The sequence below is a fragment of the Labrus mixtus genome, chromosome 4, assembly GCF_963584025.1.
Source record: "Labrus mixtus chromosome 4, fLabMix1.1, whole genome shotgun sequence".
Lineage (NCBI taxonomy): Eukaryota > Metazoa > Chordata > Actinopteri > Labriformes > Labridae > Labrus > Labrus mixtus.
The window spans coordinates 24682707-24826885 of NC_083615.1; the positions used below are offsets into that span (position 1 = coordinate 24682707).

Genomic DNA, 144179 nt, shown 5'->3' on the forward strand with positions numbered 1-144179 from the left:
AATCTGTTACTTCACAACTTATCCTGATCTGGCCAATAGGAGACATTATTTTTTATATTGAATTTAAAAAGTTTAAGTACTACTTGAAGGCGTCAGAAATACACTTCTACATTTTTCATTACCAGAGGTGCAAGGAAGTTGTATTACGTGGTCTTCAGTTGATTGTTATTTATTTACTCATTAGTTTTATTTTCTTAAATTCCTTTCTTCAATACCCTGTAACATTTTCTGATATCTGTAATTAAGGAGGGTTTTTTTCTACTTTTTCCCTCATGCACAAAGACTGACTTATATTAATCAAACACATCCACACTCAATAATATAAGTTCACATTTGGAATGCAAAACTGCTGTAGTGCCTTCACTGAACTCCTGCAGGAATCTCTATCAAAGACTTTCTGTCTTTCCTTCACCCATTTACTGAAGTTGAACGGCTTATTAGAGGCTTATGTTTCCCAGAGGAAAGCCCTGTCCACTCAGGCTGGGAGACAATTTGTTCACAGGCCCCGGTTTGCTCACAGGGCATCATCCATAGAAACACAGACGACACTTAACGGAGCACTGACTGTCCTGGGAACAGAGATGTAACCCTGAGTAAAGTACCTGGACAAAGATGAGAAAATGTGACCATGAGAACTCTAGAGCTAATGCTGGAGAGGCGGAGGGTCAAAGTACTTAACACCAGTCTTAAACAAAATGTTTAGCTTTCAGTAAAGTTTCTCAGTTAAGCTGAGGGGTTCTCTGTGCTTTGTACTCACTGTGAGTGCAACCCTTTGAACTAAAACATTTTCTCAATGAAGATTCACACACAGCTTTGTTGTTAGTATTCTGGCCTGGCCATCACAACATGTGGCCTCTGAGATGATGTAGAACATATAGTTATACTATTACATTTAAAGAACGTGTCTGTTGGTATTCTGTCTATTACAATAACAATAAAATAGTTGATGGGTTAGTCACTAATGGTTAAAGCAAAGTTTTAAGCAAAAGTTGCTAAATGGGAGTAAATGGACCAGCATGATGTGCAGTCATTGACTAGAGAGCTATTAGCAATTATATCTGTTATTGATTTAAAATAAACTACAGAGTCCATATTTCTTAAACTAACTATCTCTTTCCCATTAACAGTGAATCATTAAGGTGCTTATATTGAAAGTCTATGGCATGGAGAACCAAAGCGTTAGGTATCTGCATAATACTGATTTGTAGGCTCATTTCATTGTTGGTTTTGGTCTTTTTGTACTGTAGGTCTGTTGACCATAAATAACCTACATAAAAGTCCAAATCTCATTTCTTATTAGTAATGTGTTTACTACCCTTTGATGTTATCCTTGTTCCCCTTTTCTACCCATCATGCCCTCAGCAACTCATCATACTACACCAGTGACAACCAGTGGGGGTCCCAGCCCATTCAGCCCTCTAATACATACAGTATGAACCACAGCACAGTATTATTCAGTCATTACCCCCAGCATATAGCTGAATAAAATGGAAGATAGCCATTTATACACTTCCACACAGCCCTGAATAAAATATACAACACACTCGTGTTTCAACACACAAAGCAATTTTTGCGTTATTGATGCAAAGCCCCGGCTGTGTTTTCATCCATATGCAGGCCTGAGACTGAATTGCAGAGCGAGAAGTGGCAATATGATTTATGATAGCTGTGATGGTTTGACTCCTACAGCAGCTGCACAGAGCCTGTGTGATTTCTGGCTGCTACTACTGAGCTGAGTAAATAGGGAAGCAGAGAACGTGAATACAGAGACAACAGGAAAACCAGGAATAAAAGATTGCAGGAAATGTGCAGTTTTTCTTCGAGCTGGCATGTATGGCTCTTTTGTTTTCAGGCCAATAACATTCTCTGTTCTTGCAGATATCTGTACCGTCTACCAGCCAGTGAGTTAGCCAATCTTTCAAACATATAAAGCTTAGCACATGGGTCAATACTTGCATTAACATCCTCCCCCTAGGTAACCTCCCCATCTCCCTTGGGTATTTCTGAAGACTGGTCAGCTTTATTGCCCTCGAACATCCTCGTAACACTTTTGCAGGTTTTCTGATTGCTCCTGTGAGGCCATTAGCACTGGCCCATGCCCTTCAGGGTTAATGTACCCTTAATACTGCAGCAGGTGCAAATAGTATATATTTTTTTCCCTGTGAAGCTTATTAATAACCATTACTTTAAAAGGAACATGCACCACCTCTTTTAAAAGTAAAGTAGATGTTAAAAAAGTAAAATATTTACCATGGGGTAATATACTCTGGTTTTAAGGAGATGGAAGAAGAAAAAAGAATAATAAACTATAGTCTTACTGAAAATAAATCTTCATGACTTTAAAGTTACCAAATTTAAAAAAAGGAACACATTTTTCTGTTCAGGTCATTTCTTCAGACTGTGCAGGGTTGGGTTATCACATTTTGAGGACATCTCTGCTAGCTTGCAGACAACAGCCACATATGTGACTCAAACAAAAATTGTAAGTCATTAGAGACAATTTGAGATGAGTTAGAAGAAGCCCTGCTACCTGAAACTTATTTATTGGTCACTTAATGGTAACTAACAAAACTATTTATTCAACCACATCAACAGTTAGCATACGGATGCAACAAAAGCTAGGATTTGTTTCAAAGCTACTGTATATCTGAAATGCCAACTGATTGCTGAGTAGCATTAACAAGTGTCATGCTAACTGAACTCCATCTAGCAACGCTTCACACTATACTGCTGAAAATAGATCATCAGCCCACAATAAACTCTGACTGCCAAGAGAAGATCTGTGACTTGTCAATTAACAACTCAAGCTGTAAAACACACTTGTAATCTATGCTAATGCTGGTTGCCAAACACCAAACAAATAGCTGCCTTGTGATAATTGTGATGATTGGTTGAATGTCTTGTTACAGATATTCAGAAATCACCACACCCACTTCAAACCCAATAACAGAAAAGTATTCAGAATAAAAATAAATAAATAAAAAACAATATTTGGAATTTGGATTTAAACTTTTCTATTACAGTTTTAGATGCTCTCCTTTATATATACAATCTCCTAAAATAAATATGATTGTTCTAGATTGGGGTCTTCAAGACTTTAAGCCTTCAATTGTCTTTCAGTACTTCTTTAGTTATGCTACTCATCACTTTGCCTCTCATATCATCAGTGCCACTTTTTTTTCCAGATAAGAATAGATTGAAGTCTGTGTATAGGCCTGATTTGTATCAATTCTAAAATCCAATGACTGGCTCTCAACACATATATTGTAGATCAACTGGCTGGGCAATTTTATAGTCACGTGTTAATCTATAGATTTGCGTATATTTGGGCAAGCACAGTGATTGAAAGGACAAGATTTAATATTTGGAATCTACATAGTCAAAGAAGAAAGGAGTAAGGTTAATTGACTAGCCATGCCATTAAAAAAGGAACAGTGACTATCTGCTACCTTAGGATGACCATACATCCCAATTTAATTAGTAACATCAGTTTTCAAACGCCATTTCCCGTGTACCCATTCTATAAAACACTAATATGTCCTGCATTCCAAAAAACTGTAGTTCTTCGAGTGTCCGCTTGAGGCTGGCTCCAAAAGCCCTGGAAGTCACATACACACTCCATTCAAAAATGGCGGCAGAAATGAACTTTTACAGCATGATACAAAAAGCGATATTGGTGTGATTAGTTATTGCCCTCATGGGCACACACTGCACGGGGAGATTAATCTTTTTAAATAACCCATCAGTTTTGATTTCATGATCGATACAAGTTATGCATGGTTAGGTGCGAGGCTGACCTGATTTAAAGGGGGGCACCATGTAACGGTTTGTCAGAAGACTTAACATCAGCCTCATCTCCAGCTCTTAAACTGTTTAAGACTGTTAGGTTGAATGACAGTTTGGGCAAGACAGGAGCCAGTTTTGTGGCGACTGCCGATGAGCCGCCGGAGACTACTAACAGGTGGTTGACGTCACTCAGGCTTCCTCCATTAATATTTACTGTCTATGGTCTGTAATCAGTTGAAATAGTTTAGAAAGTGACACATGGGTGATGATTAAATATTGCTTTGCATTCATAAGAGTATTCTTGTGTCATGACCCGGCTCAGGAAGTTACAACAAAAATGGGAGGCAACAACAAGTTAAAGTTTAAATAATTCTTTATTCAATCCAATTACACCAAATTAAATATTTACAATATGAGGTGTGGCAGTCAGTGAAGTCAGTAGTGTGTGATGTGCATGAGTGAGAATAAGTGTATTTGTAGTTAATTAACCAAATTAGACCAAATTAGTTAAACTCTTTATTAACTCCAATTAGTCTAAATCAAATCTTCATCATCATCAACCTTTATTTAAGTTCTCGGAGAGATCATTGAGGGTGACCCTCATTTACAATGATGCCGAGAAAACATACATAAATGATAAACAACGAGAAATTAGATAAAGCTACTACAGAAAATAAAATCAATAAAAGAGCAATAAGAGCAATAAAACACTAATACAATTTAAAAGCTTGAAATGACTACAGTGATAAGTCAGTAATTAAAATCAAATAAAACAGTTACAGTCAGGTATTGGGCGGTTAAAAATAAGGGGTCCTGTTGTAAAATATTCCAGGTGTTTGCAGCACTAACACTAAAAGCAGTTTCCCCCAGGTCAGTCCTGGCATGAGGAACCTGGAAAACCAGCCTCTCTCTCTCGAGCGGGTTAAAAATGGACCGGGGTTCAGATGTAACAATGAAGTGATATATGATGGAAGCTTTCCAGTAAGGGCTTTATAGATAAAAAGATGCCAGTGGTTATTGCGTCTCTCAGTGAGGGAGGGCCAACCAACTTTATTATGAAGAATGCAATGGTGAGTCATGTAGCTATCACCGGTAATGAATCTAAGCGCAGAATGGTAAACAGCATCTAAGGGCTTTAGCGTAGTGGAAGAGGCATGCCTATAGACCACATCACCATAATCCAAAACTGAGAGAAAAACTGCTTCAATTATGCTTTTCCGGCAGAAAATAGTGAAATTTGATTTATTTCTATATAGGTAACCAACCTTTTGTCGTAGTTTGACAGTAAGATTATCAATGTGAAGTTTGAATATTAGTCTGTCATCTATCCATATACCGAGAGATTTAGTCTTTAACTCTCTCGATAATGGATCCTAGCATGGTGGTAATGTGAAGGTTATTATCAGTTTCATATTTAGCCCTAGAAAACAACATACATTTAGTTTTCTGCACATTTAAAACCAATTTAATATCGTTAAGTGCAACTTGGAGAACATTAAAGGAATGTTGCAGGTTCTCCATGGCAAGCTGAGCAGAATTAGCAATAAAACGTGAAAAAGGTAGAGATGGTAAAGGTGAAACCACTCTCTATTTACAGTCTACCAAAAAAGTTTATTTGGAAACTACAGCTAATTCAGAACTCCTTTGCAAGTCTATCAACAAAAACAAGAGAGACAGAGATCATATTAGTCCCGTTATATTTAGATAAGATAAACCTTCATTTATGCCACTACGAATACATTTATATATAGGCCTATATTGAGTAGAACTTTTTATAAGCGCCATGGCTGTGAGTGAGTAAAGTAAAAAATGTAAAATAAGCCTTTGCTACATGAAATCATGTAGTCATGGTTACGGAGACGTTGCAAAGTGCTGTCCCATTTGTACTTAACCATTGGAGCCCTCACAGCCTCATGCACTCAATCACTTTCCAGGTGACGTCAATTAAGTCAGTAAGGGATCAGGGTTTAGGGAGGACATCGAGATTCAGCCAGTATGTGAGACTGCAGGAGCTTAAGTAACTTCAGTACACTGGGCCCAGGTGTGATGAGTTACTCGAATTAGTGAGCTGCAATGAGTTCACAGGTTAGACACACCCCCAAGACAATCACAATGCAATGAAAATGTTGCCTGATGACCCTATTGGGGCATCACATTTGGCATATCCCCATTGACTTTCTGTCACATTCAAGTCTGATCCATCCAAATGTGTGAGGCCCACATGATTGGCTCTGTCTCATGGGCAAATCCTCTATGGAATTTCTGGGCAAATCCAACCATACCCTGATGGTTGGATTTGCCCAGAAATTCCATAGAGGATTTTATTACTGTAACATAAAACCTACACCCACAGGCAAGAAAGCAAGCCATGGTTGTATTTAACCAAAAAAAAAAATCGTTTATTGTTTGGAAGGTTTGGTCATAACTTGTCCAGGCTCCTTAAAAGGAAAAAAATACAATCTCCTGTTTGTTGTAGTCAGAATCATTAAGGGATATGCTGACAAAAGCTGGCCCAAGTGCCAAGTGGAGGTAATGATCATTTAAAATCAGAACAACTGCACAGTAGGTTGCCCAGGCCAGACAATGAGACAATGAGGCAGGCATTTCAGGCTGGTCCTGGCTCACTTTCTCCTTCAGAGCTTTAATACAGCAAAGGGCACCGACTCAAAGCTACCTGAAATGGGTTGGTAAAAAAGGGCAACAGCCACATTTGGTTGACAATATTATTTTCTTTCTTAACATTTTAACATGTTTAGTGTCATATGAGTAGTATGGTGAAACTTGCTGTACAAAGCAATGCCAACTTTGTGAATGCATGGCAGAGTCCTACATATAGTTATGACCTTACTAAACCATGTTATATATGGGCTAAGAGAAAAAGAGACTGTCTTACAGTGAACTCACTTTTAAGCTATGGCTTAACAGGGCTATTTAAGTACACCAAACCAGCAAACATCAACTAAGTTTAAAGTTTAAATAAAAATTTCAGGACCAACATAGAGGATTTATTACAAAAGAGAGGTTGTAATTGGCAATTTGGTCACTATCTACCACACACACACACACACACACACACACACACACACGCACACACCCATGTGATTGGCAAAAACACATTAACTATTGGCTGAATTAAATATGTACATACAATCCTATCTATAATCCAAGCACAATTTTGACCTAGTCCAATGATCTTCAATTTGGTACTCAAACATACTGTCACTGTACAATAAGTGCCAGTATCGCCTATAAGGTCAGGAATACAATGTATGATTGTAAAAATGTTGTGGTGAAATGTCAACTCACACTGTACGGGTAAATCATTTGAGAAGCGCAAGCAAAGCTCATGAATTATGTGCTCCCCTGTATGGTCCTAATGTCAAGCAAGACCTCAGTGTTCACACTGAATGTGTTAAATGAGGACAGAGCATTGACAATTGTCAATAAAGTTTCCTCTGACGGTAGTTAAAGTCCGATCTGTGTGTGTTTCATTTGTCTCATATGCACAGCTCTAACAGAATCATCAAAAACATCCTTTTTTCTTTCACAAGAACACACACTCATCAACATACACAAGCTAGCTTGCTAGCAAGCAAAATCATAACAAATATATCCTGGCAGCTGGAGGCCTGCAGCCATCTCCATGCCAATAATTCTCTTGTTCATAACTTTCATGACAGGAGTAGAGGGAGGAGACACAAAAAACACACATGCCTGCTGCTGCAATAGTGCTTTGCCAGTTTGTGCAGGTGTAATCATGAAAAAAAGCGCTGAAGTTGGGGAATCAGCTCTTGGCTCTGATCTCACTGTGCGAGAATGTGCAGTCGTACGTCCAATATTTTGAACATGCCAGAAATTAATCTGACTTGGCTGGGAGTAGTGGATCAGGCCGTGATCGTCTAAGTACCCCCTTGTACACCACACAACGTGCAATGGGGCTGAAATTCAGCGTGACTTCAAAATCAGTCATGTAACTAAAAGGTCAGGAAAGAGTCTACCTGAAATCACAGTGTCTCCCATGCTTAACACCAACAAACTGGGGGTGAATCCATTGGCAATTTTATTTGATATTAGAAAATAAATCATTAGGGTTCAAGTTACTAATGAGACTACAGTTAAACACACCACAACAAAACTAAGTTCACTTTGGCCTTTTTAACCCAACTTGTGTTTTATAGATTAATACAGCAGTACTTTGCCACTTAAGCTAGCTTGTTGTAGCAGAATGGGCGACCAAATGCTGGTGCACTGTAAGTGTTAAAGGCTGTGCCACCTCTTTTAGAACTGGCAGGCTTCAGATGACTGATTATGCACACACGAGGTCCCTATCAGGCCTGAGCCATTCGATTTTGGATCAGTCTTTTATTCTTGTTCACCTAATGCTTTTTAATGTATTCACCCTTTTTTAAATTATGTGATATGATATATGGACATTTTTTGGAAGCAAAGATGGACATTGAACTTCAGATACAATAAACAGAATCAGCCACCTGCTGTTGATTAAAAATCTAGTGCTACTTCTCTCTATCCCCCATCAGTCTTCACCTGAGATTGTTTGCCATTTTGAAAAACTGCTGAGCACCTTCTGTTCTCCTATGTGTATTTACTCATGGTGGGGTTTTAATTACTTTGACCTTTTCTTTAGAACTTGTGTGTTAAAACGTATCTGATGATGGACAGCTGTTTACTGAAAAGAAACCACACACTACTTCAAACATTCCCAGTTTAACCAGTGCTCTACATGAATAGTGCATCATTTGGAATAAAAGTTTTTTTTGTTTCTTCATAGGAGTAAAATGAGACATATTTTTCAACCACAAAATACAGAAACCAACTATAACAACAACAAAACTGACATTATATCACAAAGCTTTAATAATGGCTCAGATAAAAAAAAAGTGTGTGTAACAAAGAAACACGTAAGTATGAACCATAATAAGCAAATGAAGCATGATGTACATGAAGCATGTGACGTAAATGCCAATGCCATGTCCCACAGAGCACTAACCCAACCTTGTGAAAAGAATAACTAGAGATTAATAATAATTAGAGAAAGTTCTAGTTCTGGCTTTGTTGTAGTTACCTATGACCGGCATGAAGTGGTTGTTATTCTAAGATATTATTAAACAGTTAGCACCCCTGCCAGTTAATTCAAGGGATAGGTATGAATGTCAGGCAGGAGTTTCAGAAACTGTTAAACGCTTAGTCACTTTTCAAGGAAGGAATATCACCTGTCTCAAACAGGTCGTATCAACAAGCATCTTCAAAATATGACCCTGTCTCCAATCCTGCCATGCACCCTTTTCTTCTTTTCTGGTTTACAAAAGTCATTGTGATGGTATCCAAAAACATCTGCATAAATCTACAAGTCATAGAATTATATCAGTCCCCTTTACTTGTAGGGTCTTCGTTTTTTAGTCACACCCAGGGTCTGCTGGACAATTAGACATTTTCAACCATTCTAATGTAGCTACGACCCCAAAAAAATCCTACTAATCATAGTGTGTTAATAAGGTACACAAATATTAAAATAATGTTAGTGGGAAACGAAAGGGTAACTAACCACTAGGTAACCACTAAGAAACCACAAAGAAACCACAAAGTAACCACTAAGTAACCAGTATGTAAGCATTAAGTAACCATTAAGTAACCACTAAACACTGAGTAACCACTAAGTAACCACTAGATAATGGATGTAACGATTCACTCAACTCACAATAAGATTCACGATACTGGGTTCCTGATACGATTCTCACATCATTTATATTTTACAAAATGAGACCGAAGTATGAGATGACTGAAAAAGATTATTTTAATTTTCTTCATGAAAACACCATGCATTTGCACAAAATGCTTCCACACCTCTGATTTACAAGACGGTGGTGCGTCCTCAATTTCAAAATCTTGCTCTGCAGCTGCCAACCACCTCTGCTCTACAGCTGCTGATGCTCATGTAATTATTGTGATTATTTTTTCCGATGTGATCCTTGACTCCTTTGAATCGATTTTAACTCCTTTGAATCGATTTTTAACTGACTCACGATTAATCTTTACATCCCTAGTTTTGTGGCTACCACCCTTATACCATTAATAAAGAGCTACTTTATTTATTTATGTATCCATTTAAGAAAACATACATATTCCAACTACTTCTTCTGAACATAGGAAAGAACTTCAGGGTTAAAAAAACCAAACAAATAAAATGTATAATTTTCATCTCACATGTTTAGTACAGTAAATAAGCCACGCAGAAGAAGTTTCATAGAGAAAAAATAATTTTAACATACTTTTCCTTGATGTTGAAATTTTAAAATGGGTCAATTTGACCCGAGGACCCTACGATGGTTAAATAAAGGTCAACATAAATGTCACGAATGTCAGTCATCAGAATATTAATCTGCCACTTTTTTGATGATAATCTTTTTTCCTTTTGGCTGAAATAATTATCATCAGGTTGCATCTTTGCTGCACTGAGAATTTACTGATCTCCATGTTTTAGTTTACTTTCATATAAATTGGGTTCTGAAAATTGAATTTCAGTGTCTTTTCACATGTTGTAAAGAAAGTGTTTATTGAGGATTAGACGAAAGTAATCAGCATTATTTGAAGCAATAGTTTATGACACAATTGTTAAATGAAGCCTTGACTTGATGATTTTTGTTCGAACTCTTCTCTGATCATTCCCACAATCTGTTTTTTTTCAACTTCTATTTCTTTGATTGCTACTTGTCATCTTCTTTATTTGCATTTATTTGCAACCTTGACTTCTTGCAAGCTGGTAGCAAAAGACACAAATACAACATTTTGTCACTCTTTGTCATTTAATGTGGCAAAAAAAAATATTGTGAATATACTTTCCTGATATGGGATAAAAATCTTACCCAGCCCTTTGCCCCGTTTCTGCTTGGTTTTGACTCACATTGACCATCTTTTTTCAGCTTTTTCAACTGAAGCGATTCTGTTAAATTGCTGTCTTATTCTGTAAGTAGATCTGCAGTACATAATATTGGCATCCAAAGATTAAAGAAACACTTAGGTTTGCTATTTCTAGCCTTGGAAATAAAGCTTTAATGAGTCTCTAGTTAGTGCTTCAAAATAAAGGTCATAAAAAACATCAAAGACTGGCCAATAAGGCCAGAGAGGCTCCTGAGAACCTACAGGACGCCCTCTGCATGTTAATGTTCGATTTAATTAGAATACGTTCTATGGCTAGAATGGGATTTTCATATAGGAAGTGCAGTTCTGCTTACTAGGAAAAGGTTTTGCATCAACTTCGATTGTGTTTTCCAAATCAGAGTGACAATGAGTGGGTGAGAGAGAGAATGAGAGAGATGGGAACGGTATAGGCTGCATCCTCAACCAACGGGAACTGGCATTCCCATGCAGCAGAGACAAAGAGGGGGGAAACGGGCGGAGGCGGGTGGGGGAGTAAAGCGCTGAGGAGTGAGGTGAGGCAGAGCTCATTCAGTGGTATCGTTGAGCTGCGGAGCTCCTCGGATTTAACTGACAGAAAATCCCTCCGTGTGGTCTGTGATCGCCCCTGTGTCCTGGACCCGCCGTGCGCCCTGCAGCTCGCCCTGGCTGACCACATCTGAAGCGGATGCGACAAGACCCTGCAAGGGGACAAGACCAAAAACTTTTCTCATCGGGGTTTTCTGCAAAGGTAAGCTGCTCTCTTGTATTTCTTTACGCTTACATGTAGGATCAATGGATCAATGGGGAAGTTGGTGAGGGTATTAATGGATTTTGTAGATCGAGACTTGTAGCTTAATTGGTTGTATTATCTAAGGTGAATGGGAATAATTGCTTTCAACGAGAAACGACAGCAGGATGTAATGGGTTCGCGTGATTGCGGGTAAATCATTCAAAAACACAAATTAACAGATCTTTTGAGTGTTGCCATTGAGTCTAGATTTGTTCTTTCTATTACGTTTATATTCCACAAACAATTATAGATTAGGACACTGAAGTGACATGGTGCAGTGGAAAAACTCTGGGAGCGCACATCGCCAACGATGAGCTCGCGCTGCTCATTACGCGTGAACAAAAGAGCCGCTTTTACGCACATCTTTATTCCCGTTTGACAGATAACCGCCTGTAAACGCGCATGCTTACAATGATAGTCGAATCTTAGATTTTAAGCAGACAAATAAATAGATAGCACCCCATGCCCAGTCCAACATTTCAGGAAACAAAACGCGACGTCTCTTCACGTTTGGTTAGAAAGCAGCCACAGGCAACACTTTGTTAGCGGAGCTCTAGTTTAAACCACCCGGGACAAAGCTTTTACATAAATCTTATGATGTTGGGGGTTTAACACTGCCTATTTAAAGCTTTCTCCTGTCTAAACCAAAAGGCTTCCCTTGCCCCCTTCAGCTAAACGCGCATTTTGTGTTTGATGATTGAAGGACTAGAAAGTGCAATAAATTGAACTTTTTTGGGGGAAATTGTCGGTGGTGTTACTTCCTGCATTCTTTCAGGTGAGTAACCAGGTTCGACTGCACTTTTTACTGAATTCTGCAGAGGCCTCTCGTGACTTTGACAAGAAACTAGTCAACAAGTTGTAGCTTGAGTAGGCTACTATATAAATGTGTTCAGGCTTGCTCAAAACGATGTGTGCAATGTCCCCACGTGTGAGGAAGAACCATTAGTTTGCAGTGTGATCTAGCCTGAATGTTATTTTTCCCCCTAAAAAAAGTTGTACTGATTTTCACAACGACCATTTAGCTGTGTGGTTCCATAAGCGTGCCTTATTCTTCTTTCACAATTAATGCATCCCTATAGCCGGAAACAATTTATTTTGAATGCACAGAAAACACCTGCAAGGGACCAACTGATTCCCTCTGATCTTCCCATCGCCACCCACCTCTTGAGCCAATCATTGCAGCGCTTTCCCTCTTTCATATTAAAGCTATACTCTAGCTTGTGCACACACACAAGGAAAGACGCACGCGCGCGCACACACACGCACACGCACACACACATAGGAACAAACACAGTTTTCCAATTGCACCATCAGTGTCACCATGGAAACCAACTCTTCTGGAGCCTTCAGTTGATCACCTTCAGCATTACTCTTGTCTTGTCATTTAGCCTACAGGGTGTTTCTGGGTGTTTCTGTTAACGCCTTTTTGATTTATGCCATCCTTGGGAGCAGGTGGTGCTTCTTAAGTCTCTTACCGCCCATACCGGTTTTTGGATTTTTTCTAATGGTGGTGTAATCTTGAACTGTTGATGCTGAGAGGAGCCGGACATACAGTGTGCTTAAGGATCTAACGAGGCCCTGCTTTCAGTGTAATTGCTGAGAGAATCCGTAAAGCGAAAGTGTCCATGCATCTAATACGTTTTGTCCTTTTCCCAGAGGCGGCTCTCTATACTACTGCACTGTGGCATTCGCTTCTTTACATGAATGAATACGTCAGACCAGGCAGGAACACACATGCTAAAGGCAGGATGAGTCATTTATGACATGAGAGTATGTCCTTTAGCTTTGGGGTGGTGGGGGTTGTTTTATTTTCAATTAATAAACATGTGTATATTTTATCATGAGAGGGTTTCATGCTGCGAATGCAACCGTAACTACCAATTCTCACAAACAATCCACATCCACCTCAATGAGCGTCTGTTTTGGCAAATTATACACATTAGCATTTGTGTACAGAGGATAACATCATTAGTGTAAAGGAATTTATGCAGCAAGTTAGCTGGGAGAATTCTACGAAACCTTTTTAACTTGCACAAAAATAATAGAAAAACTCAATTTCCTGTGTGTTTTATTTTTCCGTATGCTATTTGAGGAATCATCTTTGGAAAAATAATAATAATTTAATGTGTTTGTTAGCTTATAAGCATTTTCAGTTTCCCATAACTGAATAGCATTAAATGCTAAAATGATCTAGACAATTACATTTTTTTTAATTAGTTTTTTATAAACATCTTAATCTCCCATTATCAACATATCTTCATTATGACCACTGGCATAAACAACTCAAATCATCATTAATTCTGAGACATCATTAATCAGCTTTGTTTGGGGAAACATTGGAAACAATCTACGTCGATGAAAAGCTCTTTTATTTGGGATTTGACTGTAAACCTAATCAAACAATCTTTAAGTCCAACACTGAATCATGACATTATCAGCCCCCTCCTGAGCACAACCATGAACACATACACACACAGACAACATAAAGAGGCACCCACACGCCCAGACAAACCCTGCAGCGTTGCCGATCGCCCACTGGAAGTGAAACGAGTCCAAATCATCTCTCTCTGAATCTCTTCTGCTAACCATCTGTGAGGACGTTACTTTAATTAGATTAGACATCGCTTGGGGTACTCGGGGCACAGAAGATGTTTACATGAACATGTGTGTTTGTGAGTGTGGCTTGGAGTTTAGTATTGGTTGTTCTACACACAGATACACAAACACACACACTAACTGTGGTAACTGTGGAGATATGCAAGCCAGGGTAAATAATACAGAAAAGGAAAAGGAAGTGGTCAAAAAAATCAATATGCTGACTGATAGCCTCTTCATTGGCTGTGCTTTGATTAAACTTTAGAAGTTCAATCAACAGTTTTAATGGATTTATTAATAGTCAGCTGTGCTTGAGATATATAAATGAGGAATCTACAGGATGGATTTGATGAGAAAACTCATAAAAGATAGCCATGTGGACCAGATGGCAAATGAACCATCAAGCAGGCATGAACTGATTCAACAAAAATTGCATTGAGAGTGAGCTGTAAGATTAATATCTATAAGATGTTTTTCATTGTAAGGCATGAAATCCTAAAAAAACATGCATGCAGCAGACAGTGCCTGCCTATTTTCCTTGCTTCTTTTATATTTTGTACACTGCTCCATAATGCACGTTTAGCGCTTGCGAAAAACAATAAAACCCAAGAACAATGTGTAGACACTCAAAGCTCTGCCAGACAAACTGCGATTTTACACTGCCAGAAGTGTGTGAGAGAAAGAGCGAGAGAGCAGTGGGAGTGACTGAAAGAGAGAGAAAGATGGGGAGGACAAACAATAAAACATGGACTCCTTCTTTGCTTGAAGACAGATAAATGTTCCAAAGATGGAGTGAAGAAGGTGGGGTTGTTTTGTTCTCCTTGAGGGTTGCACAAGCCTCCTGAAGTCGAAGCATATGTTACCTGTCTGTGGCGGGCCAAGTCAAACCTCAACTCTCTGCTTCTTGGAGAGGCTGCAGGGAAAAGTGAGAGAGGAGGAGTGATAAAAATAACGAGTGAGAAAACAAAGATGAGGATAAAGGCGGGTGAAGTGTAAAAAAACAAAACAAAGTGATAAAGACAACAGAGGTGGACAAACGCTAGAAAAGGGTAAATGAGTAAGATAGGCACCAGGATATAGCAGAGAGTCGTCCTTATATTTATTGATGTGTGTTTTTATGCACTTGTGTGTCTCCATTCATGGGTCTTCTCTGTGGTCTTGCTGGCAATCTGTAGCTTCTAGTGCTTGAGTAATCCTCCTGGGAACATGCTGAAGCTGCCAAAGTACCATCCAGCTCCTCTTTTCACTCTTTACCACCCTCATGCTCGCCTATCTCTGTCTCTCTTAAACTCACTCTCTCAATACTCCTCTTTCTCTGCCATTAGCTCTTCCTTTCTTTCAGTCCATCCCAATTAACTTAATAATTTCATTTGATGTCTGCACTTGATTTCTTTGCCTGCTTCTCATCGCTGTGTTCCTGGTGTGAATCTTCCTGAAATGTGGGATTCATGCTCTTTTCCTCTCTTTTTATCCGCTCTTGTAGTGGAGCCCTATAGAATCAGTGTTTCGGTTCTCAGAGAGCAGAACAGAGTGAGGCCTTTCCCATGGGTTGACCAAACAAAGAGCCAAGCTCCCTTCACTTCTGTATGACTGAACAGGAACAGAAACACAGGCATTCACTAGCCAGTCTGCTGCTGGGCGGCAAAACGATAGATCTCCGCTGGCCCTGGTCAAAGCATTTCTTCAGTCTCGCTATGAGACAGGCGCGATCATTAAACAGCCCATAAACTCAGTGATGATGGGTAAGGGACGGAACATATACTCCTAATGTTACACCGTGTGTGTTTGTCATTAAATCAAACAGACTATGTAGACCTTCAATGTAAAAACAATTAATTTCATTTAAATACAGTTGGTGAGTATGCTGTCAGAGAATTTAATTATGTGTACAGTATGCTCTGGAAAATTTAATTACCCCTTAACTACCTCCAATATACAGTAGGAAAGACACTTGACGGCTGTCATGTGGCAAAACACAGCTCTGAATTCCGGATAAACACTATATCTACATCACGACATACAAATAAAAACTCAAACTTAAAATGAACATAGAAATGACAAATTACATACATATATATAAAAATGAATTGCACTTTAAAGTGCCAAAATACACCAAAAAGTCAAATGTTAAAGATTTAAATTACATATACAGTAGGCCTCTTTCTATGAAATTGTTCAAAATATATAAAGTTTTTCAAAAAGAATTACATTTTGAGTTCTAACATCCTGTTCTACTAGTTTTTGTGTATCAAGTATAAGAGAGACAATCATTATGAATGAAATTGGCTCTTAACAATAACAAGGCCATGCAGCATTAATAGCCCACCAAGTCTGCAGGTTATATTTCTTGCAAAGCTACAAGATAAGATAAGATAAGATCTATACACACAGAAAGCTTATTCTCAAAAAGGTCTAAACTGAGGTTGTTGCTGGATCTGTTCAAGTTTAAGTGATTCAATCTGGAGCTTTTTTTTCTCAAAATAATACAGGATACAGATTTTACACATTATTATCAGACCTTAACATTTACACACTGGGTCGAGGGGCCCTAGAGGAGAGTCAATCAGTGTTCACTGTGGTACAGTTCAAGCCTCAACCCACCTAACCCACCACAGTGCCACTGCCCTCCACCCCAAAAAACCCCTAAACCGCCCACATCCCATTGGCACCTGCTGCATCGGAATTCAGGTCAGCAGGGGGAGTCACGGAATTGCTCTGAGTGATTGGTGAAGGGAAGAAGGGGTGCACAGCGAGAGGGGAGGGGCTTCTCGTTTTGTTTTCTTCTCTTGGCACCAAAGGCCATGCCACGGAGAACAGTCATCCCATTGTGCTGTCACAAAAGGATCATAATTAAAGCACATTAAGTGACTCGTTCAAAAACAAATGGCAGACTGCATCGCAACAGTTGTCACAAGATGCAGGCTGACAGATTCACATTGCTTTTCACATGGAGCCATCTTTTCCAAAGCTGTCGCTCTTTGAAACCTTGTTTCAGATAATATCTCAATTTACATAAAAAAAAGTCAAAGATAGTTTATTTTCACTTGGATCTAAGACAATCAATGTGTGTTATATAAGTACATTACACCAAATTTTTGTGCAACTTGTGAACTTGAAAGAAAATTTCCCATATTGCTCGAGCAGCTTTTCTCCTCATATACTTCTGTCCAAGAGAAAGCTTTCATGACAGTTTCATAATGAGGATAATGGGAGGATCAGTGGATGGGGACTAAAGAGGAAGAGGATGAATAGGTAGGAACAAAGGATTTGATGTGTCCTAGACATTCCATATGGAGACAAAGATGAGGCTTGATATCACTTTCATTTTTGATCCTCCTGCCAACAGTTGAGGTCTGACGTGACACAGAAAAAAGAAACATTTTAAGTGCAGTTCACCCACTTCCCCTCCAACCTCCTATTCCTTTGCTCCCTTTTTACTATTCCACAAATCCTCAATTAAGTGCGTAATGGGCCTCTGAGGCAGGTTTGTGTGCCTCATTGTTCAGCTCAGGGGGATCGGCCGGCATTAATGTTCCTCTTGAGTGTGTAAATAGCCCAAGCTGTGGGAGAGCAGAGCAGAGCTGCCACTTGTCCGCTTAATCGCAGAGAGCTCCATCACTTTCGGACATTTTGGGGAGCCAAAAACGGGACATGCATGAGAACTTCAGCACCAAACACAATGCCCCCACACTCGGAGGAGTAACCTCAGCACCCATGTCCACCTCCCACCTCTTCCGGAATAAACCCTGTTTGCTCTCTCACCCCCTGGGGGCCTCACCCCTCCTACTCCACAGATCCCTGGACCAATCCTCCTTCTGCATGGGTGCTGCTCCCCCACTGCTCAGCCTATCCCATCTCTAGACCCTACAGTCTGTTTTGTTTACCTCACCCACTCGTTCAGCGGAACACACAACAATCCCCTTCATTGCATGTTTGTCAGCCCCCTTTTCAGGCCTAAAAGAGGAGAGAGAGAGAGAGAGAGGAGGGGGGGTGTTACAAAAACAAAACCAAAAAAAAAAACGTAGGAAACAATTAAATGTCCCCTCCTCCCCATGAACCCCGAGCTAGCGGTTTCCCAGCTCGAGATTCTGTGAACTAACTTGGAGGCCTGTAAAGTGGTCCATTATTCTAGTAGGGGTGGCGTGTTCCAAGAGCGACCAGCCTCAATGGCTGATGAACACAGAGAAGGTTTTGTTAGAGGGTTTTGGCTCACTACATTATGCACTGGTCAATTAGGAGCTACATCTATCTATCTATCTACCTACCTACCTACCTATCTACGCTATATAAATCTAATTTATTATTATTATTATTATTATTATCAAGCTATCTATCCATCCATCCATCCATCCATCCATCCATGAATTAACTGGTTGATGACATAATATTTGATCTCTAATGGTTTCTTTGCCTGATGTAATATAACATAAATACATGACCCTGTAGCAGAGTAAAACAAAAGATCACATTTGTCCAAATGTATTTTCTATTTAAATTGATTTAGTCTTTATCCACTACAAAAATAGAAATCCAACATTGAATTTTATCCGGATTCTGACATGACTGGGAATCCTCGTTCCTCTTATTGTATGAGGATTACGGAGACCCCGGATTTCGTGGAATTTATGTCGTATGCCTCATATCTGGGCTGAAGGGCGGGGGGGGGGCTTTACCACCCTCTGTGCAGGCTAAGATGAGCGTGCTCAGGGGATTTAACTCTTACTGGAATCAGACAGAAGAGATGTGTGGAGAATGGTTTTGCCCAGAGGTTTTGATAATGATTGACTGTGACTACATGCAGGCTGTCATAATTAGGCGGAAGAAGCCGTAGCGAGTGCTTTCACTCTCAATGGCATTCCAGTGCTGCATGTGACTGAAGAAATATTTACATAGTTTGACAAAGTATGCGGTGAGGAATGACGTGGAAAGAAAAACAATGAAGTGCAGAGCAGAGGGGTCCCTCTGGGGCTTTTCATGTGTAACAGCTGTCAATAATAAGCAATGGTTGTTTCACAGTGTTATGCTCCTGGTTCATGTGTGCAGATGTGGTTCTGAAAGAACAGAGTCAGTGAGGTGGTCCTGAAAGGAAAGCAGGCTTACAGCTTACAACTTTTTGTTTCACTTTTCTGAAAGGGTAAAGGAGTAAAAATCAGAAGGCATAAGTAGCATATTTATTTGACTTACTAAAGGCTTTATCCTAACCGATTATTTTTTTTTAAATATTTTCATTTAAAGCATCATATAATTTGTTGTTCCAAATACTGCTTGCCAGAAATAACGTTTTTTTCATTCTCAGGTTTCCTACCAGGTTTTCATACTTTGTAGGTTTTGTCAGTTTCCTAAGAGGAAAGTACAGTTCCATAAAATTCTCTAAATCTGACATGCATAGCAGAGAGACGAAACACTCTTAAAGGTGATGCAGTGTATTGTTGTTACTACAAGATCTTGTATTTGTGAAAAGCTGGGGGGGAGAGGGAGTAAAAGATTGACTGTATTGAGGAAGAGATGCACGCTGTAGATAACACATACACAATGTGACAGCGAGAGTAAAAATGACTGATAGCTCTGTCACACTCCCGTGCTCTCCTGAAACGCTTTCCTATTGTATTCTGGTCGGCGTTGATAGGAAGCAGTTTGGTCATTGCAGAGACACTGACAGAGAATGTTGCAATTAGTGAGAAACACAATGCATACAGGAGGCATTTGCATCAAAACTAGGTAATGCATCGAATCTTATAGAAATGTGAGGGTGATTATATTACTGTGGGCCATGTCTAATATGTTTCAGTTTTTGTTTACAGTAATAAGCACAGCGTGCATGCAGCCAGTATACACCATCTGGCACATGCCCCATTTGGGAAGTGCCCTGAGATAACTTCTATTATGGTTTTGTGTATATAAATAGAATTGGCATGACTTGAATCTGAAATCTTAACTAATAATTAATAGTTATTTAATAGTGTTGAAATTGAATGTCAAGAAATGTTTGTATGTTCGCTATAGGTTGTATAGAGAACAGCCAGATCTGCAGGAACTATAGATCAAAATGAATATGTTTTTAGAACTTTGATCTCTACTTTAAATACAACACCAGCATGTAGTACATGAACAATTACCTGCAAATACCAACCTCAAAACTCTTAAAAGCATTTTTCCTGTTTAGAAAATGTGGGTAGCATGAGAAGGAATAATACAGCTTAGCACTACAAATGTATGCTAGTTTTATGGCTAAAAGAATTGAAACGTGAGCTTTCACTTGTCATGTTTTAGACATGTCCCAACATGCCCCATAGTCACTGAGAAATGTATGTTGACTGACAGCCTTATAGGATTTGTCGAGTCATGAGCTGGATATGCTCATGCATGTGTGTGTGTGTGTGTGTGTGTGTGTGTGTGTGTGTGTGTGTGTGTGTGTGTGTGTGTGTGTGTGTGTGTGTGTGTGTGTGTGTGTCTGGTCGTCCATCCTCGATGGCTGATGTAATGAGCTGTATGCATGTGCATGTGTGTGTGCAGGAATGCCCTTCCTGTCAACACTGCGGGGTAGTGTGAGGAGATCGGGGCAGGCCAGTTGCTGCAGGCTGTGCTTGGTCCCTGCAGACTCCAGTGTTTAATTAGTGAGAGAACATCCATCCTCCTTAGTCCTCTTATTGGCAAATCCTGAGTGAGACTGTAAACCCCTCACCCCGCCTCCAATATCATGGGACTGGACCGACTGAGATTTATTACTGCAGACCAGAGCGCAATATTTTCTGTGCGTGTGTTTATATGCTTGCATTATACTCACAGAAGTGTGTGGAAATGGTGAGGCCAGACAGCGAGTGCATTTATTGTCTACGTATATTTACATTTTTCGAGTGTAGCAGGTGAGTCTACTGATGTATGAAACATAATTTGTGCAGTAATCCCATTTTGTGGGGCCAGCTGCCCCACACAGATGTCAGCGCTTCATGTATCCACACATAACCTGATAACACAGAAGCCCCTTGTATTCCGTATGCATAGGACATGCTCAATCTCATTCTCCACTTCAATTGATTGCTTTAATCTGACCGTTGACCCACCCTCTCTCTCCACTTTCACTTATTTTCTCATCTGTTTCCATATTCCATTCCTTTGTCTCCATCCCTACCTACATCTGCCACACCTTCCCTTTTTCCCCCTCCCCCCTTTTTTCCCTCCACCCTTCCCCCATACATTGTTACACATCTATCTTTATATGGTGTTTTCCTCAGTCTGCTACACATCTCCCTCTCTCTCCTACTCTGTCATCCCCCTCTCGACAATGTAGCGGGTATACCGTAGTGGTGGTTGTAGTAGGGGGGGTAGGGTGGTCCTGCCTTACTGGCAGATTTAATGAGCTCCTGTGGGGATCGGACCGAAGCCATCAAGAGCAGCATTCAGCTATATAGCAAGATCTGTTAAACAGATGCGACTTTGCTAATGATAGCAGCATTGCTTCATATGCATCCGACCTGAACGAAGGTGGAGTTATAGTCGGAAAAGATGTGGGATGACTGTGTCTGCGATAGGTGTGTGACCCCCCCCCTTTAATAGAGAAGGATGTGGGAAGGAAAATCTCACATGACTATAGATGATCTTCTTTCTCTGTTGACCTTTCATCTGTTCAGCTTTTGACGGACGATGGGGGTTGGGGATAGGAGATAAGAGGAGGAACAAAATCCTTTTTTGGTTGCAGCTTTGAAAGACATCCCAGATAACACAGCGACACAGTAAAGACTCTTAGGACAGGATTGATGAAAGTGAGTTAAAAAAGATGAGACATTTCATAATGTGAGTGGCTAATTTAAAATAAAGTTAAAAAAAAAAAAAGTGGAGACCTACATTTGAAAAGGGAAATGTATGTTGCAGGCGAGAATTTGATATCATTTTAGTACTTTGCCTTTGTAGAGAGCTGTGGTTGGAGAAAAAAATGCCATCAAACTAAATCTCTCCGCAGATATTTACCAAATGAATGGGAATCACCCAATTCAGCCCGGCAACAGCCTCTCTCCAGCATAATAGGCCGTTAGCACATAATTACAGTGGGACTGGTCACATCTGAGAGACCTATGCAGACTACAACACTGGCCTCAGGATTCCCAGAGGCTCTCTCTAATGACTGCCTCATTACGGACACAAAGAGTTGTGTCAAACAAAGGGAAACCTTAGAGGAAGCAGAGGGACAGGCACGTACAGTGTGGGGCAGTCATGCGTTACCAGGATGCTGATGCACCCTGATTGTAAAACAGAAAAGTAAAAATGGAAAATGTGATGAGAGAATAATAAACAGGGTTACTGCTGTTACATAATGTACAAAGCAATTAGCATATTGCCACACATGATGGACAGTTACCAAAAAGAAGATGTATTTTCTTCGGTAGAGTTGCTCTAAAAACGGAAATCTAAAGGAACATTTGCTTTAAGTTGCCAAGGTATGCTAACCGTTTTCCCACGCTTGGTTTGCATGACTTGTGGAGGCTCATGGGTTTTAGTGCTGGATGGACCCAAGAATCCCTTATCTGCTGTGGTAAAAGCCACCACTACTTGAGGTCACAGGAGCTGGGGAGTGAGGCTTTGTGACCATCGAACTGATTGCTTATCCTGAAAATCAATTTCTGTTTGGAAGGGATAACTTTTCAAGACCATACTGGCAAAACACAGTAAGCCGTTAACAATCACCCAAAGAATAAAGTGTAAACCAGATATAGACAAAACTTGGAATTTCTACAGCAACTTTATTGAGCGGTTTGTATCAATTTAGAAAAACACAACGTAGTACTATAGCATCCTTACCCATATTATATATTTTACTGGAATTGATGATGGCTGTTGGTGACTTTAGATCCTCTTTCCCATTGGATAACTCAAACAATGTATCACTTGAGACATGATTTCATGACTCTTTATTCTGAAACAAGTAAAACATAACAAACCAAATTAAAAAATTAATGGGCACCTTGTTGGGCATTACAGATATGTGTTTTTTCGAATGCCTGTAAAAGTTGATATCTTCATGAAATGTCTATACTTGTGTGATACAAAGGTTGGATTTTTCCATTTTAAAACATAGGCCACATAGAGATGATCACGCTGGGAAGAAGTTGCATGTTGGCAACAACAGGCGATCCCATTGTTGATTGTGGGTTGGTATTTGTGGTGAATCTGTGTAACATTTTGAGGCAGCATGGGGCAAACCCACCTATGGGAATGTTTTTTGTTGCCCCCTGCTCATAGTTTACGCTGGGGGCTTTTTTAGCAGGAAGAGCCCTAAGAGGTTCTTATGTGTTCTGTGTCACAGGATGAACATTAGAATACACTGCGGATGGACTAATCCAATTTGAATGACAGTCCACACATCTCTGGATCACTAGCTATCAGGGAATGCATTCATCCCGACAAGCATCTAGGGATTCATCACTGAGAGGCGTGGAGTGACAAAGCTTCTCTTTCTTCCAATGCTGGAATGTATCTCCCACTTCCTATGCACAGCACAACCTGAAGTGTTTGCTGAGAGCTTCATTTAGGTGATGGTGGTGGTGGTGGTGGGGGGGGGCTTTTTAAAAGCTCCCATGCACCCAGTATGTGTGAGCCTGTTTCTTCCCACTGCATGGCAAGTGGCTGCGAGGCCCAGAGGGGGCCAGATATATCCGGAGCCTGGCCATGATCCAGTTGTCTTTACCTCACAGTATATTGTGACGCTCCAGTCATGAGAACGGGCATCGGGCCCCTTCAGGGACCAGTGGGAAACTAGTATTCTCATTAACATCTCCCTCTTCTTCTATATCACACATCCAAATAATCTATATCTGAGCTGTTAAAAATGCAAACATTTTTATTAGTTAAGCATATGTTGTGCACTGTCAAGCAGCATTGTGAGTCAAAGCATGTGACAGTAGCTCGTTAATTAAGTACCAGAAACCCCAAAAGCTTGTTAAAAATTGTCCTGGGAAGTCTATATATATATTTTTTTTTTTTTTTTTTGGGGGGGGGGGGGGGGAATGGGTTGTGAATTTGATGTATCTTTTTGTTTGCCAGTTTTTCAAGAAGTTTTTTTTATGGTACGTGCGCAGTCTGTGTGTTTGTTTGCTGGGTGGTGCATGTGTGTGTCTTCAAGCTTCCTCTTCCCCTTCATCCCCTTTTCTCTAAGCCGCAGTTAGTTGCTAGGACAACCCCTCGTGGTCCTTGCTGCATCGCAGCGGCCCTCAATGCCAGCACTCAGGGAACCTCCTCGCACTGGGAAGGCAGCATAAAATCGGGATAATCGCTGTCGATTATGGGACACAATGGGCTGCCGCTTGTGAAAGATGCATTCATCCTGGAAAAAGAGACTGTGGAGGGGGAAACAGAAAGGGGCGCCTTGGTCCCTCCGCTGCTCTCCCACGGTGGGCACAGGCATGACATCAGTGGCCTGAAAGAACTGGCATACTGGACATGCCCACTGCCCTCCCTTCCTCACACTACCCTCAAACCCCCTCCCTTCTTTTCTCACCCCTGCCAGTTTGGATGCGGTGCTTGGCCGGGCGAGTTGGGGCCACTGCCACTGTTTGCGTGTGAAACAAAGCCCCTCAGAAGGAAGAGAGAGGAAGCAGAGAGCTTCACATGGTACCAGCCAAGAGCAGGGATGGCCTTCCCCTTGCAGGCCCCTCTTTTGGCTGAGAGGTGCTGCTGTGACCCCAGTACCCCCTTCTCCCCTAGTGTCCCTCTTCCTCCCCCTCTGTAACCCCTTCTTCTCTGTCGGACTCTCTTGCTCCCATCACTAAAAAACTTTCCTCTCTTCCCTGCGAGGGCCCTTTTGAATGAGTATGACATGTCAAGGGATTTAGGATGAGTGATTTCTCATGACACAACCTTTGCCGATAGAGCTGGGATTCCTCTGGCTTTTGTTGTGCGGTTGGTCGTTTGTTTGAAGAGGAAATAGCTTTCCAACACATTTCCCTAATTAGAATAATGTGATACTGCTCAATGCGATGTGAAATCCCATGCTGCTGGGAGACTAGAGGGAAACCAGCATGACACCGTCCTTACATGAATCACGTTGGTCATTTGTAGAGGCCAGTGCTTTGGATTTTCATTGAATGGTGGCTGACTCTATATGTTAGAACGTGTGTGGGACTTGAATGTGTTCATCTTATTTTCAAAGCATCTTAAAAGACAGCTATATTGAACTGTTTTCTCCTTTCATAATTTGCATTTGCCTCATTGAGGGCTTTATTTGTATTAATCTTTGAATCTACTGATTTTGGAGATGTGTGTGACATCACCATTTACAGAGATTTAAGTACGTCTCATAATATTTGCTTGAGAGTGACATATGTTGTATCCTAAAGAGCAATAAACATTAACCTCTCATCGGCTGTCGATCAGGAGGACCTTAAAGCCTGCAGCATTATGGACATTAAATCTTCTTGTTCATCATTATTTTATCCCCCTCTCAGAGTGCACTACAGTCCGAATTGTGCCATTAGCAGGCATCATCGTGCTCATCTCTATCAGGTGGCCTTTCCCTCGCTCTCCAGTGTAGCCTGGTGACACTGGGAGTATGCCCTTTACAGTGTCCAGAGAATGGAGGCTCCCTGAGGGATTTGACTCTTAAGCTCAAATACTGACTCCTCCTTCCACTTCTTGGTTTTATTCATTTCTAGGTTATTATGACGTGTATGTGTGTGGGATCTATGATCCATGCATTGGGGTGTAGCTGGTTGTGGGTGGTGGTGATGGTGGAGTCAGAGGGTGGGGGCTGAAGGGGGTTTGCAGACTTTAGGATGGGGCATTTCAGGTTGCTGTGGCTATGACAGGGTCTGTGGTCTGGTTTGCATTGACTCGCTCCTCTCTGGATCTCTGGATGCTGCGAGGCTGGAGGATAGCTGAGAGCTGCTAGCTGTCAGCAGAGCTGCCTTTTTTTCTCTCTTTTCAACCTGGGACCTTATCAGGATACTTCTGGAAATATTTTTTGATGGAGCAATTGTGATCTTAAAACCATTTTTTTGTGCTGACCACTCTAAATACCAAAGGCTGGAGATCTGATTCTGTTAATGTATATTGCACTTACCTCAACTCCAGCAGAAATGAAGTAAGTACATGTAGCACATTGACAGTTCTGGGGATGATTAATTGAACTGCCATTACTTTGCATGATTTTCTTATTTTTTTTTTTTTTTTTTACCAAAACAGTTGATCCAATTTTAAAATTGAACATCCTAGAGTGCAGTTGTTAGAAAAAATATCTAACTTTTCTAGTGCTTGAGTAAATTTGGAATTATAATTTGGCAGAATTGGAATATCTTTCATTTCAGATTGTCTGTAATCTAGTTTGACACCAGGTGTTGTTTTATTAAGACCTTCATTAAATCTTCATGGTTTATGCTGTAATGCAATTAATCTGAGTCAGCCCTGGGCCAAGATTAACCGCTTCATGAGATGATCCCATTAGAGACTGCAGTGAAGAAACTATGTGTGTGTGTGTGTGTGTGTGTGTGTGTGTGTGTGTCTGCTCACAGTGTGTCTGCTCACAGTGTGTCTGGGTTTGAATGTTTTGACTTTTGAATTATGAGGTTTTGTCAGTCTTTTAAGTCATTTAAACTTTATGAGTAGCTCTGAGTGACATTTTTTTTTTGCTTTCACAGTTTCTTTAAGGAGCAGCTCACATCCTTTTATTCTTTGGATGCTGAAGCTTAATATTTCAGAGTTTTACTGAGTGGCGAAAAATAATAATTCTAACTTTATGTCATGTTAATGGAAGCTTAAATTATGTACAGAAAAAAAAAAATTTCACCCAGTAAATTTGTTCTGTAACATCAAAATCACTTTATTTGCTGCTGCTGTGCAGTGATAGCTCTTTGAAGTAATTTATCCTCTTTACTATAATTTTTCAATTTCATCTTTTATGGGGTTACACAAGCCCCACACTCTCATCTGTCTCTGACTTGGTGAGAGAAATGCTAATGAGAAGATCATGGCAGAGTAATATCCGACCTGAGTGATGTCTACTTCCTCTCTCGTTCTTTCGTTCTCTCGTTCGCTCTCTCTCTCTCTGAGCTAAAAATAATGAAAGGAAGAGAAAAGGGTGAAAATTTAATTAACAGGATTCATCACTCTTATGGAATGGGATTACATGGTAATGGTAATTCTTTTGCCCTTTTATTTGGTGGGTTTTACTAAATCATTCAGCTCTTATCTTTGGGATGAAACAAAGCAGAGGTAGAGTGAAATGAGGGCTACTGTTCGCCTGCTGTTTGTGGTTATTTCCTTCTGTATTTCACACCTCACTTTGAATTTAATAAGAGGAGATAGGAACAGTCCATCTGTGTGCCTGGAAGCTGACCATTTGGTCTTCTTATAGCCGAGCGCAGCAATACACAAAGCTGGGGGAGGTGTGAGTGTGTGTGTGTGTGTCTTTGTAGAATTATTAGCGACTACTTACAAAACAACAATAGCACCATAGAGTCTTTAGATATGAGGAAGTTTTCCAAATGGGGCCCCCGATTGGTTTCAGTTCCCTTTCTTGCCTTTGATCCAGTTTGGGCTTTTGAAGGGAAAAAAAAAGACGTGACAGCCAACATGATTAATATCTATGAAGTGTTATGACTTCATCGTGGACTAAAGGGGGGAGGGTATGAGGACAAAAAAAATAACATCACCATTGAGGCTTCCGTTTGTGAGTTTCAGGCCATGAACTGCGGGGGTGGGATCAAAGGTCAGACTCACATTTTCTCTTCTTTGCTTCTCTTTGTAATACATCACAGCAGACATTTGTATGGGCTTATTGGTGATGAATAGCATCATAAAGAACTTCCATTTCCTCATAGACAAAAAAATATGTTAAACCTAGGATGATAATTTGATCGATTATTCTTGCCTCTTGTTTAAGAAACTCTGCATATAAAGCTTCTTTCTCTTCCCCCCCATCCACTCTTTCTGATGGAGTTATTGAACACCTGCCTAACAGGCATGTGACAAACACAGCTGGCTCTCTTCTCACTGACAAACTCATTCATACCTCGACTGGATGGCAGGAAACAGCTCTCTGGTGCCTGTAATGGGAAATCATTTTCATTCAATTAATTAAGCTGTGTGACTGAGCCCTCTCTTGACACCATTGTATATGAGGTGTTATGTGATTCTAAATTTATACACAATCATAACTGAGAAAGCGAATGTAGAGTAGGGTGTGTGGGCGTTGACAGGATATATTCTCGCTCCTCCCCTTTTTAATTCTTTAACTTTTGCACTGACAAGTTGGCTTCCATTGTCTTTTTTTTTTGTTGTTTTTGTCTTAAATGGATATCTGAAGAAAGGGTGATTTTGTCCAAGGTCATCTACAAAGCACATCACTTAGATATAAAATAATCAATTGAAAACACATGCCATTATACATCCTCTTGAATTGTAACTTTTCCATGATTAAAAAACATTTCAATTCTTGGACTGTGTTGGTAGATTAAGCATAACAGTACTTTTTTTGGATTATTAAAGTTAATGCTTTATTCATGGTGCATGATAGGTAACTTTTTTTTAATGAGAAACAGACAATTTTCTTTACAAAAACTGTATAAAAATAAAGGAAAAAAGAAATGGACACCAACTCTAACTTTTTAATTAACTGATCGCCCCCAAGGTTTTCTCTATGCGTCAAGCAGCAGCATGCAGTCAGCTTCCATCTGTTTGATGCCATAGTAACCATGAAGAGTGTTGAGGAGTGACAGCTTGCCAACACACTTCACATTTTGCATTTACAGTTACATCATGGTTTTTAGGATACATTATTCCCACTGATACCCTCAGATTTGTCAATCTTTAAAGCTTTTGTTTTATGATAGATCCAAAACAAGGGGCCTTAAAAATGACCAAATGCTGTGTATTTCATTTTGCGTTTGATGAATTAATGTCTAATGAGCTCTTTCTCTCTGTTACAGTGCCAACAGTATGCCTAAACAAGTGGAGGTCAGGATGCACGAGAGTCACCTGGAGCCCATTGAGGCCAGGCCTCAGTCCAAATGTGCCAAAATCTGCTCGAAGCTTTCCAAGAACCTTCTGCTCACACTCACTGTCCTCGGTAAGTCACCTCGTTGCCCATTTCTTTTTGCATCTTTCTTTCTTCCCTTAGGGCATAATGAAGGTGCTAAAGATAAACTCCCACCACCACTGAGCCCGTCAGCATTCTGTTCAGTCTGAGCTTGATTATGTAGCCTGCTCTTTATATGAGGAGAAGATGCCATCTGTGCTCGCTCAGTGTAGCAGACAGTTAGATGACTGGGTGTCCTGACCTTCCCCAGCTCTGGGCCACCTGTTGCTATCGAAAGCTTTCTGCGGGAATGGACAACCAAACAGCCTCTGCTGGTGCCTGAAGTATATTGTGATTATTACGCTGGCTATCTGCACCCTAGGGGGGATTTAATGAAAAGAAGAAAAGGCAAGAAAGGAGTGATGCAATTTGGGCATATAGGTCCTAAATCAGCTGTTTACACACATGTACCATTCATAATTTCATTGGGTCTGCCCGCTATTTGATCTTTTCCACACTTACTATTACATAATCATAGGCTGTGAACCTGCTAAAACTGTATACATGCATATATATATACAGTATGTTTACTTTATTTAGTCATGTATGACTATCTGTATCACTCCTGCATGGATGGGTGTCTCTGTGAGAATGTGTAAAGTGTACATCTCACCCCACTTGGCAGGACTTTAGCAAAGCAAGATAGCCAGCATGATCATTGATCATCTGTCACTTGGCAGATAAGAGCCTGAATGGGAACTTGCAAATGGGCCAAAGACAAGGCACACAGGAAATCAAGTGGCATCCAAAACCATTGGGTGTGCAGAAGCCGCAGGATGCTGCAAGACTAGAGGATGGATTGAAGCACAGAGGACAGCTTATAATTCAAAAAAGAAGAAGAAAAAAAAGGCTGGAGGGAGTTTTGATTACAGTGTGTTATTAAACAACATCTCGGCTGTCTTTGGCAGCAGTTTCGGTAGCAGAGGAAGTGCAGCCTCAGGGGGGGAATGATGGAGTTTTGTCTGGTGTGAGATGGACAGACACATAGGCCAACTCTCGGGCTTGGTGGGCCAGGCTGCGAGAGAGGTTAGAGCACACAGAGGTCATCGTTGATTTTGGTGCAGAGACACTGTGTGGCATGAAAATAAAGATGAGGCATATGTTGAGAGTCAACAGGGCCTTTGTTAGGGAGGGTCTGATCTTTTAAATGTCTCTGTTTTCAGACTTCTAGGGAGTAAATTAAGGTACAAACATAGGTGAATTTGCAAAGGACCCAATCTTATGAAAGTAGTATCTCAGTTGTCACAAGACAAACCTGAGATTAAGGTCAACTAACTCGATTCCCCTCTTACTGAATCCTAGTTATAGTCTCTTTTACGTGCCCTGAAATGTAAAAATCCTCAAAAACATTTGAGGTTTCCAGAGATTATTGATTTTCCAACACGGACTCTGACATGCTGCCTTCCTCCCTGCTGCTTCAAAGAGATCTGATCTTAATCCTCCACAAACTTTACTTTCACTAAGCAGGTTTCTGTTTTATCTTCTTGACCCAGTCCTCTTTAAGGATGTAACAGAAAGCCTGTTATACAGCTCAAAACAGCTTCAGGAGGCCAGTTATTGAAATGTCTACTTGAAGAAAATGTTTTTATTTCAAAGATTGTATCTATTAGTTCAGAATACATCTATGAAAAATGTCTTTCATCCTAAAGAAATTTATCAAATCTGATTTTCTTTTCCTTACTTGTCTATAACTGACTGCATTCTCGATTGTCTTTTATTTGTGGATTGCTCACTCAGTTTCACACGCTCACACTCCTGTTTTCTCCTCACAGGTGTGATCTTGGGAGCTGTATCAGGGATGTTGCTCCGCGTTGCTTCCCCTATCCACCCAGACATCGTCATGGTGATTTCTTTTCCTGGAGACATCCTTATGAGGATGCTGAAGATGTTGATCCTGCCCCTCATCATCTCCAGTTTAATCACAGGTGCAGTGAGACTGAATCTAAACAGATTTTAATATAATAATAGAACATATTTAGACATACATAACACCTATAATTGCTGTGATACTGGTAAAAAAAACACAAAAGCTACAACTAAAAGCCATTCTATTATCATGCTAAAGTATTCATTAACAATATCTCAAGTAGTAAAGATTAAGCATGGAAATTTGACTCTCTAATAATCTTTCCACAGAGCAGTAATGCTTCATGGTATTATGTCAATATTTCAATTCAATGAGTCAAAGTTATAACCAGGTTTTGGCTGCAGGTCTTTCCGGTTTGGATGCCAAATCCTCTGGTCGCCTGGGAACCAGAGCCATGGTCTACTACATGTCCACCACTATTATTGCTGCTGTCCTGGGAGTCATCCTGGTACTAGTCATCCACCCTGGCAACCCCAAATTGAAGGAAAATCTGGGCGAGGGCGAGAAAAATGACGAGGTGTCCAGCTTGGATGCCTTCTTCGATCTGATCAGGAACCTGTTCCCGGAGAACCTGGTGCAGGCCTGTTTCGAACAGGTAATGGAGGACAAGATGGTACTCCCAGCTTAATGCTAGTCTGATAGTCAGGGTATAGGTGCTAAATGTTCAGAGCATCTTTCTCTGATATCTGAAAGTCATTGTTAGTCTTGGATGACAGTCAAAAGCTTATGTATGAAATTAGCAAGAGGTTTAGCAGAAAGACAATCCTTGTGTTGTTATTTTAGTTCCTGGGTTTAGTTTTTATTTTTAACGATATAATCCACATTCTCAGATTGTATTGAAACAGAAAGAATTATACAGAAGTTATTGTAGTGTTGAAACATTTTCTCGTGTAACTCAGGTCCAGACAGTCACAAAGAAGGTTGAGGTGATTATCGAGGAAGACATCAATGCCACCACTGTGGAGGGCCTGGTGGCTAACATCACCAAGGAGCCTCAGTTTTTGGTCAAGAAGTCCCTGCAGTTCAAAAGTGGCATGAATGTCCTGGGTATGTAACCAACGATGAACAGTTAGCGTCTCCAGAAATGTAGCTATGTAGACACATGCTAATAGCAGCATGCTTACTTACCTATTTACCATGAAAATGCTAAAATGCTAATGTTTATTGGGTATAGTCTTTAGTAAATTCCCCTTCTTAAACTAGCATAAGCATGCGTACATTTCATAATCAGCACAATATAAAGGGTGCAAACATTCCCATAGTGGTAATGCTGATGTTTAACTGCTATGGTTTTTATCATGTTCACCATCTTAGTATAACACTTAATCATGCTTACATCAAAAAACATGTTGAAAGCAGCATGCCAACGTGCTAACAATGACAATGCTAACATGCTGATGTTAAGGAACAGTTTTAGCATGCTTACCATCTTTGTTGACATTTTAACATGCTAACAGTTGCTATTGAGCAAAACATATTAAGTACAGCAAATGGTAATGAAAATATCATTAGCTTTATGCATTTGGCTATAATGAAACATATAGCCTTCAACAAAAATCTGTTTCAATTGCCTGCCATGGTAATGCAGTTGAACAGTTGATATATTTCATTCAAACACATACATGTTTAGGCCAACCTTGATTTGGATCCCACAGGCAAAGTTATGGACTTGTGGGAGTCAGGTGTATTGTCCAGAACCAATACATGTCAATCCATATAACTCAGTTTTTCAGTAAAAATATAGTATTAACCTGCTGCTGTTGTTACTGGAATCGGGGATCAGCTAAAATATCATATATTAACATTTAGCTGATCCCTGATTCCTCTAACAAAACTATGTAAAACTACATTTTTACTGAAAACTGTGCCATATGGGTTGACATTTTGTAGGTCCTGGACAATATAACTGACTCTAAGGAGTCTGTGACTCTGCCTGTATTACCAGAGATGGATTAATTCTCTGAGCATCATGAAATTATCCATCAAATTTCATGGCAATACATCTCATAGTTGTTGAGATATTACAGTCTGGACCAAGTAAATGACCAACCAATGGACATTGCCATTTCCAGCACAATGCTGCTAAAATGGCTTAAGATAAACTAAGAATTTACATTCTTATTGAATATCGCTATTGCAAATGTGTACAAAACAAGATTTGCTGTTAACGTAAAGCTTCTAGGCTCCTCATAAGACTAATTCCCCCAAGTGGCAGTCGTCTCACCTGTCCACACTGGTATTCAAAGTTTGATACATTTATGATTTTCTGTCACAGGTCTGATTGGTTTCTTTATTGCATTTGGCATCTGCATGGGCAAGATGGGAGAGAAGGCCAGACTCATGATTGAATTCTTCAACATCCTCAATGAGATTGTGATGAAAATTGTCATCATGATCATGTGGTTAGTATCACCTAAGAATCTCATTGATCCATTTTGAAACTCAGTCATTATTTCCTGAGTTGGAAATAACTCCAAATGCCAAGTTATTTCTCCTGTCATTACATTTTAAAAGAGAACAGCTACATTAAGTAGAATTAGTCCTGATATGTTCTTTGTATTTTAGGCTTCAGTGAAGGCATACTAAAGCTTTCTCATCTCATCAGGTACTCTCCCTTCGGTATCGCCTGTCTCATCTGTGGTAAGATCATCTCCATCAAAGATTTGGAGGTGGTGGCTAGGCAGTTGGGCATGTATATGATCACTGTGATTGTCGGCCTCATCATCCATGGAGCAATCTTCCTGCCCAGCATCTACTTTGTTATCGTCAGGAAAAATCCCTTCACCTTCTTCCTTGGCATCTTCCAGGCCTGGATCACTGCTCTGGGGACAGCCTCCAGGTCAATATCAAAACGTGCATAGTTGATTCTTGATATTCAGTTTAAATTGAACAATTATAAACTGCTTGCTTCTGCTCCTTCCCCAGTGCTGGTACACTGCCTGTCACCTTCCGTTGTCTGGAGGAGAACCTGGGTATTGACAAAAGAGTCACTCGTTTTGTGCTCCCAGTTGGTGCCACCATCAACATGGACGGTACAGCCCTGTATGAGGCTGTTGCTGCCATCTTTATTGCCCAGATGAACGGCATCTACCTGGACCCTGGTCAGATTGTCACTGTCAGGTCAGGGGTCACAATAATCAATCAATGAAACAATAAATGTTTATATATGCAGCGTCAAATCTCAACAAAAGTTTTCTTGTGTCACTTTACAAAAAGAGCAGATGAAGGCACCCCATGTTATGTTATTTAATAGAATTAGGAATATTTTAAACATAATGAATATTTGTACTTGCAACATATTAGAAGTTGTTTTCATACAATTGATGAAAATTGCACTTCTAAAAGCCTGTTAACAGTTTGATCTGATAGAATTCAAGAGAAATTCTTGATTTTGGTGCAGAGACACTGTGTGGCATGAAAATAAAGATGAGGCATATGTTGAGAGTCAACAGGGCCTTTGTTAGGGAGGGTCTGATCTTTTAAATGTCTCCAATAAATGCAAAAATGTATTTTTGTCTCTGGACTAGAGTTGTACTGACACTGATACAACTACCAGTAATACTAATACCAGTATTGATAACTGTACCAGTAGAGGTATTTGCCATTATATAGCCTACAATCTGGTATTGAGTATTGGCAAGTAGACCAATCAATGTACTGTACAACTCTGATACAATAGTTATTAGCCACTCTGGTTTCAGGTAAATTATCATTTGACAATAACTGTTGAAAACCAGTGTGATTTAAGTCAGAACTAGCATAAACCCAGCGATCACTGTTTTTCACCCAACAAGGGGCATGTGGTGTGTTGACAATACCGAAGTCTAGGTATTGAAATCAGTATTTGTAAGAAAAATATTGAAGCGCTACTCTGGAAAGATTACAAGCCCTGGCTGCAACTATTTTGTATGATGAGCTCCCGTGTCAACAGATGGCCCTTTTTGCGCTGGCAGCGCCCATAGCCTCAATTTCCGAGCTCTTCTCACTAGCACTCATTGTTGCTATGTTACGAAAGTTAACTTCTACTTCCCTTGGTATAGACTGTTAGGTGTGTTTTAAATAGCTCCGTATGCCTCATATATTTGTTTAAATTCATGAATATATTACCCAGAAAACATGACAATGATGTTAATAAAAGGCATCAGCAGCTCTAGCCTTGGAAATTGTAGCCTCGTAAAGACGAGTCTGACTAGCGTCTCCTCCGCCACTGTTGTTGACAAAGCTTACATCTGATGTGCCGCCTACTCTTGATTTTGATTGGTTGGTGAGGGAAAAGTGAAATTGACAAGTGCTGGGCTGTTCCAAAATAAAAATGGGCTCTGCCTGTTGACACAGCCCCTAAAAGTGTTATGAAATGATAAAACCCTTCATAGTATTTCAGCAATCCCTCTCTAATAGTCGGCATCTTAAATTGACTTAGATAATTCAAACTAGGGAGAAAAGCTTAGTCTTAGTCATAGGAATTGTAATTCTCACCATTTAAAGTGGGTTTAAATGGTACCTAAGGTTCAGCAAGCACAGTCTCCTGAAGACAAACACAGCACCAGTGAAAAGACATTTATCAGTGAACCGGAAAGCCTCTTTGGCATCAGCTCCAAAGTAGAAATTTACAGTTTAGCTAGTAAACCACAAGGAGGAAGCAACAACATGTGCCAGCACTGTTTTTCAGGAAGACAAACACCAACCAAGTATCTAGAACTGTCCTTTCCAAAACACTCTTCTCTTAATGGAGTAAGTCATGGATGAGCGCCCTTTGGCCTGACATTTATATGGCATATCAATCCAGGAACCCTTAAATTAAACATTCCGTCTCTTACATTTACATCTCTCTTCATGTGCAGTGGAGGCGCCACTTTGGTGCTCTTTATACAAGTACCATAGAGATTGAATGTCTGCATCTGTAGCTTCAGCTGGTGTCAGAGAGGGTTGTGGATGAGTGACTGAGGGCTGCTTTGCTGTGTTTCTTCTAGTCTGACTGCCACTCTGGCCAGTGTTGGAGCTGCCAGTATTCCCAGTGCCGGCCTGGTGACTATGCTCTTGATCCTGACTGCTGTAGGCCTGCCAACCCAGGACATCAGTCTGCTGGTTGCTGTTGACTGGCTGCTGTGAGTTTGACAAGACAGCAACACACATTGAATATTCCCTTATCTTCTTCAGTCTCCAGAACGCACGTGTGTAAGACCATCTTTTTATCCTCTTTTTTTTCTCTCCCTTAGGGATCGATTCAGGACCTCAGTGAACGTGGTGGGTGACTCCTACGGTGCAGGCATCGTGTACCACATGTCCAAGGCGGAGCTGGAGGAGCTGGACGCACACGCCAAATCAGACGACATTGAAATGATGACGAAGACCCAGTCTTATTACGACGACATGAAGAACCATCATGAAAACAATTCCAACCAGTGCGTCTTAACCGATACCGCTACTACAACCGCTTCCGCCACTGCTAACAATTCTGTCGTAGTAGATGATTGCAAGGTACAATTAATGCTTCCGGACATAGAGACTTGTATTTAACCCCTCTCTAGTGTGGCATGCTCACCCTGCACCTTTGCTTGATTCTGTTTTATTCATCATATCTTTGTACATAATCATGTAAATACACACACAGTTATTTTATTACAGACGTGAAGCGAGAGAACAACAGATGCATGTGCACGTATGTATTTTTGTTCTTCTGGAATGGCAGCTTTTGTGTTGAAGACATGTTAAAAAATGAAAGCGCTCTTGCCAAAAAAAGACCAAAAATATATTTATAGATCATCTTTGTAGTGCATGCAAATGAGAGATCCGCTCACAGCTTTAGGAATTCAGTTAGCCCAATCTAATCACTGTAACGTGTTGGGGATTGGCTCTCACTCAAAAGGAAGAGCCAGATAATCCTCATTATGACCCTAAGGAATTATTTAGCAGCCCTCCCATCTATCACAAGTTCACATCCTCGATCCAAGAAGAAGAAAAAAAACTCCCAATAGAGTATTTTTCCCTGTTGTTTCTGAAAACATTTTAAATGTTTAGCATGTTTATTTCCCAGTGCCAGCCTTTTCCCTATAGGTTTGAAAGGGCTGTAAGGGAAGGCTAATTAGCACTTCATACATACAATTAGTATTTCATACATACACACATCTACCACACCGTCTGTGAGTCATTCACAGTCAGGTTTTTTTTTTTGTGTGTGCGTGTGTGATTTGACAACCAGCTATTTCTGCCCTCTGTGAAAACTGTGCTGTGAAATCCTAAAGCTGTGAAGTATAGCTCCCATAATGTTAAACATAATGCTCTTTGAATCCAATCTCTGAATGTAAAACCAGGCTTTTAGAATAATATATGGAAGTTCAGAGCGCTTGTTCCCTGAAACAAACACATACACTGGCACACACACACACTCACACACACACACACACACACCCAGGCGGAAAAGGTCTAATGATGAGCCTTTTCATTTATTAAAGAATGAAAGGTGTTGCCTAGCAACGCTGGCAACCTTTCACACAAGTAATCAGTCGGTAGTAAAAAGTTACATCCTCCTTTTTTAGCGACCATTTATTGTGACATTTACATATAAATGTAACACAAAAGCTGCTGTTTCCAGTATCAGCCATGACTAATGTCTTTCTGTTTGGTTGTATCTTTTTCTTGTAAATAGTCCCACTCACATCTCTACCCCCCCTTTTCAAAGATCAACCCATTATAGACTGCTAATAAATAGCTTTAATGTAACTCTGCATTCATTCTTTAGTGTTGTACCTTGTTTTCCTTGCACTTTGTCTATTTATTAATCATTTAATCCATGTTTTCTTTTTTTTTAACTGCTATTTGAGTCTGTGTTCATCTTAAACCTGTGTGGTCTGTTCCCAGGTCAGTATAAAGGGACTCCACTCTTCCATATGCATGATCATCTGTGGTCATACAGGACTTACAGTTTTCCTTTGTAGTTTTATTTGCATGTTGCACAATTGCTTAAAGGCTGTGTTTTAATTGCCAAAGAATCTATAGCTAAAGCATCCAGAATTACAGTATAGAATGCCATTAATGGTATCATGGATTTGCAGTTAAAAAAATGTTTGCAGATGTGTGTTAACAATCAGGAAATAGCACAGTTTATTTGTGAATGCTTTAAGAAAATGTTGTTTGACTGTGCCTTGGATCAGCTGTTTAGATCTCCCTGCTAACGTCTTACAGGTAACCTCAGCCACAAACGGCTCTGCTGCGGAGTGCACGCTTGTTGAGGAGGAACCATGGAAACATGAATAATGGCAGCACAGAGATCCCCCCTGCTCCAGGGCTCCACAAGCTTTCCTACCTGATGATTAAAAAAACAAGTGAATGGAAAAAAAAAAACAAGTCACATGAACAGAACTACTAATTGTTTTTTTTTATGTAGTTTAGTTTTCTTTCTTTTTTTAAATTAGTCCCTTTAAAACGATTTTTGTAACTGTCTATCTGACTGATATGTAACACTAATTCACTTAACCGTGAAGTGATAAAAGAGGTTGACCTGTTAGAGCACAATTATGTCCTATATTATAGCAGATACTTGCACAACATACTTCAAGGCTTGGGGAGGGAAGGAAGAGAAAAACAAGTTAGATAAGCTGTTTCTAGCAATACATGTTGGTTATAAGACGGGAAAAGAAGTGGCTGTGTAACACGGGATGCACTTAGATCCTCTTCCTATATTTCACACAGGTGATTCATTATTATAATGGCAGAAGAAGAGTGGGAGTTAGAGCATTACTTACGTCACCAGACATACTGAACTTCCTGCTTCACATCCCTGTTAGTAACATCGCAATGTGTCGAAAAGCTGCTTATTTTCCTACTCAGCTCGGTGTCTCATCCAATAATATCTCTTTTGCTTCTTATACTATCAAAGCCTTTATCTGGCTGCTTTTTCACAATATTACCCACTTCCCCGAGGTCCAGTAAACTGATGAAAGCACAGTCACGGCTGAATTAAAAAGCACAAATCAAACCATGGAGCTCATTTTTATCCCCCCTTTTTTTTGGTTTTCTTTTGTCTGTGTTCTGGAAAGAAAAGGGACTTTTATTTTTCTTTGTGTCACCTGTTTGTGTGACAATGTTGTTGAGAGAGAGATAGTATGTGTGTGTGTGTGTGTGTGTGTGTGTGTGTGTGTGTGTGTGTGTGTGTGTGTGTGTGTGTGTGTGTGTGTGTGTGTGTGTGTGTGTGTGTGTGAGAGAGCTGGGGTTAAGAACATGACCAAGTCAATGATAGGGACCAAACAGGCAGAAAATCAATCAACTCGCAGAGTCCTTTGAACTGCCTCTGCGATGTCACTCGCAACACATTTTTCAGTTCAGTTCAATTTTTCCGCTGGAGCCAAAACTTAAAGCAAAGAGAGTCACTGCCCTAAATGTGAAACTTTATACAGTTCTTCTCCTTTGCTCCCCCCCCCCAAAAAAACTTTGTGATGCCAATGAAATTAAAATCAAATTAGCCCCCCCAAAAAAGAACAATTAATAATTGACATATCTGAATAAATTGAAGCACAAAAAGAGATTATATAGAGCACACACAGAATAGAGCACAAATAAAGCCACTGAGGGAGTTTTTTTTCAGTCAATGGCATCATCAAAACCATGCATTATTGCTCATATTGATCTTATTCCAAATGGATTTTTAAAACACATTATTTGTAAGAAAAAGATACTCAGGCTTGTATGTTTACACTTTACAGAGATATAAAACAAAGTTATCATCTTAATATGTTTACTCGTTCACCAGAGCTTTGAGAAAATTCCCCCACCCCCCAAAAGCACAATGCGGAAAAGCATTGACTTTAAAATTGTTCACTGCAAAAGTCTTTGTTAAAATATTGCGATTTTATAATACATTAACATGCAGGGATGGAACGTTTCCTTGCACATACATAAAGCACACACAGGCATATTTAAGGCAACATTCCAGTCGTGATGTACTACAATCTTAAAGCACAGACACAGTGATGTCTAACAAAGAAAATGTGAAAAAGGGAAACTGAGATACAAGAAGATGCAGTGCAGTTATGGATGGAGACAGATCATTGATATAACACTCTACAGGGAGGCCTGCCAGCTTCTTGTTTAGCCAGACCTTAAATAAAAGTTAACAATATATATTTTAGCCACCAGAGCTCAAGACTGTTTCTACAAACCCTAGATGCTGCAGCTGCGTGTCCATACAGAACTATGGACACTTCACATGCCAGAATGTTCCCAACTATCAGGTAAACATATAAACAGTATTTTTCCTCTCATAGGACCAAATGGCTTAAAAAGATCTGCAGACACACAGACAAAAGCCAGACTACTGGCTGTTAACCTTTTGAAGCCTGTGTGAGTGAAAGGGATGTGGGTGCTGATTTGATTGGTCAGTAATGTAACCTTCTCTTCTGTCTTGCTTCTTTTCATTTGTGCTAAATGTGTTCTCAACCTTGCCTTGGAGATGTTCGCTAAAACAAAAAACAAATGCCAACTGAAGTAACACTTAGGAATCTAAAGAAAACCTTTAGTGCAGCACTCCAGTCCTACTAGTTCCTGAAAAACACACTCTTTCACTTTCACTGATTTAAGCAGAGGTTGCGCTCTGATACAACCTAGAGCATGCATGCTGTTCTGCTGCACACACTGATTCACACAAAAACAAGCATGCACACACACACACACACACACACACACACACACTCACATGTTTAATTTTCAAATGCACACACATTTAATATAAAAACACACATGCAAACATCCTTGAACCTTGAAGGTCTCTACGTGTCTACTCTGCAACCTGCAGAGCACTGACACCCAAACAGGCCCCACTCGTCTGACCTTTTGACCTTCAGGACCATACAGTGTCATCAATGGGGATTGAGTGTTGGACCAGTATTATGTTGAAACTCACGGTTTTAGAGGCATGAATAAAAAATAAAAGTACAATTATTTTTTTGCACCACTATCTTAAAAGCATGATATTTTGAAGTGCCTACTTGCACTTTGTGTATATATTGTAGGTAACAGATGTTTTTTTTGTTTGTTTGTTCCATTTTCTTTTTCCTTTGGGGGCTTGAAATGCTATGTAGGATTATAGGTTCATTGCTGTGACATTTTTAATGTAATCCTCTAGAAGAAAAATATCATCTATGTCCTGAATAAGATTAGAGTAGACAAAAATATATAGAGAGGAAATTGTGTATTAAAAATTGCTTGTTTTTTTATTCTCTCCTAGCTGTTAACTAGTTGTTATACTTACCTGTCACACACCAATATATAAATATCTTCTTTTTTTTTTTTTTAAATCTAATGTAAGCATTCTGAATGTTTGTTCCATGGAAATATAAGCAGTGTGCATTCATTTTAATTGTACATAAATAAATATATAAATGTTCTGTTCAGTGGCGGTGCAGAAATTTTCTGGAAAAATGACAGTGTTCCTGAAGCAGACGCTGTTGATGCATGAGGAAGAGAATGACAGAGAGCGAGAAAGAAAGCAAGAGAACAAAGGGAAGTTAATGGTTTGATAGAGGGGGCCAACATTACAAGTTATTTTGGCAGGAATAACAGCGATGACGGTTGATGAAAAGAGAGACAAATAAAGGAAAAAAGGTGATAAATGCCCTGTATGTAGGATAGAGTGAGAAATCAAAACACAGCCTATTCTTTGAGAGAAAGAACACACATCAGATGTGATTCAAATGCCTGTGACGGTATAGAGAAGTATTCCTCAGGTTGACTCATCAGAACCATTTTGTCTTTTCAAAGGAGAAAACTTTGGCTTTAGTCTAAGGCATCTTTATTCACCTGGTGCACGTGCATTTAAAGCTGCAACACCTGGATATCTGGATCATTTAGATTCTGCATCTTCACACACCTGTCATCCATATCATGGAGTATTTTTTAATAATCCCACTCAGTAAACTGCCTTTTACTCTACTTGCCTTTTTTTGATTTTTACACTGAAAAATGTATGCACAAAACTAGCCAAGCTAAATGGTCCCGATTGAACGGAAAATGTTCGACACAGTATTACAACAAAGAGCCAGTGTATCTTTGAGCTTGTCCTTTTCTACTGAAATGTGTCTTCTTTTTTTGTTGTTGTTGAAGAAACTTCCTAAACAGAGCTGGTAACCTGTCTCACTCCTGCCTACGACGTGCTTTCCTGATCTTACTTTTCTAGGCCTTCCCTCTTTGTAAAGCTGTTGTAATTTTGATGTAAAGGCAGAGCGTATGTGTGCGGGAGATACACTATCGAGAAAAAAAAAGACAAAAAAATATATGAATACTTTCCTCGGTCTATGGTATACATAAAAATAAATCTGTTTCTACATATCAATAAGTGTTGTACCTTTGGTGTACATATACAAATATAACTAATAAATGTTGATTCATAACTAAACATTGCTGCTTTTCTTGAGTTTTTTGTATTCAACTTGATGATTAGTTTTCACATAACACACAGAAACATAACTTTATGTCTGTTACTGATTTGTTATTCCAATAAAAACATTCTCAGATTATGTTTATTACAACAGAAGTTAATGCTCTTTACAAAATCTGTGATGAGTACGTTAGCGGTTCTTATTAAGTTGAAACAGACAACCAGCTGTAATAAGTTATTTGTTGGGCTTTTTTTTGCCTTTATTTGATAGGACAGCTGAAGAAGGATGTGGAGTGTTGGGAGGAGGGAGAGGGGGATGACAGGCAGCAGAGGGCTGAGGTTGGATTTGAAGCCCCAGCCTGATTTGTCAATGAAAAGGAGGCAATGAGTGATCATTAACCATTTCACATGGGGAAGCATGCTAAGGAAAAATACAAACTTGCCAAATCAAGGCTTGTAAATTGATCTATATAGTTTTGAGTACAAATAGAAAGAGACACCTGAATCACTGTCTAAACTCCACACAAACGTAATTATGCAACACCAGCCGGGTGATGTTACAAAAACCCAATTAATTTTGAATAAGCATGAAAATAGAATTGTGCATATGGAAGTGGTGGTGGTCCAGGTGGTCGTAAGTAATTGGAGAAGAATGACATTGTTCCCGTACAGGGATGACAAAAAGACCAATTAGATTCAAAATAGACTTTAAAAAAAAACAACAGCAGGTAAAATAATTTAAATGATTTATTTTTTTTGGATCATTGGCCAGGGGGCGATGATGGCCTAGTGGTTGGGTCAGCCGCACATACAGAGGTTATTGTCCTCTAAGCAGGTGGCCAAGGTTCAAGTCCGACCTCTGGGTCCTTTCCAGCATGTCATTCCCAACGCTCTCTCCCTGATTTCCTACTCTATCCACTGTACCCTCCCTCATCTAATACAAGAAACAAAAACAACCACAAGCATTAAAGAAAAAAGATGGCATCCTTGATCAACTACCTTTTTTCTTTGCTTATTAATTCACACAAGTCGCCACTGTTTCATTTTGAGAAACTCTACTACTCTTACAAAACAATAACAGTGGGAAAAGAATGCATCGTCTTCTTCGATCAGAATACTTCATTGAACATAACGAATGTTCTCCGGCAGCGTAACATCTGAGCAGCTTCAGAACAGTGTTTAATGACTGAGTGTGCTGCAGACTAGATGAATAATAATGAAGCAGTTATTGTTCCCTTGTCAGTGTGTGTCAGAAAAAAAAAACGGTTTGACAACACAACCCGAGCAGTTTATTGGAAGATGCCATCTCTGTCTTTCAAAATGGCAGCCGTTTTCTCAGTCTTCATTTCTTGCGTTAACATGTTCTACTATAACGACTCCACTGCCATGGAAACCACACTTCCAACTATGTGTAGGGCAAAGTACGTCACCACTGCTATTCCCCGTCTCTGCCATTCACATGCTCTCTTTTGTCAACACACACCACACACACACACACACACACACACACACACACACACACACACACACACACACACACACACACGCATGCACACCCACCCACACACACACACACACACACACACACACACACACACAAACACACACACACACACACGCATGCACACACACACACACACACACACACACACACACACACACACACACACACACACACGCATGCACACACGCACAGTAATCAGTGAATGAACACCACATTCCTGCACAGCTCCTTCTATACACATTTATTTTGTCATGAATTTACAAATCCATTCAGCAACATCTTTTGTTAATTTGTCATAGAAACTTTTCTACACTAATACATGTGCTACATGTCTTCCAAATGGATCATTTAAGAGCAAAAGAGGGAAAGTCAGAAACAAACAAAAAAGGCGCCGATTGTAATCCAGCACGAGCCCTCATGTACATCAAAAACCAAGAAAAAGTAGCAGATATAGATGTAATAACATTAATATGACACTGTATGATATATTTCACCAATGAGGAGGTGGGTAGAAAAGCTGCAGCATTGTTTCCGTGTGTGAAGATACAGAGTGACTGACACTTTGGGGCCTGTAGGCACGCAGGATTCATTCAGAGAGAAACCCCTCCCCCACGTCGTCACGGCCTCTTTCATGCGAAGAAAAGCTTTAACACGGCTGTGTGTTTACAGCACATGGGCCCCACATTATCATATGTGCACATCAGTATCTAAGGCTGTCACTTACTTTTCTTCAATTGAGCTTAAGGTTTGGAATCGAACAATGGTTAATCTGGTGTATCCAATTTTTTTTTGTCTTTGATCAATGTACACACTGTGTATATATAATTAATACATCTTCTCTGTCATTCCACTTACCCTCAGGATAGCATCAGACTCTTCATATTATCATTTTACCAACTTAATATAAATATATATAAGCTGACTTCAATGGTGCATTGATTGCCCAGATTGTGGAAGCTTTACATTGACTTGATTAATACAATCTCAACCTCTCTTTGACTATTGCAAAATTCATTCACAATTGTTCCCCACAGAGGTACTTCTTCTGATTAAATAACTCTCAAAAATGACACATTCCTTTATTTTTTTTTTTTTCAAAAAAGGATACAAAGTCCCGTTTTTCTACCAAACAACAAAATGCACTGGCAGCTACTGCTAAGGCGTTTCCAAATAACATCAACTTTATATACAGAGAAAGGGAAAGGAAAAAGGGATCAAAGCTGCATAAATTAAGGTAGTAACATCCCCAGTTTCCTTGAAAATGAAAAAAAATAAAAATAAAAAAAAACCCTTCAGTCCACAGGCAATGTCTGAAATGTACACACAGCTACAACAAAACATATAGATGCAACATAGGGGACATGTCGAGGGTTATTTAGCCTGTTTTGCTGGAAAGATCTCTGAAGAAGTAACCTAGTCTTCCTCATTTTGATTTCATTAAGGCTGAATTAGTGCAATTTAAAATTAACCAATTCTATTTAAATCGTTGAATTTATGATATCAGTATGTCCTTGCACAATGGGCTTTGATCCAGTCCTGTCAGACACAAAGCAGCTCTCAAACACCGAAAACTGAAACACATCCGATTCACACGCCCTGCATGATGCCCCGCCATGCATGACACTCTTTGACGGCCTTTCAGACCGAACCAACCTGACACGAAAAAATGCACATGTCGGTTTGACAGACCCGATCTCAACAGCTTCAGACCCAGTACAACACTTTGTACCTCTGTTAGACAAAAAAACACAGAAACATCTTAACTCAGTGTAAGCAGGCTTTTAGCCGCAGAGTTTGGACCTAACAAACCCCCCCCCCCCCCCACCCAAAACAATCTCCCCAACATCTCTCCTCTGTTCTACATCCCTCCTTTTCCTCTTTTCTTCTTCTACACTCCTCTCTCACGCCAGCTGCTCTTTATCCGGCGACTCCTCTAGTGTGATGACGGTGAACTCCTCTGTGTTGCCGTTCTCCTGGATCTTCTCCTTGTTCATGAGGGTCACCATTTCCTGGTCCCTCTCCTGGGCGTGGGAGCTGGATGCTGACGCCGCTGCCCCGTTCCCCTCGCCGCCGTCTTTGGGTGTGATCATCAGGGTCTGCTGTCTGCCGCACCAGCTGGAAAGTCACATTCAGACACGTTCATTTATCATTGATTCTTTTGCCAGCCCTGAGTCTGCAGCAAATTATGTGAAAATTGGAACTGTGACTATTGACCACTGTGCTCAGTAACACTGAACAACAGGATGACAGCTCTTTTAGTGAAGGTGGAAGAAAAACAAATAGACATCAAAGTCATACCTGTTTCTTTTAGCAACAGCTGCACACACGAGAAGAATAGCAGCAACTGCAACAATCACTCCGATGATAACCACCCAGTCTGGAGGGACAAATAACAAGATATGAGACAGAAGGAGCAAGAAATCGCTGTAAATAAAGACCACATCACAAGGAACAAACGTTTCCAAACATAGTCATATGTGACTCACTTGATGAATCGCTGCGGCCATGTTCATCATGCTCAGACTCAGCATGACCAAGGACCCGTCCTTTGTCTTTAGGTTGCACTGGATGAGGGGCTGAAATACCAAGAAAACACAAAGTGAACTTTTAAATCAACTCAGACACAGGATCATTCACTGAAACGAATAACTCAGAAGAACGCCCTCATACAAAGTGAAGTATCTCTGAAACATAAATTGAATTATTAGACCCTAATTGTGATTGTATCATATAATATACTGTAAATATTTGATGTTTGCCTCACTGCAAATACTACATATTGTTTACAACACTAATGGAGGCTGCAGGCTTTTTGGGACCACTTACTGCAAGCTAAACACTTTTTAAGTGTGCATAAGCGGTATAACACTATTATTTCCTCTATGTTTATGTGTCATGCTGATTTGATGTGTGGATTTAACTCCAATATCTATTGCTAAATTTGACTCAAAACTGAACTGCATACATATAGTTAATGCACTTTCATTAGTTAAAAAATAATAGGCAAATAAGCCTGCCTGTAATTGCTCTTGAAAAAAAAATCACTAAGGCCTGCTGTGTAACAAATTCAGTCCACAGCTAAACCAAACACAAGGGGGCATCATGTGTTCTTCAAAAGTTTCTTCAGTCCTCCCACAACCTGTTGCACATGATTTCAGGATGTGTTAACATGCAAGAATCTTTTCCTTTTATAATGTAACTTAAATATCACGCTTAGCTTTATCACATGTTCATATAGACAGTGTGTACACCAGATGGCAGAGACCTTGTGATATATGACAATACTGAAAGTACTGTACATGCAAATCTGCACTTATTTTCACACACTGACTCCTACTATAAGAAACATCTTATTAGCACCACAAAGGTGTTTTTGATGCTCTTTTACCGGTGTTTTCAGTGCACCAAATAGTATAGTTCTGTGTCGAACTTTGCTTCGATGTGTGATTTTCTTACCCTCTGTTCCAGCACCTTCTCCCTCCATGGTCTCATTCTGTCCCTCACTCTCAGTGGTAGTGTGCTTTTCCTCTGGTTCTCCAACAGAGGCCGTAGGAGAGGTCCCCTCCGGCATCATCCCAGACCCGGCAGGGTGATCGAGCTCTCCAGGAGTGAAAGTGGGCCCCACGCTGGTGTTCTCCTCAACTGCAGGATCCCCCGTAGCGGGCTCTGACTCCACTTGACTCACTTCTGTGTTAAAAGTAGTGGCCGACGGGGTGATTCCGAGCCCATCCCCAAGGGCCTCATCAACGGGTGCTGCTGTGGTATCATCACCCTCACTGCCTGGAGGGGTGCTCTCTTCATGGTCTTCTGTTGTTGTGGGCTCGGTCGAGGGGTCAGCTGATTAAAAAAAAGATCATCTTTAATTTTTCTTAGTAGTTGTTTTTTTTGTATCTTTGTGATAAATAGCTAAAATCATTTGAAAAGCATGCTGCTGGCGCTGACTCATATCCTGCTTGTTATTACACTTTGTTAGGTAAATATTTGATATGATATGGATATTTTATGCTTCTTAAAATGTTAAAAATGTAAAATAATAAGATACATTTTTGTAGTTAACATGTTGTAACTATAATTGTTATAGAAATCCATCAGAATACGTTTCATATTAGAGCTATTTCTATCCCGTGTTTCCATATCAGAATGTGATTTGTGAATGTGTAGTAAAAATAGCTGCAAATCCAGACTTTATCTGCAGGATAATACAGCTTAGAAACCTGCAGTGAGGTCATGGAAGGTGTCCTCACTACTAAGGTCTGCTCTTAGACAGTGCAGTTTTTCAGAAAAGAGAAAAGGTAACATTGTGTTAGGCAGCCGAATCCTCTGTAATATGTAACTTTATACAGCTTTAAATTCGTTCAGTTCGACGGTTAGGGTTTATTTGCATGTCCCACCTCTGCCAACACAGACAGAAGCTTCATGGTGTTGGGTGTGACTATAATTTTGTTCAGTTTCTTTTGTTATTCATGCCAATGAATTTAACTTCTAAAGAAAAAAAAACTTGTTGTAAGTTATGACAGCAAGTCTAAACTAGTACATTTATTAAAGTGACTTAATGGAATAGTGTGCTAGCGTCCCTGATCTCCTCCAGCATATTCCATAACTATGGGGCCTCGAACAGAAAAGGCTTGGTCACCTTTTGTGAGGGCACTGACTTTTTCAACTCAGTGAGATTGGTGAGAGAATCAACTCACTGCAGTCAGGTGTGTGTGACTGATTGGCTTTGATTGAGCCCAGGTGTGGGGAGCTTATATATACTGTGGGTCTCCAGTTGTCTGTGCTGACTCATTATCTCACCTTGAGAGGTAGAGCGAGGTTCTCCCTGTGTCTTCTCTAGTTGTCTTTGTGTGTGAAAGTCTGTATAACCACAAAGAAAGAACTTTCTGTGTATTTGCTCTCCATTTCCAGTCTCTCAGAGTATAACTTGGGGTACTGGGTAGTTTTTTTTCTACTCTAGCCTTTTGTGTAAAGTGTCAAGGGCCTCGCTGGCAGCCTTTGCTTTTAGTGAAGTGTTTTCTGAGTCTCCTGGACAATGTAGTTTTAAGTCAGCTGCTTGGGAGCAGAAGTTTAGTTCCTTGTTTTCTTTTGCATTATACTGGTGTTTGTTTAGGTCGTGTTGTGTTGTATATACTGTGTTATATATTGTACCAACCTGGTTCATCTGAGAGTATGTGTCCATTTGCTGTCATCTTACTACAGTTCTTATCCGGCCCAACTGGAGGGAGAGAAAGGGGAAGTCATCAAACGTAAATAAAATGAATGAAAAAAAAACAACAACCCACTGATTCAATGCAGATAATACAACATTTAAAGAACTGAAGAGTGTATCTAGTTTGAGTACATCTGTTTCATTATGATCACCTTGCTCGTCATAGCAGTAGGCATCAAAGAGTTGGTCAGTATTTACATTCGGATTAGGGATGAACCCGGTCATGTTCTTGGCACAGTTTTCATGCTGACTGTGTCTGAGGATGACGACGCTTGCATTGCTGGTCCAGCCGTTCCTGAATGGACAGAACAAAAGAATTGTAAGGAGACACATTATGAATGAAAAAAAAAAAAAACTTGACACATTTGCTGAAACACAACTTTTTCTCCAAGAGGCAGGGGTCTAAACACAGAAAAATAGAAAAGAGAAGTAGAGATGCAGTCTGGGAACAGTTGCTGGTTTCCTTCATGGGCAATGTACACTGTTCATATACAGCATGACAAATAAAGTCAAACTATACAATATATTTTCTTACTTCTGGTTTAAATTCTCCAGAGATAATGGGATTCTCACTAGGAGTAAAATATTTTTCTGTGACCTTTAAAAAACAAATCATGTGAAAAGATGCGAGAGGACCCAACTTCTTGCTAAATCAAGAGAAATTGGGGTTAGGGTTCAGCTAATAATGATGTAATTTATTATATTTACAATGATGAATATGAGCCCTTTATTTACAACAATTTAATAAATGTATTATCAAACAAAAGGCTTCACCTGCATGTCTGCATGTCTTTATAATAGGCCTCCAGGACTTGTTCGTGACTGGCCAAGGTGCTCTGCAGCTGCTCACACACCTTTCCAGCCATGTCAAAGTTCAGAGAGTGGCGGGACTCTCCCTGGACCAGAGACACACCAGCATAGCTGCAGCTGATATATTTCACTGTAAGAAAAGAGAAGATTCTGAGTCAGTGTTTTACAGGATGTATCGCCACAGAGTCAATGCTTTGTCTAAGTGAACAGTTATTCTACTATTCTACTGTTAAAATGATTTTCCACAAGACACCTCGATGGTTATCACATGAATGCTTTCACCACCATAACATTTATAAGTAAGATCCTAATTTATACCCATAATGCAGAATGTTTTATGTCAGTATTCCAATTTGAGTCATGAGTGAAATCAGATGACTTCTCTGGAAGAAACAGGCAGTGTAATCTCCAGTTCAGCCCCCCCCCCCCCCCCCCCAAGGCCTCATGACAGAGCCGTTTTGTTCTGCACATCCCTTACATATAAGTGTGTATGTATACATGTACACAAAAGTATGCAATCACACACATATGCAGTACACCATGATGTATGCTTTAGTTTCCAGGAAAATAAATGTTCAATTTTGAAAATTAAATAACAAGGACAAAGTTTTACAACACTTTCAAAGAGCCCCAAACAAATCCCCCCGACCTTATGAGGAAAAGTTTCACTTCTTACAGTACAGATAACTTTACTGGGGTGTGATATTTTTGTTGTATTATTGTTTATAGATCATTTTAAACAGGCAACAGTTCAGTAATAAGCCAATATTCCCATTTGGGTTGCCAGTTTGGAAAAGTCATATTATACAGTACAGTATACTCTCCTCCATCTTGTCGTAGTCTTACTCTGTTTAACTGAATTTTTACTGAGTGTTCAGGAGAAGGTTGCTTCCAAATATGCGCTTTATTCATCTTCAAAGCATGTAATAGTCAAAACGAACTCAAGACTACAAGAGGCTCCTGGGAATGTATTAGCTTGAGGTGGGAATCCTCAAAATCTGATGCTTGTGCAAAAATCAAATGAGATCTGGTGCACAGTGGGATGTTTGTGATGCTCAGCTTATTTACTTAAGTATGTTTGACCAAATGATAGACACAACAGGGAAACAACTCTCCTGCCTCTGACATGAAAACAAAAATGTAAAACTGGCCTAGAAAACGAGCAGATGAACGTGCAGGATGTGTGCACGGGTAGACCACTCCAAATTTAAATAGGCACATGTGTACTCCAAAAAAACAAGCATTGCCTGACACTGTTCAGGAAAATATTTTGGGGAGAGGGGTTCCATTTCTGAGCAGGAGAACAGACTGGGAAGAGTCTTTCAATTTAACCAAGGGACACACAGCTCACAGTGTAACACTTTACTGTGAAGTGTGCGCCCTCCAACCTAAAAAATGGCTGAGAACATTCGAGTTTCTGTGGAATTTTATGACACAGTTTTATTCACAGGGGTTCCTACCTAATGTTGTTTAAAATGTAAAATAACTTGTAAAACTGAAAGTAAAATATTTGATTTCAACATATATACTCAAATCCTTACTGTGAATGTAGAAGAAGACCTGATCTGTGTAGTGTGTGTTTTAATGCGTTACCATGGTGACAGATTCACAGGTTGGGAAAGATGTGTGATGCTGAATCACTCAGGAGCAACAGCACGTACAGGAAAACATTACCCAAGAACACACGCTTACATCATTTTTGAAGGCTCGAGCTTCATGTTGTGAAGCCTGCCAAATTGGTTAACAAAAACCTAACCGGCAGATAAAGCTCATCAACAGTCTAACACTGATTTCAGGAACAAATTCCACTAACTGGAATACTGTACCAGAGGATTATTTTTACAAAGCAGCAGCTGCAGTGTTTACAGTTGAGAAGAAATGTTCTAGACTTGTTTTCTCACTTGCTGTTGCTCACAGTGACAGGGGAAGTACAGCATGCTGTATTCCTCACTGAAGTTAGAAGTACAGCATGAACCAAACATAATTCACAGTACTTGTTTTCCCCCATTCAAGCTGTAGTAAAGCACATAAGAGTTGTAAAAAATTACAAAAAAAACTCAAAGTATTACACTGAATGAACCCAGCCTGTAACAGTAAAATGTCATCTCAATCACATGTCCTACAATGAATATAACATGAAGCGTCTTGCAAACTGCACCAAAGAGATATGAAATCAGCTCTGCTTTCATTTCCACGTCGGCCTGTGTTGCTGTATTGTTTCATACAGTGCAGTATGTGCTCACACAGTTATCACATGACCAATAAACACAGAACAACCGTTCAACTGACACAAGCAAAAGAGGAAGTGCCTTTTCTAGCAACCATCTACGTTCATTTATCAGGCTTTATCATGTGGTCAGGCATGTAAATCCATGAAAAAAGTAACAAAAATATAAAGATCACAAATACTATTTTTAGTTTTCTCTCTTAGAAAAGTCATGTATGCTGTTGTTTTCGCCTATAACTGATATTAAGTCAAACATGACTCAGCCTTCAAGTTAAGACTATAAATTGTAAGTTATTGGCATAATTGCTGTTTGTTGTTTAGTAGCCATGTTTATCGCCTCGCTCTGAAGAAAGCTGACTTCTAAAAGACATTTTCCACTGGCTGTTATGAGTAAACACTCAGCTAGCAGCAGCAGGAAGTTGAGCTCTCTGCTTTAGTGGCATCAGGCAATGGAAGTTAGTGCCAGCACCTTTTTTTTTTGTAAGAGGTGTTTTTTATAACGTCTCTACTCTCTGTCTCTCTCTCTCTGTCACTCCGACACGCACACACACACACACCAACACACACACTGACACCCACCGACACACACACACACGCACACATGCTGCCACATGGTGTGGTGTCCCTGAAAGTAAAAAAAAAAATAAATAAATGAGACAACAGCCCTGGCCTTGCTTTACTGCCCGGGGAGATCAAAGTGAGCACAGCTAACCATCAGTGAGCTGAAAAGCAAGCTGACATGAATCCGAGGAGGAATCATTAGTATGCAGAGGGACAGTCATGGCTGTCTTTATACAGTTGAGAAGCCCCCTTTGCCAAGGCACTGGCTCTCCCAAAGACTCCATTGTCACCTAATAGAGAGTTGAAACCAAGGAGACTGCACAGTCTGGATGTGCAGAGCTAGAGAGAAAGGGAGCTTAAACAAAGCCTCTTGCCAAAACCTCCAGCTGCTCCAGATATAATAGACAAGCTCGACTCTCCACTCTCACTTCACTTTCTCTCTCTCCTTCTCTCTTGTTTTTATCTCATTACTCTCTGTTTGTCTTTTCTATGCCAGCAATAAAGTACAAATTACCCCCCTGCATGCTGATGCCCGAACACACGGGCAGATCACAGATGCACACAAACACACTTGAACACACTAAAGTTTCTCAAGTCCTAACCTTTGTGAGGCCAGGACACAGCATGGCGTAGAGCAAGCAGGACGCCATGCTAAGTATCCTGATGACGAGATTAGCAACAAACACAACAATGGCTTATTTTTGAATTTCTTATCTGTAATTGGTCCAAGGAAAGACACCACACTGAGAATGTTCTCACTTAAGTTTTCTCATGTATCATGGGAGCAGGAATCACATGCTGGACAGACAAATCTACGCTAAACTTCCCAGAATCCACTGTAAACTTTGCAGCATAACGGTAAAATCCTTTAAGTCATAGTCATCAGCTGGTTTCCAGATTCTTGCATTTCTCTCCCTTCACCGGTCACAGGTCCATCGGGCCAGTGGGACAGGTGAGACATGAGATCTTGTGCAAATATGTTTGTGCACACTCATCAACCCACACAAACATACACACTCTCAGATTACCACCTGAAGGTCACAAGAAGGACTCTCATAGCTGGTTTTTTTCCTCACCTTATTCCGCCTCTCTACACCTTCAACCAATACACTTCTGAAAGCAACCTGGCTGCTTTCTTTCCAACAGAAAAGGCTCGGGCATTTTTTTTTTCTCCTTTTCCTTTTATTAAATGTTAGCCTTCAAGCCCTCCTCTAAATTAAAAAGAAGGTTTCAGTGGATTCGGATAGATGATCTGTGATAAGATACCTGACCTTCAATGTTCTATTCAAGCATTCAGATTTGAAGATAAAGGAGACTTGAGAGGAAATTGCACATGCAGTTAAAAAAAAACTTGCACTGAATAACACTTTAGTTTTATTTTGTTATTACTCTAAGCTTCCTGTTGACAAATAAAATGTTTTACCAATGTTTTTGTAAAGTATTTTGGAAAATATCTCTTACACTTACAAAGACATATTTTGACAAGAAAGACCTATTGCTTAAAACCAGAAGGCAGTTCGCCTAGCTTAGCAAACAGAGAGGAAAACAGGAAGAAGCCGCTCTGTTTGAAGTTTAAACATAATGCTTGAAAGAACAACTGAAGCAAAGTATTCAATCTTTTTTTTTTAAAGATTTCTTTTTGGGCTTTTTGTACTTACTGGAGGATAGGACAGTGGATAGAGTTGGAAATCAGGGAGAGAGTGTGGGGAATGACATGCTGGAAAGGAGCCACAGGTGGGATTTGAACCTCCATACATGGGGCGAGCACACTAACCACTGCGCCATCAGAGCCCCCACGCCTTGGTACTTTTACATAGAATTCACACCAGTAATACTGGTGTCCCAGTGTGGGGATTTGACATTGGGTTTAGTCCTTTAGAAGCATGAGAGGCATGACGTGTGAACACACAGTGGATGCGTAACACACACACACACAACAGTGTTCAGCCTTGCCAGCCCCAACATTTGACAATGATCCTATTTGCCGCTGTTGTGTCTCTGTTACTACCTTTTGGGAATCTGTAGTTAACCAACAGTAGACGATTATTTTGACTGATTTTAAGATCACGATTAAACCCCATTACTTGTTTATGCATCACATGCATTTATTGAACCTACTGTGGGAAACTAAAATCATAACTGAAATTGAAACCCAATGAATCGCCCAGCTCTAAAATATCTTTGAACTGACAAGAGGTGACTGTGATGCAAACATTTTAAAAGCAACATGATGCCAGGTTAGCTGTAAATGCTAGGCTAGCACTAAGTTAATGCCCCTTTATAGCTGAAAACAAAGGTAAAGACACAAGTAGGGTGTCAAATGTCTGATCCGATTATCTTAATAACTTAATTATATATTTAACTACTCCTCCTTTAGTCCTCTTGTGTCTGGAAGGATAAACTCTCCCTTTTTGTCCCTACATGTTTGTTTCAGTGGCTCTGTGCTTAAAATCAAATTGTAGTAATCTGCTGTTATGTCTGATGATACAGTGTGTTATAAAATCACTGCCTCGTTCAAGGATGTGTTTACATTACAGAGATCATTCTGAGCATATTTCTCAAGGACACAAAGACTTCAGTGTACACGGAGGGGAAAAGCAAACGAGGGAGTGTGGGTTGGGACCCTGAAACTCACAAAAATGTTTTTACAAGAAAAAACACACAGAGAGATAGAGGAGACCTGGTATATAAGGACCTCAAACAATTTTAAAACCAGTCCAATAAGTTTTAAAGCCTGGTGTAATAAAGGACAATTAAAACAGGAGTTACGAAGGATCTTGTCGAAGGGCTTTCCAGCTTCAGGGTGGTGGGTTTCTAGAGGAGGGTACATTGGAGGGAAAAGTCAAACACGTGTCTGAGAGTCTCAGGTGGCATTAGATGGTACTCAGAGCCTGTGCACGCACAAGCCCTCTTTGTCAGGGCCCAGTACCTTGACCACCCCTCACCTTGAAACATGACACAACTGCATGCAGGAGTGGTCGTTTTGCCAAGGAGGCAAATACGGCCACATTTGCAGGAAGTCTAGCCGTCAGGTTGGAATGAGTGAATGCTTTTGAGTTTGTGCTTTTGACTGAGGGAGATACGGGGGGGGGGGGGGGGGGGGGGAGAGACAGAGAGAGAGACTAATCCTCTGCATAGGAAAAGCAGGACTAATGATACGTTTGTTATTGCCATAACTTCACAATCTGTACTTATGACAAATTGGAAATCCAAATTACAAGAGTACTTAGTTTATCTGATCAGACAACAGAGAAAGGAAGTAGAAGAAGCATCAAATTGTGTAAGGTCTCACAGATAATAGACTTTTGCAGTCCTAATAAAAACTAAATTATTCAAGGGCTATAATCCATTTTATTATTATAAATTGGGCTTTTATTAAATTTCTTGCCAACCTCAATTAGCTTTATGAATAAATTCACTGAGCACTCTATAAAAGACAAAATATCCCACTACAGAAGACAAACGTATTACATTATGATACAGTGATAGGAAATTTGATACAATATGAAATTGTATGATATAATATGATACAAGGAAAAAAACAATACAAGATAGGATATGATACGATACAGTATGATGTCTTTTATTGTACCTGTTGGGAAATTAGTTTTGGACTTGAATGTTGCCCACATTTAGCTGTCTCTACAGAAGTACTTTCAAATAAAAACAATGAAATAAACAAAAATACATATTAGAGGTGGGAGAAAAAATCGATACAGCATAGTATCGTGATATTTTGTGTGTGCCGATATATGCTTTTGTGGACACAACATGCAGTTAAAAATGTTAAATCCCCATATACAGTATATCGCAAAATATTATATTGCAATTCTCAGAATATCACAAAATATTTAAAATGGCAACAATATCGTATCGTAACTCAAATATCGTGATAGTATCGTATCGTGGGGCCTCTGGTGATTCCCACCCCTAATACATACATATACAGATGTATGTTTGGCTTTCAGGCTTGAACAACTGGCCTGACCACAAGGGTTAAGGGTTGAAGACAACTTCTGCACTAGGACAAGTTGACACCATCACACTTCTCACGTTGCATCAATTACTCTCAAACTAAATCAAACAGAATCACATTTACGCACAAACACACACACACATACACACACACACACACACAAAAGCTCACAACACATCAGCATACCTGGAGCACATGTTGACAGACTGGTTCTGGGTCACCTGGGCCACCCCCCTCCCCCTTGCCTCATCCTCCATACAGTGCACATACAAGCTGTCTAAGTAGTAGCCTCTTGTTTGCCTTTGCCTGTAAATACTGGTCAAATTTATAGCTTGATTGTTATTTGGCACGGTGCCTGCCGGAGGGAGTCTTTGTGAACAACCCTACTACCACCTCCTCAGGGAACAGAGCCAGACGAACCCAGACCTGTTTGATTCAGTACCAACTACACCTCCAGAGATATATCGCTTCGAGCAACAAATCCAATCTAAAGCTTACACAAAAAGCACATGTGAGACAAAGAGAGAAGAGGGAGACATTTGAGGAGGGGGGGGGGGGGGGTGCTGAACATCTTTTGTGTCAGAGAATAAAGCATTAAGCGTGGCACTAAAGACCCCAGCTGTAACAGTACACTAAAAAAAGAAAAATCTCTATTCCGCCGGCATTCTACCTGAAAAGAAGAAAGCTACACAGCTTATCCAAAACCATTATAAATAAGGCTCACTTTCCTGGGTGCAAATGTGTGTTAGACAGTGTGGGCAAGAGTCTCCTTTGTGTCTATCAGGAGTCTCAGACTGCCAGACGTTAGCCTGTCTGCGCTCGTGTAGCACACGCTCTCTTGCCGGCATCCACTCATCCGTTCTACTAGCAGCAGCAACAGAGCACAGCCTCTTTCTGTCTTTCTTTCTTTCACTGTCTTCTCTTCTCATGAATACTCATTCAAACTCTCCACAAGGCTCAAACAGATGGAAAATAACTACTGTATAGTTTGAAGTCAACCAGGCAAAAAAAATTAGGCAAAATAAGGATGAATAATATCTCAAAACAAAGAGCCATCCACTTGATCAAGTCACAGTCTCCTCACCTTGAAGTTGCTCCGACCTGGAGGAGGCCAGTAATCCAAAGGTGACCCCCAAGAGAAGCGTCCACATCCTGGGTAAAATGTGTGGTGATGGCTGGGCGAGAAGCTGGGAGTAAAGGTGTGTAACAGTTCTCCAGTGGTCCTGCCTTCCCTCTGCCAGGAGAGTGGTGTGGTGTTTATGTGTGTGTGTGTGAGAGAGAGTTGGAAAAAGAGAGAGACTGAATGAGTGAGAGAGAGCAGTCCAAAAAAAACAGAAAAGAAGCCTGTCACTGGGGAGGGAATTGCTGTGAGTGTCTGGTAGCTGCTGGAGCTGACTCAGACTTTGCTCCAACTTTTCTATTCTCTGTCCGAATGAGACAGAAGCTAGTGGCACACACTCACAGTGAGTGGAGGGGAAGAGTGGTTCATAGAGCACACACCCTTCTGCCTCTCCCTCACTCGCCCCACCTCCCCTCCCCTCGCCTCCAGACCCACCTCACACAGCCTCTCTTTCGCTCTTTCTCTCTTCTCTTCCTGCCTCTACAGTTTGTAATAGATTAGAAGAAGATGAGCTGCTTCTGTCTCTGGCTGCTTATCCTTCCCTCCCTCTCTGTCTCCTGCCTTCCCTCCCTTTTCCTCTTGTCATGCTCCTGACAGCAACAGTTTCTGAGAGCCCATCTGGTCTTTTGTTCAGTCCCCCCTCCATTTTTAATTCATCTAATTTTTTTTTCTCTTCATCTGTATTTCTTGGTTTTACCATCTGGACAAGGTCCCATGAATTTTACTGACCACTACCTCATCCTTGAGCATTATACAACCAAAACATTGTAAGCAACTTTGAAATATAGCAAAAACTTCTCCTTGAGTAACATCTGATTTTAACTGCCTTAATCTCACATAGAACTAAATGTACCCACATGGTTATGTAAATCACTTCCAATAACACCTTGGTAGGTAAGTATGGAACCATGCTGTAAAAAGAGCAACATCATTTTAAGCAGTATTTTCTTCTTCTATGATGAGAAACTTTCCTCTACTCTTACCTCAGGTTTAACATTTCACTTCTCAAGGTGATGGATGGAGTCATCTCAGGTTTTACCAAATCTTCCAACAGCATCTTGTGTTTGCAAGTGATTGTGCAATACCACAAAATAACAGCTGTGATAAGAATGTGTGACGGCTGTCTAATTCTGCCTTCCTTTCCAACAAGCCGTAAAGAGTGTCTAATGGCTGGGAATGGCCAGTACGAAGCAGTCATGGGGACAGAACTTAACTCTCTTTAGTTGCAGTTGTTTCACGTAAGAGCTAATATTCTACAGCATTTCAAGCTTATTTAGCCTTTTTAAGAAAAGGGCAATAAAAACTAACCTCATTGGTAAAACTCCATACAATGTGAACTCAGATTATGCTGGGAAGATGCTACTCAACCAAGTATGCGTAGGCCTTGAAACACAGGAAGTGTAAATCAACAAGACTTAAGTTAGCCATGCTAACAGCAATTTAAGGCTTATGCTAACATTTCATTTACAATGACGTTGAGAGTACAATTAAAACGAATAAGAGACAAAAAAGACGAAAAACAACGAAGACAAAATACATAGATTATAAGACCAGAAGAATAAGCAATATGCAGGTAACTACAGTTAATAACATTTACACTCATGAGTACAGTGAGCTGTGATCAAGTTTTTAAATTGACCCATAGTAACCATTGTATTGAGTTTGAATGTGTTTTGTATTGTGTTCCAGGTGTGTGCAGCACAATAGGTGAAGGATGTTTTCCTAAAGTTCGTTTTTACATGTGGAACCGTTAACATCAGCCAGTCACTTGATCGAGTCTGATACTGATTATCAGCCCAGATTAATAAAGAAGTGATGTATGCTGGTAGATTACCCACAAGTGATTTATAAATAAATAGCAGCCAATGCCGTTCACGTCTAACTGTTAGTGAAGGCCAACCAACTTTATCGTACAGGATGCAATGATGAGTGGAATATTTATCACCAGTGATAAATCTGAGGGCGGAGTGATAAACTGTGTCTAATGATTTTAGGGTGGAGGCAGAAGCATGTCTATAAATGACATCCCCGTAGTCCAGAACAGATAGGAAGATGGCTTCAATTATTCGCTTTCTACTCACTAAGGGGAAGGTCACTTTGTTTCTGTACAAGTATCCAATTTTCTGTCGTAGTTTAGTGGTTAATGTATCAATGTGAAATTTAAATGAAAGGGATTGATCCAACCAGATGCCAAGATATTTATAATGAGGTACTCTTTCAATATTGTGACCTTCCAGAGTTGTTATATGCAAGTCATTGTCTGTGGTATTTCTGGCTCGTGTAAAGAGCATGTATTTAGTTTTCTCTGCATTCAGTAATAATTTTAAATCAAGGAGTGCATTTTGTAATTTGTGAAGTGCTTCTTGTAAAGTTTCCATTGCTAAGTGTGCAGTCTCAGCAAAACAATACAAAACTGTGTCGTCAGCATAGAGATGGGCCTTACAATTTGTAAATACAGAAGCAATATTACTAATATAGATCGTGAACAGCACAGGACCCAATACAGAACCTTGTGGAACCCCTTTTGATAGTGGTAAGTATTCAGAGCGATCAGATTGTACAGTCACACATTGCAATATATTAGACAGATAATTCTGGAACCATTTAAATGAAGAGTTGTCAAAACCAACATCATGTAGCCTCTGCAGGAGTATGGTGTGATCAACAGTGTCAAACGCTTTAGTTAAATCAACAAAGAGGGCAGCACAGTATTTCCCTTGATCAACAGCAGATACAATATTATTTATGACAAAGGTAATTGCTGATGTGGTGCTGTGTTTTTTTCTGAACCCAGACTGGTGAGGACTTAATACAGAATTTCTTGAAAGGAATGATTTTAGTTGATTATTGACTAATGTCTCCAGGATTTTAGAGAGGCTGGACAGTTTGGAGATCGGCCGGTAGTTGTTGAGTTTGTTTTTCTCGCCGCCCTTATGCAGAGGGACGATGTGTGCTGACTTCCAAACCTGAGGGACAACTCCAGTGGTGATTGAAAGATTAAAAATATAGGAAATTTGTTCCTTGATTAGAGGGGCACAGAGTTTTAAAAAGTACGGCTCTAGATTATCTTCTCCCCTTGCTTTCCTAATATCTATAGAGTGCAGAGCCTCCATTACAGCAGAGGAAGTGAAGGCCTGTATAGTAAATGTAGGGGAATGGTTGTGGGAAGTAGGAATATGAGCCAGCGGCCGGATATTAACAGTGTTTCCAGAGTACAATGTTTCAAACTGACTCCCAGAAGCAGTAAAATGGAGGTTAAAGGCACGGCAAATATCTGTTTTATTTGTTTGGCCTTCATTTAAAGTAACATAAGAAGGGAGAGATGGGGAGGATTTATTTTTTTTTATATTCACTGCTTTCCAGAATTTTGATGGGTTTGAAGAGCAACTAGAAATCAACTCCTGGTGATAAGAGGTTTTAGCTTTTCTCAGTGAATATGTGCATTTATTTCTGAGTTGTCTGAATAAAAGCCAATGGGCTGCTGTGCCTGTCTTTCTTGCTAATGCCCAGGCTTTGTCCCTTTCCTTTAAAAGTAATGATAATTCAGTGGAGAACCATGGGCTTGATCTATCTTTAACCCTTAACTTTTTAAAAGGTGCATGCTTGTCAATAATTTCAAGAAATGTATTTGTAAAATATTCAAGTGCATGATCCACATCAGGTATTTCAGATGTTTGACATATATTACTGTTCACAATGTCATTAAAAAACACCTGTTCATTAAAATTTCTAAAATTTCTCTTGAGTACAATCCTGGGCTTAGATTTTGCTAGTCTAGCACTCCTTATACATGCCAGAGGACAATGGTCACTGATGTCTAGGGAGAAGACCCCAGAGGCTGTAATTTTGTCCCTTCTATTAGTAAAAATTAGATCAATCAATGTTGATTTTGAGGGATCTTTCAAATTAGGTCTAGTTGGTTCAGTTATGATCTGTGATAGATTTAGATTGTCACACATCTCCTTTAAGCTCAATGAATCATTTGACAACCAATTGATTAATAGCACTGGGAAAGCTACTATGCTTCTCTTTGCATACGGCTTATGTTTACTGTACCATGTTAGCATGCCAAAGTTTGTATCATAAAACTAAACATGAAGAAGGCTACAGGCTGATTTTTTTTACAAGGAAAGAACCTTTAACTTTTGCACTAAAGAAAACAAATGAACTAACTACAAATCATTTCATGAATACAATTGCATCATAATAGATAAATAAATTTTTTATTTTTTTTTTATAAAAATAAAATCACAGCAGTTTGTTAAACAGTCATTGAGATATTTTCAATTTAGTTGAAGTAATAGTTGAAATATTTGATTGAACAACAGAGAGACTCTTCCATCATTTGAGCCATGGCTAAAAATACCCGAAGACAACTTCCATAAGATCCAAAAACACAATGCCTTTCACACACAATGATCTTTACATACATGTGTAGGAAAAGGAAGCAGTTGACCTCACTGTGAAACAAGACGCTGAGGACAATAATCCACTACTCCCAGTGGAACCAGCCCAATCTTAACTTCCTTTAGGCTTTACTGAACCTTTGTTTTTGGACAAATGGAAGATTTTTTGCAATAGGTCAAATGGTTTCACAATAGAAAACCCAGATGGTATAGCCTACAAAGAAAGAGAGTTTTTAGATTTGTATCAAAGAAGACATTATATATTTCACAGAGGTAGTTGTGTGACATATATTCAGTATTCACAGATTAAGTGATGAATTCACACCCACCCATAATTTATACAGAAAAACAAGTTGAAATGGAAAACACAGCATCAGAATGATTCACACTAGAGATACAAACCACTTCCTGTTTTAGCTGTTGCCATGGTGACACATCTGAAGCAATACAAACAAGCTTGTTTATAGCCTTTGAAACCATGTCAAGGTTGTATTAACCTGTATTTTGTATTGTTGCATTGTTTTGTATTTTTTCTGTAAACAATCAGCACATGACATGCACAGCAATAATAAAGTTAAACTTACCTTGCCCTCTGTTGATAATATTTTATTTTATTTTATAATTAAGACTTATAATAATAATTTTGATACATAATCAAAAGTAGTTTAAAGTCCAATAATTTGGTCAAATTGAAAACAAAAATCAAATTGGGGGCAGTGAAATTCCGAGTTAATAAGAAATCGAGTGTGAGACTGAAAGAAAGTTAAAGAGTCTCTAAATGATTATCCAGCAGGAGTTTTTTTCCTTCTCAGAACAATGTCTGTCCTAGTTTCTCTTCCTGGTGAGACAATATTGACCCCAAGACAACTCACTAACCAATAGTCTGGTCAATGTGTAACATTATCTGTGATTGATGAAGCTAATTTTTAACAGCTGAATTATTTACACACAGTCCCATGGAGGCTGGCCTATTACAAGAGTAAACCGTAAACACTTGAGCAAGACAAAATGCACAAATCCATCAATCACTGCCAACCTATACAGGACACATGTTGACTATATAGCTGAACTTATGTTTGAACTTGAATGTGGGTCATTCGAAATAAACACAAGATACTGATACACCCTAATTAAGGGATAAGCGTTGAGTGAAGGCTTCCCTCATCCAAACCCCCCCAGATGCCCTAATGATAAGATATATAACTTAACTTATGGCCCGTAGTTGCAAACGCACCCAAAACAGGCCACCTTCAACAGAAGAACTCACATCTTGCAAAGAGCTTTAGTTTTTGTTGCTTTTTGGTAAACCCGGTTGAGGTTAAGGTTGCTTAGAAGTTCCGTTAAATATGAATAGTTCCATTTCCTCCCTCTAGATGAATTTGGGACCACTTTACTAACTTCCCTGTCTTTCCTCCCTGACAGCAACAGTTCTGTCCTGTCCTTTGCACACTTAATCTCCTCTGTTAGACTTTCCCTTTCCCATACAACACCAACCAACTAAGACAAGAGACACCCCTAACCATTTCCTAATAAACAAAATTACTAACCTCGCAAGCATTTCCACCAAATTGGCACTCCATCAACTGACAATCTAAGTAATAGTCTTAACTGTAAAAAACACAACTCTATCTTATATTGAAGCCCAGACTTTTCTATCTGTATTTTTATTCAAGTGTCAAGTGACTTGAAGAAAAGAAGTTACCTCAAACCACCCTCAATGAGTTAACAACCAAGGTGCAGGATTATTATCTGTGACGTTACAGCAGCATAAAAAAGAAAACAGCTGTGTAATGGGTATGACTGAACCCTAAATTAAACATCAGACAGCTGAGTCAGCCGATATATCCAGAGAAAAAAAAGGTTTCCATTATGGTTACTCAGTGAGGACACACACATGCATCAGACGTCCTCGTGGCTGGTAATCCTTGTGGTATGGCAACCACTCAGCATTCCTTTTTAGTCAGCGCGTCATTTCCCTCCGACCAGCACAGTTACTGGAATGTGACTAGAAGAGACTGCAAGATATCCATATACGCACAGAGGTGGATGAAAGCAGCCATCGCTGCCTAAACATCCAGTCAATACGAGTGTGTTTACAGATGTGGTGTGATGGTGACAACTCAATGGTTTTCAGTTGCTGGTGCCTTTGTGCAATAATGGATGGTGACAATGATAACATAAAGTTACCATACATTTCATTGTGTTTCGCCACAATAAGAAAAGGAAACATTTTTTAGACAGATGTGTCTTCCATTTATGATTCCTGTGACGACTTTGTGTTAACTATTAACCCAGTTTTCTCTCTGTGCCGAAGGTTTTTAACTGTTGAGGGAGGTTGTCAGCAATACCTTTATTCATCCTAACTATGGGCAAAGACAACCAATACTTAATTTAAGAATGAACAACATTTATTAGGACTGGTAATCACTAAGGCATAGCAAGATATGAGTACTTCACATGGGAGGACCTGCACCCAGAAATTGGGATGGCCAAGAGAAGAATATGAGCTTGCAAATGCTTTTGACCAGGATGTAGCTAGTGCCAGTAAAGACTCAACCAATACCCACATGTCTGATTTGAACCAATGTGAATCTATATAAACACATGATGTGGTTGAGTCGAAATTCTATGAACCAGAACCAAAAAAAAAACAGGCTGCTATTTTTTAAAATGAAACAGCAGACCCGGAGTTATACCTAAAGTAACTTTGCACACAGAAAATACTGCAACATAGAGATGTTTTTCAGATGTGTTGATATGAATTAACTATATTTATGTAGGGACGATTCACTGGACCTTTAAGTGGCCCAGTAGTTTCTGTGGTCATGTGCGGTTGGAGTTTTCATTAATATTTGACAGATCTGCCTAAACCTGGGATGTCTCAGCCTGAGTGAGCTATCCCGGCATCAAGGGAGCATGACTGGAGTGCTTCAAAAAGCCGGGCTTTGTGCAATGAAAACAACGAAAGGCCTCGTTTGAGTTTGGGTGCTGGGACAGCCGAGCTGGCGTGTTTGGACAGTGAGTGTCATAGAGAGCTGTATAGAGCCATCAGGAATGCCCTGTGTCATCCCTGAGCTAGGTCCTATACTCTCAGTCAGCTAGGTGATGAACCACCTGTAACATGTAACTTCACAGGTGAAATATGCAGATGCCATGCAGTTTCTGGTTGATCAACATGTGCTTCCTCTCAGAACACAGGAAACAGGAAGCCGTCAGTTGAGCCCTAAAGGAAGCATTTTAAGGGAAATGACATCATGGTTTTGACTAATGAGAAGGAAGTGTGAGTACGAGATGTTATTTCATGGCAGTCTGCATTTTTTTTTTAAGCTTCAAGTTTTAACAAGGAGGCATCAGCTTGTTTTAAGTTACAGGGTACTGCCAACTTTTCTACTTTAAGGGCATTGACATTAAGAGCCAGTTTCTCCTTCTCAGTAATAACATGGTGGAATTAATAGTTAAAAAGAAAAAAAGACTGATGAAATATCAAAGGTGACTGAATGGTAGAGTGCTGGTGGAGAGGGGAAAAGAGGAGACCAGAGGAAATCCTGCCAACAATGGTTGTACAAACTTGAGCGTGAGATAATGTGGATGAGAGCAAGCCTCTCACCAATCCTGATGATCATTCACAAAGCCAGTTCACACATAGAACCATCTGTCTCCCTCTGTACGAGACCAGACAAAATGAGACGGCGAGGGATCCTGAGGCTGCGTTATCAAATTTAAATTGAAGATTACTGGATGATTCAACTACCGTGTTCATTTTGAAATCAGACAAATTAATCAAAAATTCTTCCACAAATATTTTATTTTCAATAATGGAGCAAATCCTTAGCCCTTCCAACTCTTCCCTGCTTGACACATTGTTACATAATTACTGAGATTATAAAACATCAATGAATATAAAAAAAAAGGGAATAACAAAGGGCGGGGTGCACCTCATGCCACCACCCTGTTTTTATCTGATCAAGATCTGTTTCTAGCTCTTTATTGAGTGTATAAAAAGAAACCTCAGACATGGACTTCAGTCACTGAGTCTGCCTCTGCTGTTTAGAAAAACACCTTCATGAGACGCCGGATATGAAGGACATCCAAATATCAGCACAATAGAATTGCACACTCGCCCACTTTGGTCTCCATAGCAACTGCCTCCATCACCCTGCGCCGTGCTGCGTGTCCGTGAGTCTGACCTACACACCAGCCCGAGCCCAAGCTCTGTCTTCAAGACCCTGCGCACAGTTCATCAAAAGCAAATCTGATGCCTTATGTCTGGCGACGCTCTTATCCAGCCATTATACATAACAAGATTGCCGGGCGGAGATTGGCGGCTGGCAGGCGTAAATGTCAGACTGTGACAGGAGAGCCAAGGAAATGTCAGTGTGTGTTTTGGTGCATTTTGCAGAGCTGATATTTGGAAGGGCATTGTTCAACCGCTCTGCTTAACTTCTCCATTTCAGCAAAATGAGGTGCAGCAGGTCCAGTTTAATAAAGGAACATGATTTCACCATCTAAGCATAGGGAACAAACCAGGAGGCATATTTGAAGAGAAAAAGGCACCAACAGCAACAATAGTGTTTTTCAGCATACATATAAGGTCTGAAGGATTTTGCACAGCCTTATTAGGGGAGGGCTAAGGTAGTACAAGAACATGAGAGAACCTAGGAACAATTCTAAGAAAATTGAAACCACATTTTGAGCACTTGAACACTGATTTCCTGTCAAAGTGCAGAACCTGCCATCTGATCTAAAGGTGCTAAAAAGCAGAAAATGCTTACCCAAAGTGTAAATACACTCATTTGCATTAACTTCCTGTCAATTTTTGTTTTTCTATTTTTAAATGCAGCTGGGCGGCTGTGGCTCATTTGGTAGAGTCGTCACCCCTCCACTGGAAGGTCGAGGGTTCAATCCCCAGCTGAGCAACATGTCCGATGTGTCCTTGGGCAAGACACTTTGCATTGCTCCCGCTGCTTCAGTGGATTAGTGTTGTACTTACTCTCTGATGAACGTCGCTTTGCATAAAAGCGTCTGCTGAGTGAATTGTAACATTGTAAATGTGCTTTGACGGCAGCTCAAACATTGGTTTTGCCATCTTAAGCAGTTTCAATTTCAGCATTGGCCCTGACCTCAGGTGGATCCATGAAGTGAATGTATCTCTTCCTGGCAGCTGGTGAAGTTGTGCTCACAGATAAAGACTCAGCAGTTGGATTAATAGCACGGCTCACCGAGCAATAACACATTTATATTCAATAAGGAGGAGATAAGGGGAAGAGAGGGATAAGACTGGCAGAGAGCAGATGATGTCAGATGGTGGAATTAGGCTCCAATGTTATTTAAAAATACAAAACAAGATAAAAGTGATGAAAAACAAATGTGTACAGTGATATTTCACCAACAAACATAATGACAAAAACTGCAAATGAACATCCCTGACTCCTGCCCACATTGTTGTTTGGTGATTATGACTCAAGCTTCAGTTAAAGGACACCGTTTTGTTCTCCCCTTCCTCACTTTTTATTTGAATGTACCTTCTATCACTACGGCAACCAGCCCTGTGGAAGGTGTGTGTGTCTGCGAATGGCTAGCTGAACAGTGAGCATACTGTAGGAAACAGCTGGGCTGTGCCAATTGCCTGTACCCTCCTCCCCATGTCTCCCTCCTTAATGCAAAACGCACACATCTCTATGTGACACCACAGCAACCAGTGAACAAAATGTCCTTGCTCCTCAGTCAGTTTAAAGTGTTTAAGAGAGTGAAGAGATGCAGTAAAAACAGGAGAGCTGGGGGGAAAAAGGCAGTTAGTAAAGTAACTGTCTCAGGGATTTTTTATTACAGCTCTATCTCTAGTAGCATGAAATATGATTGCACTTTCTCTACCTGGATTTTTACTCCACTCACCTTTGTTCATTTACATTCTGAATAAACATGTAAAAAACTACAATGTAGTCGTGTTGTAAAATAGAAACACAAATTGGAGTCAAGAAGAAGACAGAGATCATGACTTGCTCATTTCAGTCACTTCATCTGTTAAAAAAAAAGAAAACGAACTCAGCTCATGCAAATCTGGGATAAGCCTTGTCTGACTGGTGCTGATACATATGTAAACAGCTGTGCTGCCCACGCTAACAGCAAAGATAAACATCTGCCAACAGAGGCTGACCTGTATACTCAGCCCAGCAAATTATCCTAATTGGCCTCCATGAGCAAATTTATCATGTAATCTCATTAGGTTCTAATTAAATAGAAAATACACACACAGAAATATATCTGAAGTTTCCCGTGTAGCTGGGTAACATGAGGAATGGAGGTGAAACGTGTTTTAATGGACGGCACAGACGAGTCAAGGTTGAACAATGTGTTTTATTGGCATCTAAGGAAACAAAAAACTAAACAATTTTATTTTATGTTGTGCACACATGGACTTGAAGAATTGGTTTTCAGCGATGTCAAAGCCTCTGTTTGAAATAAGTTAAAACATATTAACATGAACATTGTAATACTTTTGGAAGTGGTCTGAACTCTGGTCGTCTTAGAAGTAACTGCAATAGAGCTGATGTCAGTAATAAATATCTCAGACCAATGAACATAGGTTTTACAGTTCATAGTGACTTTGAGCAGATGCACTGGGAATTAAAAATAGAACCTGAACTAGAGTAACCACTTTATATATACAACATCAGGGAGACATAACAGGATTTGAGATGCTCCATTATCTTGGTAATATTTGGCAGCACTGCTCGACTCTGCCATCAGCAGAAGGCCAGTGTAACACCACCATCACAAAGCCTGGTGATTATGTGAAGTGAGCCACAACAGAAGTTTATACTATGTACAAGCCTTCATCCAAGCACGGACAGGAATCCATTTTTTAAAGATCTTTCTGGTTGTGAAATCACACTCCAGACTTTATCATGAAGGTTTTTTTTTTTTTTTTGTTTAGTCATTATCTTCTCTTACATATAGCAATCTCAATTCTTTTGTTTTTCAGGCTAGAGCCATGCGTTGTGGTTTTTCTAAGTTCGCGCGGAATTTATCAAGAAACCGCGAGGCTAACTCGTCATCGACCAGCCGTCCGTCACTGGAAAGTGTAACTGTCATTAGCTGCAGGGTGCGCAGGGTCTGGTCCTCCTCGCACAGTCGAAGCTCAGACCTGGAGGTCCCGACGGCGAGGATACACGCCTGAGGGGGGTTGATCACGGCGCTGAAGCCGCTGATACCAAACATCCCGAGGTTAGATATACTGCCAGAGAGAGTAATAGAGAGAAGAGGGAGGAAGGGAAGAAATGGAGGAGAGGTTGCATATAAATACATGATAAGCAGGGGAAAAACATGCATAAAAATCAACTAAGCAGACCTAATGATGGTACTAAACCAGCGTCTTAGCACAAAAACATTATCTCAAAGAGCGAGTGCATTACAAATGAGAAGGTGAAATAGGCTCAGAAATGTCATTGGCCAAGAACATTGTATGTTACAAATAGAAATCTGATCGGTAATGATTTGCACGGCAGCTTCAGCCTCCAAATGTCTCCCAAAATGTGGTGAACAGTGAACAAGACCGACCCGAGGGCAGGTTCCTGTTTGCCTTAATGAGAAATGTAGCTTAGGGGGATGGCGATACAGATAGAGGGAGGGTGTACACATATATATATTCTCAGGAGGACGGAGAGGGTTACATCTCCATAGGAATTCATCGCTCCTGCCTGACACACAAACCCCATTTATGTCTCAATGACACCATTAATTCTAATGAGCTGAAGAGCCTCGCTCCCACATTTCTGCAATTGATGGCACGGTAACTGATGGCACTTGTCGCCCCGGACCACGTTCAGTTCAGGCCCTCGTGAGATGTAGAATAATGCATAATGTATTGAATATCTGCCAAACCGGATTTCAGTCATAGTGGCGGAAATTTACGATGGCTATCTGATTGCTAAGCCACAAAGGAAATTGTGAGATAGAATCAAGTGCAATGAAAGCACCAGTGTTTCCACATAGATTAAAACCAGCACACTGAATTGAGAAAATGGACAGTTTATATTAAGAAAATAAGAAGAATGTTGAGTTTGGTGATATTATGCCTCTTTTATAGGCTTTTTCTACTATAACTAAATAATGACATCTCATGTTTACCTGAATGAGCCTCCCTGGTACTCCTCAGGTAGAAGTTTCCCATCCCGGGCCTTCTGGGCCAGTGCCTATGGAAATATGAAATATAAAAAGTGAAATATAAACAGTGCTGAAAAAAAGGAAAACAATCATGTTTAATAGAGGACAAACTTGTCTCTGACATGTCCATGGGAAAGAAAGGCATTAATACATGGAGTAATATAGATAAAAAAACAGCACAATACTTTACAGTTACACGGTTGAGTTCAGTTCAGTACGTTATAACCGAGCTGTACCCTTCTACTTTTTTGGTTCTGGCGGGGTGCCAAGCGTACCGAACCGACCCTAAAGGGTGGAGCTAGACACACCGCAGTCCGTTGATTGTTCAAATGAAATTTCACTCCTCTTAGTAAAGGACAAACACAAAATGCACCATGGATAAATATCCTGTAGATTTAGAGAGTTATTTTAAGGCTGCCCCATGGACAACCTCAGAGATGCAGACCTTCCTCGATCTTTGTTTACTGTTTCTTGTTCTTTTTTGAATTTATTGGCTGTCTCCACTATGTCGGGTGTGATTTAGTGATGTGTTAGGGTACAGTTGGCTATGTAAACTCAAGCAAGATCAGGCTTTACCGTACCAAACTGCACCAAAACCAAACCTAACCGCTTGGTGGAAACGGGGCAGTGGGCATGCTAACAGTCAATGTGGAGCATGTGTGTTTTTCTTTTTCACCACAGTAGTTTAGTCATTAGGCATGCTAACATATGCTAGTTAGCACAACAAAGAAAATACTTATGAGGTTTGATGATAATGTCATAAGTTTAGCTGAGTTCTAGTTTCTGAGAAAAATTGATTTTGATCTCAGGGTAGTAGATGTCAGAAGATCGTCATTGTACTCTTACATTTCTACACGAGAGGAACCACTGCGGTCACAAGTGCTACGTCAGAAGAATGTCTGCAAAATATGGTGGTCAAACCAGAGACAGACTATTCATTTATACTATCACAAGCAGCTCAAAAAGTATAAAGACTTGATGATCATAACTTCCGAGTACAAATAAGCACCACTTAATCTGATAACAGCTTCCATGCTAATGATGATCAGTTCAGCCACGGTAACCAATCTTGTCTATCCTGACAAGTCAACTAGCCACAACAGACTTCAGAACAATTCTTCACAAGAGCTAAAAGCCTCTAAGTCCCAGTTTTATATCATTCACACCTTCTGGTAAGAGGCCACAGGGGCCAATTCTATAATATCATGTTCTAAAAAATGATTAAATGTCCGATAGCGAGCACTGAGATAAATGGAAACTATCAGACTGTGCATTGCTAAAATGAAGAAAGGGAATTGCCAACAACCCAGAGGGGAGGATGAGACATCTGGCGGGGAAAACTAACACATTATTGCAGACAGGTTCATTGAATTCATGTTCAATCAGAGCATGAATGAGAGCGACACCATTGGAGGAAACACAAGCTAACTGTCAATAAAGACAGAAGTATGTTGGTATCATGTCTGCTGTTAGAATGCATGGACAGCATCCACTAGACCTTCAATGGACTATCACTGTGACACAGATCAAGTATGCTCCTTTTAATCTGTATAAGCTATAAAATAAAGAGTGGAATACTATTAAAAAGATATTGTTAAATGGCAATGCATCTTTTTTTTTTAAAGCTTTTCCTGCTAGATGAGCACGATGTCTTTATTCAACCTGAGCTGCATTTAAATTGAAACGCTCTCAAAGGTTAACGCAGGGACACAGCCAACACAGAAAGTGGAGAGATGACTCACAGGATCACGAAACACAGTGGGACATGGTGGGCACATTAGAGATAAGAGTTTTCAGTATAAAGCAGTCTCATGAACCACTCCATCACATCAACAGCCAGCGGCAACCTCTCTTGGCTTCATTCTAACCACATGTTGATTTTAATTTGACAATAATAAGGACTTGCAAATGTGGATTTAACTCAAGGCAGCAGCATGACTACACTGAAGTCAGTGGGTGGGAAGGCACCTTTTGAAGGCTTAAGTGGACTGCTTACAGTGCCAATGTTTCATAGAGCTGCTGCTGTTGTGGTGTGCATGTGTTATAGTGTGGTGGGGATGTATTCTGCAGTGGTTGGATTTCCAAGCACCAACTGACACTGTATTGTTTGACTTTAAGTGTTGAAAGTTATTAACAAGAAGAACATACATTATCGAAGGCACCACGATGTGTTTTCTTTTGTCCACAAAGGGGCACGACTATGTTACTTTACCAACCTTTCAAAAATACCGCAGGAGAGGAAAGAGATTTGAACTTTCAGATTACACCTGCAGACACTTTTACTTGTGAATTTTGACTTGTCAAAGTTAGCTGCAGTCATGGCACTCAATACTAACATGTATTCACATCAAACTAACACATCATTCTGAATACATATCACAGGACACGTACAATGACACCAAAACCAAAATATGCATTTAATGACAAAGCAATTAATCAATTAATCTCAGTTACTACACTGAAAAACACTGCCACAGTGTAAAACTATTTTTGATGTTCTCATGGTAATATATTCCAAAAGATTACGATGTAAAAAACGACAACTATGTAAAAAAGGATTGATGCTGAGTGAGAGGAAACAGATAGAAACAAAAATGAAAGAGTTTAAACAAATAACAGAAACATCAAACAAGGTTAGATTACATGATGGTGTTTGACAGTCTGTACTGAATTTACTGTAATTTATGTAACTTGGCCCACACTCTACACAACATGTTGGAACAATTGCTCTGGGTTTTCTTAAAATGTGGCAGACATTCCATTGGAGTCATGTTATTATTTAAGGATCCACTACCTTTAATGCCTTTTATTGTTTGAGTACCACAAAAACACAGAACGTTTAGTACCGTTATATATGTTAACCACTCAGGTGATTGTGTGAAAAATAAATCAACGTGTACATTTCATTTTTACAGTTGCTTCAAAACAGCATTTTGAAGCAACACATCATTCCCATCAGCACTTCAGCACCATGTTCAGTCACAGTTTGTCTAACATTTACAGTAAAGCATGAGTGTGCAAAAGAACAAACAGACCACACCTCAGACCAACACTTAGGAGCAACCACATCTAATACAAGATCTGTGCGCACCAATTGTGCCGTTACGGCTTTGTCATAAATGCTGCAATCAGAAGAAAATGAGTCTAAAAACTAAATTACTCGCCCACTTTCTCCCTCCCTCTCTCACCTAAGCACACCGACAATCACAGGCAACTTGTTTCATATATAATCACTGCTGTTGTCAGGTTAAACCATACACTGTGACTTCTACCACTTATTAAAAAAAATATATAAATGAAGTCCCTTTCCTATTATCTAATCTAACAGCTACACCAACCTTACTCATTTCTCTTCCAATGTTGTTGGTAATAGCTGTTAATGAGTCTTTGTATCTTGGATGATATGACAGGACTAAAAATAAGCTCGAACATTTGGGTAAATGACACCTGAGTCACATTATGATCAGTTAACTATCTGTTTGCATAGCACATGTCTTACTTTCATGAAAAAGGGGTCATTAAGACCAATCATCATGTTTATTTCTGTACATTCATATGAGACATAAGATTACATGTCTGTCCCCATCTGCTGACAGTGATTAGGACAAATAGCCGGCCATTGTTGCTATGTTCTCCATCTGTGGCCAGTTACAGCTGAGACCTGCAACATGACAACCCAAAAAGGAAACTATCCCAAATACAATCAGCCAGCTACAGTCCTATCAAGCATGTTTGAAAAAAAAAAAAACAGCTACATCTACTCTATCTGATGCACAGGGGAAAAGAAGCTCCTTTGTATGTGATAAAGTCAGAGCCAGAATGTGAGGACATCTGTACATACGCCCACAGTGTTTGTGTTCCCATACAGCTGGGTTGAGTTCAGGTCTCCAGTCCCTTATCTATTTTCAGGTACAAATCAACAGCATGTCTTCACCTGACGTGACACACTGAAGGTACCTATAGCTCAGAGTCATAATGTTCCATGGCAAAGAAAGCATGACAATAATGCACACTCGAGAACCCTCAGGATAAGTAAACCATGAGATCAAACTTTAAAACATTCCTCCTACCTTGGCACCAGCTGAGATCTCCTGGACTCCTTTGTTCGCAGCATCCTTGATTATGGGGGTGATGAGGCCTTTGTCTGTGGCCACTGCGATTGAAATATGGATTGAATCAAGCGCCCGGGGTCCATCCCCTGACCAGGTCACGTTCACTTCTGGCATCTCCTACGGTAAAAAGTCAGAGGTCAGGTCATGTTCTAATAGATACTAACGGATGAATAATCTTGAGGAACAAAGAAACACAAACGTTTGACTTGCTTTGGTAATGTACTGCCTTGTAATGTTAAGCAAATCAAAGTGTGATACTATACAATAACATTTCATTTCTTTAATATGTGCTGGAGCATGCACATGAATCAATTATGATGGCAGGAAATGTTAGAAACTCCTGACTCAATTAAGTGCCGAATGATTACAATGCATACATAATCAGAGAATTTGATATGGACGCGTCTGCTGTGGTGAAGACTCTATGACAAAATATCATTATTTTCCACCATGCGTTTAACAACACAATATTTATGTTGAGTAAGGAACAGAAACATTTCATCTACCTACAGCAGTAAATGTCACAGTACCCACTAGCTGTCATCAGCAGCCGCATCCTGATGTTCTCAGGTCATGTCAGGGTAAAGTATTGCTGCTCTTGCCAATTTTCAGACGTTACAGTATCACACAATTCAATAATTTCTAAGATTTGTGCAATCCAAAGAGGTACTTTGGCTGTGTGAGAATGTGTACATTAAAAAAAAAAAAAGTATCTGGACTGTGACAGAGACATGCTTATCTCTGGCATTAACAACTCACATTTACTGGGACATGTAACCATTTTTGTTCCACATTCCTCACATGTACTGTGACACAGGTTTCTCAGCTGCTGGCTCTCATGTAGCAGTGTTTCATACATATCTTCATGCAGTATGTATGGTGTCATGTTGCGCTCCCATGATGTCTGGAACATGTTAACACGTACAGCCAAAACATATAGTGCAGCAGATAAAGATTTACATTATAAGTAATAAAGATAAATGTTGTTCTTATCATATGCTGCTGACACAGTCCAGGCTACAATAACTCAATTACCAGAGGACTGACTGTTTTTAGTCGCACTCCATACATTTCTCAAAGCATTCTCAATGTGTACCTTTCTAAATGGCATTCATAAAAACAGAAAAACAAGTGTGTGTCTGCATTTCCTGAAAAGTGCTAATGGAGATGGTTGGTTTATGAAATTCTAAAAAAATGTCCATCAACAGAGAATATCGTTTGTTCTAATAATGACACTTGATGGCGGCTCAGTTGGTAGAGTTGGTCATCGGTGGGGGTTTGATCCCCAGCTCCTGCAGCCAGATGTCCGATGTGTCCTTGGGCAAGAAACTAAACCCAAGTTGCCACCGCTGCTTCGTCCGTGGTGTATAAATGTGTATGACTGGAATTAGCGAACACTGATGGACACCTTACATAGCAGCCTCTGCCATCAGTGGGTGTTACGGTATGAATGGGTAGGTATGAGCTGAGGTGTATAAGCGCTTTGAGTAGTCAGAAGACCAGAAAATAAATATACAAGCTCAAGTCCATTACATTTACAAAAGAAAAATGGTAAATTTGGTGGCAAGATAATTTTACCTTGTCACCTACTTATAGTACGAACTACAGATTTCTGTGTCTGCAGGTTTTTTAAGAATTTATAACAGAGCAGTCAAACAAAGATTCTGAGGAATACTTACTTTGAGTGTAACAGCAGCCGCCTTGATAACGAAATCATTAACAGACACTTTGATTTGTTCTGAAAAGACAAAGAGGAAACAGTCTGTGAGCCCAATCAAGCTCTAATAACAATCAACATAACAGGTTTCTGCTTATTGCTCTGAAAAAGGCTTTAAGATAGCTGGATAGTTGTTTAGACTTGGCCCTAGCTACAGTATGGCCAAAGACACATATAGATATAGGGCATTTTAATGTACAAGAGGGAAGAATAAGTGATACGATACATTCTTTCAGTTAGAGGGAAAAAAAGACAAAAAAAAGACCTAGTCCAGCTGATCAGAATCAGTCTCTGCATATAGACTCAGTCAAAAGCATTTGCTCTGCTCCCAGCTCTGTGTCAGATACCAGAGGACCCGGAGGGCTGGGCATCACTGCCAACTTTAACCAGCGTCGGCCCGTTTAGTGCAGCACCAGACGGTTATGAATGCTGCGAGAGGCATGATTAACGTGCTAACCGTGAAATCGCACTGCTCCTGAACAAAGAGGCCCCGCAAAAACAACCGGGGGAGAGAGAATCCCTCAATACACACACAAGCTCGCTAATAGGTTTGGAATGGCCGTCCCATTTCCTACGCCACAGAGACAGGACCCAGAGAGATTTGCAGCTCGTTTGACAGCTAGGCAAAGTTACCGCTAAATAAAGCCAACCATCAGATAGTGTGTTGAACCAAATGTTTTAAAAATAGAAAGCGTCAATACTATATCAACATGAAAACAGTCTTAAGTAAGCACGGCTTACATTTTAGGGATGCATTACAGGCAGCCGTTAAAAACAGCTTCTTTCTTCGCCTTAAGTAGCAATCTGTGGAAAAATGACTGTTGTGACACGTGGACATAGTTCCCTTTCTCTGGTTGTGGTATGAAACAACCTTCACCAGACATATCCTGAGGGGGTTTCACAAGCAGCTGCGGTTAGCTGTATAACAGTTGCTAGGGAAGTCTGAGGCTGAAAATGTTTCTGTCCAAACACGAGGAAGAGCCCGCTTGTACTGTACAATATTTATTAGTCAACACTCGAGTACAGTGCCTTCCTTAGCGATTCAATAAGGACGACTGAATGAAAACTGAAAAGTGAAAGTTCTTTTCATCTAGCTCACACATGGCCTTTTCTTAAAAAGGTCAACGCTTTTCATCATGATTTTGTCTTATTACTGTCACTTATTACGTAAGGTGCATCAAAGGTCAAGCATTCTTAACTGATCCATTTGAAACATTTGGAACCAGAGATAATTGATTACTCCAGTAGAGTGCTTCACACTCCTGTAAGCACAAAAACAGATACTTCAATGAAACCTCAATGTTATTATAAAAAAAAAACATGTCAACCAAAGTTTGAGACAGAAGATGAAATATTTAGCCCTCTGAACTAGAGTGACGATTTCAAGTGAGCCAATGCAGCCATCCCATAAGACTTGAATGCCACATGTTTGACCACCTGTTGGTGTCTTATCAAGATGTGATCAGACTTGTATTAGTGGTGCGAAGAAACCAGATCTGATCAGTGTCAGATGTTGACGTCTCTAAGATCCCATCTGGTAATCGGCTTCTGGGTCTGATTCGGTTTATTTTCATTTTATTTATGTTGCATTTAGGTACCCGTTTACAACCTGTCAACTCCCACCAAACCACATGTATACTGAGAAACACAGGAACATGACTACCCTGACTGAGAAAACCTGTACCATAGCATCTTCAATGCAAAAAAAGGCTGTCCTCTTTGTCAAACCAGCAGTCATGTGAAAACCCTGAAATCAACATTGTCACAGAAAAGTTCCCTCCAAATGTAACTGTCAAACATTCAGACATGTTGGCATGAAAAGAGTAGTGCTAATACATACACTCTCAACACTAATATTTATATTTTTTTATACCTTTGGCCAAGTCTTTGCGGAGGTGCATGACAGCAGCCATGTCACAGTCAACAGAGGCGTACGCATGGGGGATTGTGGTCTTCGATTGCGTTAGTCTTTGAGCAATCACACGGCGGACATTTGTGGCTGGGATCTCTGTGAAAGTTCCCTGGGGGGGGGGGGGGGGGGGGGATAAAAAAAGAAGGGAAGTAAGTCATTATGAAAGGAGAAAAGGAAGTTTGGAGATGATCAAGGGGAACAACAACTTGTGATAAACGTAAGCAGCCATCACTCATTGGGGGAAATCTTTGAGCTGATCACATTTGTGTATTGTATTTATTTATAGATCCTGATGTTTGACGTCAGTGCTCACATTTAGCAGAAAGACCTACTGAGAAAAGTAAAATGACTCAGACACAAATCATAAGTGGGAAGATAGGCTGACTGTATCTTATCACATTTTCAACACTACCAAAGAACACTGCGGTATGTGGGGTTGTTCCTATGATCATGTATGAGTGTGAGACAGTGTTAGGAGTACTAACTGGTGCTCCTGGTTTCCCTGGTACAGAAAGAGGAGGTATGTTGGGTCTGCTGCCGGGGGGCGGAGGGGGTGCTGCCGAGGCAGGGACTGGACTCGGGGGAGGCGGGGCAGCTTCGGCTGTTGTTATTGTTGTTTTGGCAGCAGGGGATGTCTTCAGGAGATTCAATGCATCTCTGCAATAGTAACAAGATATAAATGATAAAATCATTTTAACATTTTAGACCACAATATGTAGATAATCATTTCATTTGAACGTCATCAGGCTGTCCAGAAACCAAAATATAAGTGATGACATGTGTAGTGGCAATTTCTTCTTGTGTGTCATATAAAAATTGTCACTTGTGTCATAGGAGCTAACCTGTTCGTTCCTGATGCGTGTCCACTTAAATATACTCACAGATCCGTTGTTTCACTTGATTTCTTATTTTATTTGTAATTCCACTTTCCAGAACAAATCCAAAATGAATATATCAAAACTCATAACAAAAGGTCACGATCAACAAACATTTGCTGTATGGCTCCTATATCTCCACCACAGTCCACAAACAAAAAACGATCTACCTTTTTCTCCCCACCTGTGCATCGCACCCAAATTAATTAACTTTTTATGGTTCTTTATGTACGTCTAAGATGGAATAGTTTACACTCAGTTTTATCGCGACGGAAATAGGAGTTCATTTCCATTTCAGATGACAGGGCGAGGAGAACTGATGTGGTTAGAAATAATTGGGCAACAAGCTGTAAAAACAACTGAACCGATACGGCAGGCAACACAACCACAGATTGAAACACACTGGAACTACAGTTCAGGAGGTCAGAGTGTTTTTTTATGTCTCGATAAGACCAAAACATTCAGGATGTTGAGAAATGTTTACGCTGAAAAATGTATAAGAACAAATGCTACTGAGCTTACTCAGAAGAAATACACTGCAGACTGTAAACCTGCCGTCTTGTCAAACTTATTTGGGTCCATATTTTCTGAATCATTCATGCAAAACCATCTTATGTACACTGTGCCTGTTAAACAGATTAACTATGCTATTTCAAGGGAAACTTGTATCCTTCTATTTGTCTTCACTTTCTCAAATTACTCATGATGGCCTTATTTTAACAGTGAAAACAACTTTTTTCCCTTCTTCATTAAAAGTGCAGTCCTTTATTTATTTATTTTTTTGCTTTGACCATTATATATGAATTTACAAGAGTAGAAAAGAAACACTGGCACAGCTCATGACAACAATGATTCATTATTCACCCGTTAGCTCCCACTTGGCCAGCCAGTTTTGTCTGGATTTTATTTGTGCCATGCTCCTAGGGAGAGGTAACTTTCGGTGATTCTCCAGAGGATTGGCGTCATGAGAATCATTTGCTAGTCACATTGCTAGTCACAAACAAACCCCGGCAGGGTAAGGCCGGGGCAGGATCAGGTGTCAGCTGCAGCTTATTCAAAACCTTGGTTTTTATTAACCTTCCCTCTGGCATGGACTCCCTTCATTTTCATACAGCATCTATTCCTGAGGCTAAACAATAAGATATCATAGACTCATTGCTGTTTTTGGTATGGATGCAATAGTGTTATCCTTGCATGGTTAAAAGACATATTTACATGTCTGATGGAGGTGAATTTTCCACTTACAGATCATCTAACGTCAAACTGAGGGGTTCTGTTTACCTCAAGCTTACAGTAGACCGCACAATGATTTGCCCTGGATTATTTATTTTTTTCACCCATCAATTTTGGTCGTAGCAGTGAAAGAGATGGGAGGGGCAGGTATCAGGTGTTCCTGCTTGAAGCTCTCTGGTTCCAGCTCAATGCACAGGGGTCCAACAACTCACACACATCCAGTCTTTTGTCTGGACCAGCTGCCTCTGACCTCACCGTGTAGCCGAGAACTGTCTGGGCCCCCCAGCTATTCTCTCCTCTCAGAGCTGCATCTTTTTCTTTTTTTTTTCCTCTAGCACAAGCTCCTTCCTTTCTCTGCATGATAGTGGTATTTGTTTGTGGTGGGACTGAGGCAACTTGGAAATCCCCCAGATAACCTGAGAGGACTACATTAATATGTATCTCATGATAACAGACCACCACATAACAAACAGGAAGCGCAACATAGCCGTATAAGTACAGAACATGCCAATAAAATACGAATAGAAGTAGCAAAATAGAAAAGAGAACATATTTTTTTTAATACTGGGTGTGTCTGAATGTGTCCTATAACCTCAGTGAGAGTGCATTAAGAAAATCAAAAGGAAGTCAAGAGGAGACTACAGTGGGCATTTGGCAATTACACCATAGATACCTTTTGTGTAGCTGGCCATGTGCTATTCACACCAAACATTTACAGCCCAACTGACAACCAAAGCAAAGAAGCCTCTGAAAGAGTGAGAAACAGTGAGCAGAATATTAAAAAGGGATCGTGGCCCCACACACACACACACACACACACACACACACACACACACACACACACACACACACACACACACACACACACACACACACACACACACACACACACACACACACACACACACACACACACACACACACACACACACACACACACACACACACACACACACACACACACACACACACACACACACACACACACACACACACACACACACACACACACACACACACACACACACACACACACACACACACACACACACACACACACACACACACACACACACACACACACACACACACACACACACACACACACACACACACACACACACACACACACACACACACACACACACACACACACACACACACACACACACACACACACAGTGTTCTACTGCCACCTAGGACAAAATGGAGTATGAGAGCTGCATGCCTTCTGGATCTACATTAAAAACAAATATCAGGCAATTTAAACAACACATAAGGTCTGAAATTGAGACCAATTATAAAGAGGACTATGCTCTAGTTTGACTGGTAATTTCTTTAAAAAAAAACACTGAAAAGAGATGCTGAGTTAAGTTAAATGAAGAGAAGCTCCTAGCATGCAAAGTGAGTACACCTGCAACACATGCAGGTTAAAAAAAACAACACAAGAGGAAGTTGACAGTTGCAGATCAAGTTTGCAATGAAGTGTTGCAACAAAATGCTGTTCTTCAGAAATTACAGAGGAACTCATAAAAAAGTGAGAATCATTTAGGGAAGTAACATGACATACAGTACAGGCTGGAGTTGACATACTATTCCAGAGCAGTGACATCTTTTAAAACACAGCTTTATCAGTCTTTACCATTATGTTGTTCAATCTTCCACATACTGTATGTGTTTAACCATGTTGGCCGTGTCATGTTTTACAGGAGAAACTCTTATTAATGAATACTTGTATTGGTGAAGGTCACTCATGTCATTATAAAACACTCTCTGGGCCTGACCTCTGTGCCTTTCCACCACTTTTTTTTGCCACAGTTGTGCCTTTCATGCAGTATGAAGCAGGAAATTAAATATGAATCAATGTCACACGACTTGGATACTTGATTACTTAATATTTATATAAAAGGCAGCCTGCATAAATGAACGCGCTTGTTGATGTGTCATTGCGTGTTCACTGCTTTAACTCATTCTTTATACATATCATGGTGCTTAAAAGTCATCCTCTCCACTTAAATGGCAGCATTTCCCTTTTTTAATCACACAAGGTCCCATAATAAAAGCAAACACTGGTTTACTGACGTTAAAACCAATTAAACGGTTACTTTACTTATTGGTTAATGTTGCTTTTTATGACAACAATAAAGAACATTAAAGTAGCAATATAGATGCGTGTTTCTTTGTAAACAATCTCTAATTAAACCTCGATGACGATTATGCAACACGCTATGATCTCACTCCTAGGTTGCGTGACCTCTGTTATTCATGCCCTCTATAGAGGGGCCTCAGTGGAGTAGAACTTAGAATGGGAGGGGTACATTTCCCTGGTTTCAGTCTTATCTGATGTGCCACAGGACAAAGGAAGGGAGATAGGGTCTATCCTGGCCTCTCTTATAAGAGCTAAGCCCATATGTAGCTATAATGTCCAGGGAGATTTGGTTCCCAACAAGAACAGAAGTGCTATGTCTCTCATAAACTACTTACAACCCTGATACCATGGTAACAGTAATTCTGTGAACAAGGTAACCACCAATTAGCCTCTCAGTATGTCCAAAACATATGTAAACATAAGAGTGAGAAAGTCAGATATTTTTTTAATATTATTAATGGACGAAGCTTGAGTGACGTCAGCCATCTGTTACAGCAGGGGGCTCCTGAGGCTCATCAATAGCAGCCGCCATGCTGGAGATGCTGTCTCCTAACTTTCCTTACTGTCGCCTAACTTTCAGTCAACCTATTGACAGGCTGAGAGCTGGAGATGGAGCTGAAGCGGGATATAAGCCTCTTGATGAAGCGATACACCGCGCCCACCTGTCAATCAGGTTCATAAAATCCAGACGGATGAGTTATAAAAAGAATTAACCCCCCGTACAGTTATTGCTCATGATGACAATAACTAATCAAACCTATTTCCTTTTTTGTACCAGGCTGTAAACATGTTTATTTATGCTGTAAAAACGGCTTTTTTTGCCAGTCATGTGTATGTGACTTCCGGTGTTCCTGGAGCCAGCTTCAAGCAGACACTTGGATTTTGCACTTCCGCACTGACTTCATTTTTCAACACCGGAGGTTGCTGCTTTGATAAACTGAGGGGGAGATAACACCACCATGTCTATAACAACCAGCTGTAGCGCTTAGGTTACAACATCACACTGATTGTTTACTTGATGTTAAATAACATTTAACTTACTCTAAAGTTAATGTAGTCTTGGCTTTCATATAAAGAAACATCAAAGATAGTTTTTTTCTTTTTAATTTGATTGGAACTTCCAAAAAAATCAGATTTTTATGCAGGATGATATCTGCATTTATAAATTCAACATCTATAAGTATAATGTTTGTGAAAACAGAGAAAACCAAAAAGAAAGAGAGAGAGAGGGATAGAGAGAGAGAGCGAGCGAGAGAGAGAGAGAGAGAGAGCGAGAGAGAAAATGGAACACACTGTCCATTACCAAGCAAGGTAGCACCTTAAAAGTGAAGCTTTGTGTAGCTCTTGTTGGCAGTGGGCTTGGCCAGCAAAGTGTTTTGGAAAAGAACATCATTTGATTCACTTTGCAAAGATGCAAAGCGTTTCTTTTCCCCCTAAACTTCCCTGCGTCAGGAGTCTTTCAAATCTGGTAGAACCTTCCTCTGCTTTCTTCAGCATCCTTTCTGCAGACCTGCCGGGCTAATTAGTTAGTCTAGGTGTCAGCGAGTGAATTGGCAAGCTGAGTCGGACGCAGGAGAGGTAACCGAGCGATCAAACTGCCACACTGACAAAACAGAAACATAAGGGTGCAATTAAAATTGCCTTGCTAATTAAACATTGTTTAAACTTCAAAACCCAGAAATCATGTTGACAACCCTGCAGCACAGAGCATGCTTGTGTGTATTATCCCTGGCAATTAATTACAGTTTAACAACAAAGCAACAAGAGACAGAAAAAAAATAATCTTCTTGACAGTGTTCCCTTAATGCCATTTAAGAAACCTCATTTTTCCATTTAGATTTTCATAAACAAATCCCTTAGAGCATCCAAGACGTACATTAGCAAAACATATAGTCAGCGTTTCTATGGTCACCTATGGGTCCTGGAGACTGGGTTACCATGGCGACTGAAGTTGCCTAATGAGATTCCCCAGCAGGGTGTAAGGTGGGTAACGAGAGCATTCAATCAGGTCCCTTCTGACAGCAGGGTCCTATAAGTGTGTGTGTGTGTGTGTGTGTGTGTGTGTGTGTGTGTGTGTGTGTGTGAGAGTTCAGAGCTTTTTGTAGTGTGACATTACCGTATAACAGGATTAAAGAACCTGAAATCCTAACCACCACATTTTGTCACTTATCAGATTTTATTCACACCACCTACACATGGCTATAAGCCCTTCTGCTCTAACCGACACATCTGTCCTTCAGACACTTGGCCTTGTTGTGATGGACACAAGGGGACCCTCCTTTCTATGTGTGCCTTTGGGCCTTTTGTATTACCAAACAACTACTGCTGACACATCACTTCCTGTGTAAACAATGTAGAAAACTGACAACATGTTGGGATCATTTCCTTGTCATTGATTTTTGACCACCTTATCTGATCTGCATGTCTTAACACTTTGTTACTATGTACGTATGTTCCTTTTGTTGTGGCATGAGTGCATTTTATACTAACAATCTTTACCACCCCTCTTTATGCAACAGAGTCGTTTTTTAAGGTCCTTTTATCTTACCTTAAATTTGGTGAAAAATGGCAAATGGTTCCTAATGAATCATATTTTTCATAGGCAAATTTGAAAATCCATTAACAGGCTATGAATGTTTTTTAGTTCATTATGATAGTTTTGAAATGTATCACAGCTCCCATCCTAAAATTGTTACTGAAATTTGCACTTGAACATCTAAGAAAAAAAGAAACAAGAATTTTTCTGGTAAATTACTCCAGGGAAACACCATGGTGTTTAAAACAGGTCTTCAATCAAAACCCCACATTCATACTCACTCCTTGGTGATAAGTCCTCTTGGTCCAGTGGGCGTGGCCAGTTTGTGGTCTATGCCATGGGTGTCCAGGATATGTCTCGCTGCTGGACTCAAACGTAACCTGGGAAAAGAAAAGAGAGTGAGGTAGTATTTCGCAAATCTTCCAGTCGTGTGAGTAGAGAAAAGGAGGCACCAAATAAACCAAGCCCTGGCCTGAAATAATCAAAAGAAGCTTTAGGTTTCAGATATGATAGCCCCTTCATTCACAGAATATGGTGAAAGGACTAGGCTTAAACACCATACTGTCCCTGGTCTTAGATTCACTTCACATGTTGGCCTTTAGCAAGTGTAGCACAAGTCTATCAGACCAAAAACACCTCCCTCAGCTGTCTCCCCTCCTCCCACCCCCACCCACCCTTTAGCGTTTTGACCGTGTGCAGCCACTGTAGAACTGATTTCAATTCAGATCATTGATTCTGTTCTTATTTCTTTGATGTGTTTCAGATCAGTCCAGGGTGTACCCCACCTCTTGCCCAATGACAGCTGAGATCAGATAATGGATGGATCTTTGAATTACCATGACCTACCATTATCGATAATATTGCACAATTCATACAAAAAAAGTATTTTCATTCATTAGCTTCTCAGACAGTGAGCTGACTCAAACTCAACAATAAACTTGATGTAGAATGAATACGTTATATACAGTAGGTATCTTTTCTGTTTTGGTAGATTTATTACGTTTGATAACATGGCCAAAAGGAAGTGTATCTGAGCACAACCACAACTCTTTGGAAGGCGTGAGCATTTGTTATGGCTACATTGAGAAGAGAGTCAAAAGACCTGCATGTGCTTTAGAGTGTTATTTGAAAATAAGGAAGGTGACACTCACGGTCCTGATATAGTTGGTGGTAGTGGAGGAGGTGGAGAGGGGGCAGCGGCTGTGGTAACAACTGGGGCAGCGGCTGCTTGTGAAGCAGGTGGAGCTGCGGATGGAGCTGCAGCATCTGGAGGGGGGATCTCAACCTGCTTCCAGTCCTGCCCTTCCTCCACCATAAGGGCAATGAGAGTTCCCAGGGGCACGTTGCGACTGCCCTCCTCAATCTGCAAAGAGGGCAAGAGTGGCACTTATTCAGTACGTAGAGAAAATTGACCTAATGAGTTCAGTCACTTCACAGGTGAATAATAAGGGTGCTAGAGTAAATAGGTGTATGTCTCCCAATGTAGAAAATTGAAGCAAAAGAAAAATCACCACTTACCTGACATTAGGTCAATGGTCTTAAAATGAAAAATCTTTCTCATTTAAATAAATTTAAATCATTTCATTTTCTTCCTGTCAACTTAAAAACACCCGACTGTGCTGGAAGAGGTTCTGGGATTGCAACTGATGTATTTTCATGCTGTTCAAAGCTGTCAACTATTGATTCACTATCTTGTTACGGAGTAATCCCAATCCATTGCAAACCTCTTGCTACTCTCCCCAAGCTGTGCAAGGTGTTGTTCCTCAGTCAATATTGATCAGTATAAATGAAAGGCCAGGCACAATACAATACAATCAGCTCGGCTGCTGCACTTCATCTCTTTTCAAAAGGTATCCACTTAGTGTGCTGCCTCCTAAGGGTACAGCTAGATACAACAAAGAGAGTCAAAAGGAACTGCACAAAATGGAAAAAAGATATATCCTGTGTGGGGATGTTCTTGTATTTCATAATCTAGCAACGGCATTGAACAGCCGACAGTTGATAAACTGCAATTTGTATCAACTGACGGATGGAAAAAAAAATCCAGTGTTTCTGAAATAGTAGAGCAAATGGGACGCACAATCAGTAAATCCACAGTTATCAACATACTCTGCCTAACCCTCTCCCTCTAGAAGGCTTGCTAAATCAAAAATAGCACAACAGTAATTGTACCCACTTGAACACCTGCGCTCACTGGTAGAAGGACGCTACATTTCCATGCCTATTGTAGCTTAATTTAATATAATGACCTTAGACCTTATTGTCCTGCAGCAAGGTAAAGAAGTTAAAGGCAAGAAGATTAACCAGCAAATCAACTCACAGCTATAGTGCCAAACATCGAATACTAATGAAATAACTAACTCTGATAGGCTGAACCTTCAACAATAGGTCTGATGTGTGATTAACACAGGGAGAAAAGAAAATGATGGATTAGATGTCGAGTGTAACGTTCTCTTGGGTAAATGCAGATTTCAGTAAGTTTCCACAGGAGGCCCTCTCTTTTATCTCTACATTTAGAATAAAGCCCTTTGGGACCTGAGATGTAGTGACTGCAGTATCATGACACAAGCAGAACTGCGATATGTTGAAGGACAGACATCAAGACATTTGTGTGTAACTGGAGAGGGAATCATATCACTGACCAAACGACCAAAAAAATGGGCCAATACCATCCTCCATTTATTCTTCTCAGTATGGAGTATACCTAAACACGACTAAAATGTTCAAGTGTCATCATCAACAGTTACAAACTGGAAAAAGGTTGAACTGCCTGAAGGAGAACAGTTTCAGCGTATAGATAATAGTGATGAGTGAGTGTGTCATAATGTTGTTGACAGTTAATCCTTTTCACCACAAACATACAAAAATTTTTTAAAAAATCACATTACAGAGTCTAGGAATGCCCACCCACATTGATTTGCACCTACTCAAAAACGTTATTTGCATCTTGTGTTTATAAATTCTATGAGATCAGCAAATGTAGGAACTCATTGGCAGCTCAATTGAATAGTAGACTCACAGGCAAAACAGCACTGAACCCTTGTGCTCCATTGTGTTTACAGCCACTCCCACCTCCACCTCCCAAGGACAACCATCACAAATAAATTCTTAACATGTTGGAAATGCTGTCAGGTATCAATGCTACTTCTCTTGTTCTCTAGATCAGTGTACATTTACACAGGGTGATGGAATATGGAATATGCCTGTTGAGCAATAGACACAGGGTCAATAATAGTGATTGGGTGAGGGTCAATAATAGTGATTGGGTGAGTGTATTTTTTAACAAGAAGGGAAAGTTGGGAACATCGTGTCAGTGTACACCACACAAACAAACAATACCATAGAAAACCAAGAGTGGTTTCATTTGGTGTCTCACTGCTTTAGAGAAAGTGAACCAAGTCAACATAACACTGCTACCACAGTGTCTGGGTGGGTGGGTTATCACAGTATATCCACCTGCACTGTATACAGAATGCATGGATACCCAGGACATCAGTTGTGGTGTGGGGCTCAACACTGCCATCAAATGGTTGGAGACCACACTGAAATCTATGGGAAGTATAGATGATGCTCATTGGTTAAAATAGCCAACAAATTAGTCAAAATTGGCTTCCCTACTGTTTCAAAAACAGGAAGCTGAAAAGTAAATCATGAAATCCTCTTCAATGTGAACATGTCCAATAAGATTTAAAAAAAAAATTTTTTTTATCTTTCATGTCTGGAATTTTACACTGTTTGCATTTAGAGAAGGCTGCAGAAGAAAAAAAATGTGTCTGCCTACACTGGGAGGACGGCACTTAACCACAGAAAAATAGATGAATCCAAATTCAACTAATTCTGTTATATTGTGTGACTACCTTCAGATAAAAAACATGTGGAGTACCATGATCACTAACAAGGGAATCACCAATGAATCACTTCAACATCAGTATCAACCGATAAGGCCCCCCTGTCAACAAGCATTGACCCATCTGCAATTAATGTGGCATGCACATATGTTAGTAGCTGATGGGATCTGTTGAGTTGCAACAATTCAATGCTGGTCTGGTGGTTCAGCAAAGAGGTTTTGTATTGTGCAGAAGCAGTCACCTCTTGGACGATCTGATTTGCTTTCATGGTCAAACGTTAAAAGAAAATGTGGGCAGTGTGGGAGTTTGACACCATCTCTAAGAGAGATCAGGGACATTCAGTTTGTAAGAATTTTTACAGTGACCAATGCCATAGCTCTTTAAAAAAAAGAAGAATCACACAGCAGTAATGAACTAAAAACAACAACAATTAAGCCCATTGGAGATTCTGATATTTATTTCACACCTGTATTATTGGTATACCACCTGATTTTCACAATCATTGCATCTCTATCACTAAGCTTTATGTTGTGTCCTCACAGTCACCCTTTCTCTGATGTGAAGAAGACGGTCAGCTACAGAATAATCCAGTCTTTAGTCTTTTATCTGGCAACACTTTCGCTGTGAAAAGAGCAAAAGATATCATATGGAGCTCTTAAGGGACCCTCTCCAGAGCCCATCAGCTAGGCTAATGATATTACAAAGTCAGACGAAACCATTTACGAGGTTTAACCTACTTATTGCAGAAACTGTTTTCATACAGCCACACTAGCCCCCTGAGAGTCTTCCAGCTCAGTAACAATAAGGCAATCCTCAGCAGTTATTAACATTTCTATGAACTTTACAATTTTAGTGGAGGATCAGCCTCTGATTGTAAGAGAGTAGATGTTTTATTGCAGAATGGAACAGGGTCTTAACCTAGGAAAGCTTGTAAACAGAAAAAAAGAGAGAGCGCTTGTTTAGAGAGTGGGCTTGTCACCCACCGATCAATAGAGCATGACAGATATCACACAAAGAGGACGGTAGTCACATCCTTCTTCCTGACAGTAACAGTCCAACAGCAAATAAAATGTCAAAGACTCAAATTAAAGCGCAAGAGTCAACTCGTTTTGCTCTCCAACCACATTAATGCAACATTTTGTGTTGAAACCATCAGGGACATTTTCCTTATATGGCATCCCTCTTTATCCACTTTGTGTGTTTTCTCTTCAAGCTTGATGCCATTAAAATATTTTGTTCTAATATCTATCCCAGCAGCTTTTTCGCAAATGCACTCACTGCCTCACTTTCTGTAAGGAAAATATGCAATGTAGACAGATTCCATTCAGCTTTCTACCACCAGCCCACAGGCTATGTACTGCACAACGCAGGCCATTCACCTGCTTTGACCTAAGAATGCGGCAAGGTTAGAGAGTGATTTATACCAACGATTGATGAATTGATCTCTTGGATGACAGTGTGTGGAGATGAAGGGGAGGGGAAAGAGGGAGTGATGAGTGGGGGACTGACAGGTAAGCACTGGAAAATGTGTTGGATATCTTCATCAATGTACCAATATATCTTTAGGTCCTGTTCTGCCATGTTGTTCATTAAATCAATCACCAACTCATCCATGCTCAACTACCTTCTGATGTACCTATCAATCCATTTTTACACCAGTAGCCTCCATTTTTAACTGAGAAGCATCCATCTCCACACAAACGTTTGAACACGAAGGAGCTACATGTATGGTATGTATGTGCAAACACACGTGTCATTTCCCACAGGCTGTGATTGATTGTACCCACGGCAGATTTTCAGATTGAAGCCCTCGGGTCAGGGTAGAGCAACGCAGTAAGAGTATGATGAGATACAGTAATCTGTGTTCATGATACTGGTGCTCCTATACTCCCAACCTCCACATCCACATATGAGCAGGATCTATCCCCCCCTGTTCTCTCAGCCCCAAGAGCAATGGTTAGAAATTGGTAGAGGGCCATAGCAGTGCTTGACCCCCATAAATAACCCCTGTGGAGGAGAGGAAGTCCAACGTCTTCTGCTGCCTGTCCAAGCATTTGGCCACAGGAGGTAATTATAGAAGCCTCTAAATTAGAAACCTACTGGGTGTTTGGAGAGCCACAATTACACCACTAAGGGCTAATGCACTCTGACCCAAACAAAAAGGGCTCTGCACTGGCCAGGCAGGCTGTGTGAGGGGAGAGAGCAAATCTCTGACATACCGCCACTAGCTGCTGTTTTTCTTATTAATGATACACACACTCACGATCACATGGAGGAAGGGAGAGACAGAGAGAGAGAGAGAGAGAGCTAGGGGGCTTATCTAATGCAGACCATCTTTCTCTGCCAGCTTCAGTTCTGAAGCCCCCTACCCCCAATTCTTGGGTGGTTGCTATAGAAACTACATCATCCCCACAGTGGCAAAGACAAGGATGGCGTAAGGGAATGTGGGAGAATGGATGCAAGGGAAGAAAAAAGGCAGGAACAAAAAATACACAAAGGCTTATGGTTTAAATCAAACACTAATCCCTCTGATGATTTATTGATTTGATTCAGCCATTTTTTATGTTTGTGCCTGTGAATATATATGCATTCTTCATGAAGATTGTACCTCATTTTTTGTGTTGCTGCAGGGTGGCTGTGTAAATGTTTTGTATTACAGTTGCATAGAAAGACACAACATCTAATTAAACATGGCTCCACTCAGACTTGTCCAGAATGTTAGCATGTCTAAAGAGACACGGCCTGGAAACATGTATTGTCAGAAAGTAACTCTCTGTGGCATGGAGCGAGGGCATGTGTTTTTGTGATGGCACAGGAACAGACACAGCAACAACTCACTCTCACCGTTAAGTTGAATAAACAAAAACATTTCGATGTAAATCTCGCCTGAACTATTAAAGGAATAACGACCGCCTTTCTCTCCTACTTCACATATGGCGTACAGATTTCTCGCACATCAGTCAAACATGCAAAAGAAGATTAAACATCTTCTCATTGTAGAGGGGGACGAAAACATGTGGTGGAGTTCTGATGAAAGACGAGCGATCGCTCTGGCTTTGGCAGCCTATTAAAAATTCAAAAGACAAACAGCCCGATGGGGGGGGGGGGGGGGGGGGGGGGGGGTTGGAAGGAGGGAGATATATTTGTCACTGAAGACACCTCGTCAAAGTTTTGCTGTCACTGTAGCGTAGCCAATTAGCACAGGCGAAGAAGGAACATTTATGCATAAATTAACAGGACTATATTCTATGTGCATATACATGATGATCATTGAAAAACACCCTAACTCTTGATTACATGACATTACATCGTTTTAAGATCAATGACAGAAGAAATTACAAGCTTTGTTTTAAAACAAAGCCTGTTGTTGACACACACTTAAATACTCACTAAGCCTTCCACAATTTCCCAGTTTGGGATCAATAAAGTAATTCTATTCTATTCTATTCTATTTTAATAGGTAATGCAACAACTTAATCATCAACACTTAAGTATACCTGTTGTTGCAAATATATTGCTTTATCTCATTGTGTACTGCAGAAGATGTTTATGAGTGTTTTTCTCACCATTATCTTCGCCAAGACGCCGTCGTCATTGGATTCCAAGGTAACAACAGCCTTATCCGTCTCAATTTCACAAAGGGCGTCACCTGCTGCCACGGCCTCACCTGTGGAAGTAGAGAGCCACATTCAAACTCTTTAACATAATAAACTTTTCTTTTTTTTATTTTACATTTAAAGTGCCTAATTCCCAACCTTTTCAATGAGTGACAATCTCAACTAATGTGCAAATTGTTCATCAAGCCCTGATTGGACATGAATTAACGATGTTAATTAGCATTTTTTTCAAAACAACCGCTCTTTCAATGGGAACACACACACAGAACAAATTGGTTGAAAGAATTCCATTGAAGGGACAAAAAAGGTTACGCAAGGAAATATCTGCTCGGGCCTTGGCCTACATATCAAACAAACTGCCTAATCAATGTTTCATGGGAAAGAATGTGAGATATGGAAACGCAGCGTGTCTGATGGAAGGCGAGATCTTTGCCTATCCTTAGAATCCCAGCAGGTTCCCACTGGTCCAGCACACCAGAGAGCTGGAATAATATTAGCATCTGCTTAGCAGAGAAAGAGGACGGCAATTAGGGCTCAATGGTTCAGCTCTTCCGTGCTTATATATCCATTCTGAAATACACCTGTTTGTGCAATAAGGGAAACTGGTTCAATGAAAATTACTCAGACATGAAAAAAGGAGAGAAGAAGAAATACTATACTTTTCTGTTACAGCTCATTTGTACAGAAAATGCTTGTTAGAAGTCAATAGTTCAATCTTGAAGGTGAAGAATGTATTATACCTCCCAGCACTGCTATTTTCTACTAATTAACAATTGCAACAAATTTAATTTAGAGAAAGAGAGTCAAGAGCAGGTACCGTAAGACTGAACTGTCTTTGTGACGTATGCCCAAGTTTTAAAATGTGAGGAGGGGGAAAGCTATATGAGGCAAAGGTCAATGCTTATCTCTATCTAACATTAGGTCGCATTTCGATCTACTGGCAGAAAAAGCTGTCAGGGACAGCATCACCTTTACATGTAGCACAGAGTACGAAAATAGACGAAGGCAACCAAGTTAAACTTTATATTAGGACCGAAAATGACAAGGTTTTTAAGGCTCTGTTTAAGGTCAAGAAACGTGTGGGAAAGGAGGAAATAGAGACAGAGTGGGTCAGGGGGGAAAGTATATGGTGGTTGGTGAGGGGGGAGGGGGGAGAGAGCAGAGGGAGTATTGACGTGGGAAGCCCCTGAGAGCAGGCAGTAGTGGAGTGAAGATTGGATTTGTATGAGGCTTTAACACCGTATGACCCCAGGGGTTAGGTGTGATGTGCAATATTAAAGATTAAACAGGCGACCCCCAGCCTGCTCCGGCAGCAAGGCAATGGGCAAAACAACTGAGAAAGATACTTGAGTGTATTGACGTTTGCAGGCCAGGGCTATGTTAACCTACTCACACATGAATCTGCTAAAAAATAAGACTCTGTTGGGTTACTGTTTTCTGTGGAAAAACTGCTCTCTTTTTTTCGCAATACAGGGATGAGTTATGTAATAATCAGTGAGATGGGAATGTTTTCTACTCTCCAAAAAGAGGTATTCAAAAAAACAGTTAATCGTATACAAACGTGTTTTTTAAGCCCTTTTAATTCACAATGATGAATTTACCGATAAAAAAGAACAGCATCCGGGAAGCAGGGATGTGTTTTCTTGTCACTGAGAATTTATCTTTCCCCTTTTTCCCCGTTCTCACTTACACGCGCATGTACATATCTCACCCCAAGCCACAGAAGCACATGGCAACACAGCACGGCAGCCAATCAGAATTCTGTGTGCCGCCTCCTGATAAATTAGTGTGTGGCTGAGGCGCCTGGCTGAGCAGAGTTGCTAAGCCTTGATAAATAGTGACTGCACTGTTTCCCTGAGCCAATTACCCACCAGAGGAAGCCCTCAGGGGCTCCAACGCTTAGTCTGCCTAACAGAGCAATGTGATGTCATTGAGAATATGATTAGTGCTAGAGTTGGTCCATCGGTGAGGAGAAACACGGAGCTTTTGGATCTGACGTGCACAGATGCAGAAGGTGTATCTGGGAGAATTACATGTATTGGGATGAGCCTGCTAAAAAGTTGTTTTAGCAGGTTGGGAGAAAGAAGTCAAGCATGAATGTGTCGTAATGAGAGCTGGGGATTGAGTTTTTTCTTTTACCTTCCTTCTTCAGCCATTTCACTATGTTTCCCTCTTCCATGGTGGGGGAGAGTGCAGGCATTTGCACCTTGAGTGCGCTGACACCTACAGGATGAAGAGAGAATGTTTTAGACCAGGGGTATTTCCATCACAATCATATGCAGAACCTTTCCACAACCAGATTTTTCCAGCATTAACTAGTAGGCATGATGACTGTCAAAATAAATCACGTCACACTCAGAGAAGTAGCAAGGTTTGGCTAAAAAAAAAAAGAGGCCGAGGGACATGCAATGTGTTCAACTCAGGAGCAGATCACAGGAAGAGACAGGGCTACTTTGACAGACGGATGCTGGCAGGTTCACTTCAGTTATTGTGATCCTGTCTGACACTTCACCAGAGGCTGCACAGGCACTTGTGCTCTTGTAGGTCTTTAGAGTTACCATCACAGCCCCCCTCTGTCACCATCTGCAGTCACTCAGAGGGTCGGGTGCTCAACTGGCACAGGTCGCAGAGTCTGAAGGCAGCCAAAAGCAACACTGCTTTACTACATCTGACCAGCAGTGCTTCACATAAGGGAATATATACGTATAAGGGTAGTGCTCAGACATGGCAGGACTAGAAAAGTAATCACCATTTTGTTTAATATCTCTATGCCCTGTGAACTTCTCACAAATTGCAGGCTTATCAAGGAATTAAAGTTCAAATTGATAAGAGACAAAAAACAAACCGATGAGGTGAAAGTGTGTCGTCATGTTTCTTGAGTTTAGTATATGATCCAAACAGTTATAATATAAAACAGGAGAAAAGATATAGTCTCTGCTTTAATAGGAAAACCAAAACAGTTTGATCTTAGTGCGACTAAACGTTTCATTTAGGTTAAATGGGAGATTTTTTTTCCCCGATGAAGAGTTTAATTTCTAATAAACTCAACTGATGATCTAGTTCAACTTCCAGTCAAGAACCCAGAGATGTTGATGTATTTGTTTACATTAATAAATGACAAAAAGGAAGAAAGGTTTATTACTTCATTACTAAGTTGGATCCAGCAAATGTTTGACAATGTGGCTTAAAAAAATGACTGGAACCATAAATATATACCAAAAAGTTCGAAAAATAATGTATCATTTCTAATAAGGATGTAAACAAATGTACACAACAACAAACCATATGTGTGACTTTTCAGTTTTTTCTTAAACTAGAAAATTAAATCAGCAGCACGTTGTGTTTCAAAATACCTTCCCAATGAAAACAACAAACTCTGTGGTGTTTCATGTTGAATGCTGCTGCCATCTGCTGGACATTTACAAATATCACACAGTAGCACGCCTGTATAAGAAGACTGGAATCTCACCATTTAAATTATCTTCATCATCTGAAAATGAACTGTTAAAAATGTTAACTGAGTCTTTATTATGTTTGTTTGTGTGCAAACACCGAACACTCTGATTCTCATGAGAACATCAAAGTAATATTACTAAGTCAAAGGTAGATTAATGAATAAGGGCACAGCTTCATTGATTGATAAACACATATCCCTGCAGGTATTCTGACATTAATTAGCAAGAAAAAAAAGGACAACAAATATCATAAATGATTGCTCAGGTTAAGTGGGCCAGTTCAAGAACATTTTAATTTTTTAACGTGCTTGCTGTCTGGTCTTAAGTTTAAATGGAGACTTCATGAACATGATTAGTTAATGCAACTTTTCCAACAGTGACAAGACTCCATGTGGGAATCACCAGAGGCCCCACAATACGATATCATCACCATACATGAGTCACCATACAATATTATTGCGATTTTAAACATTTTGTGATATGCTGAGAATTGCTATACAATATTTTGCAATACTGTATATTGGGATTTAAATGTTTACACTGCTTATTACATACACACAATCAAAGTTAAACCCTGTAAAACATGCACCTCACAATCTGAACTGTTGGTATTTCAGTCTAATCATAACTTAACTGGACACAAACCCCCACCTATACAAGACACTGTCTTTAAAAAAAAACATAAAGAAGGCCAGAAAATAAATAATGGGAAGTACACCATCAGTGCAATATTTATCCACTAATGTCACATTTGTGATACAATCTTTTCAAACATTGATTCTCAACATTAATATGGCATGATGACCTTTGAGTTTCTTATGATGACTGAGTTTTTACGACCTGAAATATTTTCCTGAGCCTTTTACTTTTCATGAAGTATCCATCAAACAGTGTGGTATTTTCTTGACTGACCCAATAGGGAGGAGTATTTCACTTGGAGATAAATTGGGATTTCAACATTATGTGTGGATCCTACTTTTGCTATACCAAGATATTCTTCTCATCTAACTTTTTAAGGAAACACAAAATTAGTTCCCAAACCATTTTATTTCCCTAAATCATTCACCCTTTATTGTTTAATACAATGGGGGAAAATTGTCTAGTTAAAAAACAACAACACTGGAATTAACACAATCTCGCCAACAATATATATGTGTATATATATATATATATATATATATATATATATATATCTATATATATATATATATATATATATGGTGTGCTGGTAGGGTGGCATCAAGATTGGTGAGGCAAACAGGCTGAACAAGCTGGTGAGGAAGGCCCGCTCTGTAGTGGGTCTTGATCTGGACAGTTTGGAGACAGTGGGTGAGAGGAGGATGAGGGACAAAATCTTATCCATCCTGGATAACTCCTCTCACCCCCTACATGGTGAGCTGTGGCAGATGGGCAGCTCCTTCAGCCAACGCCTCATCCCCCCCAGGTGCAAAACAGAGCGCTTCAGGTGCTGCTTTGTGCCCACTGCCATCAGACTGTACAACAGCAGCCTATGACAACAATAACAGTCCGTCCTTGACACAAAACTTCACCCCCATAAAACACTACCCACATGACCTGCTTCATTATTATCATTGTATTATTATTATTATTATTATTATTAATATTATTATTATTTAGCATCAATATATAGACTGTACATTCTATATATTTTTATTATATTATTATATTAGTCTATATTATATAACATTTCATTATATTACACTATATTATATTATACTACATTATATTATATTATACTACATTATATTATATAACTGCACTCTGCATTACTGTGGTACAACACTGCCTCTCTTCTCTGCTGTTTACATGACTTGCTGCTATTTATCATACCAAGTCACTTTAATCACTTGTCACTTTATCTTGTCATTCTCTGCAAATACTGTCTCAATTCTCAATTCCCTGCATAATTAACTTCATCATTCATTTTGTACTGTATATACACCCTGTTTTTATTTTTATTTTTCTTATCTATTCTGTTTAATGTGTATTTTGAGCTTTCTTGTCTGTGCTGCTGTAACGCCCGAATTTCCCCCCTGGGATCAATAAAGTACTATCTTATCTTAATATGCCAGACATAATAGTAGAAGTCTGACTTTTGAACACAGTAGATACTTTAAAAAGGAACAGTAGAAAAAGCTCATGTAGTTTAAATTACAATGTCTGACATCTTGTTCAGTGCTTTGCTTTCTGACTGAGATGGTACTGTGTATGTGGACTCTCTGTTAACTGGACACTTGCACAGTGAATTTAGTCAAACCTCTCGTAAATGAATGTTTTATTGAAGTCCATCTGTTTTGACTCCACTAAATTAAGATAGACTACTTCACTTTGTGAGTTATCAGGACCCCGCCTTATCGTAATACCAGGCTAAATAAAAACCTCCCTTTCAGGCCGAAACGTCACACAGTATTCCTGAATTAATAACAGAGTTGTCTTTTTGTGTGCCATTAAACGTCATTTCAGTAAATTAATCACAAAACGGAAACAGAAAATGATAAGTTATCAAATGTCAGTCGCTGTCAAACACAAGGACAAAAGCTTTTCTGATAGTAGACTGTCAACACTCACCGAGGAACCATGGTGACTGAAAGAAGTGTCTGACATGCTCCTGCCATGGATGTGTGGCCCATAAACATTTATTAAAGCTAGATAATCTAAGGCCAAATAAAATCCCTTGACGACCGAGACGCAAGGAGGCCGCCATGTTGTCGTCCTCAGTCGGCGAGACGAGTCCACAGAAACGCCTGACGGTGAAACGGAAGGTACCGGAAACACTTCCTCTAGGAAAATGTATCTTGTGAAAAGCTATAGTTACTTAGACCGTAAACCTTTTGGACACTTCTGACGGAGACTAAACATTTTGTTTTTCACAAATCATTTCTAAACGGGTTATTTAGATACAAACAATCAGGCATACAAAAAGTCACGCCTTTGGGTCCTACAGGGTCCTCGATACTGTTGTTCTGATGTGTTCAAATGGTCGAAATACCAAGGACTTTGTGAATCACTGCCCTCTGCTGCAGAGAATTTAAACAACACAGGCTACATGTTAGATACTGGGGAATCAAAATGATGTTTTTTATAAATCTATTTTGTTGTATGTGCTTTTCACTTCTTGTTTTATATCCAAGCAGAAGTGCTATATTATATTTTACAATAGAGAATGGTTTCATTGTTTATACTCCTGTTGTGTCTACCTTTGTAAAATCACAGTTTCCCTCTGTTGACTCCCACAGCCACTGTTTGGGTCATACTTTTTTCATAAAGGTCTCGTGACAGCTTATTGGACTTAATAAGTTATTTTATTTTAAAGTGAATACAAGTCAATTGGAAATCAATCAATAAATACAAATAAAAATAAAACAAGGTTACAATTTTTTTTCCGATAAAAAAATTCAACTCTTTAAATCCCATCCCATTCCACTATGGTTAGAAATGTGAGAGGAGAAAAGGTTTTTGTTCCATCTCAAGGACAATGATTTGAATGAATCTTTGTTAACACACACAGGGAGGTATAATGTTGAGTGAAATATATACTGTATCTCTATAACCATATCCATCCGTATCTATCCTAAAAAATTGTAAAATACAAATGAATAAAAAAATATATAGTACTTTTTATTTAAACTCTGGGCTTATAAAATACTATGTTAATTTACATGTAGCACGGTTATTGTTTCTGTTAAACTACACATTTAACAAGGAGTATAATCTTGTAATTGTGAAAAGAATCAGATCAAAATGTGAAAATACTGTGACATGACTTTATTTTTTAAAATATTTTTAACAAACAAATGCAATATTTGTAATCCAAAGGTCACTTCGTCACATTTAAAGGTGTAAAATGTAAAAAAAAAAATACCTCTTTGCGCAGAGAGGGGTTAAATAGACTTCTATTTAAAAATGGCTAATGTGACAGCATCTCAGCTTTCACATCATCTGTTTATTTAAAGCTCTCTACAAACCAGGAAATAACAGGTTGAATAAATGCCCTAAAAGATATGGGAAAATGGTTATTTATTGGCAGCCCAAAAGTCTTACCAGGAAGTAAACACTATCATCTTGGCCTAACAATACATTCTTTTGCAAGAATACTTCCTCATATTTCAGTCATGGCAAAATGCAGAAAAGACCTTAAATCACACTTCATTAACAGTTGTTTACAAAGTCCCTTTGTTTTTAACCATAGACTCGTTCCTATTTTTACATTGTTGTTAGCCTTTCTTTCATAAAGTAGTGTCTTATTCAGGCTGTGACACACTTCCACTCAAAGTAATGCTGCATTAGCAGCACAGTTCTAATCTGTCCAATCCACAGTTGGGGCTGAATGCCTCACAGGTTCATTTGAGTGTGAAGAGAAAGTGATAAGGGGCCACGATAAGCCGGAGTTGTGTATCTGCTGGGAGAACACAATAGCCCCACTGAGCAGCTGGGGACACAGACACAAAATCCCAGCTGGATGCCTTTATGCCCTTGATCAGACTATCTTTCATCACTTCCCTGTCCTTCCTCCAGCAACTATCTGATTGAATTAATGGCCTCGCTTTTAAATTATAAAACCGCTCTTGCGTGGCTCATTCAAATCTGAAAATTATTTTCTGACAATAAGAGATAAAGGCCGGATATTGTATATTGTTTTTTTTTTCTTTAATCACAACAAAGGCGCCCATTGTCTGATCTTTGCAGCCTTGTGTAACAAGAAAACATTGTACCTGTTCCCACATTTTGCTATCATCTTCCAAGACAATTGTCAGCACCGTTCATTGCATGAACTTGATGTTTGACGAAACCAGCTCACAGCTTTATTCAGACATGGATTAAATATCACTCTGCAGCTGTGTGTGTTTTTCTTCCTCACCAGATCTATTACAACTGGTTTGGTTGCATGTTTTGGGTACTGTCTGTGTGCCATCAGTGCCTGCCTCTAGTGCACCAACAAGCAAGTGTTGTCAATATACTTGTTACGCTGGTTTAACAGTGCTTTCCCAAATAACTGAGAACAATACACCTTCAGTTTATTCTCAAGAGGTGCCAGAGTCAGAGACCTGGGTAAATCATGCAAAAAGGGCCTCCTCACTTTATGCATATTAAAGGCTGATATGAATCAGATGTGTTGTCATGGATCCTGACACAGTCCGGGTATATGTAAAGGCGATGTTTGCATTCACAGGACAGTGGTCTGTTAGGAAAATCCAGCTCAGAGCTGCAGAGGTCACAATATTGAAAACAATTTGTTTAAAACAGTTTCTTATCGTCACTCAGTGACACCAAACATGCTGCTCGTATCGCACCTATAAGAGCAGCATTCATGTTATTCAGAATTAAAAAACATTTCTTAGCCTATGTTGATTTAATGACAAGTATTATTAATTTCCCATTGCTTTACTCTTGTACAATACTAAAAACCCTTATGGTATGATTATCATTTACAATGAGTCATCCGAGGGGTGCGGCTAGCCTAGTGGTTAGTGCCTGTCCCCCATGTACGGAGGTGAAGCCCTCCAAGCGGGCGGCTCGGGTTTGAGTGCGACGTGTGGCTCCTTTCCCTGCTTGTCATTCCCCCACAGTCTCTCCAGGATTTCTGACTCTATCTACTTTCCTATCTCTAAAAATAAAGGCATGAAAAGGATTTTCAAAATTAAATAAAGAGTCATCAGAGGTAAAGAATAAATAATGCACAAATCGTGAATTCTTCTTATCATTGTGTTGTTGCTGCTTTTTCCTTTACAGCCATGCAACACAATATTTCTGTAATTATTTAAAGATTTTAAACTTTTGTAACTCATGGCCTTGACTTTCATTTAACAAAATAAATATTTGAATGACTCAATCAGAGAGCTGTTTGATTATGTTTGCATTTGAAATGTAAAGTGGATATTATGCATCACAGTAAGTGCTGCATAAGACAATACAAAGTGTGATTGCTCCATGTTCCTACACAGATTCCAAACAATGCCATTTGATGGACGTGCACTCCAATTTGAATTGCATCCCTTGCTTGTTTCATGTTATCTAACAGTATGGCAATCAACGACTATTATATCGATCCAATCAGGAGCTTGTCACTCGTTCTATGGTTTCTCTGCACGCAATACCCTCCATCGCATCCAACCGCCTGTTGGAAAACAAAAAAAAAAAAATTAGGAGCAAACTTGTCTAATCAGAGAAGTTTTCCAGCTAACAGGAAGAAACGCTTCGTTAGCTGGCTAGAAATTCCATCCGTAGATCGTCCTCTATCTGATTCTTGATAGTGACATGCGGTGTCATTGGCTTCACTTAGCATCGTGACAGTGTTGGTTGGTGACACTGATGAGTGTGAGAACAGATCATGAAAAGTGACAGATAAATCAGGGGGAAGATTAAACACAGATTTGCTTGTGAACCAAACCAGAGAAAGAAGCCCTTCACTGACACTGCCGTTATCTTGCTCACTATCGAGAGCCATTCATTTGTCTATACCGCCTGCAGGAACCACTTTGGCACGAACTGGCCAGCACTCAACTGTACGTCCTTTCACACCTGCCGTGATAAAAAAAAAAAAAAAAAAAAGAAATAACCTGCACTATCTCTAAGTGGCTTCAGATTGAGATTCTCTCCAGATAAACAATTTTAAATCGAGCCTGGACAAAAGGTGCTGCAAAGTGGTTGATAGAATGAACTTTAAACTCCCTATCTGTGCAACTTAAACGGACAATAGTCTTGATCCAATGATATCAGAAAGTCACAGGGACCGTACTCTTCTCTCTCAACACAATGACAACAAATTTCCCATAAATTAAAAACACGAAGTCATGAAATAAAAACTGCAACAAGCTTTATTTGTATTAAAGATCAGCACACAAATACACACTTTCTTTACAGCTCAAAAGACGCACAATGAAATGAAGACAATCAGACAAAGCAAACTGTTACTTTGATGTAATTATCTGTCTCTTCTTTATGCATATATGTACTTCATTTCTGCATTCTGCATATCTTTCTTTTATCTTTATTTGACATTGTTTTCCTGCAGTCATCAAAAAACATGATTCCCAAAGGACTCGTCACAGTGTCACATACAGTACATGATGCTTTGAATGCTACCAACATTGTGCTCCTTTGGGACGTGTGTGTGGGTGGGAGGCAAATGAATGGAAACATCAGAAAAACAAATCCTCATATGTTTAATGCAAGCGTTTGGTGGTTGTGATGTCCTTTCTTCAGTGAAATCGCATGTAAACAAAACATAGACACTCCAACCTAACAGTGTTTTCACGCAGTTATACGAGCTACGCTTTCAATAAGGCACGGTTAAGAACGTCTCAGTGCAGTGTCACAACAAGGGATGAACACAAACAAATAATAAAGGGGAAAACACACAATTATTATTTACAGTATGTATACAGTTCAAATGTGTCTTTTAAAAAAACAGACAATTAAAATGTAAATAATAAAAATAAAAAAAAAACAATCACACTCGAGTATAATGTCACAGAAAACATCGATGAATGAAAGCGTCACTTCTCTGACTCCCTCCATCCTCGGGCATTCCGTCCGAACTTGTAAACCAGTCTGCGTCCGTCTACCCGCTCGAGGATCTCTCTTTTGTAGTAATATCTGAAACAGAGGACACAGATGAACGGATGATTCAAAGGAATGGTCGTAGATGTCAAAGAATGCTATCTAAACCGTTCTATTGTTGTCTGAAGATTTGAAGTATTTATGGATATTTTTGTCCTTTAGGAGTTGGATGCATTAAATCTGCTCTGATTCAGATGAATGTAATTACTTAAAGGTGTGACATGAACAGAGGAGTTTATTTTATTGTAAATGGTAAAGTCTGGTAAGTCATTTCTTAAACCATGTATTGACCCAACCTTCACCCAGCATGGACACTCCTGGTGGTTCAAGGCTTCAAATAGTCCCAAATACATTTCAAGTCCCAGATTGCCACACACTTCCCTCTTGTTTGAGTGATATTTCCAGATGAGTTGAAAGAGTTCTGTCTTCAGTAGGAACCAATGGACTAAGGTTTCCTGGAGAGGAATTCTAACATATTGCTTGTTTTGCTCTTTTGTAGCACTACAAGTGTTGCTGGAGCTTGTTGACCTCTTCAAGCCTTTCTCTCTTCATGCACCTTGGTAGTTGGTGAAGTTGTGCCAGAAAAATCCTCTGCTTCTTGTTTGGCTCTTTTCGCAGGATTTGCTGGAGATGACAGCCTCATCCTATCACTCTTTGTCATCATATTTCACTTTTTCTTTTGCTGCATCATAGAACATTTGTATGCAGCCATTGAATCTTTTTTCTTTATTGCATTCATAGTTTTTCATCCAGTGAATGATGAGACATCTTTTTTTTTCAGAGGAGTTACAAGTCCCTCTGTTCTTCAGCAAATATAATTTATTTGAAAACATATAAATAATAAAAAGTTGAAAACTTCCTTCAAGTCTGAGCTCATACATGCAGAAGAAAGGAAACCAAGTGAGCGTGGTTGTTATTCCTTATGCCTTTGTTATTCATCAAAAGAGCGCGCACCGATCTTCGCTGTGATGCCGTCAAGCTGCAAACCCTTCTGCTTGCACCACAGAAATCAGCTTTATGGTCACAGTGACGATACCTGTGGGCACTTTTTTTTGTAGCTCCCAGTGGTTTGCACCACAATGAAATTAAGCTCATTCGATCAGCTCATCTGAATGTAAAGCTGTGACTACTGCAGGAGCCAGGAGGGTTTTCTGAGGTGAGCGCTTTTTTTTCAGTTCATTTGGGAGAAAAGTGATGACAAGGAGCAGTTCTTAAACGAGTCCATTAGGTGATCAGTGATTGGAAAATGAGTTTTAAAGGGCTTAAATCACTCTCTCTATACGTTTTACTCTAATTGATATTACCTATAAGCATCTGGAGTTGTTCTCAAGTAATTTCTGATGTTGTTAAAGTGAATTTTGTTTTATAGCTAAGTGCATTATTAGCTGCTTTAGCCTAATTGGATTAGGAAACAATGAAGGGTAAATTTAGTCCTCAGCACACATTTTACAACCTATTACCAGACTAAAAAACAACATTGTGTACATGTGGGCTGACTATATTGAAAGTGGAGGAACTTAAATGCGGGAGGGAAGTATCAAAAAACAAAATAAAGAAATGTTGAGTAAAAAAAACACACATTCTTACACATGTTTCCTGTGAAAGACAACGTGATGCCTGTTTTTTTTTTTTTTTCTGAAACTGCTCATGTGATGGTCGCAAAGCTTTACCTCATTGCCCGGCTTAGTTTCTCATAGGTCATGCTGCTGTTATTCTTCTTCTTGCCCCACAGCTGTGCCACAGCCTCCGACTTCAGGAAGCGGAAAACCCCCTCAGCCCGGTCCTCCCACTTGATCAGCCCCGGGTTTCGCTCTGGGTTTAGCAGAATGTCCCTGATGAACTCCCACAAGTGAGTCCCCCTCGGGTCTGTGTGTGAGGTGAAAAAAAAAGTTGGTTAAATTGTAGAAAAAATACATCTCAACATATATGTTCTGTGAAAATGATAACATTTCTTACTGTGTTTTTTGACCTGATGAGGACGACTGCAAGACCTCTTAATTTCTGAGAGGAAGAAGTCAGATTATTGTTAAGATCTTGCATGTATTCTTTTTTTTTTTTTTTTTTTAAATACTGTGATTCCATTCTTATCTATTGTGAATTCCTCACCGGGACTCGATGGGGTGGGAGAAGCAACAGGTGCTAGGTGGATTGAGGGATCATAGATGTCTAGAAGGGAAAAACAATAGAATCAAAGTCAGTGATTTGGGCAACTCTCTGTTTTATTTACGAAGCAATAGCCGCAGAATAATCACTTTACAGTACCTCCAGGTGGATAGCTGACATCTGGAAATGGACAGGAGAAGTCGACTATAAAGGGGGGTTGATGGGGGTGGGGGTGAGGACATAAACATGCTTTTGATTTATCTGAGCATCTGTTGGGAAGCCTGTTTGGCTTGATATGGTTACTTTGGTTTCTTAAGGTGTGTGAGAGATTCTTACACTCTGGTTTGAGGTCCAGTTGTTCGACATCCACATGGTACTGCCCTGTGTGTGAGAAGGAAAAGGGGAAGTGAATTATTAGCACCAGGGGAGGATATTCAGTCACATTGAGAGGCATTTCTGAAGATGGGTTCAGACTCATAATGACACACACATACAACTTCATATAAACCACACAATCGTATAAGGAAAGTCCATTTAGTCATGTTAAGGCTTCATACAATTCTACTGTATTTAGCCGTAAATCTCCTGGCATTGTTTAAACAGCATATTTCGATACAGCTCTACTGCCCAAACAGGATGAGGCAGTATTTTCAATACACATTTTTTTTTTCTCAATTTATTATTGAAGATTGGGTGGAAAATTAGCCTCACTTTTTTGTTGATCTTGAGAATAAAAACAAAGTCGAGATAAACAGAGATAAAAAGCGATAAACACTTCTCAACAGGAAGCAAGATGGGGAAATCTTAATCTTCAGTTTGATAAAGGCAAAAACTTCCCACACTGTCACCTGCAACTATGGCCTCAAGATTCCGTCACAATTATATCTATGCATAATATGAAACACTTGTTTTATAGAACATTCTTTTCTCAGCCAGAACAATAGCAGCTCTGTGCCCTATATTTTCAGTTAAGGACATGTTTCTTAAACTGGAAGTTAAACCTGTTGTGCCTGGTGTGGTGACACTACAGTTGTTTGGAACTTCAGATGTTAGATATGAATCATGTTCCATAGTCAATTACCCAATGATGTTACACACAAACTGGGATACATATATATTTTTTTAACTTTACTTCCCTCTTACCGACATTAAACAACCTTTAACCTTTGAACGTGTCTTCACAATAACCCTCAATCTAATTTCACTTCACTATCAGTCAATTCTCACACACACCCTCCACACCCCCTCAAAGACTCTCTCCAGCAAAGAGCAAACAACAAATCCATCATCTTCCTCGCTTCAAGCAGTCCCTCGCCCCCCTACAGCACGGCGCACTGCGACCCCTGACCGGCCCTCTGATCCCTTCCAAGAAACACTTCAACAAAACACTTTCCCAGAGGCTACTCAGCTTTTCATTGGACTTAATGATCCCCCCCTCCCCCCCACAGTAGATGTCTGACGCACCGCCCCACTTGAGCTCTGTGATGCTTTGGAACAGGATGTGTCCCACGCTGCCTGCAGCACGGATGAAGTCCTGGTAGCTCAGGCTGCAGAGCTGATGGCCATCGATGTCGAAGTTTTGGAAGGGGATGTTGGAGGCGTCAATCTGGTGCATGTCCACGACCTGCTGCAGCCACTCCCACACCTGGAACTTAGTCCAGAACTGAGGCTGGGAGTCCCGAGGCCACAGGCGACTTGTGTAACCAGTCACCACCGTTGAAACTACAGAAAGACATGTTTTTTTTGTGTGAAAAAAAAATCCTGCTTAAAGCATTTGTCTACATCAGAACACTCATTAAGTTTGAATGTAAATACGGGTCTAAAGGGGGAAACATGAATTCCTCTAGTGAAGGTCTCTGCCAATAATTAATTGGCGAAGCAGTTAACCGAGAGAGCTGTTGAGCTTCTTCTCAGCCGGGAATCTTTAATTCATGCCGTTTGTTTCAGATCTCTGGGCTCACCAGGTGAGCAATACATCAGCTGTTAATTGTTAAATGATTTCATTCTGCGTCGCAGTTTGATAACAAGAAGTGGATTGTTGAATAGAGAGCAATCAGAATAATTCACAAGAAGAAATTAACATATTTACTCGAGGCATTTTAGGATATTATCCAGACAATTTAATTAACTGATTTGTGTCAGTGAGCAGTGCATACATAACGGCAGAAAGGAACACAATGGGCATTAATAAGGATGCCGTTGCTGTGGTTGAGGAGTCTCACCATCAGGGTAGGAGTTAGACGGGCCCCAGGTGGTGGTCAGCTGGCTGTCAAGGATGCAGGATGGAGTCACACTCATGATGTAGCTTCTACACTCTGATATACCATGGCATAGAGGCACAGCAGGACTGGAGGAATTAACTGTGTGTATAGATGGAAAACAAAACAATAGTCTTTAATGCAGTAGGGCACCAAACAACACTTTAAAACAGTGCTTGTCAGCGTGTCCAGAGGGGTGGCCAGGGGTGGTGTTTGCCCCACTAGAAATCTGCTGGCCACCCCAGGGGCCACCCCAAAAATCCAAAACTGTGATTGGCCATTTGTCCTGTCAGAAGTGGATCTTATGTTAAAACCTAATGTTGTCATTCTCTTGTGTTATAAATTCAATATTATTGGTGAGGTTACAAAAGGTAAATCATTGATATTTACTTGTGTGTGTTTGTGCGCACATCACACTTCAGGCCACCCCTGCATGGGTCAGTGTCCCATTTGGGCCACCCCAGTCAAAAAAAAAGTCTGGACACGCCCCTGCAACAATGGCGAGGAAGACTTCCTTCACAGGCAGAAATCTCAAGCAGAACCAGACTTTATTAGGCCTATTGATTGTAATTGCACATGAAATATTAACAAAACATCTGGTAGAATGTCAAATATTCCAAAATTAAACCTTACTCAAAAAACCAACTGATGGCATTTTTATTTTACTAAAGTAATTGAAAGTGTTAACACCAGTAGCTTGTCTCTTTGTTAGGTAGTATGTGGAGGAGTCCACCATCACCAGGGTTCACACAAAAGACAACAATGCATGCATAGATGTAGTCCAGTATCATTTATCTCCATAATATCTTCCTTCTAATGTTAACAACATATTCTACTGCTGCTTTACATGAAAAGCAAAACACATGTGGCTTTTAACATGAAACATCCTAAGGAAACTAGATGTGTTTAAGTAATCACTGTGTTCAGTAGTAGTAGTAGTAGTAGTAGTAGTACTGTGTGTGTGTTTTCACTTTTAGTCATGTTACAATGCTAAATACAGGTGTTGCAAAAATCTACCAGGCCTGAAATATTAAGGATTGCCAATTTAAACTGTGTACATAAGATGATTTTACATGCACATTCTTTATCCATTTATGCCTAATAAGCCATCACAGGAGGAAAAATGGAATACTACATCGGATTTTTACGTCTGCTCAGTAAATGCCATGTAAAATCTGTCAATCGGACGTACAAAATTACAGACCAATGGGTCAGTATGGGTTTTATGTTTTAACAGAGCCGTGTTACAGGGTGAAAAACGATAATTTCCCATTAATTTTGTTGGTGTGCTCATATGTCAGGATGGTGTGGTAAACTGTGCCTACTCAGAGCATCCAAAAGTTACACCTGGGTGTGTTGGTACTAGAGGAAAATTTGGAGGACGCCAATTCCACTGGGCTAAGAAGCCTCAAAAAAGTCCCCAGGCTGAGATAGAGTCTCTTTAATTAGGACGTGAGTGGTCAAAAATGTAGGTGTTTATGTAAATTTAGGTGAATTAAAACAGCAGCAAACGTTTGATACCTTGACTATCATCAGTGCCTTTTTTAAATTGATAATATCATACTTTTACACTAACTTTTATAAACATTAGTTACCTCTGCTTACTTCACTGTGAGGTGTTTCAGACTGCACTCTCTCTCCCGCTCTAGTTTGCAGTGATGCATACAGAGGTAAATAATTACATGTTTTGGGCTTAACCACAAGCATATTTGCATCCCATGTAAATAAACCTTGTTAAACCTTGTTAAATGTTAGCAGCTCCAGTGTTTTCTTTCTAGTAGGGTGTAAAAAGTGTGTTCCCACATCCGCAGTAGTCATCAGATGACCACTAACAGGTTTGCTGTTGCTCTTTTCTGTTCCATGGAAATGGACTGAGCGTTGAAACAAAAGACGCAATATACCAGACTGTTATAAATAATGGGTATTTGCCTCCCATTCTAAATCCTACATTACCGCAAAGGCAATCCATGAGCCGTTTGAATGCTAACAACTTTAAACTTTTAAGTAATGTTACACAGGGAATGGGACTTTAGTTTGAAAAGGTGAGTGAAACTTAGCATTGCCCTAGGTTTAATATTTTAACAAAGGTCTTAGTGACGGTTAACACTGGTGTTGTAAAAGGTTATTGAGTTTTATATCAAGTTGTCAAAGGTCAATAAAAAGTCTTATTACAACATATGAATCAAATTCTTCTCATGGTGACCCACTTGTCCTCTCCCATTGATGATATTGGTCACACCTTATGTAAGGGTCATAAACCACACTACAGCGCTGCAGTGCAAGTGTAACACATCTAGACAAGACACATTTTCGTGGACGATCTGGCATATCAGTTTCATAACAAACCTAAAGTCAAGCGCCCTGAATGAAATTTCCTCAGGGGATAGGTGACACATGCCATCATGCCTAAGTAGATCAGCTCCACAGCTGACAGTCTGTCAAGTCTGCTCAGATGCCGTATGCTGTGTGTTAACCCTCGACACACTCTCATACTGCCAGGAAGGTATCTCATTGACAAGGCAGGTACTCTCTGTCAATACAGCAGGGGCTAAAGATAGACATACTGAATGTCTTTATCACAGCTATGGATCAATATTCCGTCGGCTGAGTCATAGTGTAGTTTAAAAAAAGAATAAAATTCCACTGTATAATCCTTTGTGATGGCATGAGGCGATAAGCAAAGTTGGAACAAGAAAAGTCAAGGGACTTTTTTATTCCAATCATACCATTACATCTAACTACAGTTGTAGATGTTGTGTTTAAGTGTTTCGCCATTAAAAAAATGGATCTACTGTCATTGTTGGTTGGACTGACTTTTTATTACATTTCATTGGAAAAGCAACCGTCTTTCATTTTCGACAGCTTATACTGAGTGAGGATATGCCATATGCGGACTGTTTGATTCAAAGTTGCAGGTACGGATGAACACATTAAAGTTAAGGCATTATTGTGCATCCCAATACACACAACTTTTCCATAGATTAGATTTACCTTTAGGAAATTTTGACAAAAAAATGTATCGCTAAGTTCATTGTAGTGTTATTTTAAATTCCACATCTGCCACAGTCTTACATTTGGTTGATCGTATTTTGTGGTAAATCTTATAAGAACCTTGTTATCTGTGAAACCAGTATGTAATGGGACAACAAATGAGGTACGTAAGGTATGTGATATAATACGAGGTCTACACTGATTGGACGACACAATACCTTGGTGCATTTAAGCAAAAATGATAATAAGATGAAATAAAAAATGCTATATTTATCAAGAATGTTAACACACTAGGCAGAGAAGGTTAAGGCCATTAAAAGGGCTTTAACCATAACACGAACCGCATCAGTAAGGCAGCCTACCAGAGCAGAAGAATGACCTCGGATCAAGTAGCTCCTCTCTCCACACAGCAAAAACAGATACAGCTTCTGGAGGTCCTGATACCCTGGAGGACTAGTGCTAAAGTAAGACAAGGTGAGTTCTTCAGCTTGCCAAACTTAGAATAAACAGATGAAAGCATGCAGTCATACTAGGTGCTGCCCTACCACAATGACTGTTTTATTTTCCTAACTTCCTTATACCTCACCAATCGGTTACCTACCTGTCCATGCTCATACCTGGTAGAGATTTGCATAATACACACCCACACACCAGTAACCCTACTCTCTGTACACACACACACACGCACACACGCACAGGCATGAAATCAGCACACACGCCAGACATAACTTTTGTAATACTTATTGGCACTGTTTCCTCTCACGTGCTTTCTCACACAATTACTCATTCAACCAGGAGAGGATAAGAAGACTTGTATACACAGACAGTGATCCAAATACATTCAAACGCCCCAAGAGAAAATGTTAAAGAGTTTGTTCATATGGTTGCTTGAAATAGTAGTTAACCTTTAGAGAAATTTCCCCCTGTGTTACTTTGTTTCACAACATTTGTTTTACCTTATTTCATCATGATGAACGAGGTGCTGACAGCTTAGGAAAGAGGCCCAGAGAGACTTTTATTTTTCTTCCTTTTTCCATCATCAAAGTCGCTGAAACTGCCTTGTTAAAAAAAAAACACACACACAAAAACACTAGTGACTATGTTCCTGAAAAGACTGTGAGAAAATCCCTTTATCTTGGTTACACCTTTACAAATGCCTCTAATTGTTCTACTGAGGCTTCATTCAGCTTTGACACCTAAATGCATTCCCACATTGTGTCTGTTTGACAGATGATTTACTATAGACTACAGGACACGTTTTTTTCTTTTTTCTAAATCTCACCTTGAGTTATGGATGACCTCGCCTCATCACAGCCACATTAAACTTTGATAAACTCTTAAAATAGTTCCTGCCGTCATGCTGTGAACCACAGGTGTCTGAGTGCAGACTGACAGATGACAATTAGCTTCAGTATGCGTCTCAAACATCACACTGAGAGCCACAGAATACCCACAGGAGAGGAGAATCAAAAGTGGCTGTGCTCATATATAAGCTGAAGTTCGATCATCATCATGAGGATGCCTTTGTATCATGAAAAATGTTCTGTCTTTAAAGAGAACATCAGATAATATTGTAAATGACATGTTACATTTAGATGAGTCAATGTCATTACTGTAAAACTGTGCAATTAGAATCAGCTATTGTGCGCTCCAAACCTGCTATTAATAAGAGACTGTTAATGTGAAGGTGATGTGAAGGTGATTTTTTAATTTAAATTGTACTGTGTTCACTTTTTGTCTGCAATCTTTGCTCTTTGCTGCTGTAACAATGTAAACGATGTACATTTTCCCATTGTGGGATAAATAAAGGATTATCTTATCTTATCAAATTCCTCAAAACATGTTTGTCCTGTTTTCTTGTTTTTTCCCCTTCACATTAGCCAAATACGCAGCACATTTTTCCAAAGCAAATAAATTATAGGCCTATCGCTGAAGGAGGCTATAAATGTGTCAAAAAAGCATTTCAACTGAGCATAGTCACCCTTTATGTCCACTCGTGCCCCACACTGTCAGTGATCAGATGGAGTTCAGCAATTCTATTTTTGCTTGACGCCAATTAGTGTTTGAGGGGAAAAAAAAGGAGAAAAGTCTTTGATCTGAGATCTAAATCTGATCTGTAGCCCTGTACCACTACAATACCTCTTGGGACCAGCGGCACTAGACATATTATTTTGATAATTGGAGTGACTATGAGTAATGTTGAACCGTATGACAGGCTGCAGTAGGCAGACTTCTGTTAACAAGTGTGTCAGGTTTCTCTCAGAGGTCCTTTAGCAGTGGCAGTTGGCTTGCACTAATATAATTTAGTGTAATTCTTATCTTATACTATATCATTAGCAATTCAGGCCTTTCTTGCATCAGGTTTATCATAAAACCGTATCTGATTAATGTTAATATTAGACAACAATTGGCGTTACTGTCATACTCTGAGAAAATGCTTTGCTAGCATTAGGCTACTTTTGGCTATTGCAGAGTTAGCTTGTTGACTATTGCCAAAAAGCTAGATAATAGGACAAGCTTAAATTCCAAGCAAAAATTGCTATAAGCTATAGGCTTTAAGCCTTTCCTCACATCATGTGAAAGTCTCTAACTATAATAATAGCAATTACCTGTTTGAAGTTAGCTGTTGTGCTTATTTAGCTAACTAATGAGGTATGAAAAATGTTGTCAAATTTGAAATATGACACAATGATTATCCTGATTCTCATTATCTATTGTCTTATTTGTCTGTTTTAATAAAGAAGTAGTTAAACAGTAGAAGTTGTCAGATTCTTAAAACAACCAACCTGTGAACACCTTAAAAACTAAACCTTACATATGGTCAATTCATCACGCTATAGATTCAAGCTGTCAACATACTGGCTTAGTCATTTGCCCTCCACAGATCACGCTGAGCTCACTTTGGAGGCTCACTCTCACTTTCACGGAGTGTGTGAGTGTGACTTGGACTGCTGCCCACAGCTCAGCCTCCGAGGTAATGAGAGAATTCAGTGTTAGCATGATTATCTCTGTAAGTCCCCCTAATGGCAAAACCCACCAGTCCTCCTGATCCCTCTGCAACTCTCTGACACCGCTCTGTACTTGCACAAGTTGTGGATAAGTCGCCTCTGGCTGTCCCTGCAGCCCGTCTACTGCCTGTTTATAACACAGGTGCTATTTGCTGGATTTTTTGCAGCAGTTTTGAAACCTTTTTTAAAGGGTAAAGCCCCCCCAAGGGTGTAATTTGGAACCTAGGCCGTGTTTGGTGCCATCCTACCGTGAATGTGTGAGCAGATTTTATTGCAGTAAGATTAAAAGGCTCATCAGCACTGTACTTAAGTCACATATCTCATCATGGCCAATGGTTTGTCCTGCCTCTCAAAGTTTTTTTTTTTGTTCCCCTTTCTATCACTTTTTTTTTTTTTCACCATTTCACCGGGAGAGCCAAGTATTTGGCATCTCATTTCATGGATCTTCGTTCTGCCTTTTCAGGGTGGATGTGGGTCGACATATGCAGAAGTCCACTGGGGGAATAGAAAAAAAAAAAGGGAGAGACAGAGTGGGAGAGATCAAAGTCTGTCATATCAACTCCACTCTGTGTGAGTCAGCCTACCAACATGGTGAGAGGCAGTGAAGACATCCTCCCAGACACAAGAAAATGTCATCAAAATGCTGGCATTACAGACAGTGTCATCTATTTTTAAATTGGAGAGTTAAGCAGAGGCTTATGTCACTCTCCAATAATAGTACACTACTGATCCATTTATAAAGAGGCTTATGACTTGCTTAGCTGCACTGTGAAATATTAATGCCTCATTTGAGGATGCGGTCAAAAGTTTCCTTTTGACAGGAAAGGCTGTCAAAGCTGTCAGTCAGAAGAAACAGACAAGACAGGAGGAGGGTACAGTTTGCATGCTCTAATGAACAGGAACTTATTAGCGGGAGTATGTCTATTACTGTCCCACTTGCCTCCCCTCTTTCATTAGCTGCTTATCACGCCTGTTAGTGTCTTCTTTGATACTTCACATTTTTGATTAGCATATGATCCAAGGGGAAAGAGGGGAAAAATCATTTTATTAGTGTCAATTACTGTAACAAATGACGATTTCACTGCCTAAATTGTAATTTGACGTTTCCTCCCTGTCAAAGAACAATGGCTGTGTAATTACAGTAATGAGATGTGTAACAGGAAAATGAATAATTCACAATCCTCTTCCTTTTATGATCTTTTAACTACTACATGTCTATTTTCTTGGCAACTGATTGACAGTATTAGTCATTCTGCAAGCAGAGAGAAAGCTCTGCACATCTCGGTAAGTTCAGGTAAAAAAGTGCTAGAGCATGGTACAGTATGAATGATATGAAAAAAAAAAAAACCTTTTCACTTGTACAGCCTCCACACTCTACTTGGTAAGGCAAGGTGTATTATGCCCCCTTCCACCTATAGGTGTCACTGTTGTCTCATATTCTGCTGAGAATCAAGGTTATGTTCTGAGTGAGTAATGCAGACGAGATATGTAGGCCTATCATGACAGAACATGACGACAAAGCCTCTGGAAGGTGATTCTCGTACAGGAAAAAATAACACAAACACACACTATCTCTAGCCTTAGGGGGATATCAAAGAGGTGTAAAAAAGTGTACATGAGACAGTAAGACATGTGAGAAACAAGGAAGGAGGGTCAGTCCAGACTGCAAAGAGGGCAGGACCAGGACAAGCTGTGGCTAACCAATTATACAGTAAAGCCTTGCGACAAGGTTTTACTGTATAATTGGTTAGCCACAGCTAGTGGCAGCCCCTTGTGTTTCAATTAACACATTTCAGAGATGAACCACCAACACAGATTTTCCTGGGCATCAATGACTCCTTGTTTCTCAGTGTCCTAACTCATGCAGGGTCAATTCATCAATTGAACTGACCATGTTTTTAAACAAGACTCTGAGGCTGTAACAATCAGAATCAGAATAGTTTTTTATTGCCAAGTACATTTACACATACAGTACAAGGAATTTGTCTTGTTTTTTGGGTGCAAAAACAGTTAACAAAGAAAATAAAGCAAAATAGCAAGAACTTAAATAAAATAAGATACAAGAAGTAATTACAAATATATAAAAGAGTGTAAGATAAAAAACACAAAATGCACAAAAGGTGCAGCATTCAAAGTCCAATGTTTTCCCTGAACTCTCCACTTCCCCTTAGGTCTGTAACAGGTTTTTTGACATATAAGACTGAGATGGTTAGAAGATCTGCACGATAAGAATGTCAGGTTTTGTCTGAAATAACTACCATGAAAATAACCCTGAGCGCAATGCAAGAAAGATTTGTTCTGAAACCTGAGTGACAGTGGCACAGACGTAAAGTACATGAGCTACCCACATCTAATTATTCAGGCTTTGGTAAAGCTTATTGGCATGGTGGTTACCATGGACACACACTATGAATCTCATGTGTGTCAGCCCCTTATAAAACAACATACCCTACCTGGTACAAGTTGCTGTTAAGCTGTTAAGAACTAGCAGAAACGTGATGAGTGGCCAATTTTGGAAAGAGCAGTTGTTGAAGCAGAAGGCTGAGCCAAACTGTCAGCTAACCACCTGTGTAAGCAGGGGGCTGATATTCTGGTCTTAGTGAATTAGCTATGGCGCTGTCAACCTTTTGCTGAAATTACCAGATACCCCTCACTGTGTGCATATGATTCAGGTAATGTGATTTCTCTGATGCATGTTGGAAGGCAGATTAATCAATTTATCACAGTTTGAAGGCAAATATGAGTAGTACCATTCGTAATAATATTGTAATATTGTAATATTGCTTCCTTGCGAGCCAACAACTGCCAGGACAAAAAGCTGACATCCACAAGCTTAGAGCCTATTGGTCATAGTAATCATCACACCCGTCCATACTCACTGTGATACTATCCGTCTCTGGTAAAGCTCCAATGTTAAGAGATAGGAGCAAATCCTCCTTTTTGTTGTGATAAAACGTTATGGTTAGCTTAGTTAGCTAAATCAAAAAGCTTTCAAAGTCATAGCCTATTATCAATAAAATGGCCTCCTGGTGTAGGCCAACTTTCCCTCCACTGCACTGCTGCACTGCTCTGGCCACAAAGAGAATGTCTACCTTATTTGAATTTAAGACTGCCAACGCTGCTAGAGCTTGTGCATTATAGCCTTTTTGTTTGACTTGAACATTATCCAACGGAAGCTAGGGGAGACACTTCTGTTGACTGTTGATTTGGTTGTTATAGGGGCATCTCTGTGGCAGCGTGAGCTATTTTTTATTTCCCACCAGACTTTTAGACTCAATTGTGAAAATAATTTGTAAAAAAAATGCATGGTTGTATTTACAAATTCTTCTTGCTGCTAATTGTTTAACTTAAAAAGATAACTAAATAACCTATTTTTTAAAGTTTCTTCTTTTAAGATTATATGAGTTAGCATGCATGGCATTACAAACACTTATGCGCTTATTATTATTATTAGAATTAAGGAGTCTGTTTCGTCGTAATGTTTTCTTTTTCAATTAAGCTCACAAAAACTGCTCTAAATACACTGATAATTCAAGCCATTCCCCCAATAGCAGAAACGTCATGAGTGTTGTGCTACAATGTCTTCATACATCATTAAGATTCAATTATCAGTGCTGAGAAAGGAGGTTGCAGCACCAAGCAGGATTCTATGGAGACAAACAAACTAACAAACAAACAAAAAAATGTTTTCTATTCAGTATTATTTAATGATGTGTTACCAGGCTCTGCTGCATTATGACGTTTCAGAACAAACTCTCGACTCCAACCATCAATAATTGCAAATGTAAGACTGAGGTGAATGCAATTACATTCCTAATAAGTATACAGTATTTTCTGACCTTTTCCCCTAAACAATCGGCTAATGAAGGATAATAAAGAGAGAGTGACACGGAATGTGACGAGGGGAGCGATAAAAGGAGTATTGTTCCAGGACATGTGAATGTGTCATTAATGTCTGAGCCCTCCAGCCTGCCTCCCCTTACCTTTCCTCACCTTTTTTGTCTCACTCACCCTCACTCTCTCCATTATGAATTAATAGGCTCTCAGCAGGTACATTTGAACGAGGGGAGGAGAGCAACAATTAGCATTCCTTGGGCTGCATGTGCAACTAATTATGTGTGAGCATTGTGACAGCGAGGCTGAGTGCAGTAATGGGATCCCTGCTGCTTAATGAACATGTCACCAGCTTTTGTCTTCGCTGAAGGAAAGAGACAGCTCCTGATGACCACTGGGTATCTGCTGGACATTTTGCGTGTTCAACGTGTTTGTTCGTTGTGTTCCTTAGTGAATAGGATTGCCTATGATCATTTGCTCTGGGGGAGTGGTTTGTGATTGCAAATTAACTGATTCTAAATGAGAAAGTCATTTACTTTGGTAAACATGGAAACAATGAACAAATTGTTTTATTATAGAATTACTGTTTTTGCTTCAGCGTTTTTGTTGAAACATACTTATGAATAGTTAACATTGCATTTATAGAACTTTATCTTCACTTGGTGCTGATAAATTATTCTTTCCTGATTTCTGCATTTATCTCCTACGCCCGGTGTCCCTGTCTTGTTTTTCATTTCAAGTTAATTTCCTCCAATACCTTGTTGGATTTAATTTCTTGAAATCTTCATCTCCAGACGTTAATTTTTATTTTTTTGTTAGTTCTTGTTATTTTTTCATTATTGTCATATACTGGTTTATTTAGTTACTTACCCTGTCTCTGACTGTGTCGGAAATCACGTATTGCCTACTATCTACTCAAATATATACTGAAAAAAGCGTACTAATCCGACCTTTAGTATGCTGTTAGGGAGGCTGTGTCTCAGTTGGTAGAGTCGCGCATCTCACCCGGGAGGTCGAGGGTTCGATCCCCAACTGACCAACATGTCCGATTTGTCCTTGGGCAAGACACCCGCATTGCTCCCACTGCTTCAGTGTATTGTTATACATTCACAGAGCTATATTTTATGTGCTTTATGCTATATAGCCCATTGAATCACTTAAGCAATTTAGCAACTAGATCAAACAAAGGTGTAGGAAAAACTGCTTTCAGTGCTGGTTTACTGATCATTTAACATTGTTTTATATATTCCAATATATTTGACAGTGATATAAATACTATTGTACTTTAAAGGTAATACTAACAATTCAGAATTTGAGAATGTCAGATTTATAATGACTCCAGCTTCAAAAAGCCTCCTGGACCCATGGCCAAAACCCAACAGGAAGTCTACCATTTTCCTTTCATTTTCCAAATAATGCCTGTTTTTTAGAGATAACCTGTACATTTGAACAAACTCCTCTTAGGAGCATTATCTGCACAGTTGTTGGGCTAGTTTTGATAGACCATTGGGCTGGTTTTGTCACTCAGACATCGCAACCTTCCGGCTGGAGTGCCTGCCCGCACGGAAGCTAGGCTATAGTATACAATTGAGCAGACGGGGCAATTTTCTCCACGTAATTTAGCTAAATTTAAGAAAAAAATGTGCCCTATATGGAAAAATAATTCTCAGAGTTTTACTTTTCCGTAAGCAAGCCACTTTGTTTTAGCACTGCTTTGGTGCAGTTCATGCTCTTTCCCCCACAGTGCACTAATCATCTGTTCGGGTCTGCGGCCTTCAAAAGAGAACAAATCTTCCAGACCAAAGAAATTCACAATTTTAATAGTGAAATTACATGTTGTTTACTGTGGACATTTCAAAATGATACTTTTATGGACTGGGGTAAATAGAGAAAAAACCTTTGCAGATGGAGACTCAATGGGTCTGGAAGAGAGATGGGGTGCAGGTGTGTAAGCTCAGAGCTCATGTCCACAAACCCAGAGAGTTACGAGTGGGACTTAATAAAAACAATACTTCAGGACCTTTCTGGTTCGGTGGTGAGGATACCGGCTCCCACAAGCCAGCAGTCTGCATCACTCACCATACAGAGTTCCCTGCCGTTCTGACCACCACTGTTTTATGGACCCTCTCCAATTTTCACAAGTTCAATTGAAAAACCAGAAGAGCAGAATGGATGTTTTCTACAAAGTCAGTCTTTGGCTCACACTGTTTTTATTGTAAAATGATGCTTCCCACGGTATGTTTATATAATTACAGTCGAAGGCCGCCTGTGGCGTCGCCTCCCGTCTTGGCCAAAAAGTTGCACTAGAACACACCTCAACGACTACAGCCGATGGCCAACCACCACATACGTTCCGTGCATGTGTGAGGGACAGCGGTATGAGAAGACCATTTTCACACCACTGTCAGTCACCACTCATATTATAGGTAGCCTACTAATCGAGAATAATGTCTGATAAAAAGTTGAAAATGGCACTGCCGTTGTCAGCCCTTGGTCTTAGTGGAAAAAGAAAAGAAGTGGTGGAGGCGACAAATAAGGAGAAAAACCGCACTAATGGCCGACGGGTGCCGACGGGTAGCCACAAAGCCGGCCACTCTGCAAAAACTAGGATCACTCACCGACGGTCCAACCATTTTATCCCTCATAGTGATATCTACAAGATGTTTAATGAGTTTCAGGTCATTGTTGAGCTGTCCAGTTGCAACTTTTCTCTTTTGGCAGCATGCAGCTTTTTACAGTGAATAAATGCTAAAAACCCACATCACAGTGCGCAGCACCAAATAACAGACAGACTAGGTTTAAGACTAGCTGTTAAATATTGGAGCTTTTAGGAGCTAATAAGACAGACATATTTCCCCTGTGACTTTGTAGAGGTCAAGGGCAGAGCTAAGAGGCTGGTGAGTGTCTACATGTGCCAGACATTAAGTCCAAAAAAGTGATGATGTCACTGTGACTCCTGGATGTGTAAGTTATAGGAGATTTTATGTAAATGTTTTGCTCACAACTTGGTTTATACATTAAGACATTTATCTTATTGCTTTGACAAATATAAAGGAAATATGCTCAGTTATATCGACACATTTTATTTTTTATCAATATTACAGCAAAGACAATGTATTGCTGTGCGATTATATTATTCTTGTCAATGAAATGCTGTTCATGTTTGTTGCCAAGTTTCACACAGTCCCAGAGTTTTAAGTTGCACAAGAGAAATACTGCCACATTCCCAAAGTTTGACAAGTTCTCTTAAGGTAAAGTAAATACAACGTAGAGAAACTCCTCAAATACAATTAAGTCACCATAATCACTTTCCCGAGACGACAGCAAGAAGAGAAAGATTAATGATGTGGAAGAGAGCTGTGAGGGAGGCGACGTATTCTTCACCGTCTTGCCCCTCGCGCGCTCTTATTTTCAGTTGACTTTCTTTTGAACAGCTGAAAAGTCTGAGATACATTATTGGAGCTAATCAGACCCGAATGAGGAAAGCGCTGAGGTGAGACAGCAGAAATTACCTTCCTCCTCAGCCTTCCTGCTCTCTGCAGTGCCCTCTCTCACAGAGCCTCTGTCCACATGTTCTCTGATAGAGGGTGGGGGATGATGACAGGGCAGATGAGGTTTCGTCTTAAATTCTGCTACTGTTGCAATCCTCAAGTCAAGAGGCTTATGATATGACTCTAATACTCTTAATAAGTTGGAATAAAAAAAATAAAAGGTTACAATAGAAAGTGATCAGAACTTAATTTAATTGATCTTTTCTTCTTTCCAGTTATTAGTTTTGATAGAAAAGCTTGTAACGTTGTAATATATTTTTTTTATTGGTTGTGTCTTTGCTTTCTTCCTGTCTGTAAATAGGTGTGCCTATCAATTTCCCACTCCTTCCAATGATAGGCTGCGGAGAGGTCTTCCACACTATTAAAAGCAAGAAGATGACATCGCTGTGTTGCAGAGGGAACACCATCTTCGTCACCTTCCAACTGGTCACGCCATGTTTCCTTTGTTAATCTATTGTTCTTAGATGTATGTGTGAATAGCTCGTTAATCTTTAACCTTGTTTTCTCGTCTTTTTGGTTAGTTCAGGAGGTAAGTTGGTTGTCTTTTGTTTTCTTTGATTTATCAGGTTAGCTTTTGTTTAACACCAACGCTATAGGACTCAGGGCGCGGTCACACTGGCAAACCGTCACAATTGCCTCGCCTCCTCCCCATTCCCCCGCTGGTCTTCACGTCACACTTCTCCAAAACAAACCAGGCCTAAGCACGGTTACCTCTTGTACATAACATCGTAATACAGCACATGTCTGGCTTTATGTTATTATGAAGCATGTTTACAAACAGACGGACTTAAGAAAAAATAAAAATAAAAGAGACACGCCGCCAAGTCCGCATCTGCATATCGGAGAACATGACAGCTACTTTGTGTCTTTACTTTGACTCATTTTAGTCAGATACAGACATAACACTCCGGATTTCTTCATAACGAAGGCTGTCAGCGTCACCGTGCTGAAGCACACCTCCGAAGCGTGCCATGGCCAAAGAAGTGTACAGTGCCTGAGCACGGCACAGAGCGGTCCCACTGGCCAAACGAACTGGACTTTAGGGGTGAAGCTTGCTTAGGCACGGTACAGAGTGCCAGTGTGACCGCGCACTTCACTCCTAACTTTGAATTACCCCCAATTCACACATACTCCGTGCTAGCCGAGGTACGTCAGCGGCACGCACTACGGCGTACTTAGTTGGCACTCTAGTCAATCATTGTGTTCACAAAGCGCGCGCTGCGGTCCGTCTCGGGCGCGTGCCACCAACGGCACTGCGCTCTGCTCTGTTTCATATTCTGTACACTGCGAGTCTATTTTCGCCGGAGTGCGCTGGGGGCACGCGTCAAGCTGGACAGAATATGACAGCCCGGACAGGAAGGTAAACAAGGAAACGCACAGAGCATCCGGTCAATTTCAAAACAAAACACAATATAGGGACTCGCGATCATATTTTTCATCACTTTATCAACACTATGTCAAAACAGGCACCGAATGAACACCAAATCATCTTTAGAAAGACAAAGCAACATGTTGATTGCACATTTTTGTCTTTATTCCTGCGGGATAGTTCTACTGTGATGTGTGTGCGCTCCGCTTTGTGACGTCCCAGAAACGGAACCAGTGTGAATCCTTCCGAAGGCGCATAACCATGGCGCTGACGGGCCGCGGCGTGCACGGAGAATTGGTGAATTGGCCATTAAAATGGATCACAGCCTCCACCGTGGTGGGGGTGAGTGTCCAGAGGTAGTACAATGACGACAGGAGAGAAATAATTGCGCCTCTGCCCGGTTAGTTTAGCTTAAATGAAGGTGGCATCAGGTAGAGTCAGCAACCTCCTACTGTACATGCTTACAGTAAAAAACACAGCAATGCTTCCCCTGTATTGGGTCCGTCATAAAAATAGCCAAAAGAAATCTCAACTTCCTCATTCCTTACTATTAGAAGTGTTTCCATTTTCCAGAGCTCGGGGAAAAATAAGCATGTCGGGATCTGAGCAGAGAAAGAGGAAAGGGGGCTTGATCTAGGTCTAAAAGCTGATCACAGTGCGGTTGGATAAAAGAAACTTTGTCAAAGTTTGCTAATTTGAAGTTTCAAGGCTGACAGCAGGCATGCAAAAAAAACCCAAAAAAAACAGAAAAATATGAAACACCCTCAGACCAGTGTTGTCAGGTTCATGAATCTTTGTAGTTTTCCAACTGGCCATTATTTAACTGCCAGGGGTGTTTGTATCATAAAAGTTTGAGCGTAGACAGAGAAGTACACACCAGACACCCACACGTTTTCATGCTTACACAAACAAACAGTGTTGCCCTGTGATACGTGTAGCAGTAAACTAACACCTCTTCAGCATCTGTCGCCTCAGAGGACAATCACCAGGTTTTACAAAGCAGTGACAAGCCCCTCTGTCCGTTCGCATTGTCCCTACTGGCAGACCACTTCTCCCCCTGTCCCCTCACATTATCTCATTACACACGGAGCCCCTAGCCCAGGGCTGCACAAGAAGGCTTAAAAGGTTCATTAGGATTTATTTTTGTTCATTTTGTGGTGTGCCTATGGAGTGTGATGGTGCCTCCGCAGCAGGACCGACCCCGCGGTTCAAAACGCTCCAACAGCCCATAAACAGAGACAAGGCCTACAGATGACAACCTGCCACCGCCCGGGCTCCGTCATCTGCAGCTCACCAAGCCCTTTAAATAGGTGTCTAGGGTGTCATCGTCTCCGAGGGTTGCCTTATGGGAAGGTGTATAATAAAACCAAGACTATAAAACTGAGTGCAAGTGGCACAGCCTTGCCTGTGGCTTATGCTGCAACTTATGAGTAGTGGTGGTCGCAGAAAGCAGGCTGTGTCAGTTGCATGTTCTCACAGAGGGAGAGAGAGAGAGAGAGAGAGAGAGGTAATGAATACGATTCTGATAATAGAAATGAAGGCTAAATTTGCATTAATGTCTGACTGATGCATTTTTTAATGCACACTTGTGTTTTTCTGTATAGCTTACTGCAAAGTAGATATTTATAATGCCCTGTGATAATTCTAATTACTCTTTAATTAGTAATGAAAATGAAATATCCCTTCATGTTGAAGCCAAGACAACAATTGTAAATTCTGCTTATCAAGCTCTCATTGTCTTATTCAAAAGCCTGCACTCTTTCTCTGAGGTTTCCTTAGTTTAACTTGGCAGCTTCACAGTCTGGACAATAATGATGTTTGCTGTTTTCAAAGTGCTGAGGAGAGATAGTCGTTTTTAAGCCTCGGCTTTGAAAAAGGCTTGTTTTCCAGCGGCTATAAGTGCGTACAGCAGTGTGATCCAGGAAGAGAAATGGCCGAGAGCCATCTGCCAAAACAAGAACATCATAAGCAGATGCTGTGCTTTTATACATGTGTGGATTTATTTTTTTATTTTTTATTTTTTGCATCGATGTTGTCGATGTCTTGACCCTCAAATCCAGATGGAAGCATTCAAGAAGCTGGGGAAATAATAAATAAGGGAGTCGGGGCTATTCATAGTCCTCCTGCTGATTTATGAATACAAATGTTGTAAAATAGCTGGTGTCGAAAATTAACTAGGTATGTGTTGTGTGTATCAGATAAATAAAGGATGCAGCTATTTTCTCCTTTCACCCTCGTGTAATAATAGTGATGGTAAGGGGGCAAAAGGGTGAGGAAATGGTGCAATGCATTACATGTCTGGTGGCTGTTCTTGTTTTCTTTCAGATGCAGCACTGCGGCGTATTGTTAACCATGACATGGATGGCTGTATTTTGTGGCTCTTCCACCATATCTGCATAATGACCATCTTCCTGAAAAGGGTCCCGGTGAGATTCATTATCCCTGATCCGATCGTCGATGACAGGAGGAAGGGGATGGAAAGGACAGATGTAAGATGACAGGCGCTGTGCTTTCTGATGTCCCTCTCATGTCTCCTGGGGAAAACACTCACAGCCCCCACTCGTACATCAAATCCAAACAGCAAGGAAAGTAATCAGGCCTCTTCAGCGTCAAACAGGGATTATGGTTTCTTTTCTGCAAAGCTACATATTTACTCATTGATGTGCTCCTTGAAGGGCAGCCTTTTGTGTGCAAGATAACATCCAGGTCACTGGGGTTTAGAAGAAAGTGCCCTCACACACCACATGCTCCATGACATTTGGATCTGATGTTTCCATTGTGAAGGGGCTAAAAGCCATTATTTGAACCCAAAGGCTTTGTACATGGTACATTGCATTTGTTGTTGTTGTTATTTGGTAATCAAAGGAGTCCCTTACCTAACCCTAATACCCTAGTAACCCTAACCCTTTTTTGAAATCAAACAGCACCCACCGCCAACATACAAGAAAATATGTGATGGCTATTTGATTGACAAATGATCATTGCAAAATATATGATTACCATTATAGATCACAATATGGGTTTGCAAAACACTGTTTGCTTCAACATTTTTACTAAAAGGAAAACAATACATAAATGGTTCTTATAAACACATTCTTGAAATCTGATAACACCTGACTCATTTGCTAATTTACATATTTGAAGAACCTCTGATTTCATTCTATTGGTTTTTGTTTCCAAAGGAGGTCATCAATATGCACAAACTAGACTGCTTCTTGCCTCTACAACCAATTAAGAGTATAACCAATTATCTGACTTCACAGTATGGCTGCCAGGCTAGCCAATATTACAACAGCTTTTTGAACTTCAGCCGGGCGTGACCTCAGAGGAAAATGGCTGCCAGGTGAACATGTTTAATTCTGGCATACTGCAGAAACATGGTGGTTCAACATGACGGGCTCTGTGGGACAGGACCCACTGACACCAAAGTGGTGATCACAGAACCTGAAAACACATGGATTCTTCTGTTCAGGTGATTGTGGAAACAGAACGTATGACAATTATTTTCCATTTCTACTCAACAAATAACACACAGCCTTGTAAACAAGATAGTGGAGCATATTGGGTAGATAGTCAACTTTACTTCAAGGATATTTTTTAATTTTTAGGTTTAGATGAAAGGGACCTTTCCACATTCAACCCTGTTTCCTATAGATTATCAGTATTCTGATAATGAAGGTCATAGTGCAGTAAATGGTAAATAGGCTTGTATAGCGCTTTTCTAGTCTTATGACTTCTCAAATCACTTTTAAACTGCATGTCACACCTACACATTCACACCTATTCTAATAGATAGATAGAAACGTTATTAATCCCTTGGGAAGGTTCCCTCAGGGGAATTCAGATTCTAGCAGCAAAGGATGGACCAAAGGATAGAACAGGAAACAGACACAAAAAAGAAACGCAAGTTACATAAAAATATACTGTACACAGTAGCAGCAATTGACATGATGATTCACACACTGATGGTAACGGTTGCTACGTAAAGTGACCATCAGAAGTAACTTATCCCATTCATACACATTCATACGCCGCCGACAAAGCAGAGGGAGCAATTTAGGGTTAAGTGTCTTGCCAAAGGACACTTTGAACATGCTGCAGGAGCTGGGGATCGAACCCTCGACCTTCCCATTGAGAGACGACCGACTCCACCAACTGAGACACAATAAGTAAAAAACGTGGAGTTTAGAGAGGTCAGTGACGTAGTAGTCTATTGTTTGTTAAAGCGTTTTTTGAGCACTTTACCTATATACCCTTGTGTTGAACACCATGGGGTTTTGATTGTGTTAAACCAACCATAACCTAATCATGCTTTGTAACCTGTGTAGTAGTGTGTACATTTCCAGCAATAAATGCCACCAGGCAAGATTTAGCAGGAATACTCAGTCAAGACTCCACTGTTTGATAAGTTGATGAAGGAATGTAATCTGTAAGACATTATGTTTCACCCCAAAATGTACTTCGCTCATGCAAATGAGTTGCATATGAATGTAAATTTATAGAAGAAAAGACTGGAAGAATTATGCGGTACGTTAGCCTACAGCTGGAAATGTTTGCGTATGAATTAGTTCAAATATTAAGTTCTCACTGACTGGAGTTTAGTGCATTCTGTTCAGAAGTGTTCCTGCGTCTCTTGTTTTCTCTTAACAGCTGGCTGAGTAGCTCTGCTGTAGGGAGCCATGTTTTCTTATATCACCCAGGCTGCACAGCCAGGCTGTGTCTGCTGACTCTGTGCTTTGTAAAAGTACTTCTGTATTTAATTCCGTTCTCCATAGTCAGGTAATCTGCAACTCGGTTCAGGTTTTTTTTTTATGGGTTGCATGGCTTTGCATTTACCTCCGTGGTTCTCCCTCTGTTCAAATGAGAGTTGACATTGTGTTGAAGTGATGGAATTAGGTTCAGTCTCAGTGGTTTTAGGCCCAACCGAGGCACAAAAGTAAACTGGCGTCAGGAACAATGAAGAGAGGGGGATTGGTTTTCTTTAGTGTCCATGTTTTGGTGTAAGTGCATGGTGACATGAATTAAAGTTTCTGGTTTTGAGATGTAGCAATTTTGTGAAATTGTCAGTAAGTCGAATCATTTGTACAGTCAAATACTGCCTTGGCAGAACTTTGCTAAAACAACTTAAACTTTTTTTTTTTTTTTTCATTTGTGAATGTATTTTTCAAAGTTCAAGGCCACAAAAGGAGTTTGATTCAGAAGAGACTAAAACTTTAGTTAAGGCTTTTCTTAACTGAACATTTAAACACAATGCACATATTGCATTCCCTTTGGATATGTTAGTGCTGCCAGTCTGTGCACTGTGATATTTTTTTGTGATGCTGATTCACATAGCATGGGAGATCTCAATGAAAATCGAAATATTATTGTTTCAGCAAAGGTTATGTGCTCTGCTGTCCCTCTCATTTCTATGATCATTATCTTTCTCTGAGGGCATAAAAAAATAAAAATATTTCACATGATACGTGCTTTGCGATTGTATCTTGCTTAATAATATATATTATAATATAGAGCATAAACTGTAATGATTGGTTGAGATCTGGATCTTTTTGGTTGTCATTATTTCAGGAGTGTTTCTTTCTCCATTTCCAGACAGCTAACTCTTGAACTAATGCCAGACCTCATGCTGCTATTGTATTGATTTTTGCTGCATGCTGGTGTGTTGTGAATACATATAGTTCTCTGGCAGCCTTGTCGTAATTTGAACTCTTATTGGAGTCCGTGCCTGTAAGCAGAGGTCCGACTCTGGAGGAGAAAAAGTAGTGTTTGTGTGAAAGGTTACCTTGTATGGGAAAATTAAAAAAAAATAATGTTGTAGATCAGTTACACGTAAAGAATAAAAACTCACAGCCTCAGAATATATTGTTTGCACACTGACCTGTTAATGTTTAATTACATGCTCACGTTTGTTTCCTGTCCTAATAGTGAGTGTTTCATTATCTAGGATTGTGAAAAGAATCAAGAAATAAAGACACACATTTGGATCATAACAAAACAAAAAGGGGTAAGTTTTGACAAGGATCCTCAATAATACTGTTTATATGTATGACCTTTTTCGTTGTGGTAATTGTAATTTGAAAAGAGTTCTGGTTGCTCATGATGGGTCATTTTGGCTAAGCTGACTAAACAACAACACTTTTTTTTATCTGATTGCAAGGGAGCTGGATCTGTCAAAGGAACCAATCCGGGGGCTTTGCCTACCGAAAATCTAAAAGAGATATGTGTGCTTGGTGACATCTCTGCAGATTAGGCACCTGAATAAAGAGAGAACTCTGAGGGAGATGGAGCAGGTGTGAGATAAAAACAGCACCCAGGAGGAACATCTCCTGCAGGCCTTGAAGACTCTCACGCACATATGTTCGAACACATGCATGCACACACGTAAACGCACAGCTAAAGTACACACTTTCGAAAGAAACACCTACATGTACACAAGCACGTGTTTATATATTCCTTCCAAAGTCTCAAAAGTGGGGGGAGGGTATGAGAAAAACGGCCCTCAATAAAACACAGCATCTAAAGCTTTGTTTATGACCTTGACAGCGACAACGCCACTTCACCTCACTTGATTCCCTCAACACACACACACACATACACACACAACATCCTACAGTGTAGTAAAATCTCAATCCATCAAGCCATTTTCAACAAGCTCCTTGTAAACCATCCCAGGGGTACATTTATGTGAAACATTAAACACAGCTTGGCTAGCTTTAGCTTTCTATTTATCTGCACTTCAGTGTGACCCCAATTACATTAAGGTAAACTGCTGATTTCGAACAACACACTTTTAACAGCCTATGAACAACAGTGGTAATAATCCTGAAAGATCAGAGATGTAAGGGGACAGCTTTTTGCATAAGTTCATGTGAAGATAGAGCTCCCTGATGTGACATGCTTGAAGCATGGCACATGTCTTGTTCAGCTGTCAAAGTAATGATGATCAATGACTGACTGAGCGATTCATTTGCATTTAATCAACATAATGGTTGGGAAGGATGTTTCATGTCCTTTGCATGTAACAGTCAGACAGCTGAGATGATAATACCAGACTGGTATATTAGTTTTATCCTGTAGTGCAGCCCAGGACATTAAACATGTCAGCCATGAACATTCACAACTATCAAGAGAACATTTCTTCTTCCATGCCATCTAGGGATGCTCCGATAGCGACTCATTTCCTTATTAATGAAACAGAATCTCAAATTCTAGCCTTATCCAGGCTGCCGTTTCAAGCCCTGATATTTACACCACTGTGACGATTCACCTTCAGTCTGAATGTCGCAGAGGCATAATGGGGCAACTAAGTGATCCCACCTCTGTGGTCTTCGGAGGTAGTACCAGAGGTGAGACGGGTTTTCAACGTAGCCAGCGGGGGAGCGCAGTGATGTGTGTTCGTGCGTATCTGACAATGTCTGTGGAGCTCCTGCTGTGCAGTGCTTCCGCAATGCTGAAACACAATGTTAATTCACAGTTTGGGATATCGATATTACGGCGTTGTGGAATTAATATGAATGTTCAAAGATGTGATGACTGCTGAGTTTTATATAAGGCTCTTTTGCGAGAACAAAAAGATGACTAGAAGACTAATGCGCCAGTCTGTAGGTAAGAAAACACTCACAAAACAGCCAGAATTAAGCAAATTGTATCAACAACAACAACATTGAAACACTGAAGGCCCTTTTAAATGCCTTTGGAATTGCCATTTTGTGATGTGCATTACTCTACAGGTAATAATGTCGAATTGGTATTCCAAGTGGGGCTAAAGTTCGCAGTGTCCTCCATGCAGATTAACATCAACATGCCTGTTTTGAATGTGGTTACACATTGCTCCAGGTCAAGTAGTTAAGCCAGTCTACCTGCACTGTTCCTACGGGATGTTCTCCCTTCACTCTGGTTGTTTACATCTGTGCAGTAGAGCATGGGAGAGCGGGAGTTTAAGCACCGCCTAGTGGAAAGTGGCTGCGTTACAGCGTAGACCAAAATGTTTTACTGGCATTGTAAGTCTACTTGAAAAAGCTTTTAGTAATTAGTTTAAAAGACTTGTAATTTTTGTGTGGACTAGCATGGGTGACTAATCACACACATCCCTAATGGTATGAATCCGTCCTGAATTCTACAACCTGTGAGAGGTGACTTTTGAATGTGAAAGTGCCATTCCAAGAAAACTTGGCAAAGGATTTTTGTAAAGGGTCACACAAGTCTTGAATGATTTATAACCCTTTGTCTCTCTCTTTTTGTGGCACTGAACCCCGTGAGATGTACTGCATTTTATTCTCCCTGAGAATTCCATTGTCTTGTGGACGATTCTGCATGGGTCGAATGGGGCGGCTCAAGTGCTGTCAAGCTGTCCTTTATTTCACACGTCGGCAGCTCTGCGCCTTCAGAATTATAGGCATGACGTGAATGCTTTTTGGATGGTTGATGTATTATAACACTCACAGATAAATGGCGCAGTTCACAATCGGCCGTGCATGAAATATGGTTTACCTATTATGACATCAGGAGAAGATAATAGTGTGTCATTTCAGGACCTGCGTCCCATCTACATACTCTGGAAAAATGCATCTATGTCATTTTTTATGGCTAATGTGCATTAGGCTGAGGAAACTGATTGTAACATACAGTCTTTGTGGTGTTCCCTGGCAGAATACGATGAATAAATCATGTTATGTGGAATAAACCAGACTTTACTTGAGGCTGTGCTGTTACTCATTATGACATTATAGAAGTACACTTTGTGATTGGGTGCTTTTTCTGCAACCTTGAAGAGGAAAAAAAAAGTTAACATCGGTGTGAAAACATCTTCTGACTCCCCTGGCACAAGAGACTTACCTATTTTTCGTTTTACCACCTTGTTCTTACTGATGTGCAAACACACATTACTTGACCATCGCTTATCTTTGCATGCTTTCTTTGTCCGTCCATGCATTCCTTCTTTCTTTGTCCCTTCTCTGTCACTCCCACTGCAGACACCTAATGCTCCCTTCTTCCACCTGGCGTCCTGAAAACACACACCTGCCCTTGACCGCAACTCAAGAGTCCTTCGAAAGTTGTCTCCTTCATCCCAAGCCACCGCAGCAACACCTCTGTATGGCATCAACACACCATTAATGGTCTCCAGTCAACATGAGCACTTCCTCCAGGCTGGCAAGGAAGTCCACAGGGAGTTGTCCTCTCTCAATATGTTTGTGTGTGTGTGAATGTGTTTTTTTATTCCCTGCAAATCCCCTGAGAAAAAGCGTTCACTCTGTCTAAGAAGACAGCACTGAGGGCTGGTCACACCTCATTAATCAAGAAGGTATCCTTGTTTTTTGCTGCCATACACCTGTATCCTTTGTAACAATCTCTACAAATCTATCAACACGCAGTGAAGATACGAGGACTGGTCTGTCAGGTGTGTGTTTGTGTTTGTGTGTGCGTGCAGGAAGCAGGAAGGTGAAACAAGCTTGATTGAACCACAGCTTTCACATCTCTGTCCTTACCTCGCGTTCTGCGTTCTCCTTGTGGCTACTGTCCAGGTCAGCCTAGATTTATAATTGGGTCAAGGGTGAGACACTGACAATGTACATAACGGGACGTTCCCCTCACACACACAACCCCACTTTCACCTATCACCCGTTCTCTCTCGTCTACCAATCACACACACTTTGTGTGCGTGTGATTGTTTGTGTGTCTTGAACCTATAAGGTAAAAGCTAATTGTCCCATTATGTTCACCAGTACAATTGCTTTTTAACCATTACAAAAGGAACTTCCACAGTGCCACCAATATAGCTCTTAGTCATTCATTTTTGGTTTCCTGTGAATCTTTGTGGGAAAAAAAATCTTCACCCACTATGCAGGTGCGGCACAGCCCTCTATCCCCTCATAATTACAACAAGGCCGTAAACAACATGAGCTGTCTGAAGAAGAGAATAAAAGCTGATTGCAGGTATTCACCTTCAGGTTAAGGCTGCACTTCATACAATCCAGCGTGGGAGTGTGTGTGTGTGTGTGTGTGTGTGTGTGTGTGTGTGTGTGTGTGTGTGTGTGTTTGTTTTCTGGCTAGTATTTGTGTTCGTGAGACTGAATTATTAATACTTGACAAATGACTGCCATTGTGAACAGGACCTTCCACTCGACATCGATTAAATATAAACAATACCAATGTGTGAGCAAATGTGTTTCTACCACTGCTGCTGGAGCAGCACGCCACTTTGACTTCAGGAGAGGGAGGCAGAGATTGTGCTCGATAGCATGGGGGGAATCTATTATGCTAGACAGTCACTTGGTATGCAGGGACAAGGACAGCCGGTGCTGTTTTTCACATGATTGTTCCACCATCATGTGCTTTTCTTTTTTAAGGGGGCTTCTGTTTTTGTTGGCTTGTGTCCTTCTGTGTGTTTCAATGTTGGCTTGTGCAGGACAAAAAGACAGCGGGAAGGGGGAGTTCAAATTGAGTATAGAGAACATATAAGTGCAGATTTGTGTTTGCTAGAGTGAGAAAAAGAAGTGGGGAAATTGAGTAAAAATGGATTATAGGGTGCATGACAGCAGTCTTTTTTCTTTTGGGGTGAGTTTGTGTCTGCATGTGTCCAAGAGTTCACCTGTCCCGCGTTCACCTGTGAGGGGACAAAGCTGATAATGAGATCAAAGGCAAACAACTTTATTGGCTGCCTCTATAATTTAGCAGCTGTATCAGGGGTCATAGTCTTTCCTTTGAGGTTGAGCTGCAGAGATGAAACTTTAATGCACTCCTGCCCAGGAATAATGGATGGCACGGGCCAGCTACTTCCAGGCCCTGCTGCAGGAGCTGTGCAGAAATGTATGAGGGTAAGGAGCGGGTCATGGAGGACATGTATGGGCTATGAGCAGAAGGTGGATCGAACTAGAGAAGAGTGTTTGACATTGATGATTTGAGTTTAGTTTAGAAAATGTGTCAACTCTTGGATCGTGTATCTTGGATAATGTGTATCCGTCATGTGTGCAAACATGCACTGCAACACTTTATCACAAGCTTTGCTGTATGAATACGGGCTGAATTTCCACAGATGACAGTCTTTTTACAGCTGCATAGCTCTGGTGCCCTTAGGGTAAGGGAATGATTGAGCTGCACCACCCTTCCTACCGTGACCCACTAAGCCTCTCTGCCCCCCCGTGCTCCCCCGGCAGCCCTACCCCTGCCCACCTGCTCTGCCTGCACCTGGACTGAATGAGCAGACTCACTTGCACACACACTCACAGTCTACCTATAGAGGACTAAAAATTCTCAAGACCTCCAAGGGAGGACAGAACAATGCTGCAGCACAGCAGGTAAAGAAGAAGTGAGGGTTTATTTGGCTTTGCACAGCAGATAATACCAGAATAAAGCCAGTGAGTTAATATGATCTGATAGTCTCTAAAGTAAGCTGTTTTTTTACAGCTTCCTCTCAGAGAAGGATTCCCCTGTTATAGTGCTGATATTAGACATCATGTTCTATACACTCACTGAAACAGGTCACAATTTAGCAAGTCTAAATGCAAGCCCAAACAGCCAAATACTGCAGACACAGTATAAGTTCATGTGTTCCCCATATGTGTCCAGAAAAAGGCCATTTCTAGGTTTAAGTTCCCCATGTTTACATCCCTCACAGCCCAGATGAGCTTTAGCCCTTCTGATGTTTAGAGTGCTGTCAATGTTGTGTCACGCACTGCGCTAACATGCTAATGTACAACATAGCTTAGCCTGGGGGGGGGGGGGGGGGCGCAGATGAGAAACTATCACAGTGGAATAGCTTGAGTTTGTAATTTCTTCTCAGTGAACTAGTTTGTTGGTATATTGCATTAAATCATTTCCACAAAGTGCAGCATATTTACCCAAAGTAATGTATTAAAAGGAGAATGTTATATTATTAGAGAGAGAGGGAGGGAGAGAGTCGCACAATGTTGTGAAACTGGGTCACCCACAGCCGGTGTGTGCGAGTCGGCTCGTCTGAGCCGAAATGAGGTATAAAATACAAACAAATGAGCTTGCAATGCAATAAACCAAACATCACACATTGCCCCAGCCCTTTCTTTCCCTCTCTCTCTCTTTCTCTCTCACACACACAAATGTCACATATCAGCTCGCTCAAGATTACATCTCAGCATCTTAGTCAATCAAAACCTCCCATTCCCTCCATCATCTTGATCTCTTACCTTGCACAGGGAGGAGGTGGTGGCAGGGGGGGGGTTACAGGTTTTTTTTGGGTGGGAGAGAGAAGTAGAGATAGAAGTAGAAAGAAGGAAAGAGGGATAAACTGTTGACTATAATGTGACAAGAGAGGGAGAAAGAGAGAGCGAGGAGAGATGGAGCCTCCCTAACCCCTTGCCTTACGCAGATCACAATATATTCTTCATTCAGAGGGTGTGAAAGCAGGCAGTCGCACGGCAGCAGAACGCTGAGAATAGTGGAGCAGAGTTCATTATAGAATGACATTGACTCAGGCTGATTTGCTGAGACGAATCAGATTGCAAAATGAGACATATGCATTTTTTTTTCTCCCCTCTCTATTCCCATTCCCTGGTGTGCAATGAAATATTAACTCTTCCTGTATGGCAGCCCCTTAAATTGCATGCGCGTCTCACACAAAGGGCCTAGCAAATGTGCCATTACCTCGTTTTAATCTACACCATTTTCCCGGCTGCCTGCCTGCTCTCGCCTACCTGGAGGACAGATTGTTGATCTGAGGGATCAGAATGGGGAACAGAGAGACAATCCTATTTCAGGGTCTTAAAATTCTCACTTTAAGGGCATCAATCAGCAGCTGGAGATTGTGTCTTTTATCAAACATGCAGTAAAATCTGGAGATGAGCTCTCAATGAGCACATGCAGGGACATGCAGATCTGCAGAGCTTGGCTCACAGTGTTCCAGTGTTGATGATTAAGATCTCGATGATGGTTGATTATATTACTGCTGAGATCACATCACCACATGAAAGGAAGCTGCGGCTAAAAATGTATTCTGCTTGTGTTTGCAAGCACACTGAACCTCATAACACAATAGAGCACAACATGCTCTTACTGTACACTCGGTGACACAATAGGGCTATTTCCTTTGACTAGACATCAAAGCTAAAGATATTTTTTGTAAATTAGTGGGATTTTCTGAAGTAAATGCATGCACTGAATAACCATTCACTCCCTTGAACTGTTCCATGTGTTATTCAGGTATTATTCATTGCAATTAAAATGGAATTTATTGGGATACAATTTAATAATTTGAGGCAAAGTAGTCCGTAAAATTTGAAATACACTAGGAGGCAGGGATATAACATGATATTTACAATTGCTACCAAATAAGAATAGAAAAAACGTTGATGATTTTTCAGAGAAACCACCAACTAAAGTCGTTTTCACATGCACTCCTGAAAATATCTAAAGAATTTAATCAGGAATATCCCTGAAATCCTGCTGATCTTGCGGAAGAATAGCACTGTCGGTTTGGGGGGGGGGGGGGGATGTAAAAAGAATGATGCAGAAGTGGCAGACAGAGCCACAGAATCGGCTATATAAGGTGCTATAATTAAAATATGTCCTTTTAGATTAATGCTATACTATGCTATGAGTCCACACATGCAGCTCACCAGAAAAGTTTTTTTTAGAAGTTTTGTGCAACTGTGAAAGCACTATAAGGTTGTGACCAATTGCCTTCAGTGAAAAAAAGACTGTAAGTCTGTTGAATTTATGGGGTTGTATTCACAAGGCTTCCTTTAGTACAAAGATTTGGTCCTATAGTTACAAAATTCTAAGAATTTCCCCTTCAAGTTAGGACCTGATCCTTAGAGATAAAATTTATTCACAAAGCAACTTAGCCCTTAAGAGTGCTCCTAAGGTGACAAACTGCTAGGAGGAGTGTGGAGGACTTTTAAGACACTTAAGAGCTTCTCGAGCAGAGGAGAAATGGAGAAAATATTCTACAAACACTGAATGAAGAATATTATTGTTGAATAATCGTCATAATGGGCGAAACAGACAAAAGCAGACATTTCTGTCTATCTGGGATTAGTTCAGTGCAAAGTGAGACATGCATGGGTTTTTTTTCACATGTGCTTCTAATCACTGATTACAGGCCCTGCATGCTGATGTGACTCAGCATGTGAAGAGGCTGCAGCAGAAGTGGAACATGTGTTTTTTAAACTATTTTGATGTTATATACTTTAAAGTACGGATAACAATTTAGTCAACAGATGTGTTCATTTCAGTCTTCATTAATATACAACGTCTGACTAGGTTCTGTGATTGGGCCCAATCAATTTCACTGTCCTTCTCTGCCCATAATCACTAATAGAGCACTATTCTCCTCAGAGAGGACATGAGAGTTTAATGTTCTGTCCCTTGATTGCTTAGAGTTGCTCTGAGAATGTTCTCGGTCACTTTTAAACTAGGACTCCTTTAAAAGATTATTTTAAAGGGAACACCTAAGTTACTGTAGGTGTTCCCTGATAGTAATTCCTGAATATCTGCGAATACGGGCCCTTGTTGTCACACTGCAAAAAGTACTACGAGGGTGAACACACAAGGCATGACAAGCTTAAGTTCGCAGACAATTAGATACTTTGGAGAATAAGGTTTGCCTTTAATTACAAATGAACAAATGCATAAAATCTGAGGAACTGCTAAGGCTGAGCATCACTCTGGATGGAACACAGCTTGTATTCATAACTAGAGGGGTATGGGTCTGTTCTTAATTGTACTGAGAAGATATGGACAATCTGATGAAGTAGAAGAAACATTGTTTTTTTAGAAAGTTGCACTTTTGTCCAATAAAAGTTGAGCCTAGTTTGCTGAAACCTGGCATGGCAGTCAGAAAATGGACCTGCTACTTTTTTTGAATGCCAAGCTCTCCAAACACAGCCTTATGAAACCGGGTTACATTAGGTACGCTTGATGCAATGAGTGTTGAAAGAAAATGAACAATCCTCTTTATTATTGTTTCTCCTCTTGTTCAAAAGTCTGCTCATCATTTGAAAAGGAACGACCAAGAACTCTTACATTTGTGTTCACAGATCTATCAGTGAATACATTTTGTTTGTGATTAGAAATGATCGGGTGCCAATGTCTATACAAATTTTCTTGGATCCAAATCCCCCACTGCCTTTCTCATCTTTGTAAGTATGCTTTTGATACCCTGGAAGGAAATTCTCACACACACAAATGAGGCTTCTAAAAGGGAGTCCTTGACAAGGAAATTCATGTTACTTCAGCAGTACTTTAGAATCTAGTTTTTCACCCGTGCTATTTCTATAATTGATTTAAACCAGCGAGATAATTTCCCTGCAGTCTGACTTTATAGTATTCTTAGTGTCTCAACTGGTGTTACAGCTACACCTCTGGTTCCCCTCCTAATGCTTCTCTCAGGGATTTATTGGGGCCTAATTAGCCATGTTGATGGATTGTATAGACCGCGTGCTATGCTCCTTACGCAGGGTGTTGAGCTGTGAGAGTCCCTTGGGTCTATGTTAACGCAGTAGTTCCCTTTCGGGGAGTGCTAGCCATTAGCAGGCCTCTCACCCAGCCAACACGGGGGATTATGGGAATAAAGGAATGAGACTGCGTGACCTTGGCCTCACACAGCCACTTCGGCATCAGCACATCACATTTGGGGTTGTGTTAAGTCTGTCTGTGTATAGCATTTTCACATATATGTGCTGTTCCCTGAGCTGTGAGGAGAAAATAGAGAGAGAGATGGATTCACACATAAACACTATACTCAAGGGCAGCCCTTACAGCCTGGACCACCTATTCTTTTCTATGACCCGCATACTCTCTGTGGCATCCAGGCAAACAGGAGAACAACTGAGATCTGAAACGGATAAGAGCGCTCACTTCACTGCACGCTGAGATGCTGACACTCTCTCTGGGTTGGCTAAAGTTTCAAGGGATACAACAGTGAAAGGGGAAGTTGCACCTCAGAGAACCCAGCAGGGTGTTGTATTCTATGTTTTGGTCTGTCTCTATCAACCAATCAATTAACATCAAAACAATCCCATGGAACTTGACAGCCCAGCAGGGGAACCTTCAGAGTCTTACTCGTTACCTTGAGAAAACACTTTCTGAGCTGACAATGGGATGAGTGCTGGAGGAACAGGCCGGAAGACTGAAATAAATGTTCTTTTTTCCCTATTGACGTTCCCTACCTGCTGTAGGATGATTCCACCTAGCAGCAGATGATTCCTGTCACGATTGATCCGTTGTGCTGAACCCCTTATGCTCCTCTGCCAACAATTCTATTTAAGGCGAATGCCATACATCCATCAACTTCAGAGATGAACTGCTGGTGAGTAGAGCATTTACAAACCACTTACTTCTTTCCTTTTGCTGCTGTCTCTATATTTCCTCCTCCCATTCCCCTCCACAGCTATTCAATAACTACCCATCTGTCAGTCTTATTCTTTATCACCTGCAGCATATCCGTTCTGTGCTGCACCAAGGATACACAAACACAAATGCACACCTAGATTTGGAAATCCCTCAAACATGCACAAAACCAGGCATGCAAATATGAAATGATCTGGTGCAGATGGTAGTTGCACTGACGACCAGTAGAGGGAAACAAAGCGCTGTCATTTGTCCCAGTGCAGATGCTGTCATGGTGGCTGTTGACTTGCATGTAACATACATACCTTTGAAAGTCCCTTATGTTTCTCCACACACATAGGTATGATTTGGGAGCTTGTTGAAGATTCCAAGCAAAATTAGTCCACACAAGCAGGAAGCCTTTATATCTTAGTGCTGGAAAACATTTGCATTTCCAAATTTAGGACAATCATGCTTTGAATCAAGAGAAACATGTACATTTTCACTGTGTACTGTCAGTATAGTATAAAAGGGGAAACAAAATCATGTTTTTTTATCCTGACGAGCAGCATAGATTATGTTAAGAGGAGAGGCTGCACTCCACATCATTCACTCCTCCCCTCTAAGTAGTATAGAGTTACAGGTGCTCATTCTCCAGTGCGAAAGCTTATTCCTCTAATTATCTGCACAATGCTGGAAAAAAGATATTCCTTCCAACCATATCATTTTCCTCCACTATTTCTTTTGTCTTATGGACCGCTGAACATACTTCACAAGCTAACTGAAAAGGAGCATTGCGTGTTTCAGTGTCTCATCGTGACCTTGCCATGCGGGTAGCAACAGAAGAAGAGGAAGACTAAGAAGCTCGATTAATTCAACTCTCGTCACCGAGTTCGCTTAAGTAGTGCACATCATCAGAATACATTATTCATACAATCAACACGCTAATCATCTTTTTACGTAATCTCGGGAACGGCTATTTTTACTTTTTTTTTTATTTCATGCACTTCAAGCTGAGCAGAGGGTGACAATTATGACACTGAAGTACATGCACTGAAAGTAATAGGTGATGGGAACATCAAGGGATGTAGAAAAAAATAACGGCAACACATTATAATAAAATCTAGGGCAGAATATCAACACCTTAAGTCTCAAAAATTCCGGGGGGGAATGTAAGCTTTTTTACATGCAGTGTCATCCCTGCATGTAAAGCAAGCTGTAAACCTCCGGTGTTGAAAAATAGAAGCCAATGTGGAAGTTCAGAAAAAAACTGCGGTTGATCAAATGACCGCTTGAGGCTGACTCCAATAGCCCCGGAAGTCACATACACACCCCCTGTTTTTACAGCAGAAATGAACATGTTTACAGCCTAGCTCAAAAACGGTCTTGTCTAATTAGTTAATATCATTATGAGCACACACTGTAAGGGGGCTGAATCGTTTTTAATCCTTTTTGATTGAATGAAAGCAATGAAGTATGCATAGGCCTGTGGCTGACCTGATTGACCAGTGGGTGCAGTGTAGTGGTTTGTCAGGAGGCTTAGCTTACTGCAGCAGCATTAGCTTCAGCTCTTTGCCTGTCATTAGGTTGTCTGAAAGTTAAGCTGAGACACCATTACCAGCATTGCGACCCCCCATCCATGACCTTCCAGTAGTAACCTATCAGTGACGTCACTTGGCTTCGTCCACTATTCTTTACAGTCTATGGTGCAGAGACATTTTTATTGTTTTGAAGATGATCCCATCTGACTCAAAAGTAAGGATTAGGGACCCATATTTCAGAGAAAGTCATGTTCCTTTGCACCTTAAAATCCCAGAAACAGTTGTGAAGACTTTCAGGAGTAGGACTAATATGTCACGACAGGTGCCAATGTCCATCATATCACTGTGATGATATGCATGCTGCTGCAGTAAGCTAACATGTCAGGCCAAGGCTTCCATTGCAGCCAGCTGACCAAATCACTCAGCCTTGACAGGTTGGAACAGCATTTTTTTTGCACGATAGACAGACTGGCTCGGTAGTCTTCTGAAAATGAAAACATCAAAGTTTAGAGCAGTGTCATGAGATGCAAGACAGCTTTTCAGTGATCAAGGTGGATCTTGTTGGACTACTTTCATAAATGATTCTACACAAATATTCACATCATAGTCTTTAGAAGTCGACATGACGTAGCTGAAAGATCTTGATTAAAAGCAGTGAAGTTGTCTGTGAAGTAAGAGAAGTCACACATGCAGTATCACTGACAAACTCTTTCTTAGTTGTGATTGTCTTTTATCAGTTATTCCTTCAGTCTGTTTCTCTTTGGTGGGTGCCAGAAGGTATACCCATCCCAATGATGGTGGAGGCAAATGCAAGGTTCATGCTATTTTGCATTTTATACTTGTTTGATGTTTTCATTTTTAGTGACTCACTCTGTTTTTTCCTTACTTTCAGATTTCCTTATTCCATATATTTTTGTCAGCAGGCAAAAAGATTCATATGAAGGCTTAAAACAGGCTCTGCGCGGGGCAGATAGCAGAAGGAATTAACAGCCATTTCACACTAGTACCTCGGTCGCCGAGCAGGGCACTGGGAGAAGGAAGCAGCCTGGGTGCAGCCGGGGCACTGACGGCCCCCGAGACACTCTGTAATTGTGCTGCTCTGAAGAGCAGGTAGGTGTGCAAATTACCAAATGTGCCGTGTAAGCCCATTTCAGCCAGCTCAATCACTGTCAAGCATTTGCGAGTTTTGAGCAATTTCACTTTTGGTTTCTGGATTTCTCAGTGTCGTGAATAGGGCAGCATCTTTCTGTCTGTTAATGTTTAAGTACTTCAGAGATGATATGTAAGATGGGCCCCATGTCTCTGGCAATGAATTATTCATTTTTGAAATGTCAGTTAAATAACTTCATAAATTCCATTCAGTGAGTCTGTCGGATCAAAGGCAATTTCTATGTTTAACAACGCGAGCCTACATGTAGATATCATGGTTACAAGATGGCCAGGCACAATTACATTTCCAGCGTTAATACACAGAAGAGCCTTAGTTAATACCCACTCTATTTAATATGTAATAATTAAACTGGGTTATGACCCTTTGATAATTTTTCCTCAGAATATTGAAATGAAAGATTTCTTTACATGTAATCCATCATTATATTTCTCTTCATATTCCACACCATCTCATATTCCACTTTGCAACTCCATCCAACTTTTTGCCGGACAAAAAAAAAACCTTCCCCTTGATGTATTGCCTTTATATAACAAAGTGTCAAACCTGCAGGAATGTGAAGGATTGCAGGGCGACCTGGGAGTGCCTCAGGGTGGGCAAAAAATACCATCTGATGTCACCTGGGCTTCCGCTAACAGAGCTGCAGCCTCCTCTGTGGGCAGCGTGTGGTCCAAGACCTGAGCGGGAACAAAGGCAACACTGACCCCTCGGTGCGAGACAATAAGGTGAAACCACTAAAAAAGGGGAGACGGTACACAGAGTACGCCCGGGCACTGTTCACTGTGATCTCTATCTGGCCTCTCCAAGCGCTTGCTGTCATGCAGAGCCACTCAGGGGGCAGGTGGCGGGACTCCCGGGGCACAGGTCCTGCAAGCTGTCAGGTGTGGGGAGTAATGCTGACTGAGCAGGGGTTGGAGGTGAATAGTACACACCACTGACCTGAAACACTGGAACATTACCAATGTTCTTACAAAAGGTAGGCCCATTGAGAAATTCATAGTGAGCACTTAAAAGTACGATACCTGTGTAAAATCTGGAAACAGTTCTGTATAGATGCATTGCTCCATATCACTTTGTAACTCCATTTTCTGGTTAGACTTTGTCTAGTCGGCCTGTGAATGATGACCATTGCACATATGAAGAAGCCAAAGCACAGACATCCGTTACCAGGTAACCGCTAGCTAGATAGCTGTAGCCCCATATTGAACTTACAGGAAATGAGAGCTGTACACATCTTCTCATTCTTTTCTAATTCATGACATTTTTAATGACTTTAAAGTAATATGTTCTTCATCCCGGGCTCCGGATAGCCTTGCAGTTATGTTGCCAACCCCATGTACAGAGGTTATAGTGCTCGTCGCAGATGCCATGGGTTTCGAATCCGACCTCCGCCCTTTGTGGCATGTCCTCCCAACATTTCCTGTTTCTCTTCATCCGTCCTGTCCATGGATGGTATAACTTAACATGTGTTTCTTACAGTCACCAAATTCAAGATCATGGCCTTAAAAGGATTTACATATCTTCCAAAAGCCCTCAGACTGTATTTACTTGCCTGGCTTGGCTTAGTGTTACACAACAGCATGCAGGCCACTTTGATCTTGTGTGTAAATGGAGGGACACACCAAGACCCAGCATCTACTTACTCTGAGAATCACTGCTGACAACATGAGCCCATGCAGCTACAAACCTTCAAAGCAGACAAACTCTAAAGTTATGAAGATTGTTTTGCTGCCAATCCATCACATTGCCGTGGGGTATACTCCATGTTTATTATAAAGTAATACTTTTTTATTATTATTTTGAAAAAAATAAAGATTTTGATTTAGTTAATATCAAAAGGAAATGAAATCTGTGTTTTACATTGTGCATGTGTGCGCAAGACATTAAATCATTTATGCAGATTTTGCAGACTGGGACATGAATAAAATTTGCAATTCAAAATAATATCCACTGAATGAAACAGGTATGGTCTGACATTTTAACTGATGTTATTCATTATGCAAAATTCATCCACAACACATCTCAGATTATTGGCCATAATGACCTCTCAATACTGGTCAGACATCAGAATTAAAGAAAAAAACAACAACAACACAACTACAGAACCACATCTGCTACCTGTAAATGGACATTCATGTAGAGATTAGTCATAATTATGCAAATATACAATTTTCAATTCATACAAAGTTTTCTAAACTGGAACTCGCTTGTTTAGGTTTTGTAGGAGTAGGCTATTAAAGGAAGAATGTGCGACATGTCTCTCTGAGTCATGACAGTCTACAATAAATTAGAAGCGCGACTCCCGCCGGCTGTGTTGTTGTCAGAGTCGTGTTTAAATCATATTTACATGGACGGGACGGCCGGCTCCTCCCCTTGCGTAAAAAAGCTTTTTAGCCAAGGACTAAAGAAAAGAAGAATACTCATTAGGTTGGAATACTCAATACTTATTTTGATGTCAAGTGAGTCTTTTTAGATCTCGGTCATTTGTGTGAATTTAACATGCAATGTGAAGCTGCGAGCTAACTAAAGTGTGCTAACATTAGCCTGCACAACGCAACAGAGGGCGCCACAGGCAATTGCAGCTCAAGCCAATGAAAATTTTGCTCACCGCTTGCGCTAAACTCCTCCATATGCAAACTTTAGGGGAAGGGGGTTTGAGGTGTGTCG

The 144179-nt window shown here is 40.3% G+C and overlaps 4 protein-coding genes across 6 annotated transcripts; 1 reads left to right on the forward strand and 3 right to left on the reverse strand.

The window, feature by feature from the left end:
• The first annotated feature begins 11217 nt into the window (after positions 1-11217).
• slc1a2b (solute carrier family 1 member 2b) lies at positions 11218-39230 on the forward strand. 3 transcript variants are annotated; one of them, XM_061036572.1, is made up of 11 exons: positions 11218-11449; positions 28999-29138; positions 30920-31072; positions 31359-31609; positions 31914-32061; positions 33290-33416; positions 33620-33853; positions 33940-34134; positions 35985-36119; positions 36231-36492; positions 38197-39230. In XM_061036572.1, exons 2-11 carry the CDS (start codon positions 29009-29011, stop codon positions 38266-38268), a joined length of 1707 nt encoding a protein of 568 aa, XP_060892555.1. In that variant the 5' UTR covers positions 11218-11449; positions 28999-29008; the 3' UTR covers positions 38269-39230. The 3 variants fall into 3 exon arrangements, with proteins under 3 accessions (XP_060892555.1, XP_060892554.1, XP_060892556.1); XM_061036571.1 differs by lacking the exon at positions 11218-11449 and adding an exon at positions 25860-26156; XM_061036573.1 differs by lacking the exon at positions 11218-11449 and adding an exon at positions 25862-26156 and having other exon boundaries at positions 36231-36416.
• A 4882-nt stretch (positions 39231-44112) lies between these two features.
• cd44b (CD44 molecule (Indian blood group) b) lies at positions 44113-58172 on the reverse strand. Its single transcript, XM_061036574.1, has 8 exons — positions 57751-58172; positions 49867-50032; positions 49245-49387; positions 49036-49098; positions 47343-47723; positions 46373-46462; positions 46185-46263; positions 44113-46001 (listed from the first exon to the last, which is right to left on the reverse strand). The coding sequence occupies exons 1-8, from the start codon at positions 57815-57817 to the stop codon at positions 45788-45790; spliced, it is 1203 nt and encodes a 400-aa protein (XP_060892557.1). The 5' UTR covers positions 57818-58172; the 3' UTR covers positions 44113-45787.
• Positions 58173-68526: 10354 nt separating this feature from the next.
• Positions 68527-98698, reverse strand: pdhx (pyruvate dehydrogenase complex component X). The gene is made up of 11 exons (XM_061036575.1): positions 98399-98698; positions 94494-94577; positions 92304-92404; positions 86041-86252; positions 85171-85269; positions 78582-78753; positions 78058-78205; positions 76147-76205; positions 74426-74584; positions 70320-70384; positions 68527-69426 (listed from the first exon to the last, which is right to left on the reverse strand). Exons 1-11 carry the CDS (start codon positions 98532-98534, stop codon positions 69171-69173), a joined length of 1491 nt encoding a protein of 496 aa, XP_060892558.1. The 5' UTR covers positions 98535-98698; the 3' UTR covers positions 68527-69170.
• A 3929-nt stretch (positions 98699-102627) lies between these two features.
• On the reverse strand, positions 102628-111312 carry ehf (ets homologous factor). Its single transcript, XM_061036577.1, has 9 exons — positions 111105-111312; positions 107716-107853; positions 106958-107215; positions 105830-105874; positions 105653-105697; positions 105497-105556; positions 105347-105391; positions 105061-105256; positions 102628-103426 (listed from the first exon to the last, which is right to left on the reverse strand). Exons 2-9 carry the CDS (start codon positions 107789-107791, stop codon positions 103327-103329), a joined length of 825 nt encoding a protein of 274 aa, XP_060892560.1. The 5' UTR covers positions 107792-107853; positions 111105-111312; the 3' UTR covers positions 102628-103326.
• Between the last annotated feature and the right edge of the window lie 32867 nt (positions 111313-144179).

What these genes read in the sequence shown, in the direction of transcription:
- slc1a2b (XM_061036571.1), top strand. Translation starts at nt 26,119, where the DNA reads ATGTATATTGCACTTACCTCAACTCCAGCAGAAATGAA. An exon ending in AAGTGGCATGAATGTCCTGG is followed by an intron (nt 32,062 to 33,289) that starts GTATGTAACCAA and finishes TTTCTGTCACAG; the next exon opens with GTCTGATTGGTTTCTTTATT. An exon ending in GCTCTGGGGACAGCCTCCAG is followed by an intron (nt 33,854 to 33,939) that starts GTCAATATCAAA and finishes CTCCTTCCCCAG; the next exon opens with TGCTGGTACACTGCCTGTCA.
- cd44b (XM_061036574.1), bottom strand. Translation starts at nt 57,817, where the DNA reads ATGTGGACGCTTCTCTTGGGGGTCACCTTTGGATTACTGGCCTCCTCC. An exon ending in CTACTGCTATGACGAGCAAG is followed by an intron (nt 49,099 to 49,244) that starts GTGATCATAATG and finishes CTCTCCCTCCAG; the next exon opens with TTGGGCCGGATAAGAACTGT. An exon ending in GCTGTTGCTAAAAGAAACAG is followed by an intron (nt 46,002 to 46,184) that starts GTATGACTTTGA and finishes GTGACTTTCCAG; the next exon opens with CTGGTGCGGCAGACAGCAGA.
- ehf (XM_061036577.1), bottom strand. Translation starts at nt 107,791, where the DNA reads ATGAGTGTGACTCCATCCTGCATCCTTGACAGCCAGCTGACCACCACC. An exon ending in TCCCACCCCATCGAGTCCCG is followed by an intron (nt 105,392 to 105,496) that starts GTGAGGAATTCA and finishes TCTTCCTCTCAG; the next exon opens with AAATTAAGAGGTCTTGCAGT. An exon ending in TCATCAGGTCAAAAAACACA is followed by an intron (nt 105,257 to 105,346) that starts GTAAGAAATGTT and finishes CCTCACACACAG; the next exon opens with ACCCGAGGGGGACTCACTTG.
- pdhx (XM_061036575.1), bottom strand. Translation starts at nt 98,534, where the DNA reads ATGGCGGCCTCCTTGCGTCTCGGTCGTCAAGGGATTTTATTTGGCCTT. An exon ending in TCAGTCACCATGGTTCCTCG is followed by an intron (nt 94,578 to 98,398) that starts GTGAGTGTTGAC and finishes TTCATCCTGTAG; the next exon opens with GTGTCAGCGCACTCAAGGTG. An exon ending in CCGCAAAGACTTGGCCAAAG is followed by an intron (nt 76,206 to 78,057) that starts GTATAAAAAAAT and finishes TTGTCTTTTCAG; the next exon opens with AACAAATCAAAGTGTCTGTT.